Source organism: Mixophyes fleayi, chromosome 2 (assembly GCF_038048845.1).
Source record: "Mixophyes fleayi isolate aMixFle1 chromosome 2, aMixFle1.hap1, whole genome shotgun sequence".
NCBI lineage: Eukaryota > Metazoa > Chordata > Amphibia > Anura > Limnodynastidae > Mixophyes > Mixophyes fleayi.
The window spans coordinates 59632923-59777101 of NC_134403.1; the positions used below are offsets into that span (position 1 = coordinate 59632923).

At 42.3% G+C, this 144179-nt stretch overlaps 2 protein-coding genes across 3 annotated transcripts; one reads left to right on the forward strand and one right to left on the reverse strand.

The window, feature by feature from the left end:
* Positions 1-40343: 40343 nt before the first annotated feature.
* Positions 40344-78067, forward strand: INTS6 (integrator complex subunit 6). Of its 2 annotated transcripts, none has more exons than XM_075199068.1 (18): positions 40344-40921; positions 41097-41174; positions 42604-42753; positions 57580-57669; positions 58359-58542; positions 65009-65128; positions 66582-66736; positions 68070-68222; positions 69325-69457; positions 69907-70001; positions 70091-70201; positions 70696-70911; positions 70987-71113; positions 72227-72369; positions 73785-74016; positions 75708-76067; positions 76161-76254; positions 77403-78067. In XM_075199068.1, the coding sequence occupies exons 1-18, from the start codon at positions 40811-40813 to the stop codon at positions 77494-77496; spliced, it is 2646 nt and encodes an 881-aa protein (XP_075055169.1). In that variant the 5' UTR covers positions 40344-40810; the 3' UTR covers positions 77497-78067. The 2 variants fall into 2 exon arrangements, with proteins under 2 accessions (XP_075055169.1, XP_075055170.1); XM_075199069.1 differs by having other exon boundaries at positions 40887-40964.
* Positions 78068-106420: 28353 nt separating this feature from the next.
* On the reverse strand, positions 106421-118291 carry SERPINE3 (serpin family E member 3). The gene is made up of 9 exons (XM_075197958.1): positions 118150-118291; positions 116696-116984; positions 114747-114980; positions 111608-111805; positions 110850-111048; positions 110513-110613; positions 110277-110363; positions 108203-108286; positions 106421-106549 (listed from the first exon to the last, which is right to left on the reverse strand). Exons 2-9 carry the CDS (start codon positions 116952-116954, stop codon positions 106506-106508), a joined length of 1206 nt encoding a protein of 401 aa, XP_075054059.1. The 5' UTR covers positions 116955-116984; positions 118150-118291; the 3' UTR covers positions 106421-106505.
* Between the last annotated feature and the right edge of the window lie 25888 nt (positions 118292-144179).

The window sequence follows — 144179 nt, forward strand, 5'->3', positions numbered from 1 at the left end:
TAGATGCCTATAATAACAATATCGATAGTGTTATTGGCGATATTCACAATGTTGCCAATCACATTGCCGACATTAAAAGAGCAATGCATCAGGTCCGGTGCAGGTTAAGTGCCGACACTTCCAATGGTGGCATTAGGTACCCTACCCATCTATGTACGCGGTGGGACATAAAGGCGCCCTCTGTAGGTGATGAGCCATGACTTTGTTCTCTAACCACTAAGCTGGTCGCTTGAAGCCCAAGCTTGAAAACCTGTCATCCACACACAACTACACAGCAAACATATATTTCAACAAACATATATGTTAGTTATAGAGTTTATTCATAAATTCATCTTTTTACATATCTGCATGAAGATAGCCATCTTCTTGTTAGGACTGCTATCAGAGGTGCTGCTGTTATGCCGGACATTTTCTTCTCACCCGCACAAGTTAATCTCACTCCCCTATTAATCCTGGGTCTGGCCTTAATAAGACTGCCTGTTCCAACAGACTGGTGCCAGTTCATTTGTCTCTGCTGCTTGTTTCTTTGAAGCTCCTGTGTTCTGGTCCTGTTTGTTTCTTGGTATCTGACTTCTGCTTGTTCCTTTGTTCTGCACTGTTTCTTGTGCCGCAATACTGGATAAAACTGCTAGGTTTCGTCACTGAGTGGCAGCTATCCTGAGGGAAACTTTGGAGGGAACCAGCTGATAGATGGTTCATTTATTCTTCTACCCCTTCTGGCCGCACACACACAGACACAATACACACACACACACATGGGGCCTGATTAAGGGTTCTGGCCGCCCTAGGCTAATAAGGCCGCAGCGCCCCCCCGAATATATAAGTGTATAGGAACACTCCTGAATATGAATGTTCAGGTGTATTCTCCAGCATTCAAATTTAGACAGATTGTGCCATTGTCTCTTACCTGTTCTTGCTCTTCTCTCTTGCAATTTTGTTATCCTCTCGCTGGCTTCTGGAAAGTTGGTGTCCTATTTTGAAAATGCAAAAATTATTATAATGCAAAATGTTAACAAACCCTGAATGATTAGGCCCTTTAGTTAAAACAAAACACTCCATTATGGCCAGCTAAAAGTACCCCATTGTACAGGCATATATAAGCAATATCTAAATATTTGTAGTCAATCAAATGCAAACCTCTACCAGCCCCATCTCACTAATATTTAGTAATCTAGTGATTGCTGAGACCACAGAGAGCATCCATGTGACCACCACACAATCATGAGATTTTGCCCCCCAAAGCTGCTCTATTTTTTAAATAACCCCTGCAGCAATTTTCCTTAACCTCCCCCCCCCCCTCCCACAGCCATTTTCCTTAACCCCTGCTGCAGCCATTTTCTTTAAACCTCCCCCTACAGCCATTTTCCTTACCTCCCACCATGCATCCATCCCCCCTGCAGCTATTTTCGTTACCTCCACTCTGTAGCTATCCCCCCCGTCACATCAAAACTCCCCAAGTCACATATATCAGCCCCCCTCCTCTGCCCTCCTTCACACATATCAACCTCCCTCCCTCCCTATAGATTTTCATGGCAGCCCCCCCTCCCACTCTATAGATTTGTATGACAGTCCCCCCTCTCCCTCCCTATAGATATGCAGGGCAGTTTCCCCCCCCCTCCCATAGATATGCAGGGCAGTTTCCCCCCCCCCTCCCTATAGATATGCAGGACAGTTTCCCCCCCCCCTCCCTATAGATATGCAGGGCAGTCGTCCCCCCCTCCCTATAGATATGCAGGGCAGTCCCCCCCCTCTCCCTATAGATATGCAGGGCAGTTTCCCCCCCTCCTCCCTATAGATATGCAGGGCAGTTTTCTTTCCTCCCTCCCTCCCTATAGATATGCAGGGCAGTTCCCCCCCTCCTCCCTCCCTATAGATATGCAGGGCAGTTTCCTCCCCCCCCCTCCCTATAGATATGCAGGGCAGTTCCCCCCCCCCTCCCTATAGATATGCAGGGCAGTTTTCTTTCCTCCCTCCCTATAGATATGCAGGGCAGTCCCCCCCTCCTCCCTCCCTATAGATATGCAGGGCAGTTTCCCCCTTCCCCCTCCCTATAGATATGCAGGGCAGTTTTCTTTCCTCCCTCCCTCTCCCTCCCTATAGATATGCAGGGCAGTTCCCCCCCCCCCTCCCTATAGATATGCAGGGCAGTTTTCCTCCCTCCCTCCCCATAGATATGCAGGGCAGTTTCCCCCCTTCACTTACCTGTAGTTGTGCCAGCATTGCTCCTCACTCCTCAGATCAGCAGACAGGAAGTGAAGACGTCCTGCTTCCTGTCTGCTGCACAGCAACAGGCAGCCTAGCGATTGGCTGCCTGTTGCTAACCACTAATGCTTTTGATCGTGGAGCACCAGAGCCCCCTCCCCCAACTCGCGGCACCCCCCCCCTGTCGCGGTGGGGGGAGGTGCCGCGAGTTGTCCCCCCCAGCTGGGCCCCCCGAGAGCCGCTAGGCCATAGGCAGGTGCCTAGGTTGCCTAGCGATAAATCCGGCCTTGACAAACAGGACCAGAACACAGGAGTTTCTCGGAAACCAGTAGCAAAGACCAATAAACTGGAACCAGTCTGTTTGAACGGGCAGTCTTATAAAGGCCAGACACAGGTGATTAACAAGGGAGTGAAATTACCTCCTGCAGGTAAGGTACAACAGCAGCTCCTCTGGTAGCACAGAGGTAATGCAGGCATGATTCAGAATGGGGATATAGTCCTAACAATTCAGAACACATCTGTAACCCACTGGAGAGTCCACACCAAATTTAATTTTAAACTAGTAGTATAAGCTCATTTATGGATCTGTTTGCATCCTTTAAAAATTAGAACATTTGCGGAAAAAAAAGGCTGCACGACATTACAAAATTTCTACTACTGGCTTGTACTTTTGCAGCTTCACTGTATACGGGAAAAAGCATTTATAGCTGATATGCTACCAATGTAAAGAGAAGAGCTAGACTTGGAAGTGACGTTTTTACGCTTCTCACCATGCGAATATCCAGCTTGACCTGCAATGCCACAGTAATAGGTGCAAAGGGATTTTCCAGGGACAATTCCCAATACCAGAAAGTAGGTTTGCACCCTGCTATGTATGAGGCGGATAAATACTCTGCTGGTGCATTTTTCCTGATTAATAAATGACCCATAGACAGCAATTTTTTAGCAGATTTTCTCGAAAATGATATGTATGTACAATGTACGTTGGAATTAGACTTTTATTTGGCCTGTACTATGTTCATCTTACAGTTTTCGACCCACGATTTATAGGTCGAGGAAAGGAGGAGGAAAAAGAGGAGATTTAAAACAAATATATTTAAGATTTGCATACCTATTGTTTGTTATAGAACACTTCCTCCTTAGTGTTTCACTTTAAGCTTTTTTTAAATTTCTGTTACTGTTGCCAGTCTGTGCCTAAAAGCTGCACAGATGGCAATATGCTGAAGAGGGGGAAGAACGTTATCATATGAAACACTCATTATAATACACAACACCTGACCCATGAAACAATGTTCTGCCCCTCTCCTCCAGCTATTTTCCATATGCAATATTCTGGTGTCTGCGTTAAATAATATATGGTCCATTGAGTCCTCCGAGTTCTTATGTACTTGCCACTGCTCAGCCTGCCCTGCACGCTCACATTTGTCATTGTGTTATTGGTGGACACAATGCATGCCTGAAAAAGACAGCTTTGTAGTGCAGCATTGCATGGCCAAGATCAAGATCTGGTAAGTAATCTTTTGGGACTGGGTTTACTTTGGATATTCCACCAAAAATAGAATTTTTAGTTTTGGGTGTAATTATGTAAGACAATTACAAAGTTCAAGTTATACTTGAATAACACAGCATATCATTTACAGTAATATAAACATATATTTTATTTTCCTGGAATTTGCATTCTAAAGGAAAAACGCTTCTAGTTTCCAGAGACATCTCCAAAGACAATAAAGTAGGCGTGCTCCTTCACAAGTGCAGGGTGAACTACATAGGTGCACCAGTGATTTGTGGTGCGCATACAGCACGCTTAGTAAACATGCACTTTCACTGAGCTGAATATTTGACATCACTCTTATATTAATGAGCATAAAGTCTTTCATGTACATCCCTCGCATTCTGCCCAAAAAATTATAAAGGTACCCTAGATGCCTATACTAAAAAACTTATCCTATGCAAAAAATACATGAAATAGAATCACTATGACAAAATACAACACATTCAACCTAGTTAAAATATTATTATTATTTTAATAAACAATGCTGTATATTAATTTGGTGTAACTTTAGTTGTTTTATTGTGTATATGTATTTTTTTTTATTATTTATATTTTTTGGAGCAGCAAATATTTTAATGCTGAACTGGAAAATACAATTTCTAACCACCAGGGGGCTCCTTTCACTATGACAATTGAACATTCACTAAGGACAGTAGGTTGACAGCAAACAGTTTAATGTAGGTGTTAAATTTGTAACATAACAGCTGGATCACTTGAATGCAAATATGTTACCTGGGAATAGTTATCTTTGTAAAACATATGCGTTATATTGATTTGTTTAAAGAACTTCAGGCATAATATTATTTTAAGATACCGTCCTCCACTCCATCTAGTAAAATTATCTTGTCCCTTTGCATCTAGAATACACTTTTCTGCAGAAGTGCAAGTAGAAGGTCCAAAATATAGTATAGGGCTCAATTCACTTCTCATTTTCTGCAAAACAGCGTCTTATCTTTGAATCTATGTGGCAAAAGTAGCCGTACTTTCCAAGGAAAGCATTTGATCTTCCCAGCTGATGATGCTATGAGCAGTGCAAAAATTAGATCATTATGATTTTGAACAGTGCTTCTCTTCAGATATTTCTGCCTCTCTGCACACCTAGTTGTACCTCTACTTTGCAGAGGCATCTCCCAGGGTTAGATAGCAAGCAGGCAGGGTGATGCATGCGGGGCGCGGGGATGGGCCATCCAGGCGACTGGATCAAAAAAACACAAGTGTTTTTTAGTGTGCATTCAGCGCATTTCATAAATGAGGATCATTGCTTTACATACACATTAAAGTCTCCCAGCTCTTGCAATCTGTGGATCTGAATGCATTCATATCATGGTAAATTAAGTGCTAATGATCGCAGTAGTAAAGATAGTTGATCACTATGGTAAATGCATTGCCAGTAAATGATGACACTTTTTCAAATATCAAATAGACCAAATCATAGAGTGTGAATACCTACTGACAGTGCATTATCAGTAATCTCTATTATCGCAGTCATTCAAATGACTTTCATGCTGGGAGACAAGCACATTGGAAACACTCCTGTGCTTCCTAACAGTAGAAACTCTGTAATAAACACAAAGTACAGAATTCTTGGTTGAGTGATCCTGATAAATCATTTGGATACTAAGGTGTTAATCTTTGTATCTAATCGAACCCAAACCAAGGAGACCAGGTAATGATGTAATGAGTTTTATTAACCTGAAGTTTATTAATTTGATATTAAAAGAGGCTTTGATTTTTTTTTTTACTATAATTGTGAAACACTGATATGGTAAAAGTTTTATTTATCAATTTTATAAACCTGATTAAAAAATCAATAAACTTTATTTTAAGAAAGCTTCAGGAAATGAAACAGTGCTATATTAAGTTATTAGTTTTATTGGTGTATTTTACAGAATTGATGCACTATCAGTAAACTTCTGCTTTTTGCTGTTATACTTGGCTTTGGTGGTTTGTGATGCTGCCGGAGTGCGCAGCAGTGTCAAACCCCTCCTCCTGCTGTATGGCCAAGAACAGAGGTAGCGGTAGGACGTGATCACTCGTTAAGTAACCTAGGCCCCAGCCTAGGGCCTATTGAGTCTAGGTCACCTAACAAGTGATATGCTTACCAGTCTGAGCATGGACCTGGATCCCAATATGTGGTGGAAGGAGAAACTGTGGGCTTCTGGTGTGTGTGTGTATTATTGCCATGTGGCGACTAGTGTGGATGGTGTATTATTGCCATGTGGGCAATTTTGTGTGGAATATATTAATATTGTGTGAGGGCTGGTGTGAGAGGTATTAATGTTATATGGGGTTGGTGGGAAGGTGTTAATGTTATGTGGTGGCTTTTTATTAAATGTGGGGGGTGATGGCAGTATCAATGTTATTTCATGGTCCTCTATTAATTGTGGGAGTTATAAATATTATGTGCAGGCTGTTCATTAATTTTGGGGGCTATCAATGTAATGTGAGGATAGTTGGACTATAAATACAACACGGAATGTATATATATGTAGGGCTATTTAATGTTTAAATTAGCATATTTATTTGATTTGAATGCAATTAATGTAATGTTTTGGCTGGATGGGGGAAATGGGTCTATTTATTAAAAGTGAATGATATTAATTTATTGTTGGGGTTGGTTGGGGATAGAAATGCCTAAGATTTAAACATAAATGCTATTAATTTAATGTCAGGCGCATTGTGGAGGAGGAGGCGTGAAAAAAGGTCTGCTCTCTTGGAGGTCCAGGAGAATTAACCGAAAATTTGAGAGTCTCCCGGACATTCCAGGAGAGTAGGACAGTATGGTATAAAGATGGTGTCCACCTCCTATATCAGGAACTCGAACTGTGGAAATAGCAAGCTATGGGGTTTTATAGCGAGTTGTTTTTTTTCCCCCTGGGCCGTGCCTCCTAGGGGTGAAACATAACCCACCTTCTGTGTCCCACTTCTGCTGAAGTAGATATGTATTTGACATAAAGTCATGGGGCACTGACAGAATGAACATCTCATGCATATTGCAGAGAGATTGTTTCATAAATGCCTCTTCAATTAGCTGTGTTGTTTGTACTGTTGCACTTGTAACTTCTCATTTTTACTCTTTTTTTTTCTTCTACCAAAAAGTAAACTTATACATACGCACAACAGTGTAAGACAAAACATTGCACAAACCTGTAGGGCACCTACCTGTAAAAAGCAATTAAACCGCCCTACTTAAGTTGAGGCAAAAACTCTATACAATGGGTAATAGGGCCAGTAGTCTCCTAGCCCGAAAATTAAGAGGCAAGCAAGCTAGGAATTGTATTAAAGTATTGCACGGTCCTAGAGGTAACAAGATATACAACCCAGCGGCCATAGCTAATCAGTTCGCCAAATTCTACTCTAAACTTTATAACCTCCAGGATGATGGTAATATTTTTAAACCATCTGAGGCCTCCATTTCCGCATTCCTTCAACACTTAGACCTTCCCTTGTTAGACGCTGACAGTTTACAATTGCTTAATCTTCCTTGGACCCAGGGAGAGATTGAGGGAATCATTAAATCCCTTCCAAAAGATAAGGCCCCTGGCTCGGATGGCTTCATTAATGCATTCTATAGTGTCTTCGGGACCGAAGTTTCCTCTCTCCTTACTAACCTGTATAATAGCGTTTCGGAGGGAGGGGGCTTCCCAACAGAAATGCTGGAAGCACAGATTATTACTATACCGAAACCTGGCAAAGACCACTCAGACTGTAAGAACTATAGACCAATAGCATTGCTTAATACAGACCTGAAAATATACGCTAGATTGCTTGCTGATCGTCTAAATCCCCTCTTACCACAACTGATACATCCGGACCAGGTAGGCTTTGTAGTAGGCCACCAGGCCTCGGATAACACTCAACGCATATTAAATGTCGTGGACCTCCTCTCTGGGTTTCCCGGAGGAAGTTATTCTGCTCTCTTTGGACGCAGAAAAGGCTTTTGACAGACTTCATTGGAAGTACATGAAGGAGGTTTTGTGCAAGTTTGGCTTACAGGGAAGGGTTCTTCACTCCATATTAGCCCTATATCAAGATCCTTCCGCTAAAGTCTTCAGTAACGGTTTCTTAATACCTTCATTTCCCATCACTAATGGTACGAGGCAGGGGTGCCCTCTTTCCCCTTTAATGTACGTCTTGGCTATAGAACCCCTGGCCCACACAATCCGGCAGGCGGATAACTTCCCAGGTATTGACATCCTTCCATATAGACAGAAGGTATGCCTATTTGCTGATGATGTCCTTCTGTTTGTAACCAGTCCGGAGACCTCGTTGATAACGTTGAAGCATATCTTAGACCGGTTTAGCGAAGCATCATTTTATAAATTGAACATTACAAAATCCGAGGCCCTTCCCATTAATATACCACAATCTTCCCTTTCAAACTTACAAAAGAAATTTCCTTTTGTGTAGGTTAAAAACTCTTTATCATATTTAGATATTCATATTCCGTCAAATTTATCTGCGGTGTTTGAAGTTAATTTTTCCCCGATTTACCTTCACCTCTCCTCACTGGCTAAGAATTGGACTGACTTTGAGGTCTCCTGGCTGGGGCGTATAGCGGCTTTCAAGATGATGTTGCTACCAAAACTTATGTATATCTTCCGTACCATACCCTATATTATACCAAAACGAATGATGGATAGGTTCCACACTCTGATGATGTCATATGTCTGGAGGCAGAAACGCCCCTCCTTACATACAAACATATGTCTTTACCGAAGTCAAGAGGTGGCTTATTGCTTCCCTGCTTAACACACTACCAGGATGCTTGTGTTTTGAGTTGCCTCCGAGACTGGTCGCTACCTCATGCAGCTAAGCCGTGGGTTGATATCGAGAGGGCTTTATATGTAGGATTCCCCTTGCTGAATCTTCTTTGGATTCCTAGGTCGGACCGCCCACCGGGGGCCTGTAAATTACTCTCCATCTCGGATGCCTTACGGGTATGGGATAAATTTATTGGGTCACATAAGGACGTTGTACTCCCCTCCCGTAATCTTTCCCTCCAAGCATTGTCGAAACTCATGCCAGATATCAATATTACTGTATGGAAAAATAGAGGAATAGTCTCTCTGGCGGATATGTTTGCGCAGTCCCTTTTCCTCCCCTTCGACGTGCTTAGGGACAAATACAATCTGCCTCAGTCTGAGATGTTTAAATATATGCGAATTAGACACTGGGTGGGGGCAACCTCCAGGACTCCCCATGCTCTGTCCACATTACCAGCTCAGGTCCTAGATAGATTAACAAAGGCGGGTAGTAGGGGAGGAATAACATTCTGGTACCGCTATTTCCAGTCCCTGGTCCCAGCCTCCAAGACTCCGACTCAGGCACGTTGGGAGGCAGATATTGGTCTGACTCTCACCCCCCAGCATTGGGAAAAGATCTACATATCCTCACACCGCATGTCTAGATGCATCAATCACACCGAAATGCATGTTAAGCTCCTCAATCGGCTCTATCTCACCCCGGATCGCCTCCATAAGATATGGCCAAGTCAGTCTAAATTCTGCTGGCGTCAATGTGGTCAGATAGCAGATGTTTATCATGTCTTTTGGACATGCCCGGTGATTCAGGCGTTCTGGGGCGAGGTATCCGCTTTGATTTCGGAGGTCCTGCAAATTTCTGTCACTCTTGACCTGGGGGTAGCCCTCCTACATATATATCAGCTTATGATCCCTAGCTATAAGCGCTATTTATTAGGACACATACTAATAGCCGCTAGAGCGGCAATAGCTCAGAACTGGAAGTCCCCTGCTCCCCCCAGCATCACTAAGGTTGTGTCTAAAATCCAGTATAGTTTTGAAATGGAGACAACAGATGTGCCCTTTACGTCATCCGTCTCCAATCCAATTTTCAAATGGTTTAGCTGGCACGAATATGTCACAGTGGGCTCCGGTAGAGCACGAGCAGCCTCAAATCTTTCACCCTCTCCCTCTCCAGCAGCCCTCATAGAGGAACCCCAGACTAATGAATAGGTTCTGCCTGTGTGTTATTTGAGCTACCTAGGTATTAATGTGTCCCCATTTGGTGTACTACAAGAAAGACCAATGTGTACATTTTATTTCTGCTTTTCAAAGTAATGTGCATGTTATAAGATCGCTGTCTCAATTGAGTGACCCCCCCGTTCCTGCGTGGGGGTTTCCCCCCCTTTTTACCCTTTGTTTGTTCCTTCAACTGTTCTTGTCACCCTTTCTTTTTTCTGTACCCCATTTAATTTTGAAAAACTCAATAAAAATTTATTGAAGTAAAAAAAAAAAAAAAGCAATTAAAAATAAGAAGAATGGTTTCTTGGAGCTTCTTTCTACCATTCCATCCTAAATTGTTATCACTGTGATAAAAATGTTAGAGCGCAGAAGAGCCTATTTCTATTTTCCACTTGCATACCAGCACAATAGATTGTGTAGTACAACCCTTCAAAATCACATTAAAACCATGTTAAAAAAATGTACATGGTCGTATTTTTTGCCATTTTCACAGCACTTGTGTATGAACAAGCCTGATAGAAAACCTTCACATTGGCTACAAAGGTATTCTTCATTTGTCCAACTATTCTCCATTATTATATTATTTCCCTCTTCACTTCAATTTTAGACTTTTCTGAAGCAAGTTTTAAATTTCATATTCTCATTTCCTTTTCTAGACATCTGCTGTAAATCCTCTTGGTAGGTTATGCAACAGAATATGCTGCTTTACTGACTGGTATATTTTCATACATTAAAATGGTCTTACAGTCTATAACATCCACTCTTTGGAACCAAAATCCAATTCATATAAATCATATAATTACTCTCCTTTATTCCTGAGGCTTCAGTACCCTTGTAATAAAAGTTTGAGTCACTGTAAGTTCTTGAAGATATGCGCAGGCTGCACATCGTAAATCCCTTTAGTTTTGCACTACTGGACTGCCCAGCGCTTTTCACGTATTTGCTATTTTCTGGTCAGGGAGAGTCCTTTAAAAAACTGTGGGACTCATGCAGGGGGAGTACTGTACCAGACTGAGTAGCGGATCTTGCGTGGAATCGCTATGCGCATGCCAAGAAAAGTGCTTGCTAGCATAGTTACCTATGCAGATTTGTGTGATTCTGGCACTTAGGTCTGCTTGCACTTGAAGAGGTGGAATGGGGATTGGGTGTTATAATGTAGAACGAGTACAGTAAGGGTGGGACACATATATGGCTGAGAAAGTAGTATCATTTGCAGGTGGTCAAGGGCAGGGGAAAATAGTGGATGATGAACATTATGGTCACCAGCAATAGCAAACATTCTACTATATATAATACACTTGTCGTTTAGTATGTATATCACATTCCTGTTAACCTAAATGTCCGATTCTGTTGGAATAAACACCTACTACAGGTGTACAATTCCTTGAGTGCCACCTCATTTGGACCTTACATCATAGTTGTCCGGGAGACTCCCGGAGTACTGGGAGATCTCCCTGACTCCCGGGAGAGTAGACTGACCTCGCTGTGCTCCGATCTGAATGAAACTGTGCATGCAGGGGCGCACGCAGGGGGGGTTTCCTAGTCTCTGGAAACCCCTGTCCTGCCTGGTGTTACTGACTCTTTTTTTTTTCACCCGGCGCAGGTGGAGGTAGGGGGGGCGAGATCGGGGGGGGGGGGGGGCACGAGGGGGCGACAATCAAACCATTGGTGGTCAGTGGCAGCAACAGGCAGCCAATCAGGAGACTGCCTGTTGCTGATTGGCCTCAGACAGGAAGTGCTCACTTAACTTCCTGTCTGAGCAGTGAGGAGGGATGCAGCAGAAGTGCACCTAAAGGTAAGTGAGAGGTGCTCATGTCAGTGTGTGTGTGTGTTGACAAGGGGGTTTGTGCAAATGTAAAGTGTGTGATGCCACGGGGCTTGTGGCAATGTAAAGTGTGTGATGGCACAGGGGGCTTGTGGAAATATAGTGTGTTTGTGATGGCACAGGGGGTTTGTGGAAATATAGTGTGTGTGTGTGATGGCACGGGGCTTGTGGCAATGTAGTGTGTATATGATGGCACGGGGCTTGTGGCAATGTAGTGTGTGTGTGTGATGGCACAGGGCTTGTGGCAATGTAGTGTGTATATGATGGCACGGGGCTTGTGGCAATGTAGTGTGTGTGTGATGGCACAGGGCTTGTGACAATGTAGTGTGTGTGTGATGGCACGGGGCTTGTGGCAATGTAATGTGTTTGTGATGGCACAGGGGGCTTGTGGCAATGTTGTGTGTGTGATGGCACGGGGGTTGTGGCAATGTAGTGTGGGGTAGGTGCAGACTTATTAATGTAGGGTGGGATGGTTCATTTAATGTTGGGGTGGTTTGGGCGCTATTAATTAAATGTGTGGCAGAGTTTTGGAAAAAGGATTGCTATTTCTTAAAAGTGAATGCAAGTTATTTAATGTATGGTAGGAAATAGGTTTATTTAATAAATGTGATTACAATTAATGTTGGGGTTGTTTGGGAGAAATAGGTATTTTTATTAAAGGTGAATAAAATTATTTTAGAGTCGGGCTGGTTACAAGAAAGGGGCACTAATAATAAAACATGAGTTGTTTTGATTTAATATCGGACTGCATAGAGGCCTACTGTGTTCACTCATTGCTGGTATTTCTATATCTAATGTACCTATTCTGTTTCCAAACAGGGACCCAACATTCCAGGATCCAGACAAGCACAACTGAGCTTAGGACACGAGCAGCAGCAACAAGTATTGAAAGCAGGAATAGCAGGAAGAACAGGTAGGAGAGAGCAGGACAGTCTGCCAACTGTCCTGATTCTGGTGGGGCAGTCCTGAGTTTGTGGACTGACCCACTCAGTCAGGACTTTGTCCCGACTACAGGCACAGTTGGGAGGTATGTCCCACTTCACACTGCTCTGCTCATGAAGGGGGAGCTGCATGCACCTAACAGAAGTGCACACCGCATTGCTCGTGAATTTAAAGGGGGATTGGAAGAGTTGGAGAGCTACCTAGCACTGTCTAACATTGTAGCTACGCCTCCATGCATGCGGGTCACACCTATTGGTAGTGTGCCGTGGAAATCCCCCTCATCAAATCCTGCGTTTGCCCCTGGAATGTGCGCTGGGTGACGTCATCAGCATGATGACGGGACTTGATCTCACCTCCCAGAAGATGCCAGCCATCGCGGAGCATGGAGCTGCGCCCAGGACTCGCACAGCAATGAGGAGAGGCAGTGAGCTGAGCGGCAGTAATCGGTGAGTCAGTGAGAGGAGAGGCAGCGTGCGGGCCGGATCATAATTAAGGGGTAAGTTGCAGTATAAGTAAAACAAAGGCACAATAATATAAATATAGTGTATTAATATTACTGGGCTTTTGTTTTACTTATAGTATAATGATATCAAAGTGATCAAATGTGCAGGATATGGGGTGAGTGTGTACATTATATTATTAGGCTTTTGTTTTACTTATACTATAATGATATCAAAGTAACCAAGCCTGCACATTTGGTTACTTTAATATCATTATACTATAAGTAAAACAAAATCCCAATATTATGAATACAAACACTCACCCCATATGTCTGCACATTTGGTCACTTTTAATGTGGAGTACCTTACCCTTCTGTTAACTTCACACCCCAGTGTTCAATCATTTAAAACTAAATTAACTTGAATGAAAGTAGCATAGGGATCAACAATCCCTATCTGAAAATACTTAGTCCATTCACAGAGCATATCTGCAGCCATTTGTCCCATTGTCAGTAGCAGAACTAACGTTATTGCCTGTTGTGCGATGTCTATGGGGCCTGAAGCAATGTTGTTCCATTTTCAGTTCTGGAACTGAATGCTCAAACGGCATGGAATGTTACTCCACTGCCCAAAATGGTCTGTATTCACATATGCTTCAGGAAACGGACCACGTAAAATTCAGAGTTCAATGATTCATATGCTATTTGCATTCAAGTTTATTCATGTTCTGTAGAAGAGCCTTAAGAAATACAAGATTTAGACTCACTTAATAGGGTAAAGACATTTTAATGAAGTGATCACCAAGGGGTGCATAGTGCCTAAGTGTGCAGATATGTATTAACAGAGCACTAAAATAAAATGCAGCTGATTATATATAAAATATATGCTAAACATATTCAGAACTATATATTGAAAAGTTTTGAAAATTTTGCAATTATTTAAAAAAAGAATCTAATCAAGGGGAAATATATTTTATTATGTGCACACCTGGTTTCCGTTTAATGTTGGACCTACTAGCCACGGACTTCTGTATGTTTGACACACATGTGCACAAGGTTGACTGGGCCATCGGGGCTATCCCCCGGTAGGCCCTGACCCTGATCGTTCCCCTCTTCGTTGGTGGGGGGAGCAGAAATTTTTTAAAAAAGAGTACTCACCTGACTGCGGTGCCCCCTGACTCCTCTCTGCTCCGTTCACACTGAACGTTCAGTGAGGAGCGCCGCAGCTAGGAGTCGGGAAGAAGAGAAGAAAGAAGACGATAGAAAAGGTAAGTGAAGAAAGGGGGGAGCAGAGTGAAGGGGGAGCATGGCAGCAGAGTGAAGGGGGAGCATGGCAGAAGAGTGAAGAGGGAGCATGGCAGCAGAGTGAAGGGGGAGCATGGCAGAAGAGTGAAGAGGGAGCATGGCAGCAGAGTGAAGGGGGGGCATGGCAGCAGAGTGAAGGAGGGAGCATGGCAGGAGAGTGAAGGGGGAGCATGGCAGCAGAGTGAAGGAGGGAGCATGGCAGCAGAGTGAAGGAGGGAGCATGGCAGCAGAGTGAAGGGGGAACATGGCAGCAGAGTGAAGGGGGAGCATAGCGCAGAGTGAAGGGGGAGCATGGTGCAAAGTGAAAAGGGGCCAGAGCAGCATGGCAGAGTGTGAAGGGGAGCCATAGCAGAATGGCAGAGTGTGAAGGGGGGCCAGAGCAGCATGGCAGAGTGTTAAGGGGAGCCAGAGCAGCATGGCACAGGGTGATGAAGGGGGGGGGGGGGGCAGAAGCAGCGTGGAGGGTGCAGTGTGATCATAAGGAGGCACAGCATGGTGATAAAGGGGCACAGTAATGTGTGTGTGATGGCACAGCAGGCTTGTGGAAATGTAATGTGTGTATGGTAGGTGGTGGCTAAATAATGGGTGCTATTTTGTTTGTAGGGTGAAGGTGGGGCAATTTAATTTTATAGTGGGGACTATTAATTTAAGATGGGGTGGTTTGGGGGCTATTAATTGAATGTGGGGCTGAGTTTGAGGAGCATGAGGTCTATTTATTAAATGTGAATATGAATTATTTAGTGGCAGTGATAGGTATATTTATTATACGTAAATGCAATTAATTTATTGCAGGGGCTGTCTGGAGGGAGGAAAATAACTTAAGGTTAGCCAAACCTGGTCTAGTGGGAGAATCCCGATTTTTGGTGACTGTTCTGCCCAATCTAAGGGGCAGGTGAAGACTGTGTACTCTTTATATACCCACTGCATTCTTTATATACTACACTATGGTGCTAGCTGTCCTTCGTGGGCTGACCCCTCCCCCTCTAGTGTCTGGTCTCGCCTCTATGGCTGGCCACACCCCCTCTGGTGGGCCCCTAGCATTGCAGTCCCCCGGTGGGCCCTTCATGCCCCAGTCCGACACTGCATGTGCATATCATACCAGAAAATGTTTCATATAAACCAGCTGGCTTGTCATTGCACTGTGTGGCCAGCAAATAATAATTTTAATTCAGAATCTCATCCAATAAGAATTTAATATATGTTCAGCTGATGACCCATGACAAGGTATGTGTAACCCAATAGCAGAAAGCACAAAAGTCATTATGCAATCCAGTCATTCAGTGCTGATTGTGCCCCACAGTGTCCAGTACTCACTCCAATCAACTTGATCTGCTATGCAGGGATGGCTAAACAAATTCCTGGGTCTAAGGTAACAAGTCTTAAAATTGGTCTTATCACAAAGGTACACTACATTGCCTACAGTATGTGGACATCCCTTCTAATTAGTGTTTGGCCATTTCAGCCACACCAATTGCAAACAAGTGTATAAAATCAAGCTTTCAATCTCCAGACTCAAACATCAGCAGTAGAATGGGTCATAATGCAGAGCTTAGTGACTTTCAACATGGCACTGTCATAGTCAGTTTGTCAAATTTCTGCCCTGCTAGATTTGCTCCGTTCAACGGTAATTGCAGTTATTATGAAGTGGAAACTTCTAGGAGCAATAACAGCTATGCTGCGAAGGTGGATGGCCACACAAGCTCACAGAATGAGACCGCATAACCTAAGCAAGCAGGAAAAATAGGCAAGCGTAAGGATCTGAACGACTGTGACCATTGTGATGGCTAAACGAGTGGGTCAAAGCATCTTGCAAAACGGCAGGTCTTATGGGGTCTTCCCAATATGCAGTGGTTAGTATCTACCAAAAGTGGTCAACGGAAGGACAACCAGTGAACCGGCAACAAGATGATGGGTGCCCAAGGCTCACTGAAGCGCAAGGGGAGCGAAGGAAAGCCTGTCTGGTACAATCCCACAAAAGAGCTACTGTAGCACAAATTGATAAAAAAAAGTTAATACTGGCTGATAGAATTGTGTCAGAACACAAGGTGCATCGCAGCTTGCTTGTATGGGTCTGAGAATCTATAGACTGGCCAGAATTCAAGGAGGCCCCACATTGCAACTTACAGGGCTTAAAGGATCTGCTGCTAACGTCTTGGTGCCAGATACCACAGGACACATTCAGAGGTCTTGTCATGTCCATGCCTTGACGAGTCAGAGCTGTTTTGTTGGCACAAGGGGGACCTACACAATAATTGGCAGGTAGTTTTAATGTTCTGGCTGATCGGTGTATATGCCTGTAGTGTTTTCCCCCACAAATTCAGTGATAAATTGGAGCTTTCGCCTCTATATAATACTTTGGTGACCTTTAGATAATGTTCATACATGTGGTATTTCCGTTTTTTCTTAGCTCTTGCCAACTTATCACTCCTGAGAAAAAGTAAATATGTGTAATGGGCTTTTGACTCGCTGCAGGTTAGTGATCTTTGATTCTGATTATGTGTAAACACGTGTTGTTCATACGGCACTATTTTAAAAGGCTGCAATGTAAAATATACCAAAAAAATGAAATATGCTTGATATTCTAGAATTTATGAGGTTTTGAAAAGACTGCTTTATTTATGAACATATGCAGAGTGAAATGGGTTTTGAAACACTGGAAACGATGCCCTACCATAAATCACAGGGTACTATAGTTTTCTGTATGTCTGCTAACCTGGGACTATAACTGGCCACTGACTAAAACACTCCCTTTTGTTTTTTTTTTTCAATGGAACAGAAAAGCACAGGACTGGTTTAAATGTTGAGCAATTGAGGAACTTGCCAAGTTAAGCAAGGCCCCACTGTGTGCATTACACACTTACACACACAGCTTTACTAAGAAAGGTAGTGTTTGCTACCAGCTCTATTGCCACATCACTAGACTTCAAATGCCTTGCTCCCAAACCTGTCACCTATTCTTCCATCCCTGGATTGCACTGGCCATCTTCCCAACTATGCTTGCTCTTCCTCTGCCTAAAAACACAGGGGCTGGTAGAGACATATACCACAGATATTCTATTTTCAGAATATGGACTTTTTTCACTGCATGTCAAGAGCAACTTGTACAGTAGAGTAGAACCGAACATACCAGTGTAGGCAGCCAATACGTAACAAATTTTTCTTAGACACAGCACCCTCTAATATCATGGTGTTCAAAACACCAGGGTCCACCACCTGTTACTACTTTGCCCTCAACTTTCATCAGAACCTGAAGTAACTGTGCACTGCTCCACAGGAATACATCTGAAAATGAACAATCAGTTTGTGTACAAGCATCTTATGAGTGCCTCTCCAAATCCCATCTTGGACTGGTAACAAGAAGGATGTCTTAGGGACAAATGGAGCAAAGATTCTCTAGCGGAACCTGCTTGATGGCTTCCAATTGTCACATGGCGCTCATTCGGCTTCCATAACCGAAGACTAAGACACTCACCTGTCCCTCATTAGACAGACTTCAGCCCCTAGTCTTGGATCTGCACATGCGCAGACCTAGTACCTGTCTGTCTGTGGCAAGATTCCTATTGGTTCCTGGTTCTGGCTCTAAACTTGAAAAGGCACTTCCTCCCTTTCCTCTGGGCCTGTTGATCAAGTTACCTGTCTGATTAGGATCCTGCCTATTCCTTGTGCCTCCACCTTGATCATCAGTGTCTCTCCTGTGTGTTGCTGTTCCACGGGCTATACCGCTCAAGTAGCACCTGTCTCCGCTGTGTTGCTGTTCCATGGGCTATACCTCTCAAGCTGCACCTGTGTCCGGTGTTGCTGTTCCATGGGCTATACTGCTCAAGCTGCACCTGTGTCCGCTGTTTTGCTGTTCCTCGGGCTATACCGCTCAAGCTGCACCTGTCTCCGCTGTGTTGCTATTCCACGGGCTATAACGCTCAAGCTGCACCTGTCTCCGCTGTGTTGCTTTTCCACGGGCTACACCGCTCAAGCTGCACTTGTCTCCGCTGTGTTACTGTTCCATGGGCTATACTGCTCAAGCTGCACCTGTCTCCGCTGTGTTGCTATTCCACGGGCTATAACGCTCAAGCTGCACCTGTCTCCGCTGTGTTGCTTTTCCACGGGCTACACCGCTCAAGCTGCACTTGTCTCCGCTGTGTTACTGTTCCATGGGCTATACTGCTCAAGCTGCACCTGTCTCCGCTGTGTTGCTGTTCCACGGGCTATACCGCTCAAGCTGCACCTGTGTCCGCTGTTCCACGCGCTATACCGCTCAAGCTGCACCTGTCTCCACTGTATTGCTGTTCCACAGGCTATACCGCTCAAGCTGCACCTGTCTCCGCTGTGTTGCTGTTCCACGGGCTATACCGCTAAAGCTGCACCTGTCTCCGCTGTGTCGCTGTTCCACGGGCTATACTGCTCAAGCTGCACCTGTCTCCGCCGGGTCACAGCTCCCCAGGCTTCTCCGCTCAAATCGCACAACTTCTACTGTCGTGCTGCCTGGCTCATCTACTCTGCATCTGTCTCTGTGGCATTACAGGTTGTATCATTCAAACTGCTTGAGATCTTCTACCTCTGTTAGCTGAACTGTTCCTGCTGCACTTGTATCTATGTGCATAGTGGTATTACGGGGTATTCCACTCTGGCTGCACTTATCGTGATTACCTTGCTGGCTGGACTGTTACCTCTACCTCTCTTATCGTGCTGCCATATTGTGGTCCCATATACCTAAGCTGCATTGCCATTTTCATTCTGCTGCTGTACTGTTCATGCTATTACTTCTATTGAATATGCCGTTATACTGCTAAAGCTGTAGATTCTAAAGTGGTATATTTCGTGCCACTTATTGGACTACCCTCTGCCGCTAAGCTTGCCCACTTGTTTGTTAAAGAAATCTTACAGCTCCATGACTGTCCCTTAGAGATTGTATCTGTTAGGAACCCCTCCAGCCGGCACAACACAACCCGGAATCTACTCTGCCAGTCAGGTGTTCACTGGAGCCCCTGATGGTGGGGACAGACTGGGCCGCAGACTGACAGAGGGTCGTGAAGTGCGTACCAGCTGGGGAGAACCCAGGCAAGAGGAGTCAGGTCCACGCAGAGGTCAAGGGCCGGCAGCAGACAACAGTATCGATGAACAAGCTGAGGTCAGGGGTTACAGGCAAATAGCAGAACGGGTAAACAGGCCAAAGATCAGGGTCACAGGAAACACGAGCAAGGTCCAAATCAAAGCCAAGGGTCATACACGGGGAGTCAAATAGAGATATCAGGATACAGGACAGGAACTAGCAGGTTAGCAGACTGGAACACAGGAGCTATAACCGGCAATGAGGCAGCAGACCTCATTGCCTTAAATACCAGTGGCCACCAATCAGAGCCTAGCTCTGAATTAGACACAGCCCCCAGCATAATTAATAGGCTGCATTAATTAGCCCACAGGCTAGGACATATGGTGAGCGCTGCGCCCGGCTTCCTCTCATTGCCGGGACGCAGCGCTGAAGCGTCTTCTCGTTGCCCCGGCAACGGCCTGGTCAGGGCCGGAAGTGACGTCCCGGTCGCCATAGCGACGGCCGGGACGCAGGTGAGTGAGTCGCGGCGGCTGGGCTCCGCCGCGGCTCGTAACAGTATCCTACTGGGGAGTTCAGTTTACTTCTAGATTCTGGAGATCTCTTTGTAAACTTCTAGATTTAAGAAGGCAGGACCAATGAAGCAATTTCCACTCTGACAGTAAGAGTAGGTGCCATTTCTGCCGTCAGTCTTGCACCCCGATTCAGGACTCCAACCGATGAGCTTATGCAGATCGGCTGATCCAGACTCTCTCCCCAAACGCCAGGGAAATGCCAGGCCCTAATCTGCTCCGAGGTGGTCAGGCTGGGGACTTCAAAACCCTATCCAAATTTGAACAAACCATCTACCTGCTCCATTCCCATCTTGGGTCCGGTTCTGTCCTCTGCCCTCTTGGACTCCAGAGCAGCAGGAAACTTTATTTCCGCCACCTTAGTGACACAGCAATTTCTACCCACTGAACTTCTTAACCGGCCTATTGTCATCACCGCTATTGATGGTAGCCGGATTGTCAATGGAACCATCTATCATCCGATTAAGCCCCTCACTCTCCGAGTAGGGGTCTTGCATTCTGAGATGATCTCGTTGTCACGGGCACTAGGAGTCTTTACCCAGGGATCACCAGGTGATAGGCTTACCAGAGCAGTATAGGTGGTAATATGGTACTCTGGTAGCAGGGTGATCACGGAACAGGAAATAGCAGATGATGAGATGCTCAGGAAAGTCTATGACTAGCAGCACTGGCAATATGGAGGTAGTAATACACGAGGAACTGTATGGACAAAGGACACGTGAAGGTAGTCAGTGGTCTGCGGTAGCAAGTTGTACCACTGCTATAGTGAGGAGGAATGTCCAACAGAAACGAGGAGGTGATGAGAGTCAGCGGTCTGCGGATAGCAAGTTGTACCGCTGTCTGAGTGAAGGAATGGAATCCAAGTGGAGGTATCCGGGGAGTCAGTGGTCTGCGTTAGCAAGTTGTACCACTGCTATGTGAGAGGATACTGGAACAGGTGAAACTGTAAACAGGAGTCAGTGGTCTGCCACTAGCAAGTTGTACTACTGAATATATATGTGAGGAGGTGCACGGGGAGAGACTGCAACACAATATATACACGGGCACCTTGACTTTGGTCCACAGTAATATGCACAATATAAATGTATAAATGACTGAACAACACTGCCAATATAGAAAGTCTCTTGAAGTAATCCGGCATGAGATAACACAGTCAATGATGGCAGTAGAGTCAGCAGATAGTACACTCCAGAGGAGAACCAACACAGTCAATGATGGCAATAGACTCAGCGGATAGTACACTCCAGAGGAGAACCAACACAGTCCAGCAAGGTATGCAATACACAGCACAGTCAATGGGAAGTATGCATACCGTGGTTCAGGAGAAGGCAGTCAGACAGGAGTGCAGAGATACCTGAAGGGCAGGAGGCCAGCAGGATACAAGTCCCTGAATGGGTGAAGCAGGGGTCTAGCAGGTGCAGCGCACAGGTAGGTAGACCAGCAGGGAACACAGGAAGGCGTGGAGAGCGGATCAGCAGTAGATGGATGAGTAGCGCTGAGAAGTAACAGCAGCGGGTCTCTGCGGGAACACGGAGGTAACCAATAGCAACCAGCAGGTGCAGTAACGATGGGACACCGGAGCAGAGTTGAACTGGAACAGATGATCACGGAGAGTAGCGGGTAGCAATAGTGGCAGCAGACTCAAGGAAACACGGTAGAGTAGACAAGGACTGAAGACTGAAGCGCACAGAGGCAGCGGATAGGAATCAGCTAAACAGTCACGATGAAACACAGACGGGTTGCAGGTTGAAGACTGTAGTGCACGGAGGCAGCGGATAGGAATCAGCTAGCAGTCACGATGATGAAACACAGACGAGTTGCAGGTTGAAGCCTGTAGTGCACGGAGGCAGCGGATAGGAATCAGCTGGCAGTCACAATCATGAACAGGTGAGTGGATGTGGTTGAAGCCTGTAATGCACGGAGGCAGCGGATAGGCATCAGCTAACAGTCCCAATGATACATGGTAGAGTTGAAGTGATTAGAAGACTGTAGTGCACGGAGGCAGCGGATAGGAATCAGCTCACAGTCACGATGATATAGTAGATGGTAGAAGTGGTATGGGAACCACAGTAGCAGAAGTGGTTTGGAAACCACAGAGGTAGAAGTGGTTTGGAAACCACAGGAATCAGCAGGGCTGAATGAACAAGGAAACACAGGAACACCTTCAGAGACTCATGGGGAATGAGACTCCAAGATCAGGCAACGTGGTGTTGACCACAGGTGCTTAATATAGGGAGGTTGCCTGATCTGCCAATTAAGTTAAAGGAACATACACTGAAGGTTTGGAAAGGGCTGCGCATGCGCAGTCCCTCAGGATAGAGGACGTCCACGGTTCCTAATAGTCCGGGAAGAAGCACTCACAGTCCGGTGAGTGACAGTACCCCCCCTTTTAAAGGTGGGCACAGAACGCCTGGAACCGGGCTTGTCCGGATTTTTGGAATAAAACTTCTTCAGAAGGGCAGGAGCATTAAGATCTTCAGCTTTGATCCATGAACGCTCTTCAGGACCAAAGCCCTTCCAATGAACGAGGAAACGGAGGACTCCTCGCGAAATTTTTGCATCCAATACCTCAGTAATCTCGAAATCCTCCTCCTGATGAACTTGAACTGGCTGCGGTGCTGAGGGAGGAGTCGAGAAACGATTGATAATAAGAGGTTTGAGTAAGGACACATGGAAGGCATTGGAAATCCGAAGATTCTTAGGAAGAAGAAGTTTAACACATACTGGATTGATAACTTGAATGATCCTATATGGACCAATAAAACGAGGGGCGAATTTCATAGATGGAACCTTCAAACGAATATTTTTGGTAGATAACCAGACACGATCTCCAATTTTTAGTGGTGGAATAGCCCGCCTCTTCTTATCTGCGAAAGACTTATATTTGTTAGATGTCTTCTTTAAACAGGTTTTGACCTGAGACCAGATATTTTTGAAGGTCTGACAAGCAGTCTCCACAGCAGGAACTTGGGTGGGCGGGAGGGCAGGAAATTCCGGAAAAGACGGATGGTGACCGTAGACCACAAAGAATGGAGTTTTGGATGATGACTCATGGTACATGTTATTATGGGCGAATTCAGCCCAAGGGAGCAATTCTACCCAGTTGTCTTGGTTGGCTGAAGAGAACATCCTAATAAAAGTCTCAAGATCTTGATTGACTCGTTCCGTTTGTCCGTTAGATTGCGGATGGTAAGACGATGAGAGTGCTAATCGTATGCCCAAGGTTTTACAAAGGGCCCGCCAGAATCTGGAAACGAATTGTACTCCTCTATCTGACACAATCTCAGACGGACATCCATGGATGCGGAAGATTTCTTTAATGAAATGTTCAGCCAGAGTAGACGAGGAAGGTAAACCGGACAGAGGGACGAAATGAGCCATCTTCGAAAATCTGTCTACCACTACCCAAATAGTATTGTGATTCTTACTTGGTGGCAAATCAGTAACGAAATCCATACTAATATGGGTCCAAGGCTTGGACGGAATGGGTAGTGGTCGCAGCAACCCTGCTGGAGTTCTGCGGGAGGATTTGAACTGAGAACATAAATCACAGGAAGCAATAAACTCTTTGACGTCTCTCCTCATTGAAGGCCACCAGTAACTACGAGAGAGAATCTCAAAGGTCTTATGTTCACCGGCGTGTCCAGAAAAACGAGAGGCATGGAACCACGAAAGGATTTTCCTCCTCAGAGTAGGAGGCACGAGGGTCTTCCCAAATGGTAGCATTTTGGTGGATGACGCAGCCAGAGAAATACATTTGGGGTCTAGAATAGCATGGTTGGGAACCTCTTCTACATCAGAGGACGTCACAAAAGCTCGAGATAGAGCGTCAGCTTTCTTGTTCTTAGCAGCTGGTTTGAAGGTTATAATTAATTCAAAACGGGAAAAGAAAAGAGACCATCTTGCTTGACGAGGGTTCAAGCATTGAGCAGATTGCAAATATGACAAGTTCTTATGATCCGTGAAGATCGTCACAGGATGGCGAGCTCCTTCCAACAAGTATCTCCATTCCTCTAATGCAGCTTTGATGGCCAGCAACTCCTTGTCCCCGATAGTATAGTTTTTCTCTGCGGGCAGAAGACCCCGAGAGTAGAAGGCACAAGGATGTAATTTTTGTTGCTCCGAGCGTTGGGAGAGAATAGCTCCTAAGCCCACATTAGAGGCATCTACTTCTAGGAAGAAGGGGAGTGTCACATCAGGTTGTCGCAGAATGGGAGCAGACGAGAAGGACTCTTTGAGGATTTGAAAGGCTTGGAAAGCCTCAGATGACCATTGCTTAGTATTAGCCCCTTTCCGAGTTAAGGCCACAATGGGAGATGCAATGGATGAGAAGTCTTGAATGAAGCGTCTATAGTAATTGGCAAAACCTAAAAAACGCTGGATGGCACGAAGAGTAGTTGGCTGAGGCCAATGTAGTACAGCATTTACTTTGTCTGGATCCATCTTCAGGCCAACTCCGGAAACTATATACCCCAAGAATGGAATCTGGGGTAACTCGAATGAACATTTTTCCAATTTACAGAACAATGAGTTTTTCCGTAGTCTGGAGAGGACCTCTGCCACATGTTGGTGATGAGAAGGCAGGTCCTGTGAGAAGATCAATATGTCGTCCAGGTAGACAACGACACATACATATAATAAGTCCCGAAAGATCTCATTGATGAAACCCTGGAAAACCGCGGGGGCATTACACAGCCCGAAGGGCATTACTAAATATTCGTAATGCCCATCTCTGGTGTTAAACGCGGTCTTCCATTCGTCACCGGAACGGATTCTAATTAAATTGTAGGCACCACGAAGATCCAACTTAGTAAATATCCGAGCTCCCTTGATGCGATCAAATAGCTCAGTGATCAGCGGAATGGGATACCGATTCTTGATAGTAATGGCGTTGAGTCCACGAAAATCTATACAAGGGCGTAATGATCCATCCTTCTTTTTGACGAAGAAGAACCCAGCTCCAGCGGGAGAGGTGGAAGGTCGAATGAACCCACGCTGGAGATTCTCCTGTATGTACTCAGATGTGGCTTGAGTTTCAGGTAACGAGAGAGGATAGACCCGACCCCTGGGAGGAGTCTTGCCAGGTAGAAGGTCGATCGGACAATCCCAAGAACGATGAGGAGGAAGACGTTCAGACTGAGCTTTATCAAACACATCGGCAAATGAAGCATACTGAGGAGGGAGTCCCGGGGAGGACGATGAGATGGAAGATTGCTGTACTTTAAGAGGAATAACTTGAGAGAGACAACGATGGTGACATTCAGGCCCCCAAGACGTAACTTGAGGGGTGCGCCAGTCAATCTGGGGAGAGTGACATTGAAGCCATGGAAGGCCTAAGACAATCGGACTTGTCGTAACAGGAAGAATTAAAAACGAAATTTCTTCATGGTGTAGTACACCAATCTGAAGGGTTACTGGAGACGTACTCTGGGTGATGAGACCATTGAAGAGACGTGATCCATCTATAGCCGTCACAGTAATGGGTGTTTTTAAAGTGATCACTGGTAGGGACCATTGATTCACTAGTGATTTAGAAATGAAATTTCCTGCTGCTCCGGAATCAATCAATGCCTGTGACTCAAAGGATTTGGTAGCAAAGGAAATCGTAACATCGAAAGCGCAGACTTTAGATTTCATAGACAATGGAGAGGACTCCAGGGACCCTAACTTCACCTCTCCAGAACTAGTTAGGGCCTGGCATTTCCCGATTTCTTAGGGCAAGAACTGAGCATATGTGTGGAATCAGCACAATAGATACAGAGTCTATTCTTTACTCTTCGTTTCCTCTCTTCTAAAGATAATTTGGAACGTCCTATCTCCATGGGAATCACAGAAGGTGAAACTGGACGAAATTGAGGGTTTAAACGAAGAGGTGCTTTAGCAGAAGTTGTTTTCTCAGATTCTCTTTCACGAAATCTCATGTCTACACGATGGCAAAGAGAGATCAAATCTTCTAGTGACGAAGGAAGCTCTTGGGTAGTCAGTGCATCTTTAATTTTATCGGAGAGCCCCTGCCAGAAGGCGGCAACTAATGCTTCAGTGTTCCACTGAAGTTCAGAGGCTAAGATCCTAAATTGAATGACATACTGTCCTACTGTATGGGAGCCTTGTCGCAAACGAAGAATGCTGGAAGCAGCGGAGGTCACACGACCTGGTTCATCGAACACACTTCGGAACGTGGAAATGAATTTGGCACTATCTTGTAGAATTGGATCGTTTCTTTCCCACAGAGGGGAGGCCCAAGCCAGGGCTTGTCCAGAAAACAATGAGATAAGATAGGCCACTCTGGAACGATGGGTAGAAAAATTTTGAGGTTGGAGTTCAAAATGGACTGAACATTGGTTAAGGAAACCTCTACAAGTTTTGGGGTCCCCGTCATATTTTGACGGAGTAGGCAGGTGAAGCGTAGGAGCTGTAGACACCTGGGATGGCACTGGGGAAACGGAGGAAAGCACAGGAGCTTCAATACTAGCTGTAACAGTCTGTCCAGATGTTCCTTGGGAGGTTAACGATTGGTAACATTGAAGTAACAGCTGTTGGCGAGCATCCTGTTGCTCCACACGGCTGACCAGATGCTGCAGCATCTCTTTAGCAGTAGGTTCCGTATCTGGGTCTGTCATGGCCTGATCTTACTGTCACGGGCACTAGGAGTCTTTACCCAGGGATCACCAGGTGATAGGCTTACCAGAGCAGTATAGGTGGTAATATGGTACTCTGGTAGCAGGGTGATCACGGAACAGGAAATAGCAGATGATGAGATGCTCAGGAAAGTCTATGACTAGCAGCACTGGCAATATGGAGGTAGTAATACACGAGGAACTGTATGGACAAAGGACACGTGAAGGTAGTCAGTGGTCTGCGGTAGCAAGTTGTACCACTGCTATAGTGAGGAGGAATGTCCAACAGAAACGAGGAGGTGATGAGAGTCAGCGGTCTGCGGATAGCAAGTTGTACCGCTGTCTGAGTGAAGGAATGGAATCCAAGTGGAGGTATCCGGGGAGTCAGTGGTCTGCGTTAGCAAGTTGTACCACTGCTATGTGAGAGGATACTGGAACAGGTGAAACTGTAAACAGGAGTCAGTGGTCTGCCACTAGCAAGTTGTACTACTGAATATATATGTGAGGAGGTGCACGGGGAGAGACTGCAACACAATATATACACGGGCACCTTGACTTTGGTCCACAGTAATATGCACAATATAAATGTATAAATGACTGAACAACACTGCCAATATAGAAAGTCTCTTGAAGTAATCCGGCATGAGATAACACAGTCAATGATGGCAGTAGAGTCAGCAGATAGTACACTCCAGAGGAGAACCAACACAGTCAATGATGGCAATAGACTCAGCGGATAGTACACTCCAGAGGAGAACCAACACAGTCCAGCAAGGTATGCAATACACAGCACAGTCAATGGGAAGTATGCATACCGTGGTTCAGGAGAAGGCAGTCAGACAGGAGTGCAGAGATACCTGAAGGGCAGGAGGCCAGCAGGATACAAGTCCCTGAATGGGTGAAGCAGGGGTCTAGCAGGTGCAGCGCACAGGTAGGTAGACCAGCAGGGAACACAGGAAGGCGTGGAGAGCGGATCAGCAGTAGATGGATGAGTAGCGCTGAGAAGTAACAGCAGCGGGTCTCTGCGGGAACACGGAGGTAACCAATAGCAACCAGCAGGTGCAGTAACGATGGGACACCGGAGCAGAGTTGAACTGGAACAGATGATCACGGAGAGTAGCGGGTAGCAATAGTGGCAGCAGACTCAAGGAAACACGGTAGAGTAGACAAGGACTGAAGACTGAAGCGCACAGAGGCAGCGGATAGGAATCAGCTAAACAGTCACGATGAAACACAGACGGGTTGCAGGTTGAAGACTGTAGTGCACGGAGGCAGCGGATAGGAATCAGCTAGCAGTCACGATGATGAAACACAGACGAGTTGCAGGTTGAAGCCTGTAGTGCACGGAGGCAGCGGATAGGAATCAGCTGGCAGTCACAATCATGAACAGGTGAGTGGATGTGGTTGAAGCCTGTAATGCACGGAGGCAGCGGATAGGCATCAGCTAACAGTCCCAATGATACATGGTAGAGTTGAAGTGATTAGAAGACTGTAGTGCACGGAGGCAGCGGATAGGAATCAGCTCACAGTCACGATGATATAGTAGATGGTAGAAGTGGTATGGGAACCACAGTAGCAGAAGTGGTTTGGAAACCACAGAGGTAGAAGTGGTTTGGAAACCACAGGAATCAGCAGGGCTGAATGAACAAGGAAACACAGGAACACCTTCAGAGACTCATGGGGAATGAGACTCCAAGATCAGGCAACGTGGTGTTGACCACAGGTGCTTAATATAGGGAGGTTGCCTGATCTGCCAATTAAGTTAAAGGAACATACACTGAAGGTTTGGAAAGGGCTGCGCATGCGCAGTCCCTCAGGATAGAGGACGTCCACGGTTCCTAATAGTCCGGGAAGAAGCACTCACAGTCCGGTGAGTGACACTCGTTCTTTATCCTGCCTCATGTTACCAACCCACTTATCCTGAGCCTTCCCTGGCTCCAACAGCACTTCCTCTTCTTTTGACTGGTTCTCCTCTCAAATCCTTGCCTGGGGACCTTTCTGCCACTCCCGCAGTCTTCTTCAAGTTAAACCCCTGCAGGCTGTGACGTCAGTTCCAGAAGCCTCTAAACTTTCTCTACCACCTCAGTATGCCTCCTTTGCGGATGTCTTTGACAAAGTCCGCTCGGAGACCTTGCCTCCTCACTGCGTCTGGGACTGTCCCATAGATCTTCAGCCAGGTAAAAATCCTCCCAGAGGTTGTGTGTACCCTTGTCCATTCCAGAGACACAAGCCATGGCAGATTACATCCAAGAGAACCTTCAGCACCTGTTTATCTGACCTTCTACCTCACCAACTGGTACAGGGTTTTCCATTGTAAAAAATACATTCCCCTACGTCCATGTATAGATTATAGGGGATTGAACGCTATCACCATTAATCGATATCCCATCCCACTTGTGACAGAGCTCTTTAGCCGCATCAGGGGAGCTCAAATTTTCAGGGGAGTTCAGTTTACTTCTAGATTCTGGAGATCTCTTTGTAAACTTCTCAACATTCAACTCAACTTCTCCTCTTCCTATCATCCACAATCTAATGGTCAGACAGAGAGAGTAAATCAAGACCTTGAAACCTTTATCCGGATATACTCTTCAGCCTCACAAGACAACTGGTCTGACCTTCTGCCATTTGCGGAATTCATCCATATCAATCATTATCATAAGTCAACTTCCTCTAGTCCATTCTCCATGGTCTCCATCTGAATCTTCCTAGTTGTTCTGCCCTCCCACCCACCCAGTTACCTTCGGTTGATAAATTGCATCAGGATTTTTGTTCCATCTGGGCTCAAACCCTCAAGTGCCTTAAGAAATCTTCCTCCCGTTACTTTGCGGATAAGAAACGTTGTGCCATTCCTCCATTGAAAATTGGCGATAAAGTATGGCTCTCCACCAAGAATATTTGGCTTAAAGTACCTTGCATGAAGTTTGCACCTCGGTTCATTGGTCCCTTTAAAATTCCTCAAGTTACCAATCCTGTTTCGGTGAAACTGAAACTCCCCAAATCTCTCCCCATCTCCAACACCTTCCATGCATCTGTGCTGAAACCACTCATCATCAATCGATTTTCATCTGTCATTTGAGATCAGTCAAATTCTGAACTCCAAGCTTGTCTGTGGGAGACTCAAATATCTTGTGGATTGGACAGGGTTTGGCCCTGAGGAACGTACCTGGATTAACTCTTCTGATGTTCATGCCCCTTTTCTGATTAAAAGGTTTCATTCCAAGCATCCCAAGAAACCTGGTGGTCGTTGTCCAGTGTCTACCTTTAAAGGGGTGGGTACTGTCACCACTCAGACCCGTTGATCCAGATGAGCACTCCGACTTCACTTACCTTGTCTTCTCTGCCTCTACACAGACACTGCGGCTCTCCAGTGGGGGAGCCATCTTGCCGAGTTCTGCACATGTGCAGACCTGGCATTTCTTCCAATCATTCATTGCAGCCAATCAGCTGCTAGCTCTCACTATAAAAGGCACATCCTGCTGTAGTATGTTGTCAGATTTTCAAGTCTCTCCTCCAGGTTAGACGTCCCAGTTCTGGCTCCTACCTTTTCCAGCTTCCTGCTGTGATTCTCACCTGAGCAGTCTTCAGTTCTTTGCTGCATGGTCCATACTTTCCTTCCAGGGCTTCTTGTTAACAGCTGCTGCAGAACCTCGCTCCGCTACTTTCCTGTCTCTAGAGACTTCCCAGCTCCACAGGATCTCCGTGGCAACAGCTGCTGCAGAACCTCACTTCGCTACCTTCCTAATTCTAGGGGCTTCCCAGCTCCACAGGATCTCTGTTGCAACAGCTGCTGCAGAACCTCGCTCAGCTACTTTCCTGACTCTAGGGGCTTCCCAGTTGCAGAGGATCTCTGTGTCATCAGCTGCTGCAGAACCTCGCTCCGCTACCTTCCTGACTCTAGGGGCTTCCCAGGTCCACAGGACCTCCGTGGCAACAGCTAATGCAGAACATCTCTCTGCTACCTTTCTGAATTTAGGGGCTTTCCAGCTCTACAGAACCTCCGTGGCAACTGCTACTGAACCACACTCCCGCTACCTTCTATCTCTTCTTGTTCCAGTGTACCAGGTTCTCCTCGTGGTTTCACCCATTACCTTCTGAGGGGAAGGTAATGGGTGAAACCTGCGGTTAGAAAGCTGCTAAGCCCTTACTCCCTTGCGGGAGTCCCTGGTGAAAACCTTCCTGTTAGACTCCGTGCCTCTCTGAGGGTAGCGTCAAACTGGGCAAACCACTCGGGCATCTCCCAGAATCCTCGTGGTGTGGCAGCAATTAACGATTAAAATTAACAGATGCATTAAATAAAGAAAAATGGAGGAGTTATCTTCTTTATTTCCGTCACCTATGCCTTCTACCGTGGCTCAATCGGTAGAGCCTATGCAAATTGGGGCTTACAGGCTTTCTCTTGAAAACTTCAGGAGACAATCTTTGGGACTTGTTTGTATTGTTGTGCCAAGGGTCACAAGGCCTGCTTCTGCCCCAGTAAGCTGGAAAAAAAACAAGCCTAGTATATTTGGAAGAGGTCTGCCTAGGCTAATAATTAATCTCTTCTAAACATGCTCTTCTTGTTCTTGCTCATATCTCATTTTACAATCAAGTTGCTGACATCTCTTCCTTCCTGGATAGTGGAACTGCTGGGAACTTCTTGGATACTGGGCTCACTGAAACTCTAGATTCCTTTGCAAGATATACCTTCCCATCACTGTATTTGGTTCAATGGCAATCCCCTAGTCGGGGGGTAAAATTTTGTACAGAACTTCACTTATACATTTATCCATTGGGACTCTTCATACAGAGCAATCGACACTGTATTTGATTAGTTGTCCCATGGTTTCTCTTATCTTGTGCCATCCATGGTTATTTAATCATAACCATCTTATCAATTGTACTAAAGATTAAATTATTTATTAGGGATTTTCTTGTACTACCTTGTTTGTCCTTACCCATATAGATGCAAAGGCTTCATATGGTCTTCCAAGTCACTAGTTGGAGCAGGATACTTGTTTCTATAGAAGATGAGAATCTTCGACCTTGTATTGATTTTAGAGGTCAAAAAAAAATTACCAGCAACAATACCTACATATGATCTAAGTATAATTTGATAAACTCAAGGCGGCTAATTTTTTTTCTAAAATAGACCCCCGTGGAGTTTATGATTTAATCCGGATTAAAGATGAAGATAAATGGAAGACCGCATTCAATACTTAACCTGGATTTTATGAATATCTTGTCAAGCCTTTTGGTCTTTGCAATGTTCTTACGGTCTTCCAATAATTAGTGAATGAAGTGTTTCAAATTCCTTACTGCTTTACAATTAAGAACAAACACAGTAATAAAACAATTCTGGGTAATACAGATAGACAGAGAGGTAAGAGGGCCCTGCTAGCAAGCTTACAATCTCTAGGACAATTGGAGCTTGATACATGAAGTTAAGTGCTACATTGCATATTGGTCCAGCCAGAGCGCAAATGTAAAAGTGGTTAGTGGACTATATGATCCAGTAAACGCTTGAACATTTAAAGACAAGAGGAAAGTCTATTGTGCGAGTGAGGGAATTCTTCAAAGTGGGTGCAGCCCAAAAAAAGACCTGTAACCAGGAATTGGAGCATGTAATATGAGTGGATGAGATGCACAAATCTTCTGCAGAACGGAGGTGTCGAATTGTGAGATAATGAGGAGATAGGTTATGTGTATTATGGTGCAGTTTTATCGATGGCCTTGTATGTTAGCAGAAGTATTTTATATTGAATTTGGTAAAAACAAAACAGGCAACCGATGTAGAGACTGAAAGTGTCTCAGCAGAGAAATCTGTGCCAGAAATAAAACTCTTAGGGATGTTCTTTCTGGTCAACGCCTGTCTCTCTCAATACCCAATAGACCTTGAAACCATATTTCTATGGATTTTATTGAACTAATTTCTTATGGACATAACACCATCTGCATCATTATTGATCATTACATTAAGGTGGCTAATTTTTTCCCCTTTAATCAAGTTACCCACTGCTAAATCCTTAGCCTCTCTTTACATTCAACATATATTCAGACTTCACGGATTGCCCTTTGATATAGTCTCAAAGGATCTGAAATTGATGCTCAATTCCATAATTCATTTTGCTCTCTGCTGGGTTTCAGTCTAAGACTATCCTCTGCTTATCACCCCCAATCCACTGAGTGAGTCAACCGATCTCTGGAACCAATTTATGGTGTTATTGTTATGACTCTAACCTGCAGGAGTTAATCTCATTAACTTCTGGATGCTAATCACCTGTGGCTGGCCTTTAAGTGACTGCCTTTTCCTGCAACCTATGCAGTTCAATTGTCTGTAAACCTTGTGAATATTCTGCTCAAGTCTGATATTCAATTGTGACATCTGCCTGTACCCTGACCACCCATGATTGCTGTCTGAATTGACATTATTACTTGTGATCCTTTTGGCTGGAGTTTTTGCCTATCGTCTGTGATACTTCATGTTTGTGGTTCCCACTATCTGCTCCATTGGACTCACATTTGTTTCACCATCCAGCTTTACAGCTTCATCTGGCTTCTGCACATTCTCTTGCACTGTCTTGCTTTCCAGCACCACCTCCACACAGACCAAAACTGGCATTACACGCATCCTTAATTCTACACTGCAAAGTTTCACAGCTTACCTAAACCTCAGTGCTTCCTGGTGTCTGCAGATCACCTTTCTGACAATCCGGTCATTGTTTAACAGCACTTAAACTGTTACCCTGGGCTGCAGTTTACCATTTATACCTTGGAACTTGCTGATTGTATGTACTAAGTCTTGCCATTCACTGCATCTGCACTTCATTGTATTATCAGAGTATACCTGCTATTTGAAGCTGCAATTCCTATGAGAAGAGTTGCCGTTTACTATTGTCTGCACCAATTGGCTTCCCATATATCTCTGCCTTAATAACTTCACTGTTTGTTCAAACAACAATGCCTGACCTTCAGTTTGTACTTGGAATTATAAGTTATATTGCTAAATGTCATAATGATTGGGTCGAATATTTACCATGCCTGCCATTCCTCTTCCAACACCTTTTCCTTCTGTGTTCTTCATCAGCATCCTATGGCCAACTCTGTCTCATCTCATACTCACTACTCTTCCTGAAACATACATCATTACTTTACATTTTAAATCCATTTGGAAAAAAATCCATTCTGCATTACTACATGCCTTTTTTTTTTCAAAAAGCACCGTAGGACATGTACTTTAAAAGTGGCCGATAGGGTCCGACTGTTCACTCATAATAAAAAAACTCCGGCAACCCCTTCTTTTTGCTGCTGTTTTTGTGTTCTGCCATTTTAGAAATCCATTACAGATTTTGTTAATCAGTTGTCTGTTGCTGAGCAACCTTACTCACCCTACTTCCAAAGCTGCTAACAAGGATTTCATATTGTAGCTGATTACCAGCTCTTGCTAGACTCTTCACTGTTCATTACTCAGCAGCTGAGCAGTCATCACTCTCTGCTCACACTATTTCTACTCAGCAACTGATTAGCCACGACCTACATAAATACACTTATTGCCTTGTTGGTGTTAGGCTTACCTAGGCTAGTTTCTGCAGCTTTATCCTGTGATCTTTTGCTGGATTCGTTTGACCTTGGCTTTTTTTTTTACTGGACCTTGCTGTTGGATCTCTGCCTGCCCTTGAACTCCTAGCCTGATTATTAACTTTGTGTACCCAATTTACCATTCTCTTGTGTCCTGTTTAACTTGTTTTGCCTGCTGGTTTGTTTCTCCATAGTTGCGAGTCTCTTTGACTCTACCTCACTAACAACTATACGCTACTTTAAGTCCATGGAGCACTGGAGTACCAGTGCAGTGTGACTCTGGGAAAGGTGGCTGCAAATGGTGAAAAGCATCCCGCACCATAGGTTCTTTATAGGTTACTAGTTGCACAACCTTCTACGAAATTTGGACCCCGATACATTGGCCCATTCAAGATCATTAAGAAAGTGAACCTTGTTGCCTTCTGATTGAATCTTCCTAGATCATTAAAAATTCCAAATGCTTTTCAAATCTGTTTTTTTCTAAACATTTTGGGTCTAGTCTCTCTGCTAAACCTCCTCCAGTAGATATCGATGGACACCAAGAATTCATTGTATAAAAAAATTTGGACTCAAAATGGGTACAGGGCCAAATCCATTATTTAGTTTACTGAAAGGTCTGCGGCCCTGATGAGATCTTTAATCCCTCCCAAAAACTTTGCATGCTGAAAAATGCCTTTACAAACAATTTCTCCGGAGTAACCAGAATGTAGGGATTCTTTAACACCTTCTCAAGGAGAGGTACTGTTATGAGTCAGCTTTGTAGTTCCATCCTGGTTGGTTGCTAGGCTGCTGGAAGTTTTCTATTGAGCTTCAATCTCATTGCATTTCCTTCTCAGCTGGTTACTAGGCAGCCGGGACTCTTGAGGTGATCACATGATCGCAATTAGCCTGTTGCCCGATGGGTGCTCACCTCCTAGGGAGCTTTCTGATTGGGCCTCACTGCTGGTTAGCGTTGTGCCTGCACATTGTTACATGCTTGTTTTGCTATACCTGTTGCCGACCTCCTGCCTGTTCCTAGATATTCTCTGCTTGCTGTCCATCTTGACCTTTGGCTTGTTTTTGGACAATCTTTGCTTGCCTCAACCTTTTGGCTTGTCGGTTTATTCTTTTTCGACTCTTTGTATCATTACTGGCTACTCTCTGTATACCGCATGATTTGCTGTACTGCCAGTATCCATACATCTTTGCTACCTGTGGTAAACATTTACTACTTTGAGTTTAAGTCCTGGGATACCTGTGAGAACATCTCTCTCTACGGGAAAGGCAGCTTGCAATAGGAAAAGATCTCTCTCTCTCTCTTGACCCGTTTTAAAAGTTTATCAAGGTCTGAGTGGGAGCCATAACAGCTGTATGACTGTCTCCATTATAGAGTCCTTGCCACCAGGACTAGTCTGAACACTAACTAGTAGCAAGCACTACTGCATCAGTGAGAAAACAGGAAAGTTCCATGTTTGTGCCTTTTATTGTCAATATGTGCAGAAATTACACTGCAATCAGAACACAGCAACTGGACGAAAAACAATGACACAGTTACATGTATCTTAGGTTGAGTCCTCACATGTTGCAGGTCTTCTCTCTGCCACAAGCCTTTCCACCCCCATTCATCTTCCATGGCAACTTTAATGGACTTAAACATTTTTTTAAACAATATTCAGCACAAAAGAACTTAGTTTATAACATAAATGCAGTCCTGTTATTTTACATACTTAAACATCACTGGAGGGAATTCAATTGGCTGTGTTATTCTAGGAATAACGTGGCCCGCACAGTATTACCATTATTACGGTAATTTTAAGACAGAATTTTGCTCACAGCTCACAGGGCTGCGAGCAAAAATCAACGTTAGTACAGAAATTTTAACAGCAACAGTGCACAGGCCGCGTTATTCGCGGGCCCATTGAGTTAATCAAGTTTTCATACATAAAATGAGATGAGCTTATTTTATTGTTTATCTTACTGCACGTAAGCACAAAAAAAATACAAAATGGTTTACATAATTTTACCATGCTGTCTATTGGAACTTTCAGTACTGGGTTAGCTCCACCCTTCATACAACTGTTAGGACAAAAACTAAAGTATTGATAATAAAAGCCCCCTCTAATACTCCACTCCCCCTTTTCACCCCCCTATATATTAAATAACCTCTTGTTAACAAAAAAAAAAAAAAAGGGCTGGGTTTTTGAAACATATAATGGACAATGGCCAGGTAAGTAAAATTACAGTAAATACTAAAACAATCACGGTAGCTAAGTGGATAGCACTTCTGCCTCATAGCATTTGGGTGATGAGTTCAATGCCCGACCATAACCCTATCTGTGTGGTGTTTGTATGTTCTCCCCGTGTTTGCGTGGGTTTCCTCCGAGTGCTCAGGATTCCTCCCACACTCCAAAAACATACTAGTAGGTCAATTGGCTGCTATCACATTGACCCTATTCTCTCTTTCTGTCTGTGTGTGTATGTTAGGGAATTTAGATTGTAAGCTCCAATGGGGCAGGGACTGATGTGAGTGAGTTCTCTGTACAGCACTGCGGAATTTGTGGCGCTATATAAATAAATAGTGATGATGATTATTTTCCTAACCAGCCATGGAACATTGGGATATACTTACCAATGAGAAGTAACACATACAATCAACTGCACAAATAACATTTGTCGCATTGGAAACAGAAAAAAAAGGACAATTGTGACCATAAAAGAAGTGCTTCTGTAATGAAAACCAAGCTTTTAGTGCATAAAAATATAGACCAAAAGGACAAAGATGTTCTTTGAAGACTAGAATGCCTGGAATGCCCAAGAGAGCAATCACCCAAGTTACATGCACATTTAAAATCGATCAGAACAGGGAGGGTCCTTTTCTTCCAACTCAAGAGAGCTGCAGGGAAATTTGCTTCAAGCATAGACCAAACTATGAAGCGAAATTTAAATTAAAGGTGACAATCTTCTACACTAAAGGTTTGTGTTTGGGGTGTTTATAAGCATGCTACTTTACATGGCAACAGTTACATCGTAATTTTTTTTTTTTTTATAGAAAAACCTAAATAAAATACAGCTTCTTTTTTTTTTCTCAAATGGGTCTTTGGTTGTAAGATTCACTTTAACCATAAAGGTGCCAATAAGTCAGATGTAACAACCTTTACGTATGGTGGCATTATTTCCCTTGAAACTGCAATGCTCTACTCATTTGGAATTAACACACAACAGAGGCAGACCTTTTTTGCAGAGCTTTCCTCAATTTAGAAATATTTAATTTTAATTCTATTCTACTGCTCCGCGGTCTTGGGTACTCAGAACAAGTATTGTTTTTTCTCAGTAACAATATGGTTATAATATAGTAATATTTAAGTTAACATTTTCAGTATGTTGTATACCATTTTACTTTGCGGTTTATAAGATTTTTCTTCTCTTCAGTATTTTGTTCAGTCTATAACCAGCCAAAAGGCCGAAATTTGTGGAAATGGTTGGAAAAATCGATGGCAATCCCACAACAATAAAAAATATGCTGGCACTGACAGAATATAAATTTGCATTAAAGCACCTAATTGCCTGTTGTGTGCATAACATGGGATGAGTTTAGATTCTAGCTTCTCGTAGTGACCCCATAAAAGTACACTGTGCAGACATTTGCTGGTCCATGTAAAATTGTGCATTGTGGTAAAAGTTAAAACATCACTTTACAGTCAAAACTAGTATGTATCTCCGCTTTATTACTTTCAATTTTTCTGTTTTCTCCTAAAATACTGCATGGTTAAGCCTCATATATGTCTTTAGAAATAATGAAAGCGAGAAGACATTTGGACTATTTTATATCACCATCATTTGTTTATATAGCACCAGTAATTCCTCATCGCTCTACAGAGAATATTTGTCATTCACATTAGTCCCTGTCCCATTGGAGCTTACGGTCTACATTCCCTAACACACACAGACTAGCGTTAATTTTTTCAGCAACCAATTAACCTACTGCAGTAAATACAAAAATGTCCAATTCATTACAGTAACAAGATAAAAGACAAGGGGGTTTATTAACTAAACTGCGGGTTTGAGGAAGTGGAGATGTTGCCTATAGCGACCAGATTCTAGTTATCATTTATTTAGTACATTCTACAAAATTGAGGAGAGGGAGACACACTAGGGTCAATTTTGATAGCAGCCAATTAACCTACTAGTATGTTTTTGAAGTGTGGGAGGAAACTAGTGCACCCGGAAGAAACCCATGCAAACACAGGAACAAACTCCAAAACCATACAAACTCCACACATATAAGGCCATGATCAGGAATTGAACTCATGTCCACAGCACTGTGAGGCAGAAGTGCTAAACACTTAGCCACCATGATGCCCGTGGGATAGTTACTGACCCAAAACATAACTGAACTAACTTGTTCATGATTAAGGAAATCCTGAAAAGATGAACTGTTGGCAACTCTTTAGCCTGAAGTGCTCAAACCCAGTTCTTAACTGTAAATATTAGCCAGTGACTAAAACCAGATAGTGACATATCAACTGTGGAAAAAAAAAATATACATTGTATAATAATACAATGTAATGTTGTTTTTAATAGGATTCTGCACACCAACCAATAACTTGAAACACACAAGATGGATTACAAACTTTGTAAATTATTTTAAAGTGGATAATAAGCAGCACGGTGGTTACCACATCTGCCTCGCAGAACTGGGGACATTGCAGACCAGGGCCTTGTCTGTGCAGACTTTATATATTCTCCTCGTGTTTGCATGGGTTTCTTTTGGGTGCTCCAGTTTCCTCCCAGACTCCAAAATACATACTGGCAGCTTAATTGGCTGCTGTAAATATAACCAGTCTGTATGTTTGGGACTTTAAACTGTAAGCTCCAATGGGACAGGGACTGATGTGAATGACAAAAACAGTCTCTGTACAGCGCTGCAGAAATAAATGGTGATGATGATAATGGTTTTAAAATCTGGCAGGACAACTACTATCAAAGGGTAACCTAGCTACTACATTAATTTATGATACATATAAATGTCATTGATTGCAACCTAAACTTTCTGGCTACTAAACAAAAAACAATTCCATATACATTGTCAGAAGCAATATATTTCAACATTAAGGTATATACCATGATAGATGTGTACTGAAGAGCATACATGACTGTGAAAAGTTTTTAGGCAAACATGACCTCAGACTTGGGTGGGGTTTGATATTCTGTCTGGTGTCACTGCCTATTCAACAATAGCTTACACTAATAACCCACACATTTATTTGTGCCGATTTAAGACATTACACACTGGTGTCCCTGATTTACTGTATCTCTGAACAGCAAGAACACACAAATATATTTAGCAAGGACGATTATTTTCTTAGCAGTTCCTGAGAACCCCCCTTTTATTTGCTCCTCACCGCCAAAGTGTAAAAGTGATACTGAGGAAATGTGGCATCTACAGAGGAAGCCAGGCAGATAAAGCTCTAGTTTAACCATCTATCTTCCACATGCACTGTGCAGTTGTATCTAGAGCACGTATAGGCATACTGTGGGATTACCAAATGTGGACACATAAGACACCTGCATACACTACCAGCATATGTAGCTTGTCCTGACCTGATATAATGCTCGCTGCTGAATGATATAAATAAGAGCAGAGACCACGTGACTAGCAGCCTGCTGTCTATGGGCCCCGTCAGTTCTCTCAGGAGTGTATGACACGCAGTGCAGCCCGTTTATATTTCTTATCCGATGTATTTACCACCAGGGACCGCCGACACCCCCTCCCTTACTAAGCCGACACCTATTAGCGGTCGAGAGATGACTGACTATTGCAGTACAACTCTATATAAACAACCCATCAAGCACGACCGTGAGGTAGACAGGTCAATGACACCGAGTAACTGACATTGATTCGTGGTCAATGACATAGGAAATATCTAAAATAATATTTTATCCTATCACAATATAACACTGATATTAGACGTCCTTAGTGTGATAACCGTGTTGTCCGAGTACACACAGCTGTACTATACTTCCGTTCTCATCACTGTTCTGCTGACGACTGAGAGAAAATGACCAACGACGACGCCCGTTAAAGAAAAGAGCGCTCCCCTCTCACGCGCGCCCACGTGAGGAAACCTCCCGCCCAATCATGCTTATGCTCGCGCTCCGCTCCTCCCCCCTCAAGAGCGTGCTTAACACATTGGCTGCCAGGTAGACCCGCTTCTTCGTGTTGCATCGCCCAGCTCTGCCGGCAACCAATGCGTTAACAAGCGACTGACTTGCCACAAAACCAAGCCACGCCGTTCCCGTCTGCTGCTAAATATGCTAAATAGATGCGACTCGCCGGCCAATAGGTGCGGCGCGTCCTCGGTCACGTGGCTAGGTGACGGCTTCACACTAGGAACCCTGAAACCCCTCCTGCTTCCCTTAAAAGCTGCGAGTGCGAAAGGAAGCGCTCAGTAGAGGGAGACAGAGCCTGCGAGAGGGAACTAGTGCTGAACTCATTCAAACTTCTGTCACATCCACGGGGGCATAAACAACCCAGTCCCTGCACCCCATACAGCCCACAAACATCACACTAAGCCATAGGCGAGACAGGGGGGGTCCAAACCGAGTATAAGAGTCCGCCACTGTCAATAACTCTGTAACCAGCCTCTTTGTAGAGCTGGAGGCCACAAGCTGTCACACAAAGAGGACATGAGGCTGTGGAGGAGACACGTTTGGTAGTGTCAGGGTGGTATCCCACACGTCCAGACCCTGCTGATCTCTGGGCCAGGTGAATGGGACTGTACGTGTAGCAGCACTATGCCCATTTTACTCTTCCTGCTAGATACGTCCGCTTCCATGAACCAGCGCACCCACCTGGGCACTACCTACCTGGACATAGCTAAAGGCGCTGTAGAGACTTTCATGAAGGTATAGTACTCTGCCAGTGAGCAGCTCCCCCTTCGCTCTGGAGGTGAGAGTGCAAGAACTCCCCTGACACCTTACAGGCTCTCCCAGCACGTCCTGGGTCTGGCTGCTGCTTCTCTCAGTGTCTGCTGCAGCTCCTATCCCTTCCCTCTACTCATCCCATCTCTCTGTTTCCCAGCTTAGATCTCGGGATCCTGCCAGCAGAGGAGACAGGTACATGCTGGTCACTCTGGAGGAGCCTCCTTATGGGATCAAGGTAAAGATGCCCTCACCACTGCTTCCTGCAGCCGCCCTCTCTGTGCTGTCACCCTCCTGTGCTGTGCCAGGGTCAGCTCTGGCATGCAGCAGCTCCTCTGGGTTAGCAGACACATTTAGGAGCTGACAGGAACATGGCCGACATCCCCCGCCTTACCCCCCCCCCCCTTTCAACCCAGCTCAGCAGCAATGAACTGTGGGAGATGAGGATTCAAGTTAAAAGTGACATTCCCAAAGGGAGTTTGCATTACGCGGCACAGGCCCTGGAGTACCAGCACTGATGTTTCTATGAGACGCTGTTGGTCCCAAGTCCCTCACTGTACACTAAAGATTGTGCTGTAGCTTTTGAATAACATAATCTCTCATAAATCATTGCAGTCATCTCACCCCAGAATTTGCAATCTGTTTATTACTTTTATTATTATAGAATTTAGTTTGTGAAGTGTTAAATTAGTGAACATATGTATAAACCTCTTTTTTTTTTTTTGATCTCCCTGTTCCAGCATTTTTGAGCAATCTTGGACTTTTTAAAATGTTCTGTATGTGGCATTTTAACGCAGTAGATTAGTGTAGCGTTATGATCATAAATGATGGTGTCTTGTGGGTTTTCTGTTTTGCTGCTAATCACTTGTCCACGAAGGTATCAATTTTAATGACGAAGGACTTGTGACAGCTCTGACTTAGAAAAGTGGTTGGTCACTTAGTGTGGCACCTTGTTAGTGGTCACCCCTTAAAATTGGTGTTCTTTTCCCATATCAATGAAATATAAACATTTCATTGACAGTTTGTACCGGTTTCATGCCTGCGGAGAAATCTGGAGGTTTTGAATTTATTGCAGACAATTAAATGTCATGAATATAGTGCTTAATTGGACAGGTGCTGCATACATGTCACACATTGTTGTGTTTGGGTGTTTTTTTGTTGTTCTTTAAACTCCCGGCAGCCCAAGTTTTCCAACATTATAACCTGGCGTTCTCTAGATTTTTTGCCAGGCTTAAAGATTACTTAGATGGTGTTGCTAACTAATGTGTGGGTTGTGGAGGGCATTGCTGCCAATCTGGTACACAGGGCACTCTACTAAAATGGACACAGGCTAAAACCATTTTTTTTAACATAAATATTTTATGTCCTGAAATGCAAGCAATTTTATTTAGTGTTCTGAAGCAGCGTGATGGTAAGCCATGCAATAGCATAGCGGTCCACTGAAATCTACGTTGAAATTAGTCCTTTTGGGAGTTTTGTTTTTCTCTGGGATCTTAATATTTAGCAAACAGTTAATAACTATGCAAAAGGATAGAAATATGACTTTAAAAATGAAAGAAAAAAAAAAAAAAGTAATTTAGTACTTTGACTGTAAGCACTTTAAGGTTTTTGGTTAAGCAAATGTTTTGAAGCGTTTGAAGAATATGTAATCTTTACTCTCTTCACAGGCTGGATGGAAGGAAAATCATGCTACCTTTATGAACGAGTTAAAAAATCTTCAAGCTGTTGGACTCACCACTCTTGGCCAATCCCTAAGGACAGCCTTTGATTTGTTAAACTTAAATAGATTAGTAACTGGCATAGACAACTATGGACAGGTAGGTTGCCATATGGAAGGAAAAAAAAGTTCCCTCCAGTCATGATTTTATCTCTCTTCAGTGTTTACATATAACCTCTTTTTTTTTTTTTTTTTTTTTTTTTTTTAACCAGCTGAGTAACTAAACACAGCTATAATTTAAGAAGGGTACTTCATATAAAACATCTTTTCTCTGGGTAAAATGTTCTCAAAATCCTGGGAGGAAGGTAACGATCTCTCAGTCTCAACAGATGCAACAGTGGGTGCTATGTAGTGCACACTATAGAATCAGAATCCCCTCGTTTAGTTCTGTTTTCACTGTAAATACATTAACACTACAGTTTTTGTTTTTTAAAAATCAGAAGGTAATGAGGTGTGTCTGTATTATACATACTAGAAGTGCTACTGGAGCTTACCCTTGGATATCCTGTTAACTTCAATGGCTGTTCAGAGTTTGGACAAGTGTCATCAGTTTCTAAAGGCTTTATTTATTTTGCATCAGTCGCTGGTGAGATCATCAATGATGGTATGAATGCTGGTTAATGGAGTACTCTTATTTTCCGCTGCCTAAGGCTAATATTGCTTATGGGAATAGTCATATAGCCAGGGCCATAAATTGTTTTTTTGTTTTGTCAACACAAGGAGCCCAGGCTCTTAGGGGGTAATTGAATTGTATATAAAAAAAAAAAAAAAAAAAAAAAATCTGCGCAAGGTGCTTAGAACTGGCGCAAGACAACTTGTGCGACTCCAAACCCAATAGAGATGCAAGTAAAAATGTGTGATTACGTTGTTCCTCAGAACATCGCGGCCAATTGAATCTGCCCCTTATTTTCATTGAGAACAAAGCAGTCCTAACATTACTGCTTGCTTAATATATGTAGAAAGAGTAACTATACTGTGGACATTGGCATTTATTATGCCATTATGAGAAATATGTATGCATTCTTGGGAGTCTCTTTACTGCAAAAAAATGATTCATTGTAATGACTAAACCCCAGAGTCCACAGTGCATATGGAGACCAGTATAATTTATGGGGCACCGAATAGTGACAAGGCACAGTATAAGACATTGGAGAGCTGTTTAGTTTCGTGAGCAAAATGTAGTGTCAAAAGCCAAATTTTGTCCTAGCATTTATATTACAGTAACAAGCTGTTTGTGCAGTAAGGTTTTGGGGCTCTATATAACTTGGTAGTTACACCCTTGGTTTCTATATGTTAAAGTGCAACCAGTCTGATATTGCTTAGTTCGTTTGGTTTTGTAGGAGTGTAGACTAATATTTTTATATTTAAAATGTAATCCCTTGCACCAAATTGGAGAGTGTTTACCAAAATTGGTACACAGGAACAGGTGCTGCGAGCCAGGGCTGAATAATACAGATAGCTATGGTGACTAAAGTGTAAACAGAACAAGGTCTTCTATGCATGTCATCTTTTATGTGCCATGCGTTTGCTGGGACTTTGTTTCATCTCACTGCATCAGCAGGGATAAACTGGCATTGGTTCCTGACGTCTACAACTTGGACACAAGAAAGGTTCTGCTTTGCTCACTGCCGGAGCAGCATTTCTATAAGGAACCGCTGGTCAGGATCCTATGGGGTATATTTACTAAACTGTGGGTTTGAAAAAGTGGAGATGTTGCCTATAGCAACCAATCAGATTCTCACCATCACGTATTTACTACATTCTGCAAAATGACAGCTAGGATCTGATTGGTTGCTATAGGCAACATCTACATTTTTTTCAAACCAGCAGTTTAGTAAATATACCCCTATGTCTTGACAAGGAATACGGCAGTGAAGGTCAGACTGCATTAATGACATTGTTTTAGAATACTGTTCTTGGGAATTGCAATTGCCAGGAGTCTGTGCCAGCAAGTGGCTGCTACATGCAAAGGGGAGGCCAAGACTGGTATGATGTGTATTAGGAGTACAGTTAGGCTGATATTTAGTGTTTGATTTGTTGCAGGCCGTTCCATGCAGAGCCCTGCCGTGCATAAATTGATGGGTAGTTTTGTTTAGTGTATAGTTTAGGAAGCTGTATGCCACTTATTGTAGAGCAGTTTACAAAGATATAACAAGCATCTGGTTGTAATGGGTCACAGCAGCCGTTCCTGGTGTGCTATTATTCATATTCATCCCTTCAGAATCACTGTCAATATATGTCCTACAATGAAGAGTGGAACGGCTTCTTACTAGTAGGGATATGCAACATGAACACTGACCATCAAAGAGAAATATATGTAAAAACCAGCATGACTGAGAGTATTCTATACACATTTATTTTTAAAAACCACGCAGTAACCTTAGCAAACACCTTTAGAACACTGCCCAGCACCTGGAGTAATAGGGAGGTGATAAGTCTTCTACTGAAATCTTTTGCAAACTAGAGTACTATTTAACCCACTTTTCACATCGCTAGGATCACTTCAATATCACAAATCTGCCTTTTTGTTTTTTTTTTTTAATATACAGTAAGGACTATCCCTTGGTTAACCTCTAGTTAATAACAAATGACCATTGGGAATACCTGTACTGATCTAGCTATTCAAGGTGTATGTATTACTCTTACTGTCCTTGGAATATATTTGCTGACTCCTTGAATATATTTAAACATTTCTGTAGTTAGGGAAGTACAGATGTTATGTGACTTCCTGAGACAATGCAACAATGTCAACACAGTGCCTACTTCAGGGTTACATTTAAAGGGAGGAATGTTTGTAGGTTGCTGGCCTCAAGGCACTGTGCAAGGGCGCACGCAGGATTGTCAGGGGGGGGTTTCCCCCGACTCCCTCTCAAAAAAAGCACTGTCCTATACAGCAGCCGCTGCGCTGTCAAAGAAGGTGCCGCGGACACTTCTTTGACAGCGCCACGGCTGCTGTATAGGACAGTGCCGCTATGGTGGCCACTTGGTTAGCGCAGTGGGGGGGTTTCTGGAGACTCAGAAACCCCCCCTGCGTGCGCCACTGCTGCGTGCGCCACTGCTGTGTATGGTATTGTTTGGGTGAAATAAGGTAGGTTAAAGCTTTGTATATATTTTCCTTATTGGTTACTCGTAAAACAAAGGTTTGATTAAAAAAAATTCAAGTACAGAACTTAAATGACTGCTTTTGTAACTTGGTATGAAAATTAACTTGTATTACATATTTCATTTCATCTGCCTCCGTAAACCAGTGAAAATCGCCTCCATTGCAGCTTTGTTTTTGCACAGAAAAAACAAATTGACATCTCTTCTATGTCACCTTCTAAGCTTAAACGAATCTGTATTTGTGAGATCTCAGTACTGTTTTGTTCTTGGCCTTTTATGCCAGTGATTTAGCAAAACAATGTGTACATTAAAAACATACATACTTTGCGGTCAAGGTGCATGTATTAGAAGGCTCTGTAAGCCTCATAAGGTACATCTTTTGCTTTTAAAGCTTTTATTTTCTGCCCTTAACTAAGATGGATATTGTACAGCTTCCTCTTAGATGCTGATGACTGATTAGTAACTTGCAACTTTAGCTGTCACTTGTAACCAGTAATCTTGCTATCAGTTAATCTGCTAGTCAATCAAATAAGTAACCTTTTTAGTAGCTTTGCAGAGTTGTTTTTTTCCCTCTTGATTTTTACACATGCAGGATCCAAACTTTGAATATATTACGTTAATATTAATCTTTTTTTTTTTTAATGGCCTGCACTAGCCTGTAAAACACATTCTTCAATACAATGTGGATTTATTTATTTTTTTTGCTGCATTTTCCATTATAATATTTCAGATGGTGTAGAGATTGTTCCATTGCTTATAGGTAAGCTAGGGACTGACCGATGGACAAGAGGGGTTAATTTTAAGGACAGGTGACAACATACTGCAAGAGTGCAGACGCTGGGGACAAACCCTGCTGGAAATACCCGTCATGGGTTAGAAGTGGAATTATCCAGGGCGGAGATGTTCTGTTTTATGCAAATGTTCTCGTTTGTATGAACAGTGATCAACTACCCTGTCATTGGGGGTTTCTTCCTTCAGATGTCTGATTTTGGGATTTCTCATGTCCTGCATCTTTGTCAGCAATGCCTTTATATTGGATGGGTTTTGTTACCATGTGATATTAGATATCTGATATAAATGCATGCCTGAGAAGGTGATCGCAGAGCTGTACCAGAGCATTGCGTTAGCTGCAGGAGGTCGTTCACAAGACAGTAAAGTGGAAACCTATTTTCTTGGAATGAATTTCATTCTAAACACATAGTATCTAGATGAATGACATTTTGGTGTCCCTCTGATCTGGATGAAAATATATGTCTGGTGCACAATCAAGCATTGGACACCCCTTCCTTAGCTTTGTAGAACTGAAAACAGTTTTCTACTTTTATTGAAAGGTTTTTAAACACTTTTTTTTTTTTTTTTCTTTTTTTTAAAGTTTTATGGTAGATCGGTGAATGTTCTGGGTTTTGTTGCACATATAACCTCACTTCAGTAGTCCTTCCACTAAGGATGATATACATTGCTACTGCTACTGCTTTTGTATTCGGTGTAAGGAATTGTGCAGCAAAATGTTCACATCTTTAGATATTTGAACCTGCTTTTTGGTAACATGTATTTCATTTGCTATTAATATGTATTCCTAACAGCAAATGGAAACAAGGAAAATTGGTGGTGGTTCATTTCGATTTTGGCTATTTTGTGTGAATGATTTCTCTCTTTGAGGGGGAGTGGGGGGCTGCTAGGAACTTGTCTTAGAGGTTCCTTATGTCAACGGCGTGTAGGAAAATGCTGAGCTGCTAATGTTCATTGTAGCAACTAGAATTGAACACCCTATTTAAACACTGACCAAGGATTACACTACACATGCCTTCAAAAAGCACCTAGTGTTGTGTAATTCATCAGTGCACCATCGCTTATATTGGACTATATCAGCTTGTTTTGCATTAGACTTGACTTTAAAGTAATACAGATGTGCTTGTTTTTTTTTTTTTTCTTAGACTGCAGTTTTGTTTATTTTTTTTCTGTAGTAACTACATGTCTTGCATTTTTTTGGGCTTTTGATATGAATGTCCTTTTTATTTCTGTAGCTTCAGCCACTAGGTGGCTTATCTTTCAGTTTCAGTTTTTCCAAACACTACTGTGAGAATTGTCCTCTTACATTCTCTACATTCTGTTGCAGGTGTTAATGTTTCGTTTTTACTATTCACATAAGTTAATGTATATAGAAATGCAGGCATAAATAAGAATGCACAGTTCTACTTGTTACTTACTGTATTATTCTAGCTGTGCCATTGTTAGTGTAAGAACACAATTCCAAATGATTATAGTAACATTTTGTTGCCCTTTTTACACTCGGACTCTTAGCACTGTGCCTAGCATTGCCTACAGAGAAGGAGTAGATCAGCAATGTTGCCTCCTCCCCCACTGAAACGCACACTACCACCATTGCTCCTCACTAGGCCTATACCCACTACCCCTCTGTGATTATACCAATTGAATTCATATTTATTGTTTACAGCCAAGTGATCACAACCTACAGTTTGGAATGATTTGTGTTGATTTAGACTGAAGAAAGTTCTGTTTAGTGTCTGGAAAGGTTCCGTCGCCTCTGAAAATGGATTCTGTGCTGCTCAGTGTAGTAACTGGTTGCAAGAGTCTCATCCACCAGATCTTAGTTCTCACAGATTAATAGTTACAGCTGGCTTTAAAGCATCAGTGTGTCTAGGTAGGGTGCATTACTGTAACTTGGACTTGTGCAGGGTATTTTAGATCCTTCATCACAAAGACCACACCTCCCTTAACTACTTTACTGAGGCATTGTCTGCGTATACTAGTTTTGGTTCTGTAAGAAAGCACTCCTTCTTTAAAGCTGGATGGACCCATTGGTGTGTCTGCATCTTCTGCTGTACCTTTAACCATATTTGGTTCAGTGCTTTTAATTGCTGCAGCCTCCACTTTACTCACCCTCCTCTGTGCCTAATGTAATATTTCATTACAAGCCAAACTCAAATGATTGAAAACTGCTTTAGCCCAAAAGTCTTAATAATTTGGTGAAATTAAGATGAATTTTAACTTCACTCTGGAATTGTTGACTACGTAAACATGCACAATCCTTAGCCCTTGACATGTTAGTATGTGATATACATTTGCCTCTCCGTACAGACCTGCCAAAAATATCGCTGGATTATGATAATTATAATGATTCTGTGCTGTTATTATAAACTGCTCTGCTGCCCTAACCTGTTCTTCAGGTTTTGTTATTGTAGATAAAGTGCTTGTAATTCCAAATACATTTCCATCAAAATAGTGTCTATTGGTGACATTATTTTTTTTTTTTTTAGCCTTCTAAAGAGTACCAAGAAAAACTTTTTAAAAATAAAAACACAGAGGGGTGATGGATGGGCAAAGGAAGTGTTACCATTTACAAAACTGCTACATTTAGGTATGGGTGTATACAGCACATTAAAAATACAACTTGTATATTTACACATAGTTAGGGAACAGGAGAGCATTCATCAGGGAAATCTAATCGGACCTGCTAAATCTTGTAAAACTTGGCAGGACAGCACAGGTTCTGAAATGTCTGTTTATAGTGGTAGAGACTGCTATTCACTAAACTTGTCCAATATAAAGTGGTAGAGGGGTCTTTCCATGTACAGGATAAGGCCCTCCTTGCATAGAACAGAATGTTTTAGAAGACTTGTGCATGACTAGTTCTAACGAAGTCATTAATCAAACCCAGGAGGCAAATCTGAATTTGGATTAGGGAAAGTTTAAGTTGGGCGTAAATGGATTGACATAAGAAACCATTATTCGCTAGTCTCTACAATCGGCCATCTGCAGAACTATGGAAGACACAAGTGTCTTCTTCTAGTCACCCAACCTCCTCTATAAGTGACCCAAGTTAAATATGGCCCCAGAATCTTAGATGTATGCCAATAAGTCTCCTGTATAGAGTAAGACACCTCCATCTTAGCCCCAGTATTTTATCTCCATAAAAATAGGCAGTGGCTTAATGGCAAGAGGAAACAATGGGAGTGAGGACCTTCCTGCTTGGTGCATCTACCCACAAGGTATGGGGCAGAAGAGATTGGTAAGGGAGCTGGACCTAACTTATGAGTTGGGCTGAAGCGAATGTGCTCTAGGACTGCTCATCGGTAGTACAGTGTGATCTGTAAATTTAGAAAATGTGGATTCTAATGTATGACCCAGTATAAATAATTTATTCAATACTAATATTTACATGACTACAGATGTTTAGTGCAGGAGTTTGGATCATTAACTGGAGATTAGTTAGCTGTACATATGTAGCACTTTCCTGTCACTAATTGAAGGCTGCAGAGCATTTATTGTCCTGATTAAAATATATATATATTTTATTCTAGTAGCACAATGGCTAGCATTGCTGCAGTCAAGGCTTGGATTCACTTAGGAGTTTGTATGTTCTCCCTGTGTTTGTGATGTTTTACTCCGGGTAACCCAATTTCCTCCCACAGTCCTACAGTGTACTGGTAAGTTAATTGGCTTCTGATAAATATGGACCTGTGTTTGTGTTGGGGAATTAAGACTGAGCTACAATGTGGCAGGAGGGACTGTTGTGAATGACCTAAGGTGCCCAAAATGGCTGTCACCCTCTGCAGCAGTGTAAATTGTTTTGAATCCTGTTGGGAGAAAGGTGCTATATCATATTTTCTTATTTTGGAGCAATTCATAAATTGTTGTCCATTGGAGAACCGCCTGGGATCTTCTTAGCAGGTAAACTTTACATGGCATCTTCAATTTCTTCTACACAAGAGGTCTCCTCCAAACAATGCTTCTGGAAGAGAGTTAGGGTGACAAATGATCACCAGAGTAAAGGTCCTTGGTTGTGTAAGTGTTTATTTTTTAAACAAAATGAGATGGTCAGTTAATTATAATTTGCTTGCTCCTCACTTGATTGGGTTCATGTTATGAATTTGATGGACTCCTATATAGTGTATAAATAGTAGTTCCCTTTCAAGGGTCACTAGGTAGACTCATCTGAACTTGTGTATAGATGTCACTTCTTTCCTCTGTAAAACAGTCAATATGAAAGTTCCTACCTGTATTGGTAAGTATGAAGAGAAATTAGGTAATATCCATAATTTGCCAAAACTTCTGCCCATAGTTTGTTGCCCTATGTTCACCAGAGGCCACAGTGGAGGCCTCCATTTTGTGGGCTCTACCATTGTGCAAACAATCTCTTTTCTGATGGAACTGAGGCATTTTCTGTCTAATATTCATGAGTCCTGACTTGTATGTATTCCTAGTGATAGACTGTACTCTCATTTTCCACAGTCTGTGGCTGACAAGTCCATTAAAGAGGACTTTAAAATAATGATCTGTTGATCGCTAGGGGAGTCTTTTGTTTAACTTTACTGCACTTACTCCAAATGCTGGACAGGCCCAAAAGAGAACAAGCTGCATATATGGTCCATCTAGCATTTGTAGAAAGTACAGTAAGTATACCCAAGTTCCTCATCCTGATCAATAGATCATTGTGATATCTGCTTAAGCTGTGTCTCTTCCTGTGAAAGCAGAGCAGGCTTATCACATGTGCATGTACAATATACATTTTGGGAATGCTTTGCTGTTAGGTGCATGCATTTATTGTGTAGTGTGCAAATCTACTATATTCCCCCAAATTGCATAACTGTTCATGAATTAATTTCTGTTGTATTTCAAATGCTTTTTATCGGCCTATACAGCTGTTGGAGCAGCTTTGCCACTTGACCAGCGGTCTTATAGATGAGGTTCTTCAAGGAGAGCCTGTGCATAGACAGTCATGCACTAACTGTAAATCTTGTGATTATCTAGGTCAATGTTGGGCATGTGCAGCCCTACTAAATGGCCTCACATTGGCCATAATTTCTGCCCTAAAACACCTGCACCCACTTGCCTACCTGCTCCAAAATTTAACTACATGCCATTCAGTTCTGCCACTTGCTACAAAATAGTCCCACATGCCCTCATAACCACAGTTGTCCCATAATGCCCACACAGCCATAGCCTGCAGAGGAAGAATGGAGAGCTCATGGTACAGAATACATTGCACTAACTCCTCTTCATTATTATTATTATTATTATTATTATTATTATTATTATTTATTTATATAGCACCAATAGTCTGCAGAGCTGTGCAGAGAACTCATTCATATCAGTCCCTGCCCCATTGGGGCTTAGTCTAAATTCAGTAACACACACACATGTCAATTTGTTAGCAGCCAATTAACCTACCAGTATGTTTTTTTGGAGTGTGGAAGGAAACCGGAGCACCCAGAGGAAACCCACGCAAGCACAGGGAGAACATACAAACTCCTCACGGGTAAGGCCATGGTCAGGAATTGAACTCATGACCCCAGTGCTGTAAGGCAGAAGTGCTAACCATTTAGCCACCGTGCTGCCCCAGGCAGATCGAGATCGGCCAGCTGGGGGCCGCAAGGCTCTGCAGACTTGTCCACTTTCTGCGATCTTGTGACCTCACTAGACTAGTTAAATGTTCAGCCATGATCTTGTGAATAATTTTTCCACCAAAATGTCTTTAGGTGATGAATATACTTGAAGCAGTTGGATAACGTGGTTGACCATTTTTGCTTTTACTTGTTTTGTCTCTGCATTTCTCAGCAAAACAAAGTATCTTTCTGAAAATGTTGATGTATATCTGATAACCTGTGCTACTACAGCTGAGTGATGCATTAATTAAAAAATATTTATATTACAGTGCATATTCCCATTAATATCCCTTAACATTTCTGGGGAAAAATATGGACTATATATGTGATGAATCACCTACTGTAAAATGATATAAATGTTGGCAGCAACTGAGGTTTTATGACTATATAAAGGCATAAGTCTGTAAGCATTCCTCTTATAAAGGTCCCACAGTAGGGGGTGCATTCCTTATACAGAGGACCACTGAGGTAATGATGGGGCTTGCCAATACTAAGCAATATCTTCAGAACTCTGGTATTTACAGGAGCTTATACATATATGAACATCGCATGTATTATAAAGCTGTTTTGCACATTGACCATGTCACTACAAAGCACATTCTTTTGCATTTTGTCAGCTGATTTCCTACCTCTAAGTACACTTGTACAAACTGGTGCGCATGAAATGGTGCAACTAATCCAGTTGAAAGTGCTATTTTTCTAGTAGGGTACAAAAGGAAAGCAAACATGTAGCAGCCATTGGCTGCAGAAGTTTTCTATGGATCAGTTTTCATAATTGTCCCCATGTGTATATATGGAATTTTCAGAAGAGCAAAATCATTTCTATAAACAGCTTCTCCTTTATGTCAATATGTTTCCTCTTTTAGACAGTTTTTTTTTTTATTATTATTATTGAAGTAACATGTTCCATTATGGAGCACTTTCAAAATGATTTGTGGCACAAGCATTTGGGAATTCTTTCTCTAAAAATGGACAGAATCAGCAAGCAGAAAATGTGCTTTTTGCATTTGACAAAATATATACTTAAAAAATCAAGAGCATAAGCTAATCTTCCTCCATCTCCCCCTTTCAATTAGTCTCCTAAACTACTCTATTTCCACATGCTATACTTAAAAGGTCTAGATATGTAAATATATTAAAAATAATGCAATCTTGATTTTCAACATTTTGAATTTATATGGTCATAGAACATGACAGTATCCTTGCAAAATATATCATTTTTAGTTTGAGACTGCAAGTGACCACTTTCACTGCCGTCTATGAAGTCGAGCTGTTTGCCGAAATGTATGCTGTAGACAGCGGCTGCAATTGCAAGCTAGAAAATGTGTTTTATTACACGGGAGAAAATATCATGCATTTATTTTTCCCAGAAAAAAATTACAGTCCAGTCGGATTTTATTTAGTGACATTTGAAAGCTTCAAAACCCGTTTCACTAAATTCGTATATATTCAACTTTTGGACATAATTCATAGATTCTGCATTGAAAAGTGTTCTCTAGGATAAGCAAATATGTTAACTACATAAATGGTACACTTTCAAGGTGTTCTCCTTGGTATTTTGCTAGCTGCTTCTTCTACATGAAATGTGGAGTGTTTCCAAAACCAAAAATACTAGTGTAGGTCACATGAGCTGCTTCAGTTTATCAGAACTAATCTGTGTACAAAATAGTCCAAGGTCACATGGTATATTTGCCTCTGATTGGTTGCACTGCTCTATATTCAGTAGGAGATGAATGCAGCTTAAGGTGTGGCTGGTGATGGCTCAAAGTCCTGATCTATTGCTCACTATGAGGAAAGCATTAAGATACCATTTATTAAACCAGTACAAATGATGAAATTGCATGTGTTCTGCAATATGTAGGGAAATTAACCAAATTTGCAAATCAAATGTTTGCTAAAGCTCCAAATATAGCACATCAAATGAATGAATACAAACTACATTTAAGGCAGGCCTGGACAAATAACATGCAAAGCTGGGAGATTGTTTCGGGAGCTAGCATTTTTGGAATTTTAAACTAGTCACTAGAAAATAGGGAGTTGGGGTCACTATGCTTATTGGTGTGTGAAGCTATGCAAAATATACCCATTGCACACTATACAAACTCAGCAGATCATACTTGGCTCATCATAATTCTGGTCAGTTTACTACCAGCCATGTGCAGTAATGCACTGTCCTTCCCACAACTGATATAATAGCTGTGTTCTAGAACACTGCATGGGAGGTGTAGAAGTGGGAGACTGTTCTAAATGATGCACAGTAGAGCGTGGGGGTGGTATTCTGTAGGGAGGTCAGAGCATGCTTCGGTCTGACTAGATTGTGACTATGAAATGCGGAATGGAGTTGGATATGGCCAGCTCAGTGTTCGACAAATGGCTGCCTCCACTGTATCTAGGCAACAAGTGCACTTTACTTTTTAACTGTACATGCACCCTCTCTCAAATCTGTTTTTACATATTAGGACATAATTGACATAATCTTGTCTAAGGCCTAAAATTTGATGGCTAACGTGACAAGTAATCGAAAACAAATTTTACCTTGTCAATATGAAACAGTCATGTGTGAAAAGACAAGTACATCCCATCATTCAGTAACTTGTCAAGGTATTGCTGGTAAAGGTAGATCTACAGCCGTTTTCTCTAAAAGTTCATCAGTCACAATTCATATTTAATGAGTTTTGAGCCACCTTCCAGCTCTGGAGAAAACTGCAAGGGGCAAACACCAGAGCTCCAGTGAAAGGTGTCTTGAAAGAGGAGAATTTAATAATAATCAATCTGGAAGTGTAACGTAAAGATCCCGCCACCGTGTCTGTGTGGAGTTTGAGGTCTGGCCTTTGACTTGGCCATTCCAAAGCCTTGGTTGGTTCTTTTTCAGCCATTCAGTTATAGATTGTCCTCCAATCTTGGCCAAGTTTCAGATACCCTCTTGAAAAATTTAGTTTAGACAGCTGTTCATGTTGGTCTCATTGATTGCAAGGCATTGAGGTTCCATGTCTTCAAAAGAATCCCAAGTTCTCAAACCTCCATCACTGTGATTAACAGTTGGTATGAGGTTTTTGTGCTATGCCATTAACATGGCGGTGTAACTTCATAGGTCTCATTGACATTGTTCCGTAGTCATGTTGTGCTCTGTATCTTTCCATGAAAACCATAATTGTTTTCTTATGGCCATGGGCTTTAACATTTTATTTTGACAAAAGCTTGGAGACCCTGGATGTAGCTTTTGGGTCCATTGCCATGTCTCAGAGCATTGTATGGTCTGATGTTTGGGTGTGTATGCTGGAATGCCAACTTCTGGCAAGATTGGCAAATGTTTTCAGTTTTCTCTTTGTAAGTAGTTTTAGTAAGTGTAGAATAATATACTTTAACTTTGTTTGAAAATGGGCTTGAGCAGTAACAATTTCTCTTAGATCACTGCAGCTGCCTTTTCTTGGCACTGAGTTAACACAGCCGTGAATGCTACAGACAGGACTGTCAAAGGTTCTACTTCTATGTGGTAGCACTTCCTGATGATCTTAAAATTACAGGCCCTTGTTTAGCAGCACCAGGCAAATTACTGCCTTTATTGAATCCATATGGGTTCTTCATATTAGCAGTTTTTATTTGTCATTTATTACACCGTAATATAAGCCATGTGCTATTTGTCACATGATAGTAGATTTATCAAATGTAGGAGAGCGCATGATCTATGAAGTTAAAATTATTGATGAAATAGTTAAAATTACTTAATGGTCAGTTAACTCCCCTTGCAATCTATTTCTCCAAACTTGTTTGTCTCAGATATTTTATTGCTATAGTTACACAGCATGGATATGATAATCAAATGTTATGTCAAATTTAAAGGATGGTCAATTGCTTATATGAGAACTTTTGGGGGGGAAATACATAGACTTGCCAACAGATCAGACTTTGAGGTAGCTTCTGGCTTCCACTGAGCTGCATAGCAAATGCACATTGTCAAATATATTTGAATACAAGGTATTTAGGTAGATTAAGTTTGTATGTCTACTACAGAATGCAGTGCTATTTTCAGCCTGCAGATGTCTGTGTAGGTGTCTTTCAAAATTATTTCAGGCTATTCGAACTTTTTTTAATGCCTAGAATTCATATGATGCAGTAATAACCAATGCTGCTTCAATAAAAGTGTTTATTTGGTGAACCTTGAACTGAATTTCCTTGACCAGCAGTTTGCACCTTTATTTTAAACATGTTATGGACTAATTTTGTGTTCTGTAGTTAGAAAATGCATTTACATATTAAATGATCTTGTATATCTGTCTAAGTAGCCATTCATGACTATACTGCAAGCATTCCTGTATGTTCTGGGAATGTGTAGCCTTTAATAATGACTGAAATATGAGGTTGCTTTGTATAAAACATCCTGCTAGTAAGTCTAAATGGTATGAAGCGGTTTCAATATCTTATGACTGAGGATTTTCTAGATTAAGAATTGCTTGCATCCAGTCTTTGTACATGATGGTTATTGAATGTCCTATGGCTGATCGAAGATGGAGAAATAGGTCACACATCATTCTGGCATTTTAGGGAAGCTTTAGACATCTGAATATTGTGAAGTTTTGTAGCCTTTAAACACTAAACATTGTGTTGTGAAGTGATTTCATAGACCATGAAGCACAGTAGCATTGTGGTATGTTGCCACAAGTTTATAAAAAGGTTTGTGTGTCTAAGCAATGGATGTGCTTACGAAAGTGTTCAACTTTTCTTGGGAAGACATTGATGTAACATTTACCATAGTTGGCATTCCTCCTTTTTGTGTATTTGATGGGGCTTGTCTTTCCCTCATAGACACTGTATAATAAACTGTGTACATAAGAAAACAAAGTTGCTGCTATAACATCCTTATCTTAAAGGTTTTTATGTTTAGAGTCACAAAACAGTATGAGTCACTGGTCTAGCCTTGTAGTACAAGCGTACAAGCATACAACACATGTGGCACTTTAAGAGATGTAGTTGTCCTGAACATCCTAATCTGTAGTAGACTTGGCAGAACTGGCAGTTTGGAGAGCCGAATGATTGAGTGTAGAGTAGGCCCATGTTACCCTTTTGGGCACATACAGGTGTTATCAGCATATTCTGTGGTGATGGATTAATTCTTATAACAATTTGATAGTTCAGTAGGATACATTTGGAGCGCTTGAATGTCCCAAATGTTTGCCAGTTGACCAGTACTTTAAACTGCATGTAACTGCTGTCTGTTATAACATTTTGTATTTGTAGTATAGAACTTTCCACCCACTGTAGAATCTAAAACTCTTCAGCTATTTGACTTTCTTAGTTGTGGAAGGTTACAGTGTGCCTCTTGTTACAGTTTCTCATAGTAAGAGTACTTTATGCTAAGGTGCCAGGGGAGTGATACATATGCTAATCTAACCTCAATCCCTTAATCTTTGCTCCCACAGGGAAGAAATCCATTTTTCTTGGAGCCTTCCATCATTATTGCAATAACTGATGGCAGTAAATTGACAGCTTCCAGTGGCGTGCAGGATGAAGTAAGGACCTTTTACTTGTTTGTGCCATAGCCTGAATTATAGGGATGTTTGGTTACAATGTAATGTGTGCAGATCAGGTTACTTGTATGCAACACATTATAGCACAAAACACTTTGACAACCTCCCCTCTCCTCTACTTAATGTATGCTGCTCTATCCCAAAGCAGGAACACCAATGTGCTGATCTACCTTAATCTGACTAAATCCTCTGATATGGTAATTTTGTATAACCTGAACAACCAGGGCGAGTGGTTAGGTTGTAATGCTACTTGACTATCCTCCCATAAAAAGAGATAAACATTTGTATACTTGTCTTTCTACTATTTCCTCCTCACTGGAATGTATACAACCCACATCAGTTTATGGTCAGACCTGGACTCCTTTTCCCTGTAACTTCTACTTTAGGTGTTACGAAGTAGATGGACAACTAGTATATCTGGCCACAAAGGGTAGACTTATATATCCCTGCCATCACAAAAAATAGCTTCAAATGGACTACGTTCCCTACTGCCTCCAAATATATTCCTATTCTTTGAGGACTGACGGCAAACTGTATTGCATGAGTTTGCTTTGATAGAACTTCATTGTATGATAAAGAGCTACTGTATGTTATTTTGAACTATTCATATGTTTATGTATGTAAAACTGTTTTTTTTTTTTTTTTTCTTCTATTTATCTGTTTTCTCTTAGCTTCATCTGCCCTTAAATTCTCCACTACCAGGAAGTGAGCTAACCAAGGAGCCTTTTCGTTGGGATCAGCGACTCTTTGCATTAGTCCTTCGGCTTCCTGGTGCAACGTCTGTCGAGCAGGACTTGATGAGCTCTGTTCAGATCGATGAGTCCTGTATCACTCCCATGTGCGATGTCACAGGAGGTCAGTGTGTCTCTCTTGGTTTGTCCCTGGAACAATTTTTTTTTTTTTTTTTTTAAATTACAAAAAAACATTAGTAGCATCTGTCCGTAAGCACTTTATATTATGCCCTAAAATGCTGCTTTACAGAACATTATCTGATATTTTTTTAAAATAGTGTGTGGGGGTTTTTTTTTTTTTTTTAAACAAGCTGATTAATGGTCAAGAAAACAAGGTAACAGTCTGAATGCAGTGCAGCAGAATATTAAAATTCGCATTGATAGGGGAGAGGAAAGCATTCAGAGCAAACAGCAGTAAGTCAGAATGATGGGGTTTTTTTTTTTTTTTTTAAGATTAAAGTAAAAAGGAGCAAAGGAAGACCGACAGGACCAAAGCGAGGGAGAAAAAAGAGCGAAGGAGAAGGGGGGGAGGCAGTGTGGCAGGAACCGCCAGTGGGGTGGAGAGACTGGGGAGGCGGTTGGAGGGGCAGGAGGGGTAATGCATGTGCTGAGAGAAGGGAGAGCGGTATTGAAAATAGGACAACCAAGGGCCCCACATCGTATTGAAAGTTTTAGAGGAGGAGTTATTTCCAAGCATAAATTCTGTGCGGCGAATATGCCATATTCTGGTAATTACAGTGGGGAGAGAGGGGGTGAGCATTGTTTCCATTTGTCAGGTGGCTGCAGAGATAATGTGGCAGGTCAGTTTCTTCTGTTTGGTAGCCGAGGGGAATCCCAAAGGCAGGAGAAATAATTGAGTTCGAGTAGGAGGTTAACCTGAATGATGAACTCTGAGAGACTTAACAATCTGCCAAAGCTGAATTTGTTTTGGGCAATCCAACCATAAATGAAGAAACAAGCCTACGTCATAAATGCCAGCATCTGTCAGAGGAGTTGGGCAACATCTTATGGAGACGGGTATAGACATAGTACCATCAAAACAGGAGTTTCTATAAATTTTATATTAGACAAACACAAATTGAGCTGGAGACTGCGTTCTCTCGAATTTCGGATCTGTCCTCATTGCAAGAGCGTTTCCCAGGTCATGTTCCCAAGCCTTGTCACATTCAGGGGACGGGGACAATCTGGAAGGTCAGTTCAGAGTTGATGGTGGAGGTGGGGCCAGGTTTTGATGCTTAGTGCAGTCACAGTGCCTCAATGGTAGTAAGGGAATGGGAGGTTAAATGAGGTTTAACTGTAGAGTGAAAGTCATGGATTTGCAGATACTGGGGAAGAATAACTGGGTATGCATTTGGCACGTAAATGTCAGTGAATTGGGGAGACAGGGTGCTACGAGTAAGTGCATTCAGAAATTTGACACCACTGCCAAGGAGAGAGAACGCAGAAGGTAACAGTCCTGGAGAGTTAAAAAGGGGGACTACTAGGGGAAGTGTGCGTAGAAAAGCCATATAATCTAGAAGTTGAATCCCAGATAGCCAGGGAGTGTGATACTGTGGGATGGGACAGAACCTTCTTCGGGCGGTGCACCCTTGGGAGCCAGAGGAGGGAAGTGGGGGAGAGTAGGCCCAGGCCTTCTACCTTGAGACACTCAGACCTTGGACTACACAGGACCGTTCCAAAGGACACATTGGAGCAGATTCAGTTCTTAAAATTGTTGCGTAGTGTCCCCGAACGGCTGCATGACACTACGTAGCGTTTTTTGTTTTGTTTTTGTTTTTTGTCAAAGTAGCGCTCCCTTTTGCTTGCACCCCATTGAGGAGTGCACAAAAATAAGTATTTTTACCGTATAAACGTGAGCGCATCGCGGATAATTGAATCTGCCCCATTGAGCGAAATGCTCCCAGAGGTAGTATTGTTAAAAATGTGGGATTCTCAGTCCAGCACCTTGGACCTCTGAAGCACCCAGAGCCATATGCGTGGACGTCTGCCCGCCCTGATGAATTTGGATTTTTCATATTGGAGGAATTTGAAGACTTAGGCAGGTATTTGTATGTTAGAAATGGTGTTCAGCGCTCCCTATTGTATCTTGATCAGTGGACGAGCAGCCACCTGGGAGTAGGGGGATGATAGGGATAGCTCAACCCTAAGTTAATAATAGGTAAAAGTCCCCTATTACAAGGTCCGTTTTAAGTTTTCTCCGCTGGAACCTACTGTCGGCTGACAGACCATAAGGAGATTTGTGCACTTTCCGTTTTTGGCACAGTACTGGCTGCAATCGTTTCTTTGGCATGAAAGTGGACTATTAGCCCTATCAAAAACTTGTGTTATTCATGGTCCATGTTGATCTATCTGGGATTGACACGGATATTGCTAGCCTCTTGGATGGTACATAAAATACTTATGTGTTGTTTTTAATTTATTTTACTGTGTCAGTGTAAATACATTGTAGGGCTGTTTGTTTCACTGCCCTAAATAAATCTGTTTATTGCTATCATTTACTGTACCCTCTTTTTCAAGCGCCCAGGGAGTCACTGTTGAAATAGGTATTTGTATGTGGAGGGTTTGAAGAGATGTAAAAATAAACGTACTCTCACGGTCATTATAACATTAATACGACCTATCCAGGAGATTAACTGGTGATACCAAGAGGTGAGGTCTGATTTCATGTTTGATATGGTGCGGGGGAAATTGGCCTGAAAGAGTTGATGGGTTTTTGGTCAGATAGATGCCCAAGTATTTAATTTTTCTATAGGTGCCAGTTAAATGGGAACGGGAGAGATAAACTTGATTTATCCGTCTGGAAATGTAGAAGTCTAGGGTCTCTGTTTTGGCTGGGTTTATCTTATGGCCATTTCTCTGGCTACAAGCGTCTAATTCGAAAAAGGAGAGGTTATCGGGTTGGAGAGGCTAATGAGAATGTCCTTCACGTAGAGCGAAATCTTATTCTCCGTGGATCCGACCTTGATGCCCAAGATGGCTGTATTGGCGCATATCGACTAGCGGCTTTTTTTAAATAGTTTTAATCTAAAAGTTTTTAAGCATTATGCTGATTAAGTGCAGGAGAAAATACCAGTTTAATACAGGGTAGTTGACTTCAGCCATGGTTGCAGATTCAAGCTTGTTTGTATACTATAATTTTGCTTCTACAGTGTTCATATGGGTATTACTCCTAGCAATACTTTGTGCAATCTTCTCAATTCTTCCAATGTGGCAAGTTGAAGTCCAGCCAATGATATGGCGCCCATTAACAGATAATAGAGAGTATAACTCTCTATTATCTGCTGTTATCTCAGCTAAGCTCCCCAGGCAGCAGAGTCTGAAAAATGCATCGTTCAGGGCAATGTTCATGATGCTGCTAGGTAAATTCAATAATTTGCTAGCTGTGGCTATGGGTTGGGAGTACTCTCCCCCCACTGGGACCCTGCTTGCAGTGCTTGCTGTCTGTGTAGAATTTATTGATAAGTCTGTATCCAGTGTGTTGGGATCAGTGTGGAACAGAGAACAAGTGGAGTGCTGCCACGGGTGAGTACTCGTAGAACTGTGTCCCTGGTTAGGAGAGGTGCTTTTAATGCCGTTTAATAACTAGCTTAATTTGAAGGAGGATGATCCCGTGTTATTTTATGAGCGAATCCATTCTAGGGCTTGGTACTAGTTGTTTGGTAGCACTGGGTCAAAGTACTCTTACAATGTTACATGCACTGTATACACTATGGGCAGATTAGAACAATGCAGGGCGCACATCATTCGTTAGTACGGTAATTTTAATGCAGATTTTTGCTTGCGGCTAAGAGCTGCAAGCAAAAATCAGTGCAGTAATTTCAACGCTAACGATAACAATACGCATCTATTAGCGTAGTAATGGTAATGATGCACGGCCTGTATTGTTCCAAAGACAAGTTGAATCTGCCCCTATATGTATTAAGGTTCTGCCTTTTTTCTTTTCTTTTTTTTTTTGCCCCCCTTTTCGGTTTCTTTAATATTTTGCTATGATTTTAAGATTATGATGGACCCTTATTTGTAAAGGACAAGCCTGCAGGACTGAGTGTGTGTTGCCCTGTATTATATATGAGAAGGCAAAGGAAATGTTATAGAATTGGACATTCTTCATGGGTAATAGTTTGCTGCAGCATACATTTCTGCTATTTAACAGGCAGGGAATTATGACTGCCCATCTGTCTGTACATATGTCTTAAGGTTTAGTTTTTAACAAACCTATTGCCAATATTTTAGGAAACCTTATTTGTTTTGCTAAATTTCAAAGTATAAAGTAATTGTTTGTACCGCCAAACATCCAAAGCATTGGTCCTGCATAGATCTCATGATTAGTCTTGAATTGTGTGGATTTCATGATTCTGAAATGGAAGTTTGCTGTGCATCTACCAGTACATTTAAGGATAGATTAAGCAGATTTTGTATTTCATCCTGATGGAAGTCGGGTTTTTTTGTTGTTTTTTTTTTTAATGCAAAATTATGATAGTGTAGGTAATTCTGGAAATCCGTAGTGAGTGTCTCAGAAGATCTGATACTGCTGCATCGCAAAAACTTTGTGCTGTACATATTTTTTTTTCCTTAGACTTGGCTAGGCTGTCTGCAATTTGTAGAATGAGACATGATTCTTTCCTATATACTTTAGATGTACCTTGTATTGTACCTATTCTAATTCTAGGGAGATCCTGTACGGAGGGAGTGTAATTTTGCTTTGTCCCAAGAAATATCCATCGTCCTGCCTCCAGTTCTGTAGGTTTGCATAAACCCGTTTTCTGTCATGCTCTACCAGTTTTGCCACACCATAGTGTCTTAACCTATAGGTTTCGGACATTGGCTGTACCTGCTGTGTCTAGTGGCTAAGTAAACTAAACAAAACGCTTTCCGCCATGGGGATTGTGACTGGGTCCCTTCCAGAGGTAATCCCTCCTTGTAAGTAGGCTGCCGACTGGAGAAAGGGGTAAGGGGGAGCATTGGCAATTGAGTGTCCATTAGTATATGTCCTCATCTGGCAATGTGGCATTGCGCCCCTCTTTGACAACAGCTGAATGGAGAGACTGAATGTGAGGTACTGATATTGTTGCTTTTTATAGAGATTCTATGACTTCTAGAAAACTCTACAAAAAATGTTTTCTTTTGTATAATGTATTAAACAGTGGTGTTTGTGGACATACACAGACCCCACAGTTACAATTACTGTTGCCAGTAATACCCTCCCCATACCTCCCTGTCCACCAGCCCTAGCTGTCAGTGCTACACCTAGTTTTGCCTCTAGGTGTCACCAGACAAACCGTTCTAAAACTCTCACCTTCCCCTTTACGTAGGGATCTGTATCATCTCCCATTTGTTATATCTCGAGTTTACTGCACAGTGGCCACTCATGACCCTGCCCGTGCTATTTTATATTTTCCAACTGGTAAACAGGGGAGTGGTAGGTCCCGCGATGCAATATGGAAATAAAAATCTGATTCAGTGTTCGCTTTGCAGTAAAGCAGATGTTTGTGCACAGCAGAACTTCTTAAAAGGCTGAATTGGTGCATTTGCTTCTCTCTCCTGTTTACTGGGAAAAAAAAAACAGAACACCGCAATATTGTGACAATTGGACAATATCAGAAAGGAGCAGCACTTGATTGGCTAGTTGGGGCTTATGTCTAACAAGGTTACATCCTTCACATGTTCAGCACCTTGAAGTGGTCCACGGCAGTGATTCCCTGGGAAGAACGAGCTGCATCAGGCAGCTCTACCAGACATGCCCATACTGATTTATCCTCAGACAAGGGGGGGGCTGCCAGCACTGCCATTAAACAATGTCCCTGAAATCACTTTACAAATGCAACACCATTACAATGTAGTGGTAGAGCCACTAGTGTCCTGTTTTGTAAAGAACACTTAATCCTAATACTGCATCACAAATATCTCTAAAAAGCATATACATTTTAAGCGAGTGCTCAACAGGTGTTTGGTACGGAGTATGTTGTATAAAATTGTGACCTAGTTAGAAATTATTTTGCTATAGGTAAACATGTTTGTGTAACTGAAGGAGATGGAGGGTTCAAAATTGTGTGCATGTATAGGTCTATTTACATTATCTTTCTCACAAGTCATGTCTGCATATAAAACAAAAAACCTTTAAAGCTGATCTATGACCATAAAGTCAGCATGGATATGGTATGGTGATTTATACACATATCCTAATAGTATATAAATATTGGTTCCTGATGTGGCTTGACTCCTTATAGTGAGCTGCTTGTAATCAGCACTTACAGCACTGTGACCCGCTCTACTGTAATATAATGTATTCCATTGAGACGTTAGTGCTTTTTACAGCTTCCTAGAACACTGCAGGCTGCATCTAAGTTACTTGTGACGTCCTGTGTTTACAGTTGATTGCTGTCCACACAGCTTCTTTTCAGCACTTGCCTGTTGCATTTTAAGTTGACAGTAACCTCTGCCTCGTGACACCACCTATGGGGTCTGTACTCAACATAGGTAAATGCATAATAAATTGGTTGGAAGCTTGCATTGGAGACTTGCACATTCTTTCTGAAAAAAAAATGTAATTTGATTAGTGGCTTTTTAACATCTCACCTTTTCTTGTTTGCCAGGTCGGTCATATTGTGTTTTCTCGCAGCGAATGTTGAATCAGTGCCTGGAGTCATTGGTGCAAAAAGTTCAAAGTGGGGTAGTCATCAACTTCGAAAAATCTGGCCCGGATCCTCCTGAAGGTAACAGCATTATTTTATGGTCCCCACATAACTTATTAATTCCTTGTTTAATAACAGTGCGTTTAGCATGGTCTCTAAAAGGAAGAGTTCTATACTTCTTTAACAGCACATTGCTTTAAAGCTGTCTTTTTACCCCAGTTGTTGTGCAGGTTGTTACCTTCATCCTTGTAAACGAAAATGACACTTTCCAGAATGTTTTTTATATAATACAGTTTATAGAGAGATCCAAGATCTATACTCTGCATGAGCTGCATGTCTGGATACAGGGACGTTCATTTATGCTGATGCTTACACTACAGAAATACAAAGCGCATTTGTAGAGCAGTTTGAGATCTGCTATGTTGCTGTGGCTCCTGTATTATGCAGTGCCAAATTAACAGACTCCCACCGCTACTGTTAGATCATGTTACACATTTTGTGCCTCTGAAGACTGCATACAAATCTGCTGCAGTGGAGCTGTACTGCCAACAATCTTAAGTTACCATGGAGATTCAGCACTCTTTATGAACCTCAAACAATGGGTTTCCCAACCTGTAATCAATGACGCTCACATAAACAAGAGATTTTCAGACCCAGGTTGTAGGGTTTGGGTATTCTCAGACTTCAATTTTTGTCCTGTTGTCAGGGTTGAAATATAAATAATATGGTACTTGAATTGGAGCTTCATGTCCTGTGTCTGGCACAAATCTCCACTTGTCCTTTGTCTTGTGTATCGCTGCACTTTCTCTGACTGTGTAACAATGTCAAGTTGCTGCATCCTGCTTGGCTTAGATTGGCAAAAGTAACAAGTTGTCAGGAACATTACTGTTCTCACTTAGTACTGTTACTTGTCACTAGTCTTCAAATGGATTTAGGAAGGTTTTGTAAGGAAAAGCCTATAAAATCACCACCACAAGACACATCAACATTTGGGACTTCAGAGTTTTTTTTTATCCAATATAAATCTCTACAATGTTTAAAAAATCATTAGTATCACAATTAATGATCCTTGGTGGAGCTTTAAATGTGAAAACTCCTAGGTAACCATTTACGACTGAGTAGGGTTGTATCCACGTTTTATACTCTCTTAATTGGCTTTTGTGCTGATTGTTGTTTTACCAGACTGTTTGAATTGTTTTGCTGGATTTAACTAATCCATTCTTCTCTGCATGAATCTCTCCTGACTTATTGAAAGCCGCCCTTCAATCTGGAGTGATAACTGGTTGAGCAGACTCTTCTTTCTTTTCTATTATATTCTCTTGGCTGACTTGCCTGTATGTGTTAACTATAGAGCTGCCCAAGACTTACATATATTACCTCCTTAATGAGGTGTACTACTTTGTGTCTGTTTTACAGTACTTAATATTGTCGTTACCTTTTATTTTTACTAATAAATATTTAGTTTGTCTGTATTTCTGATACTAGCTTGTGCCAAATATTTTTCCTTTTTTAATAATGCATATTTAATTTCTAGATGGAATTACTGATACCATCAAACTAAATGGAGCCCAGCCTTGGCACAGCTGTCGGAAATTAATCTATGTTAGACCAAATCCCAAAACGGGGGTCCCTTTAGGTCATTGGCCTGTTCCAGAATCTTTCTGGCCGGATCAGAATTCCCCAACTCTGGTAAGTACAGAAGCAGGGCCTGATCACCCAGTAGGCTGACCAGGCTGGAGCCAGGGGGGGGCACAGCATTTTTGTTTTTTTTATAAATGTGGCAGCTGGCGTCATCGGGACCGCCCCTGGTCTAAAGGAGCACTCCCAACTGTCACGATCACATGACAGGCAGTCTGGTAGCGATCGCTGCTAGTTGCCTGTCAGTGTGGCCGCGGGCGCGTCTTACTCTGGTCACGTGAGATCAGGACTTCCACATCTCGCGTGACCAGAGTAAGAAGCGCCCACGGCCACACTGACAGGCAGCTAGCAGCGATCGCTGCCAGACTTCCTGTCATACACAGCGCTGAAGAAAAGGACTCCACAGCAGGTAAGCCCGTTCTAATGTTTGGGGGGAGGGGTGGCTGGAGGGGGGTGGGGGGGGGAGCTCTACGGCTGAAATAGCCTAGGGCGGCGGAACCCTTAATCGGGACCTGTACAGAAGTGATATCTGTTTTACAGCTAGTATTGTGCCGTGTAGATAATCTCCAGGTTGGCAGACTTCTAATTCAAGTGATTTATGATAAATTGTGTAAACATTTGAGGCCTATAGATCTAAACATGTCTGCAAATGCTCAGCAGGACCAACAACTTCACATTCTTGCACAGTCAGTTGGTAAATGGGGAAGACTGTAATTACTAGATGGGTTATTCAGAGAAAATTAATGATCTTCACACACCTGTTCTCAGTATTTAAATGATATTTATCTCAAGTCAATTTTAAGTAATAAACCAATACTTTTTTTAAAGGGTATTTCTGGTTGGGACAGGTAGACCATGTAGAAACCTTTCTGAATCTTTTCAGAACTGAAGATACCTGGAATAGAACTTGTGAGGGAGGACAACTGTATTTCTATGCACATTTAGTTGTCTACTAAACTAGAGGCAGGACATAATTATGACTTATCAATAAACTATATTGTTTTTTATATATAAATGGCAAATGGTTGGACCTTAATATTGTGTTGTCTCCCTAGCTGCAATGACAGCTGTACCCTGCTACTCCAGTAGACTGTAAGCTCTTGTATGCAGTCTACCTATTTTATATGCTGGCTTTAAATTCTGAATTGCCAGGTGCCTGCAAGTATTTGAATGTAAAGTTATTTGCAGCTGGCAGGTTTATCTGCACCAGTCGCCCACATAAGACATGAATACTACAAAAGCACTGACTACTGGACCTAACTCCAGTTTGTTTCATTTTAGATGCTCCCCTTTTATAAAGTGACAGGAACTTGGTATTAATTTGTGCTGCCTCAGAGCAGTGATGCTGTAGTTGAACTTTTGCCTTGTTGTTTTCAATCAACAGCCCCCCAGGACTGCTCATCCCATTGTGAAGTTCTCCTGCACCAACTCTGAGCCAATGGTCATTGAAAAGTTGCCATTTGACAAGTATGAATTGGAGCCATCACCGCTGACGCAGTATATTCTAGAGAGGAAATCTCCACACACTTGCTGGCCTGTGAGTTCTTACTTGTCGCTATCCACATGTTTTTGCTATAAAATAAACCCTAGTTAATTCCATATCTGAGATGCTTTGTTATATAGTGCTCACTATCGCAAATCATGCATTTTGTTCCATATGATTTGGACACTGCTGTGCTGCAATCAATGGATGACCGTATGATTTTGACTAAGTAAGCAGTATGGCGACTCCCACTCGTGTTCATCCTTTCAGATATGCAGAAAAATGACTATCCTAATGACTGCAGAAAGGTAGAGGAGTATACTCTAAAAATAACAGACTTCTTTGTTTTAAAGTAGAAGTGTTTCTATCCCCTGCCCAGGATTCGTAGGCAGAATGCGCTATCACTTCCCTAGGATTTACTACGCAGTGACCAATGGGTGTCATGAACTCCGTTTCTCCCGTCTCTCCATCTCATCCATGTGTCTGTCTGTCTTCCCCTCCCTTTAGATTGTTCGCTCCTTTGAGCAGGGCTCTCCTACCTCCTGTTTCCATCACTTTTAACTGCGCTCTCCAGCTACTCAGCCCATTTCCTCTCGATCCCGCTGCACTCTGTCTCCTCTTGCTTCTCCGCTCCCCTCAGTGGCTCTTAACCTGTCATCCGTGCCCACCCACTTGGGCCCAAGTTACCTGCCTGTACTGACTTTTCCCCTCCCTCCCTCTCTTTCATGCTGTGCCTGAGCCCCCAGAGTTATAGTGCTTACTGTTACTTGTACTGTGCTGTTTCACCTTGTACTGTGCCATTGTTTGTCCTTGTACGGCGCTACGGATACTTTGTGGCGCCCTATAAATAAAAATTAATAATAATAAATAATGAACATTGGTTCAGCCTGCAAAATGGCTGCTTTTACTATTTGTATGTGATGGGTTCTCGTTAACAGTAAATGTTTAATTATATAATGTTACCATAGAAAACTACTATTGTGCCATGGAGAACTAGATGACAATTTTCCAGTGTATCACAAATGTTTCCTATATGTATATAATATAATCTTAACCTAGACTTCAGTCTAAAACTACCTACCATTTTTGGTTCTCTTCTGTGAAAAGTATATTCGGGGTGTGAGCTCTTGACGCAAACTTTTGTTCCTCTTCCAAGGTGTTTGTGGCAAACAGTGCGAAGTACAGTGAACTTGGCCATCCTTTCGGCTACTTGAAAGCCAGCACTTCCCTAAACTGTGTGAACCTGTTCGTGATGCCTTATAACTATCCTGTGCTGCTCCCGTTACTAGGTAAGTCACAGGTGCCTCTGATGCCTGTTGGTGACCCATTTATACCCGCTCATGTTTCAGGTGCTCTGCACTACAGTTTTCCTTTTTCAATTGCACACAGGATTTACTAATGAAAGTTACATTACATAGGCGCACACACTTTAATAAAAATCTTCAACTTGTTGCTCAAAACCGAGGGCAATCAATCGCCCCACAGTATTTTCTGCTGTGAATGATGGTGTGTTCATGCTATTGGCCTACAGAAAATATGGAGTGCTGTTGCCAAGTAAATATAACCAGATTTTGCCACCTCTCTGTAAATTGGAAGAGTGGATAAACTGTTTGTGGCACTCCTTTAGAATTGAGGCTGATTTGGCCTACAGCGAAATCTATTGAAATTCTCCCTGAAGTGTCGAATATAATGAATAAAAAAAACAAACTAAAATATTAACATTCACTATACTTTGCAGATGACTTATTCAAAGTGCACAAGGCAAAACCATCTCTGAAATGGAGGCAGCTGTTCGAAAACTATTTAAAGGCGATGCCACCGTACTACATTGGAGTATGTATTGTGTATAACTGTTAGTCACCAGTATCAGAAATTAATGTTTTGCAAATAGTTAAGCTCCTGTTACTTCTCTGTTTTTCCAGCCTCTAAAGAAAGCCTTAAGAATGATGGCGGCTCCGAACCTCATACCAGAACAATTGGAATATGGGCTGAGTTACAGCATTGTCTCCTACCTCAAAAAACTTAGCCAGCAGGTACAGTGTAACGTGTTATCAGAGCTCGTGTTCTGCGTTCACTGCTGATGGAGCCGTCTGTCGGGCACCAGGTTACAGCATGAATGTGCTACTCTGTGTAGTTGACCTAGTTTGGAAAACACTGCAAACCTGATCTGGTGCCTAGCTGGCAGGAGGCTTGCTGGTATTTCAAAACTTGTACACGTCTGTGAACTGAAAGATGGTGATACATTTAGTATTGGGAAAAGGTGCCTGATGATCACATAAAATAATGCACTAGGGATGGCTAAGGGAAGATCGCTCATACTAAACATGGGTGTCATGGGTTAAAATTAGAGCGGATTTGTTTAAAAATCACATTTTTAGCTAATAAGTGGCTTTAATTTATTTTTTGTCAATTTATTTTTGTCTTGTATGCATTTAAACTATGATCATTATTAATGGCTTACAGTCTTCTCATGCATGCCAGGATTACTATTTAATTTTTGCTTCTTGTTTTACCCCACTCACCCCAGGCCAAAATGGAATCTGATCGAGTGATAGGTTCCATAGGGAAAAAATCTCCACAAGAAACTGGTATCAAAGTCAGAAATGGCACAAGTGTACCGTCTCTGGCTATCCGGAAGGATTTTAAGCAACTGCTGCAGGAAATTACAGGGGAAGTGCCGCAGAGACTACTTGATCTAAATGTGAAGGAGTTTGCTGGATTCCAGATAGCGCTGCTGAATAAGGTACGTCTGCCATCACCTATGTGTACTTCCATGGGGTCCACACTTTGTCCTCACTTCAACCTTTTATTTGTGTAGGACCTGAAACCACAGACCTTTAGAAATGCCTATGACATCCCAAGAACGAATCTCTTGGATCACTTGACTCGTATGAGGGCCAATCTTCTGAAGTCATCACGCAAGTTTTTCAGTGGACAAGATGAAGGTGAGAGGGGGGTTCAGGATGTTCATGCCCCCTATAAAGATAATGGCGCACTGGAACTTCCATACCGGTGTATTTGGACTACTGATTCTCTGGCCTTTATCTGTCTCTGCATGACAGGCAGAATAAATGTTGTTGTCTTTTTCATCTTTGCACTGATGGACTCTGAATACGGAGGCTTGCAAGTGCCAGTGAACTGTTGCTCTTGGAGTGGACAAGTATATAAAATATTACCACAATGTGCAAACAATTACTTAAGTACCTTCAACAACTTGTCATAGAGCAGAAGTGGTATCTGAGGACGTAATGTACATCAGCAGCTATCACACAGATCTTCATCCCTTTGTGTAAGGTTTATGCTGGATGTTCCAAATGCCACTTAGATTTTAAAATAGATTAATATATATAAGTAGTGACCTAAAGATGCAAACACTTTACTTTTGATGGCAAGCAATTGCAAGATTCCAGGGCACAAGGATCAACTTTTCTGACACGATTGAAGCAAGGATTTCATGTTGTGTATTTAGATTGCTGGGAGCACACTTTATTATGAACATTCTTGGGTGTACAATAACTTCCAAATACGCCAGAATTTAATGTTTTTGCCCTTACTCTTCAGGGTAAATTAGTACGGTAGACGCAGGTTTCACATCAAGGGCTTAAATGGTTCAGTGATGCACTCGGAATCCACATCCCTCCCCTGTGCATAATGGGAAGCTTAGAGTGGGGGTATCAATAACACTGCTGTCTAGTAGGTTAGGAGTGAATCACTGGAGCCCTCACTGCTAATTCAAGGTAGAATCCCAGACCTTGGGTGTATTGTAGTTTTTCTTGTACTCAACCATGACTACAACTGTGCTGACCTGACAACTACAGGTTCATGACGAACACACAACATATAGGTGTGCTATTTAGAGAAGAAATCCATCCAAACCGGACCACATTCTGCCCAGAGAACCTGTGTGCTGACACCGTGCATTGGTTCCTATTTCTGTTTGATACTAAAAGTACAGTATAGTTTTTCAATTGGTTTCTTATTTTAAAAATAGCTTTATCTACAGTGCATAGTGAGTGTTGGCAGCTGCCAGGCTATGTTATGATTTCATCCCTCCACAGACCAGACGCACAGTATCCCCATCGTTCAGATGGGAAACTACCAGGAATATCTGAGGAATATCCCTTCACCGTTGAGAGAGCTGGATGCCGATCAGCCCAGGAGGCTGCACACTTTTGGAAATCCATTTAAATTGGACAAAAAGGTAACCTGTTCCGTGCTCTGTTTTTGCTTTTCGAATAAATGAAAACTTTAATTGTAAGTAAGAGGGATTACATTAGAACGTGGCAGCAATGGAGAAGTGGAATCTAATAATGCAGTTCCCAATCAAGGCTGGAGAGTCTGAACGACCTGTGCTCATTTTGACAGGTCAGCTTTTCATTAACTCTACCAGCTTGTGCTGCCTAAATGTCTTTTTGTTTTATATAGAACAAGGCACATTGTGTACACTGAGCGGTGCTGTGGATGTATCCTGCCAAGTGTTCACAAAATCCCACAGTAACAGGAGAGGCAATGAGCACATTTAGTATAGTGACAGCCTCGGCTCTGGCTGTCTCTAGTGACTGTATTGGATTACCTCTGGTCTGCTTGTAGAACAGCCAGTGATATCGGTGAGCCAGAGACACACAGGCTGTATATGGTAGGCTTAGGTCTGTGTATGTGGCATTGGGCTATATGGGGTTTACATTCATCTACTGTTCTGGCATAAGACAGGGTATAAGCAGCTGATTTGGCAGTGTATACACTGGTGATGGACCTGTGTGTGAGGGTAGAAGTCTTGTAAGCTGACACAGGAAAGATGAATGCTAATGAAATTTCTCACTGGACAGTGTAGCATGTTCCCAACCAGTGCGTTTGTGTGTGTTAAACCCAGGCTGAATGTGTCACAAGGTTTGGAAAGGCCTTATTTAAAAAAGTTGTGTGAACTATGTGTTAAATGTTAATGAAGGTATTTCACTATGGTTCCGTTAAACTTTATTTACTACCCTAATATTACACTTCTTTTATTACGCGTGTATTACATGTCAGGTGTCCATGGGGAATCTTTGGACTAAGGGCTCCTACTTACACTTGTGCCTAGTAATTTCTGCTCTGTTCACTCTGAATGAGAGTTTAAATAGAGACAGTCTGAGTGTGGACACCAGAATATATAGTAATAAACTGCATTCATGCTTTTCTTCCCATGTCCCTTAATATCCAGGGGTGTGGGTGCTGTGTTCATAGGGATGAATATGAACCTTTAGTAAAAAAAAAAAAGTATACTTGCTACAGAGTAGATTTAACTACTGGTTCAGTTTTGATCCGGGATGCATTAAATGTGTTCTCCCAGAAGAATGTACAATGATTTATGTATAATGAGAGACTGAGTTAATGGGGTTGGAAAGGGTAGAGATTTGATTGCTGTAACGAACCTATAGTTGTCTATTTGAGATATAAATTGAAGTAATTTATGACCTAGAATTTATTTGAGAATCCATTTTATTTATGTTTTGGCTTCTTCTAGGTAATCTGCTGAACTGTTCAGTTTTATAGTCTATACTTTGTATAAAGCCCTAACTCATTCATTTTAAATCTCCCATTCCTGTACTAAGAATCCCATGTTGTGTTTTTCCCACCCAGGGGATGATGATCGATGAAGCTGATGAGTTTGTGTCGGGTCACCAGAACAAGCACAAACGTCCAGGAGAGCCCAACATGCTGGGGATCCCAAAAAGGAGGCGCTGTATGTCGCCTTTGCTGCGAAGCCGACCTCTGTCTCCGATCACAAACAATCACATAGGAGGGAAAGGTCCCCCGTCTCCTGTAACACAAGCTCCTCCAGACTTGCCAAAAACAGACGGTGTACCTAAATGTATGCATCTGATCTTATAGTCTGTTTTTACCTTTTCGCACAATTTTCAGAAATAATTGTCACTTCAGTTTTTGGGGGTTTTTTTCAATTAAAAAAAACAAAACTGATGTCAGATGTATTTAGTTAAATAGCACCTTGCAAAAATATCCACATGATAGTGTATTGCTGGTGTGGGCATCCTGAAGACCTCTAGTTCTTGTGGAACGGTGTCCCAGGATATCTTCCCAGCCATAAGCCCAATGCATGCTGGAAGTTGTAATTTCGCAGTGGCTGATAGGCCACAGGTTGCCTGCTTCTAGAGTGCTGCATAATGAATCATTTTCTACATGGTGAACTATAAGCCTATGGCCTACTGGAGTCTGCTGAATATATTTAACTCTCCTCGTAGCGGCTGATAGTGTGGTATTGGCTAAACGATTACACAAGGACTTGTTTAGTTTGCAAAAAGCATCCATCCCTGAATATTTGAGGCAGCAAAACACTGTTTCCCTGCCTCAATGAAGTTGCTTGTTTATAATGCCTCCATTGTTTCTGATGCACATTTGATGTATTCTGATGTTCGTAAACTGATACTGCTTTTCCTTGTGTACATGCTTTTATTAAGTTAGCCTGTTTAATTATGTTAACCAGGAAATGGCTGAAGTAACTTGGTTTCTATATTAAAGCAAAGATATATGTTGGTGATTTTTTCTGATTGTTTCTAGGCAACGAACAGATTAGATCATGAGGGTTTTTTTTGTTTGTTTTTATTGCATTTTTCTGCGCCTCAACTTTAGGTTTTAAAGATTTTTCTATAAAAGAAAGTGATCTGACAGGGCAGAAATAACAGCTGACTCCTCCTGATTGGAGGAGAGATGTGGTGGTCCTCATGTGCTGCATCTTCTAGACCAGTGTTTTCCAGACCCTGTCCTTCAGAGCCTTAACAGTGCATGTTTTCCAGGTGACTAGTGAAATAAATATACCCCCTGTGGATTTGTTACAATGTGTCAGTCGGTAATGAATACACCTGTGCTCCAACAAGGTGATATGGAAAACATGCTTTTATGGTTGCCTGGGAACTGGGTCTGGGAAACACTGTTCTAGTGCATACGTTTCTCTATGGCCAGTAGCATTGCAATTAACACGTGGACAGTACTGAATAGAGAGAACAGCGGGCGTCCCAGAGCAGAGGAAAGTGGGTGGGTTTTTTAGGTTTAAATGTTAAAGGGGTGTCCTTAAAATGTTAGAAGATTAATTTATTTTCAGAGTGCTTAGTCTGTTATGCAAATCGCCAACCTCGAAGCATGCAGGAAGATTAACAAAGATATGACTAGGTACTCTAGAGCTGTGATTTTAGTATTTGACACTTTTTTTTTTTTTTTTTTTTTTTTTTTTTTTAAACGTATGCAAGTCAGACACATGTACTTTTCAGAGTGATCTTACTATAGCTCCTAAACAATCCTCACTCCCTCATTCCTCCCAAGGCAGTAATTGTACTTTTTTCAGGAACACTGCAAAAGACTGCCACCTTTTCTGTAAATGCTGATATGCAGTGTAGTCACCTCTGTGGGGCAAATCTATATAATTTGAGACTACCCAACTACTCCATACTCCTCTCACTAAACAGTCAGTTCTGCGAAAGACACATTGATGCCCCAGTGATAGTGTGTTTAATATGCATTCTACACTAATTATAATGGTTTATATTTTAGACCCTGGATTAAATAACAATATTTTGGTGGACGATGCTGTAGAAAATCATGTTGAGGACCAAATCTCCACAGAGCTGTTCATGGATAATTTAGAGGAATATGAGACTTTGTCCCACGTTTCCTTGAACTCTCTGGAGAGTGCGGACTCCACGGAAGATGACGACACTGGTTTTGGTTCAAATAACTCTGATCTATTTATTGACAATCCAAACGAGTCTGGAGACTTAGGAAATTGCTTTGGAAGTGACGCAGTTGCGTTTTCTCACAAAATGAGACGGTTACGACCATGCCGGAGCTATGAGGAGGTAAACACTGAGCTGAGAACAAGAATATTGAAGGAGATCCGGAAGCCTGGAAGGAGTAAGTATGGATATGACTTAAGATTAAAATTTTGGTAACTTCAGTCAGTCTTGTGTTGGGTACCAGTTTATAATTTTTGTTTTTTTATTTCAGAGTACGAGATGATCTTTGCTTTGTTAAAAGATGTCCAAGGTAATCTACAAACACGACTGGTCTTCTTGCAGAATATTATCAAAGAAGCAGCGAGGTAGGTAGTGCCAGTGTTCATTTTATGATGCTACTTTGGAAAGCTTTAAGTGTGACTAGTAAGACATTATAGCACCCTAATTATACTGTGAGTTTTCTTGGAGGTAGAGCCATTTGATTTACAAGACATTGCTCCTCACACAGTAATAAATAAATGCCGCTTTGCAGGAAGGTCTGTTTTTAACTCTCATAACTCCAGCTCTTTGGTGTATCCAAAATGGCTGCTACAAATGAAGTGAGTTTACCCTTGTATGTTGGTTTAACTGACCGTTTACTTAATATAAATACAGAATCCATAGCTTCAGTGAAACGTGTAATGTTAAAGGATTTAGGATTAAAGGATTTTTCACCTTTAGCAAGTTGCAGGTAGATAAATGAATGGCTAAACACACCGCTTTCTCTTTGTATTAAAGAGCGCTGAAAATGAATCCACACTATGCAGGGCAAGCTATGTTTATACTTCTAGGTACAGTCCATAGAGCAGGTTTGTCGAGATTATACCCATATCTCATAAAGACAAAGGTGAAAGACACATAATGGAGGTCCTTACCACGGAGGACCCTCACTTTTCTGTTGAACTAGCCAGTTTAGACATGTTTACTTTAGAAAAGAGGCGTCTGAGCTGATAAGTTTAATATGTACAAATACATTAAGGGTCAGTACATAGAACTTTCATGGGCACTTTATACCCCAAGGACTGTACACAGGACATTCGGTCACCCCCTAAGGTTAGAGGAGAGGAAGTTTCACAACCAGTAAAGGAAAGGGTTCTTTACAGTAAGGGCAGTCAAGATATGGAATTCACTTCCAGGGAAGGTTGTGATGGCAGATTCAATTGAAAGGGTTAGACAAATTTTTAGCGGAAAAGAAAATCCAGGGTTACAATCATTAATTAAAATGAAGGCTAGTAGTGGGTCCAGGGAGAAATGGTACTGCAATATTGGGTCAGAAGAGATTTTACCAGATGGAAACAGATTGGCGGTTGCTTCATCCGGATAAATTTAAAATATGAGGGAACGCGGGAGATCCAAAATAGGTTGAAATATGTTTCTATAAATTGAGGTGGAAAAACCTCCTCCACAAAATAGAATTTGTATAATACTGTTTGTCACTATTCCTAATGGTAATTTCATGCTTTTGTCTGTGCAGGTTTAAAAAGCGAATGTTAATAGAACAGTTAGAAGGTTTTCTAGAAGAAATTCACAAGAGATCTAACCAGGTCAACCACTTCAACAGCTGTTAAATGGACCCTCTGTTGCCTGAGGAGCAAACTGTGTACATCTGGAAGGGCACTGGCTGTGGCCAAAGAGTCTATAACATCTGAACACTGACCGGACACTTCTATTTATTTTTATATTTTTTTCACGTGCAGTGTATCAAATCCATATGATGCCTTTAACAGACAGTTTTTGCATTATTTTTTTTGTTCTGATTCCAGTGGTCACTGACCTGGTATGCTGATTTTTCTCAGGTTCCACAGTGTACTCTTAGCTTCACATTTAAGTTGATCACTGGCTATGATCAGTGTATTTGCCAAAACCTTAATGTTCCACAACTAATTTTATAACCCCAGAAGTCTGAGCTGTCCGCATCGGCCGTGCACGCTTTCCTTGAAGAGACCGTTTTTACATGTGATCCTAAGTTTGTAATGCAAACATAACTATACAGAAGCACATATGTTGAACAGGATAATATTTTGTACATAATTTTGAATATATTATTGTAAGTTGTACAGGTGTATTTTCAGAACTATTTAAAAAGAGGCACTTTTGTTATTCCACCAATAAAAAAGCTCTATTTTAATACTTGTAAAATTATATTTGAGTTCTTTTTTTTATAAATATTTGATGCTATGATGCTGAATTTTAAGATTTAGAATCAAATGTTGCAAATATAATCATTTTATGCTGCTTAATGTTCGTTTGAATTCAGATATATGATTTATATTTCTTTCCTACTATTGGGGGGCACTGCAGGAAACTAGTAGGTGGACTAGGAGTTTAGACACGTAAGATAACTTGTTTAAAATATGGTCCTCCCTCATCCCTGGAAGCAACCTCAGTTTTTAGTTAAAGCGCTAGGTGGTAGGGCTTGTGTATGGGCTGCTGTCCATATACATTTATTAGGTGTTTTTTTTGTTTTGTTTTTACACGCTAGTTAGTGTCATTGCAGGCACACCCACTGAGTGAATAGGACAGGAGGGGAAGAGACAGCTGATAGCTACTAACTGTAAAGTTTGGAGGTGGACATTATGGCGGCAGTTCTAGGGGGCTGATACTGCACCTCCCTGGCATGGTCGGTGGGCTTTCCCTTACGGAAGCAGCCATTTCCCTACACTAGTGATGCGCTACCTAATGGAGCTTCTCTGCTCAGGCTGAGTACTTTCTGTGCTGTCTGGTACCAACTTTCGTCTCAACTGTCGAAATCCATAGCCAAACTCGCGAGGGTGACGTCATGGTTCACAGACGCAGGTGATCGTTCTTCCTAATATGCACCGTACTCTCAGCCTCTACATCCAGTCAGTTGAACCTCTCAGGCTGACGCAGGCTTGGCAGGGGCATTCCTCTTTCCTAGAATGCCTGCTTACTGTTTCCCAGGGGATTTCCAGTAAACGCTTGGTTCCTGACTCCTTTCAGGCCCCTAACCCGGATTCTGACTATTGTTCTATGGAAGATATGATGAGTTGCTTCTAGAATCTGAGGGTGAGGAGGCCTGCAGCCCAGAGGACACCACCACACAGTGTGGATAATCTAATTCTGGGTGTTAGACATATGTTTTCGCAGACTCTGAGGCTGGGGATCTATCTGCTTTCTCTTTACTTCCCATAGCCTCAGCTTTTGGAAATTGTATCTAATGCCTGTGCAGAAGCCCAATATGGTGGTGCCCCCAGGGTAGATACTCTGGTAGCTCACCTCACCACTACCACGGCCTGTTTCGCTCCATAATCCAACGGACAAGAAATGTGACTTTTCCGCTCTGCTTATGTGGCGGCGGGTAGTCTGTTTTGGCCCAACATTGACAATTGACCAAGGGCCTCCAGGACAATCTGCCTAGAGCAGATCTTCTCAGGTTGGCAGAACAAATCCAGGAGGCCTCAGACTACGTAGGTCAGGCATCTCTTGATGCGGTGTCTGTCACTTCCAGACTTTCGCACCTCTTGTGGTTCGGCCTGCCTTGTGGCTGCATTCTCTTAGTAGGCAGATGCAGACTTAAAAGGTAACTTAGAATTCTTGCCTTTTGATGAACTCACACTGTTTGATTCCGAGCTGGAGCAGATTTTTCAGGTGGCTACTGAGGGTAAGAGCACCTTATCAGCTCTGCTAGAACGAAATGGGCACTCAGTTCTAATTCCTTTTGGCAGACCTAGGACTGCTCCCTCCAGAAGGCAGTCCCCTTCGTCCAGAGGGACACACCATAGAGGCCAGGGCACAGGTAGATGTGGGACCGCCAAACTGAGTGACAAAGCTGCAGCATGACTGGTTCTCCCACTTTGCCATTGTGGAGGCCCGCTTTCTTGGCTTTCAGGACCAATGGTTGGCATCGAACATCCAAGTCCTTCATCAGCTCGGTGCAACAAATGTGTTTTTTGGGTCGACTCTTCAACACTGATCCAGAGGATTCTTTAACTTCTGCACAAAACCCGGTTTGTGCTGGTGACGAGACAACTGTCTTCTGTGTTAAAGCCAGTGCCCTTTGCACAGTTCCACTCAACCTTTTCAGAGGGAGATTCTCCAGAAATGGTCCAGAACCCCACTGCATTTGGACAGGCAGATCTTTAGACTGCCTGGCACCACGTGCCTCTGTCTCATTGTGGTTAGCCAGAGCAAATCTGGAAAAAGGACAGTCCTTCCGCACATGGACCCTGGTCACCAGACACCAGTCTGTCCAGCTGGGTCGCGGTTATCTGCCACACGGGAGGCTACACTGCCCATTAATGTGCTGGAACTCAGGGTGGTTCAGAGCTTTGCTTCAGGGGCAGCAGTTTCTGACAAAGTCCCCTGGAGACCCAATCAAACAATGTCGTGGCTTACCTGAACAATCGGGGAGAACATGCAGCGCCATGGTGATGCCAGAGACTGCTTGGATTATCTCCTGGGCAGAACACCACGTTCTGGTAAAACTGTTTCAGATTCGTAAACCAGCTTCAGAGTTCAGCCTGGGGAATGGTCCCTTCATGAGGAAGTCTCTGCCCTTCTGGTACAGTGCCGCTGGGGCCAGCCAGAGATTTACCTCATGACATCCTAACTAAACTTCCACGTTCCTCTCTACTGCACGAAGTCCAGTGACCTGAAAACAGAGTACACAGATACCATGACAATTCCTTTGCACTTCAGGCTAAAGGAACGCGTCCCCATCATTCTGGTGGCTCTAGATTGGCCAGGCGTGGTTCCTCCCTTTTGATTGCCTCTTCGTCCAGACCTTCTGGTTCAGTCTTCTTCATTGCCGCTCCTTAGATCGTCTGACGGCATAGCTGAAACCATAACTCTCCGGACCAGAGGGTTCTCGTCTGGTGTGGTAAGGACCATGATCAGGGCGAGGAAGCCTTCCTCCTCTGTCATTTATTATTGGGTTTGCTCGGCGGGTGTCAGAGTTGGGAGCACTGCTGCAATCCCCCTTTTTGGTGTTTTTCACTGATAGTGGTGCTCTGCACTAATCTCTCCTTTGTACCAAAGGTGGTCTCCAGGTTCCATTTGAATCGGGAAATTACCGTGCCTACATTCTGTCCTAAGTCTTCGGATGAGACTTTACCTCTGGACATGGTTCGGGCCCTTCGGTGCTATGTCAATCACGCGGGTACTATCTAAGACAAATGACCTCTTCATTCTATATGACACTCACAGACAATGTTGGTCTGCGTCCAAGCAGATCATTGCTTGCTGGATTATATCCATTCATTCGTTCGTGTGCCAGTGGGGCTGAAGGCTCATTCCACCAGGGCTGTTGGGGCTTTTTGAGCAGCAAGTCAATGTGCTTCAGCTGAGCAACTCTGCTGGGCAGTGATGTAGTTGCCTGTCCATAATTTCTTGAAATTCTGTAAGTTGCAGGGCTTTGCTTTTCTTCTGGTGCTGGCTTCGTCCACAAGGTGTTGCGCAGAGCTGTTCCAGAGCAATCCCTTCCTTAGGGGCTGCTTTGGTATGTTGCCAATTCTAGAAGTGCCCCCCAATGATAGGTAATCGAAAAGTGTTTTTTCTCTTTCATCCGGTCTGGGGGACACTGCTTACCATGGGGGTTGTGGAGGGGAGCTTGGGAGTTGGCACCTAACTAGTTAACTTTAGTACTGCTGCCAGACCCCTCCCCTCTACAATCCCCCTGCCTCTTCCTGTCCAGTTTTTTTTTAGGTGCCCTGGAGTTGGGGCAGTGTTTTAGTGCTTAGTGTAAATTTAATAGATTTACTTTTATTTTATTTGAATTTTCTATGTTTTTTCTTTCAGCAGTGGCAGCGCTGGAGTGTGTTCTACTATAGAGAACACACTCACAGCAGGACAGCGCAGGCATTCCTCTGCCAGATGAGCGCCAGCGGCGCTCACTGGCATAGAATTGGAGAGATAAGAGTGTGCCTGATTGAAGAGTGACAAGCGGTCTCACGGACCGCTGTCACTCCTCCAGCCTCCCCGATAACCGGCGCTGCCATTACAGGCAGAGAGTGCCGGTTATCGGCAACTGACAGACGCCTGCGGCCATTTTAAAAAAAAAATTAAACTGTCGGCGCTACGGAGAAGGAGAAAAGGGGGCTATACCACGATTCCCCCCTCATACATAGGAGGTGGGCGTCGGGTAGCTATCGCTGCGGAGACCTCTGTCCTAGAGGTCTCCACTACTCTGCCACGCTTGGAGCCTTTAAAACAGGTTCCATTTAATTTTTGCTATAGCTGCAAAGCAGCAGTTACTGAAGGGGGGGAGCTACAGCATAGAGTTCCCCCCTCCTTCCAGAGACAGATGGTCTTTCCCAGCCTTCTGGCGCCAAGAGAAGCCCGGGAAGAGTGAACAGAACGGAGGGAGCAGGCACAGGACAAACTGCTGTTGGACTTCTCCCCTTTTTGTGGCCTATGGGCTAAGTATCACCTTTATTTGAACACTTATCTAATGTTTTAATAACTGGGCTAGTAGGATTTACATTATAGTCTCCTACTGGTTTATATATATTGGTGGTGTTAATTATTACAAGTACAACTTTTATATAAAGATCAGTTGATTACTTGTTTTTATATCTGTTCCTCCACATACATATATATATATATTTTTTTTTTATTTTTTTTTCTTGCTCTCTCTATCTATCTCTCTCCATTCCCTCTCTGTTACTCAGCTAGAGTCATATTTTACTCTGTGTTTGGTGTGCCTTCCTTTATAAGAATGACAGATAAGGGAAATGGCCCCATAGCTAAATACTTCACATGCTCAAAGTGTCATGTAAAATTACCGTGTGGCCAGAAGGACCCTTTGGCGCTCTGCTCTGCATGCGAAGCAGGGGTTCCCACTGCGCATACCCATCAGCTTTCAGTCCCACCGACGGAGGAACCGGCCTGGGCGGCCTCCCTGACACAGTCGGTTTCCTCCTTAGCTCAGATGGTTTTTCAGTCAAATCAGTTATCTACTGTAGCAACTTCGGTGGCTAATAATGCTAACCCACAGTCAGACCTCCCAGCTTCCTCAGGTTCCAGTGCAGCGGGTTTGCCAGGACCTTCCTCATTGCAGCCTGACCCGGCCCCTGTTCTTACAGACCCGGCATGGTCTACAGCTTTTTTAAAGGGCTTGAACAAGCTTAACCAGTTGCTTGATACCGCGAATACCCCGCCTGCTAAAAGGAGACCTAGATCAGTAAATCCCCTTATGGTCCTATCAGACTCTGAGGAAGATGGGGAAATTTATTCGGATCCTGACCAATTACTCCAATTGGAACAGGAAGACAATCCCAAAAACCAATTTGTTAATGATTTGGTTTTAGCGGTTAGACAGGCGTTGGACCTCCCAGAGCCGGAGGATCTTACCCCCAGAGACAAGACTCTTTAAGAAGGTTAAGAGAAAGGCCAGCCATTTTCCCCCTTCTGCTGAGCTTAGGGTTATTGCTGAAGGGGCATGGAAGCAGCCTAAGAGAAGGTTTTCTATTCCTAGGAGATTCTCCTCCCTGTATCCCTTACAGGAGGAAGAGGTGGTTCGCTGGGAGACTATTCCCAAGGTAGATATCCCTATTGCCCGCTTGGCAAAGCATACCTTACTCCCAGCTCCTGGTTCAGCGTCCCTTCCGGACGCCAATGACCGCAAGGTTGAATCCCAGCTAAAATCCATTTTTGCGGCTGCGGGTTCTTCTTTCAGACCTACATTTGCCTCAGCTTGGGTGGCTAGAGCCATGGAAGCATGGGCAGACCAGCTGGCAGAGGCCTTACAGGACTCAGAACTTCTTCCCCTGCATTTGAAGGAGGCTTCCGGGTACCTTTATGAGGCAGCCCAGAACTCAGCGGCGGTTTCCTCTTCCATTCAGGCGGCCTCTATTTCTGCAAGAAGAACGCTATGGCTGAAATCCTGGGAGGGTGATGCGGAATCAAAAGGGTCCGTTGAATCTATTCCGTTCTCTGCAGCAGGTTTGTTTGGCCCGGAATTAGATACCCTTATTTCACAGGCAACGGGGGGCAAAAGCACTTCCTTGCCAGTATATTCGTATAGGAGCCGCAACCCACGGGGCAGCTCTTTCCGTCAGCCCTTTCGGGGGACCTCCTCTCATAGGGGACAGTCCTTTTAGAGGCAGACAATCTAATTCTCGAGGCTCCTCCACTAGGGGGAGATCCTTGTTTGCATCTAAGCGCCAGGCCTCCAAGACCCAGGAGAAGCCTGTGTCCTGACGACCACCCTGTACCACAGGGGGCACCAGTGGGGGGATGTCTGTCTCTCTGTTTTGGGAACAGTGGGCAGAGTCTTCCCAAGATCCTTGGATCCGGGATATTATTTCAGAAGGGTACAGGATAGACCTGTTGGGCCCGGCCCCGCAGTGTTACTTTCAGACCCCGTTACCCCAGGATCCATTAAGACAGGCTATACAGGATTGTGTCGCTTCTCTTCTGCTTCAGAAGGTCATCTGCAGAGTTCCAGATTGCCAGAAAGGGCGGGGGTTCTATTCCAACCTGTTCCTAGTCAAGAAGCCGGACGGCTCCTTTCGTCCCATCCTAAACTTAAAGGGCCTCAATGTTCACTTAAGGGTGGACAGATTTCGGATGGAATCTTTGAGGTCAGTAATAAACGGCCTAGAAAAGGACCAGTGTATGGCGTCCATAGATATAAAGGACGCATACCTCCACGTTCCCATTTGGATCCACCATCAGTCTCTTCTCAGATTCTCGGTGGGACCATTACACTACCAGTTTCGGGCCCTCCCCTTCGGCCTCTCAACTGCGCCAAGGGTCTTCACGAAAATTATGTCAATAATGGCAGCATGTCTTCACCTGCAGGGAGTTCAGGTCGTTCCTTATTTGGACGACCTACTCATCAAGGCTTCCTCAGAGAATTGTCTACTTTATCATTTATCCCTCACTCAAGCGGTTCTCGAGGGCCACGGTTGGCTGATAAATTCAGCGAAATCCCAGATGGTTCCGTGTCAGCGCATGGTTTTCCTGGGACTCATCATGGACACCAGCAAACAAAGAGTGTTTCTCCCAGTAGAGAAGATCAGCTCTATTCAGGCTGTAACTACTCAGGTTTTGTCTTCCCCAAGCCCCTCAATGCATTTATGCATGAGGCTACTCGGAAAGATGGTGGCCTCCTTCGAGACCATTCCCTTTGGTTGGGCCCATTCTCGATGTTTCCAGTGGGATCTACTGTCGAAGTGGTCAGGATCACACCTACACCTGGAACTTCAGAAGATCTCCCTATCCCCGAGGGCGAGAGAATCTCTTCAGTGGTGGCTGGTTCAGGATCATCTGAAAGTGGGCAGATCCTTCGCTCCATGGTCGTGGATCATAGCCACGACGGACGCCAGCCTGAAAGGTTGGGGGGCGGTAATCTTGCACCTCCGACTTCAGGGACGCTGGTCAGTTCAGGAATCGGCTCTATCTATAAATGTATTAGAATTGAAGGCCATTCTCTTGGCCCTCAAGGGAGCACAGTCCCTTCTTCGGGGCCACCCGGTCAGAATTCAGTCCGACAATGCCACGGCTGTGGCATATGTCAACAGGCAGGGAGGAACCAGGAGTGCAGCTGCCATGGATATTGCAGCTCAAATATTGGTTTGGGCAGAGCTAAACGTTCCGGCAATATCTGCAGTTTTCATTCCAGGAATACAAAACTGGGAGGCGGACTATCTAAGCCGAATCCAGATGATGCCGGGAGAGTGGTCACTCCACCCGGAAGTCTTCCAGTCTCTGGTTCGGAAGTGGGGTCTTCCGGACATAGATCTCATGGCCCTCAGACACAACAGGAAGGTTCCAAGGTTTTGCGCAAGGGTAAGAGATCCCCTAGCGGTGGCAGTGGATGTCATGGGAGTTCAGGATGGGATACCTGTTTCCTCCAATTCCCATGCTTCCTCGCGTCCTCAAACGAGTAAGGCAGGGCGGTCTGCCAGTAATTCTAGTTGCTCCCTCTTGGCCTCGCCAAGTGTGGTACGCAGACATATTGTCAATGGCGGAAGGACCAGGGGTCCATCTTCCGCATCGAGACGACCTTCTTCTGCAGGGTCCATTCCAGCACCACAGTTTACCTCAGCTCAGTTTAACGGCATGGCTGTTGAAGCCAGCCTCTGGAGGTCTAGAGGTTTTTCTTCCAGCGGAGTTAACACTTTGATGTTAGCTAGGAAACCTGTTTCATCTCGCATCTATCAGGATTTGGAAGGCCTACATTAGGTGGTGCGAAAACAGAACATGCAATTCGTCCATTTTTCATATTCCTCGCTTGTTAGCTTTTTTTCAAAAGGGCCTGGAAGCAGGTCTCAGATTAGGTTCCCTAAAGGTACAGGTATCGGCACTTTCAGTATTTTTTCATATGAAATTAGCTGATTTGCCAGATATTAGAACTTTTTTTTCAAGGAGTCTTGCACATACAGCCTCCTTATGTACCTCCTACAGCTCCGTGGGATCTCAACATGGTACTGGATATGCTCAAGGGACATCCATTTGAGCCCTTGAGGGGGACAGATTTAAAATGGTTGACCTGGAAGGTCCTCTTTCTTTTGGCAATCGCATCAGCTCGTAGGGTTTCTGAATTAGGAGCCTTGTCCTGTAGAGAACCTTATTTGGTTTTCCACGAGGACAGAGCGGTGTTAAGGACCCTTCCTTCTTTTGTCCCTAAAGTAGTGTCAGCTTTCCATCTTAACCAGGAAATTGTAGTTCCGGTTTTCTCATCTTCTTCTCATTCAGATAAACAATCTATGGATAAGTTAGATGTTGTTAGGGCTCTCCGCATATATGTCAAAAGAACTTCCCAAATTAGACGTACTGACTCTCTGTTTGTCCTTTATGACGCTAATAAGAGAGGCTGGCCAGTCTCAAAACAATCCATCGCAAGATGGATTACGTCTACCATCAGACAAGCATATATAAAGGCAACCGTCCTGTGCCGGAGAGACTTACAGCCCATTCCACCAGATCGGTAGGGGCTTCGTGGGAAGCAAGAAATGGAGCTTCTGCAGACCAGCTTTGCAGGGCAGCCACCTGGTCCTCTGTCCACACCTTTACAAAATGTTATCAGTTTAATGTCTTTGCATCAGCTGATGCAGATTTCGCTCATAGTGTTTTACGAGCGGGATTTTCAGAGTAGTCCCACCCTTAGGGGGCTGCTTTAGAATGTCCCCATGGTAAGCAGTGTCCCCCAGACCGGATGAAAGAGAAAAGAGGATTTATGTACTTACGTTAAATCCGTTTCTCTGATTCCGTCTGGGGGACGCTGCGATCCCTCCCTTCTGTTTTTCTTCTGTGTGCTCTTGTTTGACTGCCCTTTTTTATCCTGGGGCTTTTTAAAACTAACTGGACAGGAAGAGGCAGGGGGATTGTAGAGGGGAGGGGTATGCCAGCAGTACTTAAGTTTAACTAGTTAGGTGCCAACTCCCAAGCTACTCTCCACAACCCCCATGGTAAGCAGTGTCCCCCAGACGGAATCAGAGAAACGGATTTAACGTAAGTACATAAATCCTCTTTTTTTACTTGCCGTAATATCCGTTTCCTTTCCCTACTCCATGGCAGCCCTTACAATGGGTTAATCCCTGATCAGCTAGTGTAGACAGAAGAATTTTGTCCCACCTGGCCCCTATATAAGGCAGCTCCTACTCTGCCTCAGTGTCTTTTCTTCCTGTCTCAGCAGTGTTAGGACAGGGTAGTGTAGTGAGTGTTTGTTGTTTTTGTTTGTTATCCGAGAGGGCTTACCTGAGGTTTCTGACTTTTTCCTCTGGGCTGGCTGTATGGCAGTTTCAGCTGGGCACGGGTGTTCTCTTTGATTGAATCTTATGAGACTCCCGGGGGTTGTGCACACAGGACGCGCACGGAGGAAGGCGCGTGGCTGCGCTATGCGATGCCAGCAGCTCTGATTCTCTGGCAAACTCGCCTGTAGAAGGAATCAGGTGATAATTATGCTAAGACTCACTAGGATGATGTCGAGAGCAGGCACCATATTAAGCAGCTGCAGCCCATTATTAATGAGGTTCAGTCTTTGCTTGGTGTTGGAAGCTGCAGGATTTGGCAGCCATTGGATAGTGCACTATGGACCAGGAACCCGCCCCAAAAAAAGCTGAAGGACACCCCAAGGTAAACCCTTAGGGGTCTTTTTTGTTAGGATAGTTTACTTCGTTCCTTTTCTATGTGTTTACAGTACCTCTGTGGAGCTTGTGCAGGTAAAAAGAAAATGCAAAGTGAACAGCTTGTGATGGCAGATTGCCGAAGGATTGTACTCACCCATTATGGGTATCATGCACCCCAGAAACTGTAGAGGAGCCTGCCCCCTGAACAATTCAGGCAGTTCTTTTCATGGATAGCTAAAGCGATGCAGGAGTTTCAGGCCCCAGAACAGAGAGCTACAAGGGCCAGGGAAGATATAAAGGAAATAAGGCCAGGGCTGTCCTTTGAAACATTCAGCTCTACTCAGGAATAGGATTCGAAACTCCCGATAGTGAGGTTGAGGTGTAAGAGGAGCCCAGAATGTTTAATTTGGATACTGTAAATATTATGACGCATATTAACAAATCGTTGGGTATTGAAGAGCCAGCAGCGCCAAGCAAAAAGCAGGATGCATTATTTGCAGAGCACCGAGTAAAATCTAGAGTGTTCCATACGCATAAAGTAGTTAAAGATTTGATTGCTAAAGAATGTCAGGCTCTAGACAAAAGTAATCCTAACATGGGAAGGCTAAATCGCATGTACCCTTTTCAGGATGAAGATATGCTAAAATGGTGTGCGGTGCCTAAAGTGGATTCGGCTATAGCCGGCCTATCCTTTAGGACCACCCTCCCATGGGATGATGGGGGTCCATTAAAAGATGCTATGCCCCCCCCCCCCTTACCTACCCTACACCTCCTTCAATGCCTATTCCCTTTCCCTCCCGCCCCTTACCCATTACCACTTTGTTATATTGCAATATATCTTACTGTTTTGTGAGTGACATTGCTGGATATCTACTCTGCTTTGTGATTATTTCAATCAATATGTTTGTTGGCCAAAGTCTATGTCATTCATACTTTATTATGCAATAAAAATTTTGAGTTAAAAAAAAAAAAAAAGATGCTATGGATAGGAGAATGGAGACTTCCTTCAGGAAATGACACATCTCCTCAGGAATAACCCTAAAATCTGGGGTAGCCATGGCTTTGGTAGCTAGAGCCCTGAGACTATGGGCCAATACTCTATATACGGATATCGAGGATAAGATAGAGTGTATCTTTTCAAATCCTTAGAGATTAGGCAGAAAAGCATTGATTTCTTGTGAAGTTGCGTTGGATACAATTGTGGTTTCTTCTAGGAGCATGACTTCTATTAAAGTAATTCTATCGTTTTAAAATAAGCATTGCCCAATCAATTGTATGTGTATTCAAAGCACATGGTGGTTTATTTTAGCAGATGTAAATAGTCAACAATTCAATACATTATTATATTATGATACAGTACAGTACAGCACAGCCAATACCAAAAGATGAGTACATACCAATGCAATCGCTTGCGCACGCTGCGCACCCACCGGACCCGATGGACAATATTCTGTATAGAATATTGTGTCAGAGTTGACTGAGGCCCCAGTGAGATGCAACTAATATATATACACTCAGTGTTTCATTGTGAACAATAGAGATGACGTAGATTGTTTCTATAGGTCCAGACGTTGGGTGGGTCCAGGCCAGACAGGTAATAGGTTGATTCAATCTAAGGAATCCAAAGGTGGGGGTCTTCTGTCCAGGGGGTCTGCTCCTTTTCATAGCCAGTATCATACAAAGGTTTACTCTCTAATATCAATAACTAAAGTATGCAATGTGCGATCTCTTCACCGACTGCACCGGACAGCTGCTGATGATTAGGGCTTCAATATGATATCAGGCATGACACCTTTCCTATTACCTAAACCTTTAATAACACTACAATGTACATATAATCAACATATATATATCTATATATCTATATCTATATCTATATATATATATATATATATATATATATATATAAAGACTAATAATAAACCGAATACTATCTGCTCCTGAATTACAGTGTAACAGAACCAATATGAAATTATATAAATAACTAACTGTTGTAATGCGAGTGTGTGCGTGCGTATTTTACCGTGCGAACGCACCACGTCACGTAACACGTGGCGTACGCTTCGCAATACGCACGGCAAACCAATATACTTTCGTTCATCCAATTATACGACTTTGACAGTCCACCCTTTGATAGTACAATAAACTATCACCTTAAAGATGTTATAAGCAGGATCTCAGTACCACGTTTCATTGTTATGTAATACAAATCCCCCTTGGTGTATGTCCACGCTGTTTGTAGATCTAAACAAGTTATCATAAGAGAGAGTCTTAATCCTCTAAACGACTTCTTCTTTTACTATAAACCGTACACTTCTGGAGCTTGGAGATAACTTTTTGTATGCCCTTCAAGGGTGCAATAAAACACTTAATACATTATTTGGAAAGGTACATGGTACAGTAGAACGTGTATCAGCTATACAGAATTCTCTACTACAGTTCTTCAAGTTTAACAGGTTCTTCTGTCCAACGCATGTCTTTAAGCTCAGAATACATTTAAACACTTCATGTTCATCAATAGCATTATCCTATGTCTATCAATAATGTCATATGCAATCTCCTTCAGCTTGCGTTAATATACACACATCTAATAATGTCACCAGTTCTTTTCATCAACACTTGTGGGCGGGCTATTGTCTGTTCGTTCTTCCCAGTCTCCCAATACCCAGATTTAACAGTGATCGGCTTGTAAAGCATTGGGAGACTTCAGACTAAGGGACCTAGGTGTCCTACTCTTTCCCCTAGTGACCTCCCACCCATAGTTCGGGTACCTCAAGAATATTTAGTGGAAAGAGAACTAATCCTACTTGATATAATCACTGAGGCACACGTGAGCACGCCCAGCACTTTGTTTGGTCTAAAACCTTACCCTCCCAAGAATGATAATCATTCTCAAGGATGCCTGCTCGAGTCCGGATATTACTGGACTGGCATTGCTGGGTGTATCTCTTTTTTTAACTATGGGGTCGCCGTACTTACGGACGTAATGCTATTCAGACAATAGCCCCTCGCACTTTCTCCAAGCTCCAAGGTTTCTAAATTTTCCTTTACCCCTGAATTGAATAGAGTAATTGACTGGACTGATTATGCTACTAACTTCTTCCTCCCCAATGCCTCCTTATCATTACCTGAACCAGTCTCTGTCACCTGCTAATAATCAAAAGAATTAACCGTCCTGAGAAGAGAGTGAAATGAGAGAACACAAAAGAGGAAAAACTACAACTTCATGCTGGACAACAGTCTTAGCCTTTGGCTCAGGTGCTACTAACTGCATTCGAGGCCTTCCAGTACAGACTCTGAGTGTTGGCCCCTCTGCAGTGGGTGGTATGGGCACCAGTGTGTCTCTGCTACCCTTAAAGCCGTGAGGCTGGTAGCCTACACCTGGTACCTGTCTGGCAAATAAACTAAGCTTAAGAAATTTCTGCTCCACAACTTACTCTCCTGATCCAACATCCTGACAGTTAGTGTGACCTTTCAGGAAACAGTGTTTTGGACGTTCTCAGTTGCTGTCTCACTATTTACCTTCTCTCAAGGTCTAACCTAGCCTCCCAGTTACAATCTCATCTCACGAGGGGTCAAGAACATTTAAAAAAACTGACAGGTTAGGAGTCTGCCCAGGGGTGATCTCTTGGTAGCGGGAAAGGACTAGTGGCACTTCAATCAAGTTCCAACTCTTATTCTATTCAATTCATTCTACCGAGCACCACTACTTTATGTTCACACTGGTTTATGGCTAATTGAAAGTATGTGATTTGTTACCACTACTCATACATTATACATCTATTATCAATAACATGAATACCCGTATCATCTATTATATAACTCTAGGACTATCACATTAAATAACAAAAGCTTTGAGTATGAAACAGTAATACATTAGACACATTTCAATACACCTCTACCTAGACATATTTCATTGGTACACCAGTGTATACTTGAGGATCCTGCATGGTGGTAATTGGATGACGTGTATTTGTTTTACCTGGAGGAAAACCCATCAGCAGGAGGGATATGGGATGGCTCTATTAGTCTACCTTTTCCATCTCTCCAGAGTCCACCAGACTCCTCACCACATCTCTTCACCTTCCAGACAGTTTATCCCTCAGGTAACACAAATCTTCCTATATTAACCAATATGTGTATGCGTGCATGTGTGTGTGTGTTCATCTTTTTAAAACTAAAACAATACAATGAGAAACAAACAAAACATAGATTTGTTAGCTGTCACATAAAACCCTGCTGTCTATTTGACAGCTATGTTCTCCCTGGTGTGACAGCCCTGTATGGTTGTGCGTGTAAGTGTGGACCTTACTAGCAGCTACTTCAGTTGGTAACTGTGTCACTGTATAAAGTCCTCTATGTAGTGTCCTAATCATGTGCTGGTATTGCTATAAAACAATTTCTCAGTCACCTCAACATCGCCCTCTAGACTAGAAAAATGCTAAAGACCAATGTATATCAATCGATTTTCCCTCTGCCAACTCACATGTCATTCTCAGTACCTCATATTCAGCTACTTGACTAAGTGGGAAAGGCAAAGGGGTCTCTTTCTATAACACTTTCTTCAAATATAACAGTATCCAGTACATGTCTGTCTAACAGTGAAAAAATATAAAACATGAAAATTCTACATTTTCTAGGGTTTCACATTATGTCGTATCTTGTGGTAAAAATCCTACTCCAATGTTCTATACAGAGATGCATATCTGTATGCCTCACCTCTAGCATTCTTCTGTCCTCCTGTCCTGCCCACCCTTTGTGCATCCATATAAAGGCACATTTTTGTACAGGAGGCACGAGCCAAAACAAAAAAAACCAAAACAGATATGCAATCTATAACACATGAATCGTATTTCCACAACAGAACCTTTCTGCTTAAAATCAGCAGTTTCTATACACATGAAAACAAAACCCCTGACTGTTTCTGTAACTCATGTCAATCTAGTGTGTGTATCTCTGAATTTGTCTTATGTAAAAACATAAAATATGTTTTAGCTCCATTGTTGAGACTGTCTGATTTTATCTCTACCAGAGCAGAGAGAGAGAGAGTAGAGAGAGAGAGAGAGTAGAGAGAGAGAGAGAGGGTAGAGAGAGAGAGAGAGAGAGAGAGAGAGAGAGAGAGAGAGAGAGAGACTAGCATTTGTGTAAAGAATGGGAAATAGGAAAGCAATGAATGATGGGAATACAAAGGTTTGAATACAAACATACATGTAGAAAGGGAGATTTTTACAACAAAATGACAGCTGGATTGGACTCTGACTATATGGGGAAATGGCTGTATTCATTCCACTGTTCCCCTTAGCTATTTGCTAACTATGACCCCTCCCCATACTTGACTAGGGGGTCTTAACAGTGCAATCCAGTGTCGTCCGTCATTTGTTCATTAAGAACTCGGTATCTCATTGACTACATACCTTTTCAACGGACTTTTCTAACTTATGATAGAGAAATGAAAAATTTACTCTTAGTGACTCATGTTTTCTCTGAAATACTTAAAACTATGTTTTGGAGCAAAGTATGTACATACTTCATTGTTGGATAATGATTCTCGGCCAAACAAATTATCATGAGTCACTGCAGCCTAAAACAAAAGAGTGTTCCAATTGTCTATTGTTAATTAGTCTTTCAAGAGTAATTCTTCTATTTCTCTATCTCACCCCTTTTAAACACTTGTCTATACTTCTTTTGTGTCCCCTCTATCTGTGAAAAGAAAAACAAGATAGTTATCTTAAAACAGCAAACACAACAAACATTTCTATTCTTTGCCGTCGGCTAGCAATTTAGGAAAACAAACATGTGACAACATAAAACGAACAAACAAAATCAACAAAGATTACTTTAAAAAAAAAAATAAGTTTCTTTCTACATTTTGCACCTTAATGCTCACCACAGATTAACTCTAGAGTCGGCTATATTTCTCCCCCAGGAATTGGCTGCTATGAGGTGCACAGGAAACTGTTGAGAAGTCTCCGAGACTTGTGTGCGCCGTCTCTGTGGGTGTCTATGTGATTCCCCCTTAGATGGGCCAAGTCTCTTTGCTTCCACTCTTGTCATTGTACAGTCCTGTGCTTGGTGTCCCATTTTAGTGCATCTAAAACACTTTCTCAACTCATGTTGTTTCTCTTTTTTACAATCTCTTGCGAAATGGCCTTCTTCGTTACACTTAAAACACCTGATTTTTCTATGTTTCTTATTATGTGGGTTGTATGCTGGTGGTCGTGTGTGCAATCCCTCTAGTGCTGGGATACTTACCATCATTACCCTATCACTTAGTGCTTTTTCCTCTTTACATATATTTTTATCATGTCCTATAGCTGACTCCCTGAGAACACTTACAGTGATTCCTTTCCAGTTTGGTAATGAAGTTTGCACCCTTCTTTTCAAGTTTTCCCTGAGGCCATCCATTAGAACTTTAACAGCAACCTCCCTGTAATATACATTATCTTTTATGTCTGGTACCCCAGTATATTTGACCATCTCCATCAGAGCCCTGCAAAAGTAGTCTGTTGCATTTTCACTATCTTTTTGCTGGATACTAAAAATTTTACTCCAGTCCACTATCACTGGGAAATATATGGCCAACTGTGTGATTATATTTCTAATATTGTCCTGATTATCATCCTCGGTTAAGGATTCATCCTCCTCCAACATACAATCATTAATGAACTTTTGTATATCAGTATTGAGAGGAAGACAGGCCTTCAATAATACTCGCCAATCTTTATTAGTTGGCTCATACACATTACCATAATATCTAATAAACTGCTGACATTTGGTCAAATCTTTCCTAGGATCAGGGAAATCAGACAAAATTGAAAATGTTTCAGACCTAGTGCATGGATCATGCTTTGCTACATGTTTTAAGGGAACATCACTATTTCTGTCTGCTTTCCCATTGGGAACTGCTGCTGTGCAGACAGGATGTAAGTCTACCAGATCACTAAAACTAGTTGCTGAAATTGCTGCTGCAGTACAATGGATGTCTCCCCCTGTGTTAACCTTTTCATTATTCTCACCACTTTCAGCAGCTGCCCCTGCTGGTGGGACCGTTCCTCTTCTTTTTCCTGAAACATTACTTTTAACGTTACTTAAAACAACATACAACTTACTAGTTACAGTTTTTACATTTTTGGTATTGGCTGTACTTCCCGCCCCAACCGAATTTATCGGGGGCGTGTTTGCGCTCAGTTCGCCACGCTTTGCAACGCACACTTCCGGAATGCTTGTTTCCGGTACGCTTACTTCCGCTGAACACGTGTTTTTCCTTACACTCACTTCCGCTGTGCGTTCGCTGCTCTGCCACGTGTTACCTTCCATTTGCCACAATTTTAAACAGTCATCATGTTCAATTCTCGTTTTTTTTTTATTTAATCAACCGCACTTTATCTCTAACATTATTTAACACCTCTGAGTCAAGAGTACCTATGTTTGGGAAAGGTTTCACACACTCCAGGGTCATCTTGACCCATTTGTCGCAGTATGCTGTTGCATACGCACCATATTTATTAAACATACGGAACCTTGCGGAATCAATTGGTCCTTCCTTAAGCAGCACAACATCAACCATCTCTAGCGTTTGCTTAGCACCCATTGTGAAAACAACCTATTTCTCAATGCTACGCAAAAAAAGACTTTTTACCTGTTCTCCTTTCAAACAGAACTTACTAGAGATTTTTTATCCGTGGACGGTTTCACAGGCTACGCCCACGCACCTCCTAACCCAGAAATATCACTATGGACAACAGAAATATCAGCTCCTCGATATCCTGGCTCTCCACAAAATTCTGTTGAGTATTACTGAACTGGTAGTACCGGGGTTTTATACCCGTTTGTACCAGCGTAATTCCTCTCAGCCGTTCAACCCAAGTCACAAGCACGGTTGTACAACCATGCGGTCCGATCGCACCGCTTAACAATACTAACTATCGCTAAACTTTGCAATTACTCTTGGGGAGAAAGTTTCCAAAAGCTTTTTAACTGTTCTCTTTTCAAACAGGGCTTTTGCTGCCAGTATACCTGCCTTGTATACTACCTCGGTTGCAAGCCCGCCTCGTCAAGCGGCAACCGATATCCCTGTCTTTTTGACAGTAAATCAACTTTCACTTCAAAATCATACAATCACCAAACATATACACCTTAGTTTTCTGCACAGAAAATAACTTTCCCAAACAATGGCACTATCTTTTCAGAGACTTTACCATGTGCTTACAGTATGCACATATTAACTATCAAAACTATTGTTCAACCACGTGGCAAATCTACCGGAAGTTCGCGTATGCACAGCAGGAAATACACATACGCTCAGCAATGCGATACACTTTAAAACATAAAACGACAATAAAAATAAACATTTTTCTTTCCTGTCCCTAGATTCTAATTAGCGTTCCTTCAGTCTATGCAACAACGGACATTCGGTTTCGCAACACACAGTGAACCACAGGTATTAGACGCATTACGTTCTTTCCTGCTTTATGCGACGTGTCCGTCAATCCACCCTTTGTTGAGGAACCGAATATCGTAAGCATTGCATACCTGCCGGTAACGTAACTCCTAACTCAAGAGCCCCCAAATTATTAAAGTAATTCTATCGTTTTAAAATAAGCATTGCCCAATCAATTGTATGTGTATCCAAAGCACATGGTGGTTTATTTTAGCAGATGTAAATAGTCAACAATTCAATACATTATTATATTATGATACAGTACAGTACAGCACAGCCAATACCAAAAGATGAGTACATACCAATGCAATCGCTTGCGCACGCTGCGCACCCACCGGACCCGATGGACAATATTCTGTATAGAATATTGTGTCAGAGTTGACTGAGGCCCCAGTGAGATGCAACTAATATATATACACTCAGTGTTTCATTGTGAACAATAGAGATGACGTAGATTGTTTCTATAGGTCCAGACGTTGGGTGGGTCCAGGCCAGACAGGTAATAGGTTGATTCAATCTAAGGAATCCAAAGGTGGGGGTCTTCTGTCCAGGGGGTCTGCTCCTTTTCATAGCCAGTATCATACAAAGGTTCACTCTCTAATATCAATAACTAAAGTAGGCAATGTGCGATCTCTTCGCCGACTGCACCGGACAGCTGCTGATGATTAGGGCTTCAATATGATATCAGGCATGACACCTTTCCTATTACCTAAACCTTTAATAACACTACAATGTACATATAATCAACATATATATATCTATATATATATATATATATATATATATATATATATATATACTAATAATAAACCGAATACTATCTGCTCCTGAATTACAGTGTAACAGAACCAATATGAAATTATATAAATAACTAACTGTTGTAATGCGAGTGTGTGCGTGCGTATTTTACCGTGCGAACGCACCACGTCACGTAACACGTGGCGTACGCTTCGCAATACGCACGGCAAACCAATATTAAACCAATATACTTTCGTTTATCCAATTATACGACTTTGACACTTCGGCAGTAGTAGCCAGATGGGCGCTCTGGCTATGTCCGTGGGCGGCAGATCATCAATCTAAAAGCCATCTGGCAACGCTTCCATGTGAAGTCCGTTTCCTGTTTGGCGAAAAACTGCACAATCTAATGCAGAGTTTAGCAAGTGGCAAAGCTAATCGGTTACCACAGGACAGAAAGGGAAGACGCTTCTTTTCTTCTCCAAAGCAGCAGTTTAAAGAAGCCCGTACCTGTATGCCGGGGAAACCATATTCTAGACAACAGAATAGTATGGCAAGACAGTCCTTTCAGCCCTTCAGACCAAGAAGGGGGAAGCAAGGACAGCAAAGACCCCAATGACTATCTATGGATCCAGTCCCCACTAACTCCAGTGGGTGGCAGGATATCACGCTTTGCAAAAGTTTGGATTCAGACCATGCAAGACAAATGGGTCCAGGAGATGGTCACCAAGGGATACGCAATAGAATTTCATACATACGCTGTAGAGAACAAATTCATTCAGTCAAGAAGTCCCTCGTCTAAGAGCTCTGGTGAAAACAAGAGCTATCGTATCAGTACCGTTGGGTCAGGAAAAAAGGGGGTTCTATTCCAGACTCTTCCTTGTCCAGAAACCATCAGGTGCCTTCAGGACAGTGCTAGATTTAAGGGCTTTCAACTGCTATGTACGAGCAAAACATTTTAGGATGGAATCTGTCAACACAATTCTCAATGCAGTAGAAACAGGAGATTTTCTGGCGGCAATAGACTTAAAAGATGCATTTTTCCATATTCCGGTCACATCACCAACAGTTTCTAAGGTTTTGTATTCTAGGGCGTCACTTCCAGTTCACTTGTCTTCCATTTGGCCTTTCCACGTCTCCAAGAACATTCACCAAGGTCCTTGTAGTTCTCCTGGCGGCACTCGGGGAAAGAGGAGTGACCTTGTGGTCATATCTGGACGATAGTCTATTTTCGGCAAAATCAGAAAAAGCAGCCTTGGAAACTGCATTTCAAGTGATCCAGTTTCTGCATCAACACGGTTGGCTAGGCAATATAGAAAAAAGCCATTTGATACCATCACAACAGATTGTATTTCTAGGAGTGCAAATAAATACACGTACGGACAAAGTCTGCCTCTCTCAAGAAAGGGCCGGCAAGATCTAGTCTTTAGCACACCTAATTCAAATCCAACCTTGTGTGTCAGCGCGAACATGTCTGCACCTCCTAGGAATGTTTTCCTTAACAATAGGAATACTCCCATGGGCGAGATGGCATATGCGAGTTCTTCAAGCAAACCTCTTTGCGCAGTGGGATCCCTAGACTCCAAAGTCCAATCCCTCTCAGCCCTTCACGTAGCAGGCAAATACAACATAGTGGCGGATTATTTGAGCAGACACCAAGTTCACCCAGGGGAATGGGAGCTGCACGAAGAAGTCTTTCAACTGGTACAATGCAGATTTGGAGCACCAGAAATAGACCTTATGGCCACAGGAAGCAATGCCAAGGTACCCCTCTTCTACTCGCGTCACAGATATCAGAGCCCTAGGGATAGATGCCCTGTCAATGCAGTGGAACTTTAAACTGAGGTACGTGTTTCCTCCCTTTCCACTCGTCCCTCAGATACTCCGGAAAATAAGGAAAGAGAAAGTGGAGGTGATAGCGATCCTCACTGCGTGACCGAGGCATCCCTGGTTCACTGTACAGAGAATGTTGCTGGGTCATCCATGGCCGTTACCGATCAAGCCAGATCTCATACATCAGGGTCCAGTTTTACATCCAATTCCAAACTCTCTGAGTTTGATGGCATGGAGACTGAGAGGCAATTACTGAAATCCAAAGGGGTCTCAGATGAAGTAATAGACATTCTAATTCACGCCAGGGAAAAGAACTTCTCTATAATTTATTACAGAATCTGGAAAAAATGTATTTGTTGGGCAGGGGACATGGCGAAGAATCCCATGTCTGCCAGTGTTAGAATTTCTCAAAGATGGTTTTGTTAAAGGACTAGCACCCGCTACGCTAAAGGTACAAGTATCTGCCCTTAGCATCTTTCTTGATATCAAATTGGCATCTGAGTCTTATCTTCCAGTTTTTTCAAGCACTAAAGAGGTTACACCCAAGACTGAAACCATTCTTAGCCCCTTGGGACCTTTAATATTGTTTTGGATGCCTTAACAGCCGATCCTTTTGAGCCGTTGCAAGACATATCTCTTAGATGCCTCACTCTAAAGGTACTCTTTTTGGTAGCTATCACTTTGGCTCGTCGAATAGGAGACATACATGCTTTATGGTGTGAAGACCCCTTTCTGAATATCTATGAAGATTGAGTGGTGCTGAAGATGAATCCAGATTATTTACCCAAGGTGGTATCCTCATTCCACATCAATCAGGAGTTGATTCTGCCATCTCTCTATCCCCATCCCGCTAATAGTGATGAAACACGTCTCCACACTCTAGACCTAGTACGTAGATATAGCCCTCACATCATCAAAACTAAAAATCTGAGGAAGACCAAGCAACTATTTGTGTTTCCGGAAGGTCCTTGCAAAGGACAGGCCCCATCCAAACCCACATTGGAAAAGTGGAATAGAGAAGTGATTGCACAGGCCTACAGGGGGAAAGGACATGAGGTACCTAGAATACTGAAAGCACATTCAACTAGGGCGGTAGCGACCTCCTGGGCACATAGAACACATACATCGGCAACTGACATCTGTGAGGCAGCCGGATGGTCGCCTGTGCACACCTTTTCTAGACATTATCTTCTGGACGTTTCAGTCTCTAAAGAAACACAGTTTGGAAGAAAGATTCTCCAACAATCACTGTAAATAAATTTTCTGTTTGGCTTTATTAAGGTGTTGGTTTTATTGCCCTCCCAATTATTGTACTGCTTTTGGTATATCCCATTGTAAGGGCTGCCATGGAGGAGGGAAAGTAAAATTGAGAATTATACTCACTGTTAATTTCCTTTCCTTGAAATACTCCATGGCAGCCCTATTTTTTCCCACCCTTGTTCTGTAGTTAGGTATAGGACGGCTTGGGAAGTTACGAAAGACACTGAGGAAGAGGAGGAGCTGTCTTATATAGGGGACAGGTGGGACAAAATTCTTCCTGTCTACACTAGCTGATCAGGGATTAACCCATTGTAAGGGCTGCCATGGAGTATTTCAAGGAAAGAAAATTAACAGTGAGTATAATTCTCAATTTTCTCTGACTCCATTGGGGACACTGTGTACTCTCTTATTGCTCTGTATAGGTTCTGTTGCTGTTATGGTTATCTGGTTTCTTATACCTTTATTGGCCTTTATATGCTTCTAAACTGAGGTTGCTTCCAGAGAAGTGGGGCATAATAGGGGATGAGTTTATAATAAACAACTTAAATTAAGTGCTTAAACCCCTTGTCCGCCAGCTCGTAAAATAGATTTTACAGTGAGTACAAATCCTCTTAAAAATAACAAAAAAACCAACAAAGTAACTTTTGGGGCAAATTATGGAGGAGGATGAGATGGCTACTGCACAGGGTCTGCGTCCCCATAAAATAAACAATATATAACAACCAAACCGCTGTAGTACTTCAAATCCTCCAAAAAACTGGTGACCCTGATACAGAGGCAGCCTATCTTGCGTGTTTCATTGTAATCTACAACTTCCTCAGAGATAGTCCTGTATCTCTGAGGAAGTTGTAGATTACAACGAAACACATAAGATAGGCTGCCTCTGTATCAGGGTCACTGATACTCATATGCCGTTTTTACACTCGGAGCTCGCTTATAATTGGAGCCGGAATTGCCTGCACTAAAGTTTTCACTCTAGATCTCGTACCAGGGATCCAGTAACCATCAGGAATATTGCAGGAGGCTCTATCATTAGACCAAATAGGTCATTACATCGGCCGCCAACAGGACATAAGGAAGATGTTCAGTATATCCATACGCATAAGAACCAATATTCCGGTATTCGTTGTTGGAGGAGGACTTTAGCTGCAACAATTACTTTCAGCATGCATGCTTTAGACATGAAAGCACTGATCGGGTGACACACGACAGATTCCAGTATCCGGTAAGCAAGTGCTTTATATTGTGGATTGTCCGTACCGCCATACAAATTATTTACAAACACAATTTGTGCTGGATGAGATTTATCAACTGCGTATTATAAACTGCATGATACCGATATGGGATGTCTGACCGTCTAGCCCAGGCCTGTCCAACCTGCTGCCCTCCAGATGTTGTGAAACTACAAGTCCAAGCATGCTCTTCCAACTATCAACAGGTTGTCTACTGCAAAGCATGCTGGGGCTTGTAGTTTCACAACACCTGGAGGGCCGCAGGTTGGACAGGCCTGGTCTAGCCTATTAATCGGGGACTTCAAATGATTGGTTACTCCAGATTTGCGGACTGTCTCAATCGTAGATATACCCCACTGAGTTGGATCCGTTTATGGCCATATTAGGAATATTGTTGTGAGCTCGGTCTGAGTATGATTTTGAACTAATATATACCATCATTTTTTGGAGGAATTTACTTGATCGGATTCAAGATGTTATTATAGGTGCACCTAAACAATATTGTTCCTCCTACCAGAGTTGGGAATTTATATTTATATGTATGCATATTGAGTATTCAACAAGTTTTTATATATGTTATTTATTTTATTAAAGTTTTAAATCCACATTGCATTACCAGTTTTTTGGAGGATTTGAAGTACTACTGCTGTTTGGTTGTTACAAATCCTCTTAATGTCACCATGTAGGAGCTTCTTATCAGTAATCACTGTGTAGGTCTCCCCCCTCTTATTGCAATGATCATTAGGCAGGACTTGACCATTTTCAGTGAGAGAGCAGGCGGTAATGACAGCTTTGTATTTACTCTCTCTATTAGATATGCCTAAAACTTCACCGAGCAGCTACACAAGTCAAGAGTCCTGTGCGGTTCCTCCTCTGCCTCCAGCAGCCCTTGGTATTTGCCTGAACTAAGTCCTCACAACTAAAACCTGGCAAGTCCCATCTGAGGAGTGGTGTAACAGCCAGTGTCTCCAAACCTGGCCTGCTCTTAGGTTTCTGCTCTACTTGGGACAGGCAAATATAAATTGACATTTCATTCTCCCACAGTTAAATGTAGACATAAACGTGAAACCTGTACCTAAATTACTATTAGAATACCATTACTCACAGCCAAAACAAGTCAAATGTGAAACATATTTAAGGTAATGCCTCAAAACCAGTAGGTACAAGTACAGTTATGGCCAAAAGTTTTGAGAATGACACAAGTATTGGTTTTCACAAAGTTTGCTCCTTCAGTGTGTTCAGACCTTTTTTGTCAGATGTTGCTATGGTATACTGTAGTAAAATTACAAGCATTTTATAAGTGTCAAAGGCTTTTATTGACAATTAAATTAAGTTTATGCAAAGAGTCAATGTTTGCAGTGTTGACCCTTCTTTTTGAAGACCTCTGCAATTCGCCCTGACATGCTGTCAATCAACTTCTGGGCCACATACTGACTGATGGCCGCCCATTCTTGCCTAATCAATGCTTGGAGTTTGTCAGAATTTGTGGGTTTTTGTTTGTCCACCCGCCTCTTGAGGACTGACCACAAGTTCTCAATCGGATTAAGGTCTGGGGACCCAAAATTTCAATGTTTTGATCCCCAAAGCCACTTAGTTATAACTTTTGCCTTATAGCAAGATGCTCCATCATGCTGGAAAAGGCATTGTTTGCCACCAAACTGTTCTTGGGTGGTTGGGAGAAGTTGCTCTTGGAGGATGTTTTGGTACCATTCTTTATTCATGGCTGTGTTCTTAGGCAAAATTGTGAGTGAGCCCACTCCCTTTCCTGAGAAGCAACCCCACACATGAATGATCTCAGGATCCTTTACTGTTGGCATGACACAGGGCTGATGGTAGCACTCGCCTTTCCTTCTCCAGACAAGCGTTTTTCAAGATGCCCCAAACAATCGGAATGGAGATTCATCAGAGAAAATTTACCCCAGTCCTCAGCAGTCTAATCTCTGCACCTTTTGCAGAATATCAGTCTGTCCCTGATGTTTTTCCTGGAGGAAAGTGGCGTCTTTGCTGGCCTTCTTGACACCGGGCCATCCTCAAAGTCTTCGCCTCACTGTGCGTGCAGATGCACACACAGCTGCTTACTACCATTCCTGAGCAAGCTCTGCACTGGTGGTGCCCCGATCCTGCAGCAGAATCAACTTTAGAAGACTGTCCTGGCGCTTGCTTGACATTCTTTGGTACCCTTAAGCCTTCTTCACAACTAATGAACCTCTCTCCTTGAAGTTCTTGATCTGATAAATGCTTATCCGCAACAATATCCTTGCCTGTAAAGCCCTTTTGGTGCAAAGCAATGATAACTGCATGTGTTTCATTGTAGGTAACCATGTTTAACAGAGGAATAACAATGATTTCAAGCACCCACCCTCCTTTTAAAGCTTCCAGTATGTCATTCTAAATCCGCATGACAGAGTGATCTCCAACCTTGTCCTCGTCAACACTTTCACCTATGTTAATGAGAGAACCACTGACCTGATGTCAGCTGGTCCTTTTATAGCAGGGCTGAAATGCAGTGGAAATGTTTTGGGGGCAGAGTTCATTGTCATGGCAAAGAGGGACTTTGAAATTAATTGCAATTTATCTGATTACTCCATGACATTCTGGAGTATATGTGAATACTTATCATAAAAACTGAGGCAGCAGACTTTGTGAATATTATTTGTCATTCTCAACTTTTGGCCATGACTATATGTGTTTTCCTTTTTCTTTTTTTTTTTTAAATGTGGAAACTGCCGATTCCCTCTAGAACTGGCCATACTAGCTGTGAAATTGTGGTTTGGCTTAGAGCATGAAATTATTTGCAAGCTACAGGGACGGGATTTATTTTTCTTACTCCATATCTGCCGGTTGTGGGGACTGCCATGGGCACCAAGTTTGCCCTGAGTTTTGCTAACCTATATATGGGCCATTTTGTACAGATTTATCTGGAATGGCCCTTTTGGAACTTTGTGTTTTATGGATGTAATTTTGACCTTTTTATTATATGGGAAATTAATGATTTAGTTCACTCTTGTTTTACATTTAAATTAGTACTTCTGTCACATACATTACAGTAATGAGTCGATTATTGTTTTGGTTGTGATCCTCTTGGTCCAACACTCCTATATTATTGTTGCCAATTATGAAAACCCAGTGGACTCTAATTCATGCTAATTTAATAGTAGTCACTGTAGGCAATAGTTATTAAGTATCCCTAAAAGTCAATAATTTAAGAAGAAATTGTTCTTCAGATATTACATTTCAACAAGCTTTTGAAATGGTGGAAAATTTAAAGATAAAGGGTATCCACTCGTAGAAAAAAAACTTAAGAGTATGTTAGAGCCTTAGGCCGGGACTCTTTGTTAGTACCAAAGGCTAAACCAGAAAGTTTACAGAATAGACTAAAGGGCACTAAATTGGGACACTAAAACAACATTATTGTAAGAGAACAATATATAATTGACAATAAAATAAAGTGGGGTTCTGTGAAAATACTGCTTGAAGAGATTTCACAATAAATAGTGTACATAATAAATGTAGATATTGTGGCACAGCGGTTAGCATTGTTGCCTCACCGTTCTGGGTTCATACCTGTGGCGTTTGTTCCCATGTGTACGTGGGTTTCCTCCGACATGCCAAAGATGCTACTGGTAGTGTATTGGTTTTTGACCAAATTAATCCTAATGTATGTTAGTGCATCTATGTATGATAGGAAATATAGACTGCTGGGGCAAGGACTGGAGTGAATGATTAAATATTCTCTGTAAAGTGCTGCAGAATATGTAGGTGCTATATAATAACTAGAAAGCAGTCCTGTAAAGAAGATATACTTCCACCCCACTGTCTCATTTTTTCCCGCAATCTATGGTGCAGTTCTGAAACTTGTGTGAATTTGCTTTCCTCATATCCGAGCTAACAGTAATGGACTTTACAGACTGCAAGTTTAAGAATTCATACACTTGGACGTTACCTGCACTGTCACAGTTGTTAGGATGGTTATAGTTGGTATCTGAGGAGGGAAACATTATTCCAGAAATTGTATTCTTGGGTGTCACATCATGGAACAGGATTTATTCTACAAAGCACTGTCCACTTACATGCAGATACCACCTGAGAAAGTGTGACACCTCACCATTTGGCCTATGAAAGCTATTGCATTATGGTGCTAATCACTCAAGCTCTCCTTTAATTAAACACTGCTATAGTAGAAAGTCATGGCATTATGGGCCAGCTATAAACTAGAGATGAGCGGGCTCGGATATCTGAAATCCGAGCCCACCCGAACGTTGCGGATCCGAGACAGATCCGGGTATTCCTGCCAATTGCAAAACTGAAACTGAGGCTCTGAGTCATAATCCCGCTGTTGGATCTCGCGATACTCGGATCCTATAAATTCCCTGCTAGCCGCCGCCATCTTCACTCGGGCATTGATCAGGGTAAAGGGAGGTTGTGTTAGGTGGTCCTCTGTCCTGCTATATCTCGTGCTGTGCTGGGGAAATAACAATGAGCACGGCACGGGCACAGGCACAGGCACGAAAATAAACCAAAAAACTTGATTTTAACACTTTTTATGTTTTTTTCAAAATAAATCCGAATCCAAAACCTTTCGTCAGGTGTTTTGCGAAACAAATCCGAACCCAAAACCTCAAGCAAATCCGAATCCAAAACACGAGACACCAAAAGTGGCCGGTGCACATCCCTACTATAAACAGACATATGAGGAACTCTTATCTCATCAGATTTTACTGCACCCGAGTGTTTACTTAAGTAAAACCAAGTCAGCTCTCCGGCCTCATCCAGACAACACACTTCTAACCATACTAATGACTGACTTCTGTCTGCACTTCGATTTCAAAATGTTGAATAAACCTTTTTTCAAAGTTGCGTCCTGCTACCATTCAAATAAATGATCTATCTTTAATAATGTCCTAATAAAAGGAACTAGAATGCATAGAAATATGTAAAAAATATCAATGCTTTATTAACGAGTATCTATAAAACATCCCTGTTTTGTGTATATCCATGAACAATAAATATATCAATACATTTGTCATCTTGGTACGTGTTCAATGCAAGGGGTTGGTGACTCTTCCGATAAACAGCACAGAGCCTGTAAACAAAAGAAGCCCAAGAGTCTCATTAATCCAGAGAGGTGAACAGTGATATATATTTAGAAAAAAAACTATGCTTTTAGGAGTGACTCATTAAAAAAGTCAATTGTACCAAATAAGTATGCCGTTTTTGGTTTTTTTTTTCTATTAAACTTGTGATACCACTTAGCCCCAACTTCGGGAAGCCTCGCAAACCTATTGGTCAATCTGTTCCCCAGCAGCAGTAAAACTAGCCACACAGGCAGTGATGTCAGCAAATTGACCTGATGGCCGTGTCTGTGGCCTCCCCATTAGATTTCCATGCCAAAGATTGACCCGAGTAAAATCCATTGGATCATTTCTGGAATGCCAGAAAACTCTGTTGGCAGATTGCTGTTTGACGTGTGTGGGATGATGTACTGACCTCCCCAACAGGCGACCATACAGTGGGATTAAATGGCTAGATCTGTCCCATTTGGCCAGCCATGTGTGTTGCCAAATATTAAATTGGCCTGTGGGCTTAGTAGCAGTGCCATCTGTGCTTTTGGCAGAACAGTTAGTTGCTTCTCTTTAGGCTTGGTTATATTTTCCAAGTCTTGTATAGTAATTTATTTTATTGATGATACTTCTATAGATACTTGCTCTTTTTGATTACATTGGGTTCATCTGAAGTTAGTTTATGGACAAAGCAAAATAGGTTATTGGAAAATAATGTTTTCATAAGAACATTGCAGGTGAAAATGACTTATATGTAACGTTCCTACCAAAATATGGAAATATTTTGCTGTGGCTTCCAAGGGTCCACTGGCTCAAACTTTTAATTTGAAGTATTTCAAAGTGTTTTTAATTTAACTTGTTAGAAGGAATTAATTTAATTGGCATCACTGTCTGTTTGCTGGGCCTTGTTTTCAGAGCTTACCTAGCTATTGACGTTGGCCCCAAAATATATAAATGTGTAAGCGTTGTCATTGAGTCAAGTCTGCTAACGAACACTAGGCCTTAAGAATAATTTATTTTTGATGTCTACATACGCTGTCTAGAGCTGTTTGTCTAATAAATTAAATACACAGCTATGTGACCAATTTTATTCAAATGTTATTACTGATCTAATACAAATAAGAATTACATTATATTATGATTGATATTCTGTTGGATTCTGTTTTTACAGTGTCCTAAAATTATAGATCCGATTTAAGAAATGCAAAAGTGAAACAAAGCCGTGAACAGAGGTTCTTTGGGGTGACGCATTTTATTAGCTATTGAAAACATTTAAATAAAAAGGTGTACTTAATACCTGTTTAATTAGCGTGCATGGTTCCTCTGTGTTATAGCACTGTTACATGTAGTTACCATTGCTACTAAGGACATCTGGTGCAACCAGGTATAGTTAGCATTCCAGTTGCTATGTGTTACAGCATCTTTTTGCACTGTTATATGTATACCAGTTTTTGTAAATTCCTCCCCATCATGTTCTTGCTAATTGAGGCAAGTGACATCACTGAACAGGTTTGAAGAACTACCCACAAGAGGTTGGACCAGTAATCAAGCCAACCTTCCATCCAAAACAGAACAGGGGCCATCTGCTATCCAGAAACATTGTTAAACAGAGAAGACAAACACATACCCACGTGATTTACAAAAGTCACATCAATTATAACCCGTTGGTACTGTACCTGAGCTGGCTTGTCTTAAGAAAAATAGAAACGGCCTGTCTGCTTTAAACACAGGCATGCGCGATCTTTTCAGCAACACCATAGCTGTAAAAGAAATAAAGCAGTGCTCCGTTAAATTTGTATTGGCAGTATAATGGATATAAAATGGCTATGATATCTAAAAATCCTCTATGGATACAAAGCAAACATTACTATTGCACATGTCTATATAGCAAAATGAAAGTATGTGGTAGTGGTTTATATTTTGATCAAAACATTTAAACTCTCAACCCAACATCCTCATTTATTATTGCAAAATACAGATATTCAATAGTAACGTTTCTGTTTTGTATCCATATAGGATTCTTATGAGTTTAAATGTTTTGATCAAAATATGAACCACTATCTCATAATTTAATTTTGTTAGGTACAGATTTGCGATGGTAAGGATAAGTGGTGATAACTGGATTTTTATTTTGTAACCATAGCTGTAAAACACACATTTAAAAGGAATTATGATTGGGGGTAGTAGTGAAAAGCAAGAAGAAAGAAAAATCTTAGGAAGGAACCACTGACTATCTCTGGCACTGCTTCAATGTTGTCACTGGTTCCTAGTAAACTGATTGGTTACACAAAGGTTCAGACTACAACATGAATGCTTCCACCGATCCAGTATGGAAAATGTGTTCACAAAAAATTACAAATATGGATGAACTCATTTTGCAGTCTCCTGATTCAGAGAAGCTATAAAACATGCTTATCCACAGAAGGGGATTAATTAGCTATACATATACCGCACATGATGTATGCCAGGCTCAGGGACACAACTCGTCCACACATCCTGTACTCCAAAAAATGTTGCTTCTATTCTGTAATGCACAGGGTGTAGAACTCTAGGCAGAATACACCTAGTTTGTTTTAATCATCCCAAAAATTTAAACAATTATTGATTACTAGTGTGACAGTGACTGGCTGATTAACAACAGTAAAGTGACCTCTGTACATAATGCAGGCAGCCCTAGCAGGGACATACCTACTTATTATGGAGCTTAAGGTGCAACTGAAATTGGATTTTTATGTCTCAAACGAATATAATATTTATAATTCTGTCGTATACACCATGTTATAAGGTTTACCAACAAGATACTAATCATTACATTTTTAATCTATTCATTCATGCAAAACTAGCTGCCAAAGGCTACATTTACTGGTGGGTGGTCAACCAGTCTTGTACTCTGTACAACAAGAAGAATACAGCTCTGATGGGACTTTAAAAGTGGATGTTGTCTCTCAGAGGATCGTAAGGGTCACTCACACAGCCATTCGGAGGGAGAGTGCTCTATACATTTATATTTTTTAGTCACTGCTTTGCTGGGCATTCTCTGTCTGTTGTCCCAAGTGGTGTTATATTCTGTTTATTATACAATCATTAGCTCTGTCCCTTGTGAAATAACTTATTTAATATTCTCGCTGTTTGTAACCCCCTCCATTAAAGGGCCGTAAACCTAAATTACAAGATGACTTGTGTACAGTACATGAGCTTTTAATAACACTCAATTATATATTAAAGTTTCAAGAGAACTGGAGTTATTTTCAGTAAAATGTGATATGTATGGGGAACATTTCTTACACACAGCAGAATCCATCACTAATCACATTGAAGGACACTGCAGATAACTTCTATTATGTAGTTTTATCAGAAAATGGCAGATTAAGAAACAGTTGTATAGCAAATGTAAATGTAATGTCTAGTGTCTCCAGTTCTTTCGAGATATGGGAGCTTTTACATATATATTTTACCTGAATATTAGTAGTAGATATTATATGAGGCACATTAATTAGTATATCTTTTATAATAGAGCATGTGTGTCTCTATAGGCATGTAAAATGTTTGGGGGTGATCCATCCCAGAAAAGTTGGATACAGATAAACACTCCGCTTGTGCCATTGGTTCCAGAGGTGCGGGGAACCGGGGCCCACAGCTAGCTAGGTCCGACCCTCTGCACCTGCAGTGGGCCCCATTATCTCCATGGGCCCCGGTGCACCGCACCAATGGTAGCTCCACCACTGATTAGTTCTTCTCTGGTTTACACACCTGTGACTCCTGAAGCTCTTGTACCTCCTTCTGCCACTTCGATCTCTGCTTTATGAATGGCTTGGGCAATGTACAAGTTGCTGTGTTCTGGAAGAGGACAGTATAGGAACATGGAATCATTATGGTCCCAGATAGAGGTTTCTATGTCCATAATATCTACCTAAATGCCCCCAACCCTCCATTAGCATGTGATATTCTGCATTTAGCTACACACATGAATGTAATTAAAGTATTACCTGATATTCCTTTAAAATCTGCTTTGCTTGGATCGAATAGATCTGACACCCCCAGGACTGGTAATACCATCCTTAAATCACTGTGGCTTTGTAATTTAAATCTGCAAGTAAATATAAATATTCCAGAGACACAATCTTTACAGCCTGTTAGGGATTTGTAATAATGTTACCTCAAACTAATCCGGGCGTGGAATAAAATGGCCGCCCAGATGTATGATTTCAGTTAGTGTCTCAAGTGACTCAATTGATATACCATTAGCAAAGGATGTTGACTACAGGATTTGTCTTGGGCTGAATGGTAAGTTAATGAAAACATGTTTTAACTTTAAATTATTACCTAGGCAGGAAGACATCCATTTTGATTCTCTTCATAGAGCTGGTCCACAGTGAAATGCTCTTTGATGATAGGTTTGATTCAATGGAGGACAAAGGCGTGTTTCTGTCTGTGGGACGTACCACAAACATACTGACTGAGTTTCCGAGGTAAGGCAGCTCGACTACTGTAAACTTCTCAAGAGAAGTGGTTTCAAATTGGCCTGCAAAACCAGTGTATATGTTAGTTACTACAGCATGTAGTTAAAATGAGTTTCACATTCTTCCAAAAAACCACCTATAAATACTAAAAACAACAAATATTTGTTTTGTTGACCAATGAATTGTAAAAGGTTAGTGACTAGACTTAGGGTTCACTTTAATGATTTAGCAACAACATAACCCGATTTATGTGTACCTCCCAACAGGTCTGTCCCCGGCAGCGGGACAGGGTCCATGACCATCTTGCAAATGGGGTGTGGCCATGCCCGCAGAGAGCTGCCTGTTATGTACCTCCCCTCCCCTATCCGCAGGACACCAGCGGCACAGATCCCTAAAATCGCAACTGTCCTGCTGAAATTTGGACAGTTGGGTGGTATGTTTATGAGCAAATGATCATATATGTTTACTGCTGCCTTATGGTTGAAATACAGCCCTTAAGAATTTGTATTTATTTTTAATACTTTGAATGTGTAATCCATATATTTTATTATTTCTTCCCTTTCTCTTGTATACATATTGTGAGATAATGACAATAATGTTGAATCATGAGACATTCCTAACCATAATTTACATCCGCAGTTTGGTGCATCATGGGAACTTTAACCACCGATCCATCCATGCTAATGAAGGGCAGAGTCTGGGTGTCGGTAAAAGAGAATTTGGTTTTCCATCTGCTTCTGAAATACATTGTGCTCACAAGTGCGATCTGTGTAAAACCTGGTCTGAAAAGTCCACAAGGCACAAGAGTCTGTATCCCACCTATGTATAAAACAATCAGACATTATATGATTAGGTTAAATTCTAAAATAATTTAGAATATTAAACGTAATGCATGCTTTACTCTGTGCTATCCTGCGCCTGCTAAAAAATGGATAGGCTGCGTTCTCACATTGGCTGTCTGCACTGGGCGCAGGCTTTAATATTTTATATGGTGTATTATCAGAATTCTGTGCTGGAAAATGTTGATGGAAACAAGTAATGATCACCAAACGTGCCCAAAAGTCCAGTGGGAAGCTGTAGTGAAATGCCCACTACCAAAATGTCCACCAGCATTCAAGCAAATTGTAAGCCTATGAAAAAATAAGTGGACAAGCACAAAAGCATCTGTATAAGATACCAAATGTCTTTATAGTAAAGTATATGTATAAGTAGTATATGGACAGTGCTCCGGGGTGTAACAAAAAGGAATGCATTGTATGGCAACACAGTGGCACAGTGGTTAGTATTTCTGCCTCACAGCACTGAGGTCATGAGTTTGATTCCTGACCAGGGCCTTAGCTCTGAGGAGTTTGTATGTTCTCCCCGTGTTTGTGTGAGTTTCTCTAGGGTTCTCTGGTTTTCTCCCACACTCCAAAAACATACTAGTAGGTTAATTGACTGCTGACAAAATCCTCCTTAATGTGTGTTAGGGAATTTAGACTGTAAGCTTCAATGGTGTAGGGACTGATGCAAATGACAAATAGTCTCTGTACAGTCCTGTCTAGTTATTGGAACTATATAAATAAATTATGATGAATAATATCTTTTAGCCCACTTTACATGTCTGGTCTCTCTTCTGCAACATAAGACTGGTTTCAGCTGAGAAGTGTGTGGGCAAATTAAGGAGTGGGTCCTTGGCCTGCTGCCATGAGGGGACAAAGTTCCTCATAACTGAATGAATATGAGTGAGATGGGACAGATCAGATTTGAAGGAAAACTGACCCCAGAGCGTGGCTGCAATCAAAGTGGGGAAGGAGTCCCCATGCTATATTGAGGGGGGGAATACATATCAAGAGAGGACCCCACTGCGAGAAGGGATTGCCACACGGGATAGTGTGACTGTATAAGAGACGACCCTCAGAGATATAGAGGGAATAGGAGACCCCTGCGATGAGCTAAGTGTGAGATACGCAGGACAGACTAAAGCTGGGTACACACTACAGAAATTTCGACCAACTTTTTATGCTGAGCGATTTTACATGCGATCGATGTTCGGATCGCTCGGTCCATGGACTGCATACACACTAGCCTTGTTTAGGACGATAAAGGGAAGAGCGGACGTCCCTTTAGCGACTTTTTACAGCCATGTTGTCGTGAGCAATGACTGTAATTTCGTACTCACTGTTGTGGATTGGTCGGAAATTTATACACACTACACAGCGGAAACGAGATTGGAACGGACATATTTAACGGTACAACCAACCAAATGAGGCGACAATCGTCCATTTGGGCAGACTTTCGACCATCGTGTCACTGTACACACTGACCCGACATTTGAACGAGCGGTCGTATGTCGGCTGATTGAGCCGATTATTGGACGAAAACAGTGTAGTGTGTACCCAGCTTAAGAGCAACACAGAGAGGGCGTGACATCATCCCCGCAGAGGAGGGACAGTAGCAGCTGAACTGTTAGAGCTGCAAAGGACAAACTGACCCTGGATGATGGAAATATTTAAGCGGTCAGTGTGAGCTTCACTAGAGTACAAGGAACCTGCATGTGTTTAAGGGAGGAAGTGTGTCTGCAGATGGAAAGCGGGGAGAGGCTGATTCATCTGAATGATGTGGAATTGAAGTGCCTGGTACGTAATGTGATTTGTGTACAAATGGAACTAGTGGTTGCAGTGGGGGTGTATACAGTGGTATGCCATACCGCCACATCTCATACTGCCTTCATTGTAGAACTATCACATTACCATTTAATTTTTCATACCGTCACTTCTAAATTTCCACTTCGACCACTGAATGAAACTTTGTTTGCTGAAGCAAGTAACTTAAATTCTCTTCTTCAATAAATATTACTTTAAGCCGGCGGTTCCCAAAGTGTGTCACAGGGGTGCCGTGGCGCTGTCACAGGGGTGCCGCCAAGGCCAGAAAATAAAAAAAAAATACTTACCAATCCGGCGGCGCCCAGGACCCAGCATATTCAGTGAGAAGCGACAGGAGAGAGGTGGATGCTGGGTCCCGGGCGCCGCCGGATTGGTAAGAAAACAGAAGAAAAGATAGAAGAAAGAAGGCCAAGTATGGTAAGTAAAGAAAGAGGAGGGGAAATGGTGATAAGAATCAGCAATGGAGGAGCAAAAAGAATGAAGTAGGGGGCAGTGTGATCGTGAATGGGCACAGTGTGATGATTTTTGTACATGTTGTTGTTTTATTTTGTTTGATCTTATTCCTCTTAGTATTAGCTGTAAATTATTCTTTGACAGAAATATAATTGAAAAAAATATATAAAAATATTCTGTTCCCTTGGATTTATGTGTGTTATTTTTTGCAAACAACTTACTAAGTATTTCGGTCCTGACCTAAATACTTATTAAGTTTTTTGGACCCAACTACTTATAAAACAGGACTGCTCGGTAATTACATTGGAGGGGTGCCTTGAAAAAATTATGGGGCCTCTAAGGGTGCCGTGAACTGAAAAAGTTTGGGAACCACTGGTTTAAGCTGAGAGTATGAGAATAAATAGTGAATACTGCATACAATATCCACAAGTATACTACTCATGTTTTAGTTGCGATAGCGACCTGAACTTGTCCTGAACTGCGTTAATTAAAGGAAACTCAATGGAAATAAGTTGACACAAAAGAGCAAAAGTTTTATAAAGAGAGAAAATCGTCAGACGGGAGAGATGTAGTTGGGGAAGGGGTGGGAATATCAAACATGGGGGGGGGGAGGGGGGAATCATGGCTCATTTTCACCCGTGCATGAAAATACAGTTGCTCACCTCCTGTGTTCTTGGTTATCCACTGGCTTATCTGAGTAGTTGTCCTATTATACTGAGTGAAGTTAGTCAGTTGAAGGCTGCTGTTTGCCCACAGTGCAGCAGCGTCGGTAAACTGGGCTGAGAGGGGGGTCCCTTTCTGGATAAACAAGGCGCATGCCAAGCGGATGGTGGTCTCTTGGCTGGAATTGGTAAGTTCCCCATGCATGGCTTTCATAAAGTTGTGCACAGTTTCATCTGGTATTAAATAGAAAGCACAAGGTCAACACAAGCAATAATAGTTACTATACATTCCAAAAGACCTGTACAAACCCCCTCCCCATTGACCCACCAAATCAAAGTGTGGTCACTATGCGCATAGGGTGTGTACCTAATCCTGCAATCTTGATTTATTTCAAAGAAAATCCTTTAAGTATTTCATTAAAATCAAATACAGGCATTTGAATCTAATTTCCTTTACTCACACTGCGTGAACCTTTGGAAGTAAAGTTGTTATTGTAAATTATTAAAGGATTAGGAAGTAAAGAAAGCTGATATGTACTTGGCCAGTGACTAACACTGCCTGGGCTGAGCAGAAATCTCACTGTCAATATGGCTTTTATTTAAGTGATTGGTTAGTGACTGCGCCATTCATCATATACATCTTACTCTTACGCCATTTTCATGACTTGTCTGCTAGGTTTCAGCCAGAAGGGAAATTTTTCCTAAGTACAAACGGGTAGTGAACACTGGGATTTTATCAAGTGAAAAGACATAGAGCTATTTATTTTATTACATCATGACAGCGGTCCAGCTCAATACAGGTTAAAGGAGGTTCAATACTATGATAAATGTTATGACTTTTTCCATATAGTTTTATATCTTTATTGAACATGATTTTCAGTCTATAAAAGCTACAAGTTCTCTGAATACATTCTGAAGTCTAGAAACACCAGATTCTGTGATAAAGGTTTCCAGTGGCAAAAATGAGTTCTATACCAGGTATAGAAAACAATGTGAGGTGGAAACAGTTGTAGAGCCACATACAGCTGGGACCAGATTGGTATGTCTATATAAACGTCACACATACAGTATATAAGTCACAGTGGCTTGTCATCTCTCCTTCGCTAGTGCTGCAAAACACTCAGTAGCTTCATAATCATTCATTCTATTGCTGTCTATAGCTGAGACTGTTGGTGGGCAACAGGCTGGAGGAGGCTTTCGTCAATCACCACCACCACCACCATTTATTTATATAGTGCCACTAATTCCGCAGCCAATCACACAATTACATAGTTCTCACTAGTTTGCTATAGGTTAATTCAGTGCTACTCAATGTTGTTGTTAGCTTGAACTAGACAGATTGTCCTTGTTCTGTGTAGAGAAACCGTGGAACTTCATACAGTACATAGGTGTTTATTTTTATAACTTCTATGTCTAAAATAATAAATCATGGTGAAATGCCTCATTTTTCAATTATAGTTTTCCTATAAAACAAACAATATATAAATCACTATGGGGTATATTTACTAAACTGTGGGTTTGAAAAAGTGGAGATGTTGCCTATAGCAACCAATCAGATTCTAGCTATCATTTATTTTGTACATTCTACAAAATGACAGCTAGATTCTGATTGGTTGCCATAGGCAACATCCTCACGTTTTCAAACCCACAGTTTAGTAAAACTGTCTGCAGTTTCTCAAATGATTTTATTTATTTGTACACACTTCATTAATTTAACGATGAGCATCTAGTTTTCATTGTTTCAAAATAGTTTTCCTTTAGTATTCCAACACCATATCGGTGTAATGAGACAGCGTTATAACTTATTGTCCTCTTATGTGTTCAAGTTTATTACAATATCACTTAATGGTGAATATATCTTTGTCAGTATTGAATGATTTATTACACTACTCATTACACTGGTCATTCCTTGCATTGTTTAGTATGATATGTTTTAAAATGTACTTTACCATAAACGTTGTATCCCAGCGTATTTTCTATCTGAGTGAAAGTATTTCCACGAGCTCCGAATTGCATCAGCCCCAGAGAGCTGGCTACGCTGCTCGGAGAGACAACTAAGTTAGTCCTGTTCTCTATCTCCACTAATGTCTGGTACAGCTTGACTGCAAACTCTGTGTTCAGCTCTCGGAGTCTCTCATACATGTGGCAGGATCCCTGGTTGAGGCAACATGAACACAGCAGGACAAAGAGTGCACACACTGGAGGCATGGAGAAGGTGTGCACAGCCAACCTTCACACCTGAAAAATACATAAATACAATAGGGACAAAAGTACATATTACAAAGCATTATGGTTTATACTGCATGCACAGAAATATGTATATACCTAAATAACGTGTGTACTATGGAGCTAGTCACAAAGTGCAGACATACATGACATATTCCATAGAAACCAATCAGCAGTTAGCTTTGATTGAGATACTGTCAGTTAGAAAATGAAAGCAATAGCCTGATTAGCTGCTATGGGTTACTTACTGTCCTTTTATATGTTTGCATTTTCCTGCTAAATGACACAAGAATGGATATTGTATAGCAACAGCATCAATACATGCAATTATATGAAAACACATATATTTGTGTGGACAGTGTATGCAATGTCTAACTTTTAACAGTGTTGACATTATGACTGTCAACCTTATGGTGTGGACATTCTGAATGGTGACATGTTCATTGTCCACATTCCATTTGTGTGTAGAATGTCACAGCAATAGGAGGAAAGATTCTCTCACAAAAAAAAGCCAGAAAACTTTTTATGCTTGGTTTTATTTCATCGTATTTTTGCCAGTCATTAGTGTCCCATTATTTGTCACTGAATGCTACCTTTTCTTGACATCCCCCTACTCGTTGTTATCTCTCATGTTCTATGTTTAATTACATTCATGAGTCAGTCTAAAACACAAAGAGAAAAATGTTTGATGTGAAATACACAAATGTTTCCACCTTTATTTTACAACTTGACCATGTTTTTAACAATTATTTTTAAAAAAATGGCTAAATACTGAACATATTAATCATGATTACTGTGTATCTTTATGTTTACAAGTGTGTTTACAATGTGAGAAATTCAACTTAAAATCAACGTTTCTAACTAGACAACTTTTGAAAACAAGTTCAGTAGGTTTTCTTTTGTGCTTGTGAATTTCATTGCAATTGGTTATCTTAAGATCATTTTACCACTATAGAAAAAAAAACAAACTGAGAACTTCCGTTAATTGACTTTTGCAAAATTGAAACTAAAGTTAACAAAATCTAGTTCACTTGCCAATAGTCAAAATATCACTGCCTCAGTTCATCTAAGACAATTCATGCTGCACTGAATGCACTTCATAGTTTAGGTTATTGTCAGCTGGCCCATTGATTCTGCAGCAGATGTAATAATCTCAGCTAGCTGTCGATCTACTCACACTTTGTGCTGTTCTGCGCTGTCCCCGGTGTCTCTCTGTGAATCTCCTCCCGTCAAGCACTTTGATGTATTGATGAATAAATCTAAGTCATGAGACTGCAATGAATGGGATAGTAGGTGACTGCAGTCTCTTTTGGTGATGTCTGTACCACTCTGGTCAAATTCCTGTGTACTAGTGGCTCTATATAGAGCCAGGCAGAGAGGCAGGTCACTAATTAGCAAATCCACTGTAAGGCACAATAAGGAAGGCTTGGGGATGCAGTCAGCACATTTTATTAAATCAATACACGGTTGTATGACTTGATTATACTTCAACTGATTAACACTGCATACATTTGACATGTATAGATAAATATGTTTTTCACAACAGTCTGTTCCAGGGTAGAAACTTATTTTTATACAATATGCAGAAACTTTAGAGCGATTTATAAACATATGAATGCACACAGTGCATATTTGAGTGTTTACAGCCTTTATTTTTGAAATGTTTTATTTTGTCCATTTAAATGTTAGAAAGTATGTGGTGTATGTGCATGGTTTAGAAAATCCCTGTTTTACAGAAACAGGCAGTTTAGGCAGAGAGGAGGAAATTCCCCACCAGTAATTAACATGCTATAACCAATGTTATCCAACATATCATCATCTATTTATATAGCACTACTAATTCCGCAGCGCTGTATAGAGAACTCATTCACATCAGTCCCTGCCCCATTGGAGCTTACAGTCTAAATTCCCTAATATAGACACACACTCACACATAGACACAGACAGACAGAGAGGGAGAAACTAGGGTCAATTTTGATAGCAGCCAATTGACCTACCAGTATGTTTTTGGAGTGTGGGAGGAAACCGGAGCACCCGGAGGAAACCCACGCAAACACAGGGAGAACATACAAACTCCACACAGGTAAGGCCATGGTTGGAAATCGAACTCATGACCCCAGTGCTGTGAGGCAGAAGTGCTAACCACTAGGCTACTGTGCTGCCCATGGAAGTCCATATTTTATGGCCCATGAACAGAGGGATATACTATATAAAACATACTGCATTAAATGCTTCACAAATGCATACAATAAAAAAAAAAAATGCAACATACTTGTAGAATAGCTTTTATTTTACATGGAAATGTTTCCACCAAGTACACACACATTTATTTACAGTCCTTATGTAGAGGACGGACACGTAGATACATATATTCATACAGCATTGGAGATGCTAAATAAAGTTTAGCTTGAAACTTACAATCCACATACAGCAGAGATACAGAGATGTGATACTGTACAGAGTACATGACCATTTACACAGAACATTAATAAATACTGGTAATTACATCCACATTATAATGTGCAGGTGTCATACAGGACAATATATGGGCATACTGAGCATTTCTTTCAGCGTACAGATCACACAAGGACTGTGCACTTGTCCACACAAGAGGGTGAGAACAGATACTCAGATCTACTTATACTGCTATTAATTTTGTTTTCTTCACTACTAGATTTTATTTGATCTCCGTCGCTTTTACCCAGTTTGACAGCACTCCATTAAAATGAATAAAATGCCTTTCTTCCCCTTTGATTAATATATAATCTATAATTTACTATCTGACGTCACATCCTGTTGAATGAAGAACTGCACTTGGTAAGATCATGTAGCCTACATTTTATAACCTGGAATATACATAGCTCCCAGGACTTTCTCAGAGGTTATCAGCAGTCTCAATAGAAGCATCCGTAAAAAGGGGGATTTTTTTTTCATACAAACCCTAATTCATCCAATCTATGGAAAGGTGCTACACTGCTGTGCCTATTTCATCATCATCATCATCATTTATTTATATAGCGCCACTAATTCTGCAGTGCTGTACAGAGAACTCACATCAGTCCCTGCCCCATTGGAGCTTACAGTCTATATTCCCTAACATACACACAAAGACAGAGAGACTAGGGTCAATTTTGATAGCAGCCAATTAACCTAGTATGTATTTGGAGTGTGGGAGGAAACTGGAGCACCTGGAGGAAACCCACGCAAACACGGGGAGAACATACAAACTCAACACAGATAAGGTCATGGTTGGGAATTGAACTCATGACTACAGTGCTGTGAGGCAGAAGTGCTTACTACTTAGCCACCGTGCTGCCCATGCATATTTAACATACTGTGTAAAGCAAGGTACAGGAACACTCTTTAAGTGCTAATAATGCACTAAGCACAATAGGAAATGTCTATAATAAAATCTGCAACATTGCTATGTAATATAATATTTGGAATAAAGATGGGGTTGTTAGTGCGCAAGTTGTGACTTCCTACATACTACGATATGGAGACCTCATTTAGATTGGCACCTACACTGGAAATGAAATGAGTTGCAAAATGGCTGTGGAACATCCTAAAAGTAGCTTTGGTCCCTGCTGTGTACCTCAGTTACCCCAAGTGTGTTTAGACTGACACCAAAGTGCATACGTTTGTGGAGCAAGATGGCGCGTTTGTGAAACAGCGGACCTGTTCTGGGTCTATGGGAGGAGTCGGGGGCATGACGGAGTTTTGCTGAGCAGTGCTAAAACAAGATTTCAGTATGATGAATATGGAAAACAATAATAGTTAGTGGAAAGGATGGATTTTAAGGGACATTAATTGTTCTACAGATGGGTGCATTTTCACGCACCAAAAGGATTTGTAGTTTGCACCAACTCAGAGCTGGCAGTCTTTAAGTGTTGTCCTAAACTTTTACCAAGACCCATTTTTGCACTTTCATGTTCTATTGACGGCAGGGCCTGATTAACCACTAGGCTGACCAGGCTGCAGCCTGGGGCGCTGGGTCCCGGGGGGCGCGGCACTGTGGGTATTTTAAAAAAAAAAATAAAAATGTAATTTTTTTTTTTTTTTTTTTTTTCTTCATTCATTTTTTTTTTCGAGGTGGGGGAGGGGGGGGGTCGCCGCTGGGGGTCGCCGCGGGTGGGGTGTCGCCGCGGGGGGTGGAGGGCTCGATGATCAAAAGCATTGGTGGTCAGTGGTTAGCAACACACAGCCAATCGCCAGGCTGCCTGTTGCTGTGCAGCAGACAGAAAGCAGGACGTCTTCACTTCCTATCTGCTGATCTGAGGGGAGGAGCGACGCTGGCACAACTACAGGTAAGTGAAGGGGGGAACTGCCCTGCATATCTATAGGGAGGGGGGGGAACTGCCCTGTATATCTATAGGGAGAGGGGGGAACTGCCCTGCATATCTATAGGGAGGGGGGGGGGGAAACTGCCCTGCATATCTATATGGAGGGGGGGGGAACTGCCCTGCATATCTATAGGGAGGGGGGGGGAAATACCCTGCATATCTATAGGGAGGGGGAGAACTGCCCTGCATATCTATAGGAAGGGGGGGGAACTACCCTGCATATCTATAGGGAGGGGGGGAACTACACTGCATATCTATAGAGAGGGGGGTAACTACCTTGCATATCTATAGGGAGGGGGGGGGGACTACCCTGCATATCTATAGGGAGGGAGAGGGGGGACTGTCATGCATATGTATAGGGAGGGAGAGGGGGACTGTCATACAAATCTATAGGGTGGGAGGGGGGGCTGCCATGAAAATCTATAGGGAGGTAGAGAGGTTGATATGTATGAAGGAGGGCAGAGGAGGGGGGCTGATATATGTGACTGGGGGAGTTTTGATGTGAAGGGGGGGGATAGCTAGCTAGCAGAGTGGAGGTAAGGAAAATAGCTGCAAGGGGGATGGATGCAGGGTGGGAGGTAAAGAAAATGGCTGCAGCAGGGGTTAAGGAAAATGGCTGTGGGGGGGGGGGGTTGTGGTTAAGGAAAATGGCTGCAGGGGGTATTTAAAAAATAGAGCAGCTTTGGGGGGCAGAATCTCATGATTGTGTGGTGGTCACATGGGTGGTCTCAGCAATCACTAGAATACGAAATATTAGTGAGATGGGGCTGGTAGAGGCTTGTATTTGATTGACAACAAATATTCAGATATTGCTTATATATGCCTGTCCAATGGGGTACTTTTAGCTGGCCATAATGGAGTGTTTTGTTTTAACTAAACGGCCTAATCATTCAGGGTTTGCATTATAATACATTTTTGCATTTTCAAAAAAGGACGCCAACTTTCCAGAAGCCAGCGAGAGGATAACAAAGTTGCAAGAGAGAAGAGCAAGGACAGGTAAGAGACAATGGCACAATCTGTCTAAATTTGAATGCTGGAGAATACACCTGAACATTCATATTCAGGAGTGTTCCTATACACCTATATATTCGGAGGAGGGGGGGGGGGGGGGGGGCGCTGTGGCCGTATTAGCCTAGGGCGGCCAGAACCCTTAATCAGGCCCTGATTGACGGAGATGCATATTTGTAGGCACACTCCTAGCAATGTAATAAAAAGATTCACACGCACACAAAGAATAATAGTAATAGAGACATCCCTGATGACCCCCTCACTGTTGTGATTAATTTAAGCCTTTCATAAATCTAATCTGAGCAGTATCATTGGAGATAAACATAATAGTTATAGTTAATGAAAAGGGTGTTCTAAAGTGATAGGATAAGAGTCTACTTCTGGAGCAGGAAAGTTATCTCACCAGTCACAGCAGTGTTGTGTTTTTTTGTCATACATTTTATGAATTAGGATGTGCATACCAAACCCATGTTTTTGTGTACCACAAACTAAAATATAGTTATCATTTCTGGATTATGTATTTTTATTATATGCAACAGTAAAGCAGTTAAAAGGAAATAATTATTAATACATAACTTATACATGGCTTTCGAAGTTGAGCTGTTGCTCTGGGTCCCATCCTATGAACCCTGTCTTCAGTCACAATGCACAATAAGCATACAACTTTAAACTAAACTGTAGGAATTTGTTAATTGTAGATATACTACACTATTCTGTATGTCATTTGTGCAATCATCAATTTACATATAGAGCTTTTATGTTATGCACTATATTTTAAACTATGTCTTAAGATTCGTGTGTCTGAGCACAGACTGTGTAATTGTGTGAACGCATCTTGCGTCTGCAGGGCCGCCATCAGAAATCGTGGGGCCCAGTACAATGAAGCAGGCAGGGCCCCCCCGATGAACCAGGGCTGTCTTTTCCGACGAGGCATGATGGGCAGGTGCCCGGGGGCCCAGGGGGAAAGGGGGCCAAAGGCAATGAAAAAACCCCCCAAAAAAAGCAAAAAAAACCTGACCTTTTGTGGTCACGATCTGGCTCCCTCCCTGGTCCCCTCTTCTGTGAAGGGGGTCAGACTTAGCCGATTGAAAGGTAAGTTAAGGGGGCCCATAATATATAATATATATATGTATATATACATATTTTGAGTAATTGTATGTATATATATATATATATATATATATATATATATATATATATATATATATAAAATCAGTCTTTACACACACACATATATATATAATATATATATATATATATATATATATATATATAATAGGTTTGCGTTCCAAAAGCCGAACTTCCTGTTAGTGGAACGCACATGCGATCCACTGCAGAAGTTAATGCCTGAAGGTACAGAGTTACGGCTCTGCCCGCTGTCCTCCAGTCCCGGCGTCTCCGCTGCTGTCTTCAGCCTGGCTGTCACAGTGACAGTGGGCCCCCTGTCAAGTGTGTGCCGCCGGGCTCCCTGGTGAGCCCAGGCCCGGTACAAGGGTACCCCCCTGTACCCCCCTGATGGCGGCCCTGTGCGCCTGCGGTCATGGAAATGCTTCCAACTCAACATCAGGCACTATATCTTTAGCACAATATCCCCTATATTCATTTCCTGGGCTATGGTGTTTGCTATTGTAGATATGGAGTAGAATAAATGATATGTATATTAAGTCATAGGAGTTCTGTGACCATAAGTCTGAGGCCATAGGGCAAGTCATTTTATTTAATTACTTCTGTTAGGCTAACAGCTCTAGTCATGAACTTGCACAACTAGCGGTAGAGGTCTACGCCTATAGCAGCCACCTTTCCCATAGAGCTTGACGTGCTCATAGGTATTTGGATGCCCCCAGGTCTTAACTCCAATGTAGTGCAAGCTTATGAACAATACCTCAGCGGATGGGTAGGTGAAGGCAATTCAGATGGTAGCGGGTAGTTAGAAGGTAGGCCGAAGTCCAAGGGTCCATAGCACATAGAATGGTCTGGGACAGGCATTAAGGTCAGGGCTGGCAGCAAACAGGAAATCCAAGAAACAGTCCAGAGGTCAGTGCAATCAGAAAACTGGCAAGGTCCAAATAATAAGCAAGGGGACACAACGATAGGTCAATCCCGAGTATTAGCAGAATGCACAAAGAACAATAGCACAGCAGGTCAGAAATTCCTCAAGAGCCGCTATCAAGAGCCGCTATCACCTGCATGGAGGCTAAGTTCTCCCTGCCTTAAATACACTAAGTACCCAATCAGAGGGGAGGAGAGGAGCTGCCTAATTAATGGAAGTAGTAATTAAATCATTAGCCCACAAGCTAGGTGACTTGATGCGCACGCGCCTGGCTGCCCAGTGTTGCCGGGACGCGGCGCTGACTAGAACAGTGTCCCGGCCGAGACGGAAGTCCCGGAAGTGGCGTCCCGGCTGTTGTCATGACAGCCAGGATGCAGGTAGGAGCAAGCCGTGGTCCTCCCCCTTGAGGAGGGGTTAAGGAACCCCGACACCCTGGTTTCCTGGGAAATTGTTTGAAGAATTTTCTAATGAGTTTGTCAGCGTGTAGGCACTTCCGTGGGAACCCAGGATCGTTCCTCCAGACCACGATTCTTTCACTGTACCAAGAAATGGACTTGTCCTGGGACTTTCTTGTAATCAAATTCCATCCAAATTAAGCAACTGAGTTCTTAGTGGCTGAGGACATCTAAACTGACTTGAGTAGAACACAGGCTTGAGGAGAGAGCAGAGAAAAATGTATGATATTCTCAGGGAAGAGGAAGCTTTAGCCTGAAGGCCACAGGATTAACTTGTTTGATGATAGAGAAGGGTCCAATGAACTTAGGCCTGAGTTTTTTACAGGGTTGTCTGAGCTTAATGTTGTGAGTAGAGAGCCAGACCTTCTGACCTACTTTAAAGGAACAAGCTCTACGGTGATGGTCAGCAAACATTTTTGAATGAAACAAGGCATGCTTCAAGGCAGACTGAACTTTTTTCCAGATTATATTGAGATTAGAAACCGTGGAACATATTTCTGGGAGACCAGAAGGGCTGAGTGAAGACAAGGAATTGGATCTAGGATGAAACCTAAAATTGCAATAGAATGGAGAGGTGCAAGTGGAGGAATGAGATGAATTATTATATGCAAATTCTGCCCACAGTAATAAGGATGACCAATTGTCATGGAATTCTGAGGTGTACAATTGTAAAAACTGTTCTAGAGACTAATTAACCCTCTCCGTCTGTCCGTTTGACTGTGGCTGGTATGCGGGTGAAAGGCTGATATTAATTGCAAGAAGTGTACAAAAGATTTGCAAAATTGTGCAACAAATTGAGGGACCCGATCAGAGACAATGTCTGTGGGAAGGCTGTGGAGCCGAAAGATATGTTGAACACTGCGAAGTCTAGTCAAAGGAGTAAATTGGGACATTTTACTGAATTGGTCAACCACCAGCCATATAGTGGGTACCCCGCTGAACATGGAAGGTCTACAATGAAATCCATAGACAAGTACATCCAAAGTTTCGAAGGAATAGACAGCAGCATAAGCTGTCCTGAAGGGCAATTCCTGGGAATCTTGTTTTTTGCACAGTTCTCAAAAGACAGAACGAAGTTCTTGACAAGGAAGGCCACCACATAAAACGTGAAAGAATCTCTATGGTCTTGGTGATACCAGGATGTCTGGTGGTCTTGCGGTCACGAGCTTCGGAGAAAACTGCTTTCATTAGGTAGACTAGAACAAACAGGCGGTCTACTAGAGTCTCTGTGAGAGCCAACTTTTGAAATCTACGAAGAGTTACCCCCGAATCTTGAGTTAATCCAGCATGAATAACAGAAGGTGGAATAATAGGCAGTGGTTCAGAAGCAGGTACAAAATGGGAAATGAAACTTCTAGATAAGGCATCCACCTTGATATTGTTGGATCCGGGCCTGTAGGTAATAATGAAATGAAAACAGGTAAAAAAAAAGCGCCAACCATGCTTGTCTGGGATTCAACCTTTTCACTGACTCTATATCACGGAGGTTTATAACCGAGATTACATGAATAGCCCCTTCCATCCAATGACGCCATTCTTGAAAGGCTCTGTCACGGGCACTAGGAGTCTTTACCCAGGGATCACCAGTTGGTAGGCTTACCAGAGCAATGTAGGTGGTAATAGGGTACTCTGGTAGCAGGGTGATCACGGAACAGTAAATAGCAGATGATGAGATGCTCAGGAAAGTCTATGACTAGCAACACTGGTAATATGGAGGTAATAGTACACGAGGAACTGTATGGACAAGGACACGTGAAGGTAGTCAGTGGTCTGCGATAGCAAGTTGTACCACTGCTATAGTGAGGAGGAATGTCCAACAGAAACGAGGAAGTGATGAGAGTCAGCGGTCTGCGGATAGCAAGTTGTACCGCTGTCTGAGTGAAGGAATGGAATCCAAGTGGAGGTATCCAGGTAGTCAGTGGTCTGCGATAGCAAGTTGTACCACTGCTATGTGAGAGGATACTGGAACAGGTGATACAGGAAACAGGGATCAGTGGTCTGCTACTAGCAAGTTGTACCACTGAATATATATGTGAGGAGGTGCACGGGGAGAGACTGCAACACAGGGTAAACACGGCACCTTAACACGATCCACAGTAATATGCACAATATAGATATGTATATATGAATGACTGAACAGCACTGCAAATATGGAAAGTCTCTTGAAGTAATCCGGCACAAGATAGTACAGTCAATGATGGTAATAGTCTCAGCGGATAGTAAACTCCAGAGGAGAACAAACTCAGTCCAGCAAGGTATGCAATACACCAGCACAGTCAATGAGAAGTATGCATACCATGGTTCAGAAGCAGGCAGTCAGACAGGAGTGCAGCGATACCTAAGCGGCAGGAGGCCGGCAGGATGAGAAGTCCCTGGATAGATGAAGCAGAGGTCTAGTAGGTGCAGCGCACAGGTAAGTAAACCAACAGGGACACGAATCCACAGGAATCGGTAGAACGCGGACTGGACTCTTGGAGGACCCAGGAGAATGGTGATGATCTAGCAGCAGGATAGCGGATGAGACAGGAATCCAATGCTGACAGGCGGGTAGAGACCAGCGGAACACAGGAAGGCGTGGAGAGCGGATCAGCAGTAGATGGACGATCAGCGCTGGCAGCAGCAGCAGGATGCTGCGGATCCCCGGAGGTAACCAGTAGCAACCAGCAGGTGCAAATAGCGATGGAACACGGGTGAGCAGAGTAGACCAGGAGCTGTTGATCACGGAGAGTAGCGGATGGCAACAATAGCAGCAGTCTCGAGGAAGCACGGGAGAGATGAGATGAAGACTGCAGTGCACAGGAACAGCGGATAAGAATCAGCTAACAGTCACGATGATGAAACACAGCCGAGTTGCAAGCTGGAGTCTGTAGTGCACGGAGGCAGCGGATAGGAATCAGCTAACAGTCACGATGTGGAAACACAGACGAGTTGTACGCTGGAGACTGTAGTGCACAGAGGCAGCGGATAGGAATCAGCTAACAGTCACGATGTGGAAACACAGACGAGTTGTACGCTGGAGACTGTAGTGCACAGAGGCAGCGGATAGGAATCAGCTCACAGTCTTGATGATGAACAGGTGAGTAAATGTGGAGAGTGGCTGAAGTGCACGGAGGCAGCGGATAGGAATCAGCTCACAGTCTTGATGATGAACAGGTGAGTAGATGTGGAGAGTGGCTGAAGTGCACGGAGGCAGCGGATAGGAATCAGCAAACAGTCACAATGATATGAGATAGAGTTGAAGTGGCTTAGAAGACTGTAGTGCACGGAGGCAGCGGATAGGAATCAGCTAACAGTCACGATGATACAATTGATGGTAGAAGTGGTATGGGAACCACATTAGTAGAAGTGGTTTGGAAACCACAGAGGTAGAAGTGGTTTGGAAACCACAGGAATCAGCAGCGCTGAACAAACGAGGAAACACCTTCAGAGACTCATGGGGAATGAGACTCCAAGATCAGGCAACGTGGTGTTGACCACAGGTGCTTAATATAGGGAGTGTTGCCTGATCTGCCAATTAAGTTAAAGGGACATACACTGAAGGATTGGAAAGGGCTGCGCATGCGCAGACCCTCAGGATGGAGGACGGCCACGGTTCCTAAATGTCCGGGAGGAGGCACTCACGGTCCGGTGAGTGACAGGCTCATTTGATGGCTAAAAGTTCCCGATTGCCTACATCATATATAGCTTCGGCGACAGAAAATTTACATGAAAGTAAGCACATGAATGTAAACGGTGAGTACGAAGATCCTTCTGAGAAAGGATACCTCCAGCACATAAATCAGAGGCATCAACCTCAAACACAAAGGGTAAATCCGGATTAGGATTTTGAGGGCTTCAAAAGAGGTTACCGCCTCAGAGGGCCAATTACTGGAATCCATTCCCTTATGGGTAAGTGCAACAATAGGAGCTACCAGATCTGAGAGACCACAAATAAATCTCCGATAATAATTTGAAAAGCCCAAGAACCTTTGGATGGCTTTGAGATTGTTAGGTTGCATCCAGTCCAGGATATCTTGGACTTTGCTTGGATCCATGGAGAACGCAGTAGAGGAGATTATGGACCCCAAGAAGGGTACCTTCCATACTTCAAATTCACATTTTTCAAGCTTGGATTAGAGATGGTGGTCACAAAGTTTTTGGAAAAACTTTTTACATGGAGCTGGTGTTGTGACAAGCACTGCGAATATATCAGGATATCATCAAAGTACACGACAACAAATTGGACAAAGAAATCACGGAGCACTTCATTAATGAGATCTTGGAATACTGCAGGCGAATTACAAAGACTGAACGGCATGACCAGGTATTCATTATGACCGGAATGAGTGTTGAATGTCGTTTTACACTCGTTTCCTTTTCTAATGAAAATAAGATTATATGCTCCGCGGAGATCAATCTTGGTAAAGATGGTAGCAGTTTTCAATTGATCAAATAACACTGTGATAAGGGGAAGTGGATATGTGTTTTTAATAGTGATTTGCAGAGTTGGACTAGTCAGGACCAGACTAAAGACCCAGGACTGAGGGTCACCCTGGAGAAGGGAGATGATACCGACCTTTTCAAAGGAAAATAGAGTTTGCAGCTCTCCTTGAAATTACGGAACAAGGCTCTGTCCCCAGAGCACTGGTCCAGCAGATTTAATTTGGGTTCTACCGCAGGTGCCAGGGTGACTTGTGAGGCCCTGAAAGCTTCATCTTGTCCAGACAAATGGTGTGATAATCCCTGCACCACCTGGGACAGGGTCTGAATTTGACCAGCCAGAATCTGGGCTGGGCTAGGGTCAGTGATGCTGTCACTCATCATCAAGCGAGTTCCTCCACGAAGTATGGGCCGGTTATAATGTTAGGCTAACGGCTCTTGTCATAAACTTACAGAACTAGAGGTAGAGGTCTTCGCCTATAGCAGCCACCTTTCCATAGAGCTTGACGTTCACAGTTACTTGGATGCCCTAGGTCTTAACTCTAATGTAGTGCAAGTTTATGAACAATACCTCAGTGGACTGATAGGTGGAGGTAATCCAGATGGTAGTAGGTAGTCAGAAGGCAGGCTTAGGTCCGAGGGTCCTGTCGAAGTCAGCAAATTGGATAAAGTCATTTCAATTAAAGTCTAGCAAACTTGGTTGTCTTTGTCTGAAAAGATGCGTACAGTACGCTACGACGTACATGGGCACGCTACGGCGTGAAAGTGCGTACGCATCCACTACACGTGGCAGCAACAATTATTGGTCTTTTACCATACATTCGCACAAACACGCATACTTATAAAATAGTACAAATTAATGGTAGTTGCAACACATAGTCAGTTATGTCGAAATATAGTAGTATTTATATGTTATATCAGAGTTACATGTATATTAATGAAATACACGGAACAGGTTGAAGGAATCACATCATGAGTGGTATCATAATGAACCTCGTTACATATCCTACTGTTTGGTTCACTCTGCGAGGGCATCGCAGAGTGCATACACAAGTTATGAATGATAGGGAATTATGAACTACTTAAGACTAAGGAATCTTGGCGGGAAGAGCAGAGCATACCCCCTGCAGAGATGACCCCCTCCTTTGGATTCCTTTGTATGAACTGGCCAATGATGACGACCCCTTGGACCTTCCTGAGACCTGGACCAATAGATGCAAGCTATACCATCTTCATTGTATTACTGTATTTGATTGTGTATATAAGCAGCAGCTTGTGATCCAGCTTGCAGACATCTTGTCCCCAGACTTCAGGATTGAATGACTGCACTGGATCCAGAGCACCAGCGATAAGTAACGGCTGTATTTACTATTACTTCGCTTGAGTATATATATATTCTATTATTTGCGAATAAATCTCTGTGCTTTGGAAACACAACTCGAGGTTCGACAATCGTTATTGGTTAGCGACAATACGCACATAACAGTCCTTAGCAGATAGAATAGTCTGGGACAGGCAATAAGGTCAGGGCTGGCAGTAAACAGGAAAATCCAAAAAAACAGGTTCAGACGTCAGGGCAATCAGAAAACTGTCATGGTCCAAATAACAAGCAAGTTGTCACAACAATAGGTCAATCCAGAGTATTAGCAGAATACACAAAGCACAGCAGGTCAGCAATTCCTCAAGAGACACTATAACCGGCAGGGAGGTTAAGCCCTCCCTGCCTTTAATACACCAAGTACTCAATGAGAGGCGAGGGGAGAATTGCATCATAATAGGCCCCAGGGGCCGCCTAATTAATGGAGGTAGTAATTAATTAATTAGCCCACAGGCTAGGTGTCCTGATATGCACGCGCCCGAATACCCAGCGTTGCAGGGACGTAGTGCTGATTAGAACAGCGTCCCAGAAGTGACGTTCTGGCTGTTTTCATGACAGCCAGCACGCACGTAGGAGCGAGCGGCAAGGAACCGCCACTCGTAACAATTTCTATTGTCTTTATCATTTTTATAAGGGGTAATTTGTACAACAATAGCCTGAATACTAAAGCTAAAAATGAATGTGATTGTCTTATTGGTATTAAATGTATATTATTTGCCATTGCTATTCTTTTATTTGTAATTTATGCTTAGTTTTTAAGGTGCTTTTCATTGGGGTCAGAGTAGTGGAGTTACTACCACCAGAGTAGCTCATGTGGCTGCTTTTGGGCCTGTTGATACTGGTTCATGTCCTATACAGGCCCCTGCTCTGCTCTTCTAAGTGTGGAGTCAAGCCCCATTTTGGACTCCCAAGGAATTATGACAATTGTCCACAAGTAATTGCTTGGCCTGCTTCTCCTGTCACTCACTGAGTAACCTACCTCAATGCTGTTCTTCTCCATGCCTTCTTTGGTTTGTGCTCTTTTGCTTGCTCCTGATGTCCTGCTGTTATCAATAACAGGCAGTGAGAGAACTACTGTCGTTGCAGGGACTGAAGTGGCTCCAGGTTCTAGATGTGTGGGGACCCATAGCTCCCACATTCCCTGGCTGCTTGAATCCACCCCTGCTTGTACACACTATCATATGAGCTGAACAGCTGCCCCAGATGCTCAGAAAGGCAGACTGGGAGCTGCGGGAGGTTGTATTGCATAGTCGACCATGCCTCTACCCTAAATTTGTAGCATTCCACTCCTGCCAAGGGTTAAGGTTAGGTTTGGCTTCAGAAAAGGAGACAGGTTGATGTTTAGTTAAAGTTAGTTTTAAGCTTTTGAAGAGGTCAGGTTTAGGCTGCATGAGAGACAAAAAAGTGAAGGAGAAAAAGATGGGGGGTATTAGAGTATCTGTTGGAGGGGGGGGGGGGGGGTTAGCGATGTGAGCTTAGGACCATTAACAGTGAGGTCTATGCGCAGATGTGGATTTGTGCAAGGACCACACAGACCCCTGTCTAGGACAGCAAGGATTAAGGTGCAGTACTCTGGTCACTTTGATGATTTTGTTCCTATAATTTATTATTTACACACTATAAACCTTTAACCATTAACTTATGTAAGGCTTAATTATTTGTAATTATTTTAACTATTTTTAATTTCTATTAATTTATTTTATACAGATGGCATGCATTAAGGGTTGTAACCAATCTATCAGCCAACAATCCCAATTTTCCTGGAACAGTCCAGACTTGATGTAGTCTTAAAGACTGAGCTGAGGACTGGGAGCTGCACAGATTCATAAGTGGGGTCCACTATAACTTAAATAATTGCTCTCGAGCAAGTTACCTAAAACTGTGAGAACCGTTTTAGATAACTGAGTCCTCATCTATGTACCCCTCTCAGAGCACAAGTTTGATCTTGTTTCAGCTGAGTCTGTATTTCTGTATTTAAATGTTACATTTATGCACATTTTTGACATTGCTTAATCATTTTCTGAATCAAAAAACACAAGATTTGCCCAAGTGAAACATAAATGATTGTAGTTGCTCATTATACTGTAAAACAATTTATGGTATTTGCTGGATTCCATATTCCATTATCCATCTCTGATACGCAACTATCTGTTGTTCTAAACAGACTTTCTATTTAACAGTAATTATGTTAAAACACCAGCTATGCAGAATCCTGCTAAATACCTGACCTTGTTAGGAAAGGTCGCATGAGAAAAAGTTTGCAACCAAAAATAGGGCCCTCATTTAAACTGAGCATAGGAATAGCCCTACATCAAGTAAGATAATCGTTTATGTTAAATGAGTACCTTGGAATAGTAACCAAATAGGCATCTGTTCTTTGTTGTAAATAACGATGTCTCAGAAAAGAAAATAACTGTATCTAAGACTGTCATTTGTGTTTATTAATTATTAGTGTTTTTTGTTATAAGGCTGCACTTATAGAGGATTTAAGGGGCTATGTATATGTAATGCTAAATGTATACTAGGATGACTATTTTCACCATCCAATCTGTTACTATAATGCAACACTGCATTATCACCAACAATATTGGGCAATTGGCCCTATATTGCAAAGCTTGGCCCCAAAACAAGCATGATAATCGATAATGATGAAATCAGCTGTCCAGATCAGTATTGGACATGTTCATAAATCCGGTCAGAAGATGAGAACTATCGACCAGTATGTGAAGTCCTCTTTCAGCCTTACTAACAGGCCCCCATGTAGTCCGTAAGTGATGTTATTGCGCGGTCAGAGTGCTGACTTTATAACTTATGTTCATTTACAAGAACTGCTTTTTTTAATGTGAACACTTTCTGTTTTACTATGTGCTCCAAACCTCTAAAATAAGTTACACAAATACAATTGTCTAGATCCATAGTTTTTATCTAATTTATCAGTTGTTGTCTCTGAACAATTCACATCTATGCATGCGGCTAAAACTTAAGCAGGGAACAAATCTTTGCAATCTTACATCAAATGCAATTTTGTAACAATTTCACCAACAATTGAAATTCCTGATGAACATGCCGATTCATGCATATACACCTACACGATTTACCTTCAGATCTGTGCTCTTCATCTCTTATAACCATCTGCTGAAAAGATTGTGACTGTACACACTCTACAGACATCTGCCTATGCTGCTAGTCGTGAGTGCATACACACTTCCACATTTGCCCGACATTGTTTCATCGTTGATCGTGATTTTTATGAAGTTTAGAAAACCAAATCCACAGATGCAATGTGTTTTGGAACAATATGACATGATTGTGGGAGTGTACAGGCTACAATATCTGAACAAACGGTAGTGAATCGTATGATCTGCATGATAATTGCATAGATGTGTATTGCAAAAGATCAATTTAACTTATAATTCTCTGATCCAGTCATTACTTGTGTCTCCTTTTTGATGGCCGATGCAGTTTCCAGTTTTTGGCACAGGAAAAGGATTGGATGTATACATGTCTAGGTAGTTTTATTTGTAAATTCATCACATAATAAGAAATATGGTAATCAGAGTTACAGCCAGGGCAGTCTTTTCTACTGTACACGATGGGCAGGTGCCCGGGGGCCCACGGCCAAGGGGGCCCCGTAGGCAGGGCTCTTAATTAGAATAAATAATCCTGCAAAAATAAAAATTCCTACAAAAAAAACCTTACCTTTTGCAGTCTCGCGGTCAGGTCAGGTGGCGATCCGGCTACCTCCCTGTTCCCTTCCGCCGTGCTGAGCACTGAATGTTGGGCACGACGTCATCACACCCGACATTTTCATTGGGAAGCGCGGAGAAGCCACAACGCGAGAAGCAACGGAAAAGCAAGCGACAGCGAGGATTTAAAGAAGCAGAAGACACAGAATAAGAAAAAAGAAGAGAAGAAGGGGCTGCAATCGGAGAACAAGGTGATTGAAAGATAAGTGAAAGGGGGATTTGATTGTTTAGTTGCTGTACTTCAAGGGATACTGTGCAAGTACATTTAAAAAAAAGTGATATATATATATATATATATATATATATATATATATATATATATATATATATAGGTAGGGGACCTCGGTGCCCTGCTTTGCCCAGGGGCCCATAATGTTGTTAATGTGACCCTTGTCATTCTGGAATAAAAAATTTCCCACAGAGCTTTAAATATGCACATTAAACCATTTACACATTTTTCTAGCAAAATTATAACATCTGAATTCAGGCTAAATGTGCTTTTTTTATGAACATGTGAAAGGGCTGTATGTTTAATTCTAATAAGGGTCCACAGCGCTGTACATAGAAGGGAGAGAGCAGAAATCATAAAATTACATTATGAACAAGCAGCATCCGTTGCAATTGAAGCACTTTTCTAACGTCTTGTATTACACAAGTGAAATGTAAGGTTCTTAACACTTTCTAACCTCTAGTGCCCTATTTGTGCACACAGGAGCTGTCAGCATGGATTAATCTGATCCTAATTAAACTTGTTGATATTTGGTGGTTGGGTAGTAGTGTACTGCCAGGTACACAGAGGTAAACTGATCTGGATTAGCTGTCAATATGAATTTATCTATTACAGGGAGACCATTTCTGAGTAGAATGTATCCACTTTTAAGAAGAAAGCGATTTGCCATAGGCTTACTCGAAATTCAGTACCAGCTTTCACATTTGCGGTTATTATCTTTTGAATGATAAGCTGGTATAGACAAAGTTTCATTGTGTTAACCGTGAATATTGAATTAAGAGTGGGCTGAAAAAATCTTGGCCGCATGTTCCCCCTTCTGCTGTCCGGATTTGTATCCTTCACTGGTAGCGGGCTGTCAAGAATCCACTCCACGTTATATCGTTTGGTGATCATCAGACCCAGGGTTGACTAACGTGGGGTGCAGGGCTTTGCAATGTGTGCAAGCACATGGACATTAGGGCTGTCTTATTTCATTGTCTGCTAAACCGTACATTGTGAATTGTTCTATGTATATACCAACACTATGACAATAGTTGCCAACATTTTAAATTGGTTTCTGGGACACTTTGCTGCCGAGACGCTACCTGTAAACACGTGACATGCGATACTGTCTTGGCGGATCTTGGAGCATACAATGGTCATCAAGTCATTTTATCATGTTAAGTACTACTTTTCTACCAATATTAATTAACTATTAGGAAGAAACCAGCACCAAATCACAGCTCCACAGTCAATACTAATCATGTTGGTCACAATGGAAGTGTGCCCTTAAGGCAGTGTTGAGAGGAACAGCAATACAAACGGGCGTTAAACACCAACTCCAACAGTTTCTTTTAGCTCGTACCCAGACAGCCCTCTCCCGCCTTCGCCATAAATTCTACACTACAGGGAACAAGGCAGATTGAATGCTAGTGAGAAAGCTTCAGGGCCAACAAGCTATAAATCGCATTCCCCTTCTCTTTGGGCCTGATGGTGTTAAAGTCTCAAACCCTAGAGATATCGCAAATATGTTCGCACATTACTATGCAGACTTTACAATTTGAAAGATCAGAACACCCCACAGACCGACAAAACTATAGGCCAATTTCTCTTCTTAATACGGATTTGAAAATTTATGCTAAAATAATTGCTCGCAGGATCAGCCCACTCCTCCCCTCTCTCATCCACCCCGATCAGGTGGGTTTTGTCCTGGGACGCCAGGCGTCAGATAACACGAGGAGAGTCCTAAATATAGTTGAGCACGCCTTGAAACACGGTGCTGAGCTGTTGATGCTTTCTCTGGATGCTGAGAAGGCGTTTGACAGACTTCACTGGGACTTTATGAGGCAAATATTAATTAAGTTTGGGTTTCGGGGAACCATCCTGCGGGCTATCATGACACTATGCCACCGCTAAAGTCTTTAGTAATTGGTTTTTATCTACACCATTTCCTATCTCAAAAAAAAACACGCCAGGGATGTCCTCTTTCACCCCTTATCTATGTTTTAGCAATAGAACCCCTGGCGGAGTAGTATCTGTGACAGACTGTGGCATGTAAGGGCTTTGTCATCGGGGGGCCACTCACAGTCTGTGTCTCTTCGCAGACAACGTTCTTTTATTTATATTAGACCCGAAAAATCATTAGAGCCGCTGCACCATATTCTAAAGGAATAGAGCCAAGCGTCATATTACAGGCTGAACACCACCAAAACTGAAGCACTTCCACTTAATATCCTTCTAAAACCCCTGATCCATTTAAAAGCCAGGTTTAAATATGTTTGGAAGGAGAAGTCACTTTCCTACCTGGGGATTCAGGTCCCAGCAAATATTTCAGAGATATTTGAGGTTAATTATCCCCTGTTAATTACAAGACTGTACAAAATATCTAATTCTTGGATGGCATATGCAATTTCATGGTTAGGCGTGGATGCAGCCTTTAAGATGATGCTTCTTCCCAAGTTAATGTTCTTGTTTAGGACGATCCCCTATATAACCCCAAAGAATAACTGCTCTGCACTCACTGATGATTTGCTATGTTTGGAGAGGCGAACCCTCTAGACTCTCATATGCCCGCATGACCCTCCCCAAGAAGCTGGGAGGTCTAGTGCTACCAGACCTTTCTAAGTATCAGGAAGCTTGCATTCTCTCACAGATTAGAGATTGGTCCCTCCCCCCTCGCAAAAGCCCTGCGTTGATATGGAGAGAGCTCTGTGCTCTGGCTCTTCTCTACCTGATTTAATTTGACTCCCCAAGCCACTTAGGCCACAAGTGGTCAACAAAATGACCTCTATTACCTATGCAATTAGGGTTTGGGATAGAACCATAGGCACATCACCAGACTTTGTCTCTCCGACCAATAATGTTTCCATCCTCACTGTTTCTTCCCTACTCCCAGACTTTGACTTTTCCAGCTGCGTCCAGTCTGGACTCTCCTCCCTTGCACTTTTGTTTGGCCCCGGGGGGTCTCCACTCCTTTGCCCAGCTGCAGGACACTTTTGCATAAAGATTTCTATAAATATCTGCGACTGCGGCACTGGATTGGGAACCTCCGTTGCCAAAACTACTCAATTGCTCCTCCCCGGCCTCTCTTCTACACCAAACTAACTAAAGAGGACAGTAAAGGAGGTTTCACATTTTGGCTCCAAAATCTCCTGGGGCTAACAGATGTCCCCAAGCATGTCTCCCAAACCAGGTGGAAGGCTGACCTTAACATTTCCCTCTCCCCATCTCAGTGGGAAATCATTTACTCCACCTTATCTGGTATTAAAGTGCACTAATCACGTAGAAATGCTATTAAAGCTGCTATACCGCACCTACCTCACCCCAGCTCGTCTTCAGAAGATTTGGCCTAGCCGTTCTAAATATAACTGGCGCGGGTGCAGAGATATAGGCGATTTACTTCATGTGTTCTGGTCATATCCTGTTATTCAACCACTCTGGCAAGAGATATTTGAACTAGCTCAAAAGGTGACCTCCAACCCTCATTATGGCCCTTCTACATCTTTACCCTGAACAATTACCTAAACATTATAGATATGTTTGGGGGCACATTTTGATAGCTACAAGGGCAGCGATAGCGCAGCTTTGGAAGCAGTCGTACCCCCCTACACTCCACAAGGTGATTGCGAAAATCCACTTTAGCATTCGCATAGAGACACTTGATGCCCCGTATTCTATGTCACCGTCCTCTCCTATTGTTAAATGGATGCTATGGCATATATTTACTACAGATGGCGAGGGTTTCAAGCTTATCCACCCTACCGATCCATCTAGCCCCACGGACCCAGCATCATCATTGAACTCATCATTGACCCTTAAACAGGACCCCCCCCCCCCCCCCTCCGCAATAACCCCTAATTTTTTGTCTAGTTAGTTCTGAAGAGTGTGAATTGTTTCAAAGGTTTTCCGGTTAGACATAAGATGCTATGTCTGCTTCCCACCCTGTACCCCCCTCCCATTGTTCCCCTTTCTTATTTCTGTATCCCCCCCCCCTGAAACTTTTAAAACTGAATAAAAAAATTTAAGGAAAAAAGTTATTTATTTTTCTATAGTTAAAAGTGCGTGTTTTTATGTTTGAACGAAACCCCTGCCCCCAAGAAGAGGTACAGAGGGCATTGGGAGGGTGGCACCTCTGGTTTGGGTCAAGGGCATGTCCATCACTAATACTGGATAGAGGTAGGCAGAGGAAATATGATTTTCTTTTCTTTTATATTTCTAGGGAGAATTTAAAACCAATGGAAGATTGCCAGTGGATGAGACCCCTGAAAGAATGATCTATCTTGTGTGATCGTGCTTCATGCAGCAGCGAGGACTTTCCAGATTCAACTACTATCGCTTCCTAACCCTGGGAACTCCCTGCTGCTGGAGTAAGTTGCACCACTCATATAACCAATATGTGTACGCCTCTTATTGGTGTGCTGACTCTGCCCACTCGTCTTTGCTCCACCTTTGTCTACTTGTTTTTTTTATTGCTTCCACTCACACAGTTAAGTGCAAAGAATGCTTGGGGCTTGGGACTTTGTACTCTTCCCTAAAGTTAGAATACTAAAGATCCATGATCCATGTGTAAAGAGCCCTCCAGTTTTTCAGGAATGGTCAGTGGCCATGGCAAGCATGAGTAACCGCTGCACTGCCGAAACTCTTCCTCTCATCTCTTGTGGTTATCAGTGTCCAAGGGCTACTACTTCCCTCATCCATTGCTCTTAGCTATACTTATTCTTGCTCCAGTATCCTTCGGGTTATTGCAATACCAAACACTACACATGCTGGAAATACTACCCACATGATTGTTTTCTTCCTCATATTAGTGATTATCGGGACTACAACTCCATTCATAATTATATTATACAGAGTGAGAGTTGTCTTCCTCATAGTCCTTAATAATAAGAAAACTGTTATTATACTTCATTGTTATTATCCTACTTGTCATAGTTATTGTACAGGTTTACAACAATCTACGTTGCTACCTCATTGCTTACATCTTCATGGAGATAACCATAGTCCAGAACTTACACCCAACAGCCCTGATTCATCAAGACACAAATTCTGAGCGCGATGTGCATTTGTTTAAAACCGCTCGTAAATCGGCTGTATGTACTCCCGAATTCAACAAGGAACAGATCTGAATATACTTGTGCTGATGAATTTGGGTGTAGGTCTGCCCTGCTACACGAGGTGCTGCAGGAGATGTGTGAATTATAAATTCGCAAAAAGAACGCACGGAAAAAAACCTATTAAATTAAATGTCACCTGTTAATAATAATATAAGCATTATTGTCAACACAGTTATTTTTTTCCCATGAAAAACGTTTATTATAATGATCTTAATGTCTACTGAACATAATATACATTTTTACATGTTATAGCATGCATACACGACTGTCATCACTACTGATCAGGACTTAGATGATCCCTGAAGCTGGAGCAAGAGATACGGCAGACAAACAAGTTAACTTTGAGATGCCCAAAGCTTTATTCAGATGGGGCTGCGTGTGCCCCAGTTTGGCACACCCTTACTGTACATTGACTACAGGCGAACGCTCCTCCCCCATCCTGTTCCCTTCCGGATATCGTAGGCTGTAGTAAGTGTCCTTTGTGCATGAAGATGATTGAACATTGCTGTGTTCACTGGCGGATGTCCCGGTACCGGCATGCGCAGAGTGATTTTGCGTACAATACGCACAAAATCAGCAGATAAGTGTCTTGATGAATTAGGCCCGACGGGTGTTAGTTCTCCATCTCATCTATGTCACCTGTATTAAGCTATATGCTTTTCAGTGTGTGCACCTCTTTTAAACCGATGTTAACCTGTGATCTTAGTAAATTGTGTAACTGTTAACATGATACTGATAGACAGCCTCATTCTAGAAGCCAGTCATAGCCAAGGGGTATATTTACTAAACTGCGGGATTGACAAAGTGGAGATGTTGCCTATAGCAACCAATCAGATTTTAGCTGTCATTTTTTAGAAAGTACTAAATAAATGATAGCTTGAATTTGATTGGTTGCTATGGGCAACATCTCCACTTTTTCAAACCCACAGTTTAGTAAATATACCCCCAAGTGTTATTTAAAGGTATTGCCATTTCAAACCTGCTAATTGACAGTGGCTACTTCTTTTATGGAGTGTTGCTGTGAGATATCATTATTGATTGCTATTTTATATGTCATTATACAATGCCTTTGTTCAGTTAATATGTTTCTACAACATATTCTACTTTTGGGCAATACTAAATAGTGCTCATGTCAGATTAATACCTGTGCCCAACATTCCACCATCTACAGGTACCCAACAAAGTTCCTAAACAGTACATGTCCTATTCACCTCCCACCAAATAATATGGGCAGGAGTGTTTATGAATATTATGCTTCTAGCCCTGGACTCCATTCTTGTCACATTGTCACACTGATTAAAATCACCTTGTTATAGCTATCCACATGTCCTAATGAATTTCTTTAGCTTCTGTGACTCTGAAACAGAACATTCTTTCTCAGAACGACCAAGTGAATTATTCCTTCTACAGCACTCTCTACATTCATTTACCAGGACATTGATCGCTAGCATTGGCTGAAAAGAACCCAACTCTGTAAACTCTATGGAGATCGTGAGCATTGTGCATACACACTACATGCACTCATGGTCGGAAAATATTAAACAGTACAACCAACCAAATGAAACGATTATCAGCACTTTGGGACCACTTTAGATCATCGTGTCACTATACACACTCACACGATATCTGACAAAACGGTTGGATGTCGGCTGATTGGAGGTTTTTTGTGCAGTCATCGGGCCAGTGTGTACCTAGCCTTAGCTATTGGGAGGGTTAACAAATGTTAGTTGGATGACATTGTCCACTTTCCCACTAACAGGATGGGAATGATTTTTTTACTTATTGATTTGTAATGTGGTCAATGAGCATTACACAATTATATACAAGTACAAATCATGTATTTTTGCGTTGTTATTTTAAATTTCCATATTTCAATTTTGAAATAAAAATATAATAAACTTCTAACATTACATTTAATAAACTATCCTCTTACTAAGCTGGATCCTCAATGCATTGAAGCTAAAATGCGTTTGTCTTTCTTACTAAAATGCAATGTCAGCAGATAAACTCAGACATTACATGTTATTGCAAAGCAGGTTAATTGTTCTGTATTCCTTCAAAACCCTTACTTACTAAGCTGTGATGGTCACCTGGACCTTCCAAGACCCTGTATCGGCTAAGCCCTGCACCATCATAGCCCCATCAAGGCCTCTGCACCATCCTAGCCTCAGCATTTTCCAGACGACAACACCATAGTGGGTACCACTAAGACTATTATCCCATTTCCTCCTATTGTCTCTCATTACCCCCTCCCTTTAGAATGTAAGCTCACACAGGCAGGGTCCTCTACTCTATGCTTCATATCTGTCCATTCTCCGTCTTCCTCATTTGTCCCTGTCCTGTCTTATGTTGAATTATTTCTGAATTATTTGATTAGTTCTGTTAATTGCATCCATGCATTTATTATTCTGCTGACCTGTACCCATGTGCCTGTCGTTGTGCTTAGTGTTCTCATGTATGTCTTATCTGTATGATTATGTCAGGCACTACTGAATCTGTGAGACCCTATAGACAATGGTGATGATCAATGATAGGCCCATCGTTGGGACACTGCAGCTAAAATCTCTGAACAAAATGACTTCCTATGGGACTGCCCGGACTGCTGCCATAGCACTCCCAGCGCTCTCATAATATTTCCTGGCTATAATGAGGTGGCCGGTGAGATATAAATACTAGGAAAAAAATGCTTGAGGTTCTAAAAAATAAATCTGTTCCCTTGTGCTGTGGAGGCTGCATAAGAACATTGGATATTGTGTGCATCTGAAAATTTAAAGTCTAATACCCCACACACACACTTGGAGGCTGCTTCCTGGCTCCATCTGGAAGGCTGTGGTAATATAACAACCCCCATGTCTTTTGTGGTGGGGTGATCAGTTCTACCCATCCACTGACACCTCTTAAGAAGGAAATATAGGACCAATAGACTGAAGGATGTCGTTTTTTGCCCTACTCCCCATTGACTCCAATGTCTACAAGGTATCTACAGGATATCTTAGTATAGTAATATTTTAATATTATATGGTATACTTTTTCCCATGATATATAAATACATTTTTTATAACAATATAACACTTTCCCAATATTTAAATTACATTTTTAAAGTGTTTATTGCGGATTCATTTATCTGGATATTATTATGACATCAAAGTATTTAAGAAAACCTAATTCAATTTTAGTTTGTTATGCTTTCAAGAACAATTATTTTCCTGTGCCCAGGAACAGCATGGTTCAATATCACTCCCAGCTTAGAGGAATAGTCTGCTGCAAGCTCTTAATCTGGTGCTTGGTGGCTGGCACTGAAGCGTTAAGATGCTCCAATTTCTCCCTTTCATGTTTTTCCCTTCACTGCTCCAAGGGGAAATCTTTGCCTAATAAGTTAAGATCTTGCAGCATGTGGTCAGATTGTTGTGAATAGTCATTGCCAAAGCCCAGAGGTGGAAATGGGAAATGCTACATGGCAGGGACACTTTGTATCACAAAACCCTTTCACTCCTTAAAGAGGTACAGCGTTAAATGTCATTTTTAGCATTAAAGGAGACCTGTACACTATGAGTCAGATCTCCGATCACTGTGGGCTGAACATCTAAAAATCCTTATACTCTACTCCACTCTTTCCATACTAGTTTCCCCTTTCATTTTCCATTCCCCTTCTCATAACAATCAGGGACTGAATTGTTAAAAAGATCTGATTTATTCCCTATGTTATGGTTGTATATTGCATTCTACCCTCTTTCTAACTTGATGATTTCATTCATTAATCCCCTTCCCCACTTTTTAATAATCTGAATAATTGTCAATAAAAATATTTCTTTCAAAATAATGGAGGAAAAGGTATTGGTGTACATAAATCATTAAGATGGTTGTGTAAGTAAGGTAGGAAATAACTAGACAAGGGATAATCATATAAATCCACATTATTCTTGGCCCCAAATGTAAAAGTGTTCAGAAACATCAGTATACAGAAAAGTAAATTAATAGCACATTTTGTTAACCTTGACATTTAATACTAGGTCTTATTATCAGATAAATATATGTTACTTGTCTCCTTTAGAAACATCAGTTATCAATCAATGCAACAGTGTTTCCCTTAGTTTTCGCATTAATGTGTTTTGCAATTAGCGTAAAGTAATTATAGTCTCTTATTATGATTTCTAGGTGTATCTCATGATTCTCTATTTGTTGAAAAATCAAGATAATATGGAGACATAAGTGTGACAGACCCGGGCCTTATATTGGGAATATCGTGCCAACCCGGTCTGTCATCAGTGAGCCAACTGAACAACCGTGGTTCACTCTGTTATTAAATGCCGCCCGGTGGCCAGATCTGTTATTGCTGTGGTGTACGGAGATGGAGGGGGGAGGCAGCTCACAGGAAGTGTGAAACAGCTGTGGACCCTGTGATATCAAAAAAGAGTGGAAGAGGTTAAAAACAGGAGGGTCAGGACCTTATCTAAAATCAGGAGGTGGAATCTGAGGGTTTGCTAAC

Excerpts from the sequence above, each read along its gene's own strand:
- SERPINE3 (XM_075197958.1), bottom strand. The coding sequence starts at position 116,954 with ATGCCTCCAGTGTGTGCACTCTTTGTCCTGCTGTGTTCATGTTGCCTC. Across the intron at positions 111,049-111,607 it reads AACTGCGGATGTAAATTATG|GCCAATTTGAAACCACTTCT; the intron begins GTTAGGAATGTC and ends CTGGTTTTGCAG. Across the intron at positions 106,550-108,202 it reads CTTAAGACAAGCCAGCTCAG|GCTCTGTGCTGTTTATCGGA; the intron begins GTACAGTACCAA and ends TTTTGTTTACAG.
- INTS6 (XM_075199068.1), top strand. The coding sequence starts at position 40,811 with ATGCCCATTTTACTCTTCCTGCTAGATACGTCCGCTTCCATGAACCAG. Across the intron at positions 41,175-42,603 it reads AGCCTCCTTATGGGATCAAG|GCTGGATGGAAGGAAAATCA; the intron begins GTAAAGATGCCC and ends CTCTCTTCACAG. Across the intron at positions 70,912-70,986 it reads AGATAGCGCTGCTGAATAAG|GACCTGAAACCACAGACCTT; the intron begins GTACGTCTGCCA and ends TTATTTGTGTAG.